The sequence below is a fragment of the Geotrypetes seraphini genome, chromosome 2, assembly GCF_902459505.1.
Source record: "Geotrypetes seraphini chromosome 2, aGeoSer1.1, whole genome shotgun sequence".
NCBI classification, from domain to species: Eukaryota; Metazoa; Chordata; class Amphibia; order Gymnophiona; family Dermophiidae; genus Geotrypetes; species Geotrypetes seraphini.
Genome location: NC_047085.1, coordinates 61,525,267 through 61,664,092, shown reverse-complemented (window position 1 = coordinate 61,664,092; position 138,826 = coordinate 61,525,267). Strand labels below are relative to the sequence as shown.

At 42.1% G+C, this 138,826-nt stretch overlaps 2 protein-coding genes across 2 annotated transcripts; one reads left to right on the top strand and one right to left on the bottom strand.

Annotated features, from left to right (window-relative positions):
* Positions 1-16,598: 16,598 nt before the first annotated feature.
* DCSTAMP (dendrocyte expressed seven transmembrane protein) lies at positions 16,599-27,799 on the top strand. Its single transcript, XM_033932786.1, has 3 exons — positions 16,599-17,646; positions 22,747-23,048; positions 27,776-27,799. The coding sequence occupies exons 1-3, from the start codon at positions 16,599-16,601 to the stop codon at positions 27,797-27,799; spliced, it is 1,374 nt and encodes a 457-aa protein (XP_033788677.1).
* A 40,411-nt stretch (positions 27,800-68,210) lies between these two features.
* On the bottom strand, positions 68,211-138,196 carry DPYS (dihydropyrimidinase). The gene is made up of 10 exons (XM_033935025.1): positions 137,738-138,196; positions 132,667-132,825; positions 124,405-124,584; positions 122,592-122,781; positions 101,199-101,355; positions 94,561-94,702; positions 86,256-86,398; positions 80,317-80,524; positions 72,017-72,107; positions 68,211-68,998 (listed from the first exon to the last, which is right to left on the bottom strand). The coding sequence occupies exons 1-9, from the start codon at positions 137,993-137,995 to the stop codon at positions 72,045-72,047; spliced, it is 1,500 nt and encodes a 499-aa protein (XP_033790916.1). The 5' UTR covers positions 137,996-138,196; the 3' UTR covers positions 68,211-68,998; positions 72,017-72,044.
* Between the last annotated feature and the right edge of the window lie 630 nt (positions 138,197-138,826).

Genomic DNA, 138,826 nt, shown 5'->3' with positions numbered 1-138,826 from the left:
CAGTAACAACTATACAAAAATAGACAAATATACCCCCTCCCCTTTTACTAAACCGCAATAGCCCCTCGCAGTTCCCAATGCTCATAGGCTTCCTGCGCTAAAAAAACACTATCACGGTTTAGTAAAAGGGGACCATAGTGCAAAATATAGACAGCAGATATAAATTTTGATCACTAAATTGAAAATAAAATCATTTTCCCTACCTTTTTATCTGGTGATTTCATGAGTCTCTGGTTGTACTTCCTTCTTCTGTAAATCCAATGTTTCTTTCTGACTTTCTTTCTTTCTGCCCCCTCCCCTTTTCTTTCTGTCTCTCTTTCTTTCTCTCTCCCACTGCCCCCTCTTTATTTCTGTCTTTCTCTCTTCCCCTGTCTGCCTTTCTTTCTCACTCCCCCTGCCCCCTCTTTATTTCTGTCTTTCTTTCTCTCTCCCCCTGCCCCCTCTTTATTTCTGTCTTTCTTTCTCCCCCTGCTCCCTTCTTTATTTCTGTCTTTCTCTCTTCCCTTGCCTGCCTCTTTCTTTCTCCCTCCCCCTTCCTACCTGTCTTTCTTTCTCTCTCCTCCTGACCCCCCCCCCCCCAAGCACCGAACGCACCAATTTCTCCACTTCCCCGATTCTTTCTCCCTTCCCTCCTCCCATCCCCTGAGCCAGGCCTGGCATGTACAAGTTCCGGGCATGTACAAGTTCCAAGCCTCCCCACCGACGTCAATTCTAACGTCGGAGAGAAAGTTTCAGGCCAGCCAGGCAGCGATTGGCTGGCCCAGAACTTCTTCTCTGATGTCAGATTTGACGTTGGAGGTGAAGGCTTGTGGGTCCGGTGCTTGTACGCGCCTGGCGTGGTTCGGGGAGGAAGGAAGAACAAGATCGCAAAAGCAACGCGATCGACTGGCATTTCCTTTGCAATCTACTGGTCGATTGCAATCAACCATTTGGGCACCGCTGGTCTATATGATAGAGAATTTTATATTTATATTTCAATAAACATTTACTCATTTTATCTATCCCTGGTTGATGTGTACTGTTCCATCCCCACTTGCTCGTTTCTCGATTGTCTTCTCTTGTGGTTTATTTCCTTGTTCTCTGCTCTACATATAGAATAGCACGCCGGGCCCACAACAAAAATGTGGTGCAATTGCCGGTGCCTAAATTTTGGCACTGATGCCCTTAGTCTATAATTACGAATGTAACTTAGAATAATGCCCCTGACCCGCCTATGATCTGCCCATTTGTGTGCCCCATTTTTGACTTGTGTGTAAAATAGGTGTATAATGTGTAACTGATTTTAATTAAAAGCAATTAATTGCTTGTTAAAAGCCAATTATCAGCACTAATTAGCTTGTTTAATTAAATCACACAATTTAGGTGTACGACCAAAATCGCGCAAGCAACTTTCAGTAATTTTTCAAATAGAATTTGAGGGTTAATACAGGAGCTGAAGTAACACTGCAGTGAGACTTATTTATGGTCTGAAAAAGTACGATCATATAACTCATTACTATCAAGAACTTCATTGGTTGCCTGTAGAGACGCGGGTCATATTTAAGCTGTTAACCGCATAGTTTTATGCAGTATATAACTTTTTAAATAAATAAATTATAAAGTGATGTCAGGCAAAGCTGCATCCTATTTGACAGAACTGTTTTGCCACTCTCCTCAACACTGCCCTCGAAGTACTAAAGCTTTTTTCATTTTTCCGCTGATCAAGGGCTATAGATTTAAAAGATATCATAATAGAACTCTTTCCTTCCAGGCAGCATTTTGGGATATAGATTTCAAATGGTTGTTATCTATGTCTACCTCTTATTTACAGTTTAGGAGACACCTGAAAACCTTTATATTTTTGAAATTTCCTGGCCCTTGATTATTCGATTCTCTTTATGGTTTATATTATTAGTTAAACTTTTGTAAACCACATAGAACTTTTCAGTATTTGTAGTCTAGAAATTGATTTTTATGTTGTTATGTTATGTTGATCAAAGACTAATACTGATGATAAAATACTATACACATATGAAATTATACTTACTATTTGTAATTTTTTCATCCAGTTTCATTTTTAAATGTTAATATTTTGCCTGTCTGTACAAAAATGCCCAGGAGGAGGCACATAAAAACATTTATTTCATTCAAATTACAATATAACCAAATTTGCAGCCATGACAATAAAAACAATGCAAAAAAAAAAAAAAGAATAATGTTTATGTGTGAGCTAATTTTATAAAACTTTTATTGCTTGTAAGGTCTTGTTTTTATACATGTGAAAATGACCTTTTATAAAATTACCCCACAATATTTGCATTCATATATGTAGGAATGCTGACAAGATGGTATGTGCTTATATGCACAACATGGGCCTGATTCTCTTTTAGACCCTACCATCGGCGGCCATGATTACGTGTCAATCACGTGTTGATATCCAAAAGAGAATCACGTCGACAGTTCCAGACAGACACCCAAGACATAGACCAGCATTTTGCAGGCCTACATTTAAGGCATCTGTCTCGTTTCTATGTAGACATGTTGCCCCAGGGGAGGGGTTGGGGTTGGGAGGGCCAGGAGCATCCGGTGGCAGGAGGTAGTGGACATCCCTCCTGTTGATTTTTTATTTTTAGGAAGGGAAGCAGGGGAGGGATCAGTTTTGGGGGGCTTCACAGAAGGGTGTCAGTGTGGGGGAGGGGGGCTTTCACTGTGGCAGAAAGAAGTGGGCATTCCTCCTACTGTCAATTAATTTCCAGGTACGGGGGAGGTTCAGGGTGGTGGGCAGTTTGGGAGGGATGGGAACATCCAGTGGAAGGAGGTAATGAACATCCCTCCTGCCGATTTATTTTTATTTTTAGGAAGGGGATCGAAGGAGAAGAGGGATCATTTTTTTTGGGAGGGTGGGCCGCACAATGGCAGGAAGGAGTGGGTATTCCTCCTGATGATTTTGGCTTGAAAGGGGTGGGTTTTGTGGTGGCAGGAGGGAGTGGGCATCTGTCATACCAATTTTTTCTGGCATGGGATGGGTTTTGCGGTGGTAGGAGTGGCCATCCCTCCTGCCTCCATTCATTTTGAGATTGGACATCAATGGAGGGGGCAGCGTCAGGGAGGGCTGTCATTGGTGGTAGGGGTAAGCAGCATTGCATTTTTTTTTAATAGGCCAGCTATTGTGTGTGTGATCTGTACCCATAGAAAAATAATGGGAAAAAAAACCCAGGCAGATCTGTCGATTTTTTTGGGGTCAGTAGAGGTGATTGCTATTTTTTGTGCGTTGCATCAGTCAGCTAGTTTGCGTGCATTTACGTAATTTTCATGGCTGAGTCAAAGAATGAGCTATCACGCGGAAAACCACATGGTGAGCTGTTTTATGCATTGGTTTGGCAAATATGATTGGTTGCTAAACCAATCAAACCAGTTTAGCGACTATCGTTAGGCAATCAGAGGCTTTAGTGCATATAGCTCTTAGTAGCTAGCTGGGTAAATTCCCTGGGATGAAAAACTTCCCTTCATTTAGTATGCATACAGGTTCATTAGTAACAGTTGACTTTCAAAGGAAAGCACTATTGTATATGGCACAGAGATATACGCAAGTGTATGTACTCTCTCAGGAAGTGTTCCCACCTCCATACCATCATTCATTGTTCTTGCATTTGCTGCCAGTTCTTTCCCTCCGCCTGCACCAGATCTTTCACACTTTTACCCTTTCATCTTAAACTCCTCCCTTTCAATAGTCCCATTCCTCCAGAATATTCACTGGTTCTACAGCTCTCTCCAAAACCCCACACAGGACTCAACCTCTACCTATTCTCCAGCCCTTGCAGCTCAGTCTCTCATTCCTGTGACTAGAAGACTCTCCATTGGTTGGATACCACCATAGTCTCTGCACTGGAAGGGGGAAGGAGAGGATTGGAGAGATACAGAGAGCTAAATTATCCAGACACTTTAGCCACATCATTCTGACTTTCAGCAAGGTAGTTTACAATTTTGTAGATTCATTAAAAAAAAAAAAATCCATACAGTTGGCAATCCAAGGTTCCTGAATCCGCAGCACATATGGCATGCCTCAACCCCCCCCCCTAAACCTTTGGGCCTGAGGCACGTGCCTAGTTTGCCTATGCCTTAATCCAACTCTGGTCACCACACTAGCTAAATAGTCAACACTGCTGCCTATATGGTAGTGCTGAATATATAGATTAAGTGAATCATGGAATTTAACTTAAACTGGTGACTGTGGTGGCTGAAAATATATCTGTATGGCTCATACTGCAAAACTGGCCCATAGAAAGGGCAGAAAAGGGATGGGAATGTTAGCGTACCCAAACTAGTCCAGGAATGGATTAAGTTAGTTAGAACTATTTATCAATCAATCTGTTTATGTGAATCCTTATTTCTTTACTTGTATAAAATATCTCAGAGGGTTTACCTCTTACACTTCTTTGGTTACTGTTTAAGTGTTTGAAAATTCCCTAGTAAATAGGAGTCATCTGGAAACTATGGAAATCCCACTGCAGTCCCAGCCATCTGTTGCAGAAAGATCATATTATTGTTATGATCCTCATTTCGTATGGCATTACCAGAGGTGCACAACACTTTACAAATACATATAACAGTCAGACCTTGCTGTCTTGACCAAGTTTACAGTCTTGGTCAAGACAGATTGAGAAGATATGCAGACAAATCAAACGAGACTGAGTCAAAATATGGAAACAGAATGAGAAATATCAGAAAATAATATTAAATATTGAACTAAGGCCAGTACTGGGTAGACTTGCACGGTCTGAGTCTGTATATGGCCGTTTGGGGGAGGATGGGCTGGAGAGGGCTTCAATGGCTGGGAGGGTGTAGATGGGCTGGAGTAGGTTTTGACAGAGATTTCGGCAGTTGGAACCCAAGCACAGTACCGGGTAGAGCTTTGGATTCTTGCCCAGAAATAGCTAAGAAGAAAAAATTTAAATTGAATCAGGTTGGGCAGAATGGATGGACCCTTCGGGTCTTTTTCTGCCATCATCTACTATGTTACTATGTTTCTTTTGCTTAATGTAGATGCTTCTGAAAGGCTAGTTTCCAGGACTAGATCACAAGTCTCTAAAGTTAAGAACTCATTCGTTCTCACCAATTCCACCATTCTTCTCCTGTTCTGAGGCCTCATCTCTCCGAATAACTTTAAAACATAAGAGCCCCCATACAGAATCAGAATGAGGAGGGGCCTAAGGGATCTGGACAATCGGAATCTTAGGCCACTCCAAGTGCATCCCAGAATGCTCTGGGAGATGGGTCTAAGATTCTGATTGGCCCGGATGCCTAAGGCCCCTCCTACAGGAGAGGCCTTAAGCACTAGGGTCAATCAGGGCCTTAGGCCCCTCCTCATTGCATCCCAAGATGCACCGGGAAGGGGCAGGCCCACCATTCCAGTGAAGGTGGGCCTGCCGGCTGAATGCAGGAAGGACCCGTCCTGCTGGCCATCTAAAAATGGTTAGAGGGGTCCAGGTGGACTTGGGAGGGGAGTCCAGTTGGGGTAGACTTGAGGGTATCCAGGTGGGCTACCTTTGGGGAGGTTGGGGGTATCCGGCAAGAGGGACTGGGCATCCCTCCTGCTGGTAGTCTTCGCTGGCTGGGGGGGTGGGGGGTTGCATGGGCTGCAATCAGCTCAGTGGCAACCCAATTGGAACTTATACCTGTTTTGACTTTGTCTAAGTCAAAACATATAAGTTCCATCCAGGCAACCTCAATAAACTTTTGATTATTGCTGCAGGGCGTCTGTTTGGTTGGCCCACATCTCGCCCACCTCCCGCCCTAACCACTCCTCGAAAAACACCCCTTTTCATTCTGTATGCAAAGTGGCAGTTAGAGGACTAAAATGCCTCTAGATACGTCTATAAACCCGTTTCCATTATCGGCACTTAGGCCATCCAAGTGCTGACTTAGGCGGGTTTTTAGATGTATTTTCGTTTTGATTATGAGCCCTATAGTGTTTTAAGGGAGCTTGTGCTGCCTTCCATGCTTGTTGAGCCTTTGAAGCTACTTTAAATTAAGAGGTCACTCCTATAGCAGGAAAGGAACCAGTATATCATTATTTACACACTAATTTTTACTACTGATTCATCCACACATAGGCAGCACAATGCTTTTTCATTTAGGGGGGCCCAAAGGCTCCACCCTAGCCCCAGCAGGATCCTGTGGCACGTCCTCTCTCTCCAGCTTCCAACTCCCCCACCTACCTTCCCCGTTCGCTGTAATTTTAAATCTTCCTTCAGCTGCTGCGCCTGCCCCAGAAGTCTTCATTCTGCAGCGACACTGCATAGTAGCTGCCTGAAGATTTATAATTAAAGCGGTCGGGAGGAGGTGGGTGGGGGAGTAGAGTCATAATTGACCGCCAGTTTTTGGGGAGGCCATGGCTCCTGTGGCCTCCCCCATTCCAATGCTTATGCATCCACAAATAGTATTGTTAAATTGATTGACTTTTGGGTGCTTTCCTTTCTCTCTGGTTCTACCTTTGAGAATGTTTGGTGGCCCTGGCACAGTGGTTATGCTCTGACAGCATTCTCAGCCTCAATGGTCCTGAAAGCCCGTAAACCAAAGAGCAAGCACAGGTTTTCCCCATGGCAGCATGGTCTCACACGCAAATCAAAAGGCTTTCTTCTCAGTTTCTAGGCATTATAATCTTGAGCATTGACCATGTACTGCTATGTGAACCATTCTTGAGAAATGTACCGAGCATTGTTGTTTCTTCAATTTTCTAAAATTCTCTCTCTCTTGTGTGATCCACTGGCAGAAACCTTAAATGCTGACAGTTTCATTCAGCACATTCTTTCCTATTTTAGGGAAGGAGACACATGAGTTGTGGTGTTAATTTCCATTGAAGGGAATATGGAGGTGGAAAGAAGGTTGGTTTGCTGAGTCATTGTGTTCTGTTTTGCTCACATTGGCTCTGTTCGGTTTCTAAAGTGGCATGACACATGAATACATGGTTGGCTACTCATGGGACTTTTGTGTAGATGTTCTATTCATGAAGCCCAGCCCAGCCCATTGCAATAATGAGATATCTCAGGCCTCTGACCCCTCCTTTTCTAGTCATTTGGTATCATGAAGTGCTGCTGATAGTGTACATATGTTTGCAGAGAGCTATTGGACTGATTCAAGGTGAATGTGTGGGGTTCCCTTTACTTCATTCTGTTTCCCAGATAAGAAAAAGACTGGACTTTGCTTACAAAAAAGGTAGCAAGTTTTTTTTTTTTAAATATTTGATTCATGAAATATAAATACTGTAAATCATTTGTTAAATTATGATCATTAGTATTGATAAAGTACAAATTATTATTTTGCTAATGCAGAACTTTTGATTTTTTGTTACAGATTAAGCTAGTAATAAAAAAAAAAAACATAGAAAACAAATATTAAGGCCCCCTTCTATCATGCTGCACTAGGGTTTTTTTAAAAAATCATGAGGCGCTGCGCTAAAACCTCTGACGCAACTTGATAAAAGGGGGTCTATGATGTGTAAAGAGCATGTGAAGAGCAATTCTGCAGCCTTAGTGTCCACATTGTGGTCTGAATTTTATGAATTATGCCTTAAAAATTGGTGCCAACACCACTCGACTATAAACAGTTAGGTGCTATTTATAAAATAGCGCTTACGCCGGGGATCTGTTTCTAACTTTAGGCGCAACCATTTCCAGCAACAAACATGGTGCAAAACCTCATACCTAAAGTTAGGTGCAGATGCCCCTTATTAGATAATTGCATGTGTAACTTTGAAGACCACCCCTGATCTGCCCACGACCTTCACATTTCCATGCCCCCCTTTTTGATGTCACACACAACTTTTAGGAATGGAATGCACACCTAAATGTAAATGCATAAGTTCAAATTAAAACCAATTACAGTCAAACCTCGGTTTGCGAGTAATGCGGTTTGTGAGTGTTTTGCAAGATGAGCAAAACACTCCAGCAAATTTTAACTCGCAAAACAAGCGTGGTCTCGATAAACGAGCGCGTTACGCACAAGCATGTCATGCATGCACATCGATCACGCACAACATAAGCGCAGTGCATGTGCGAACAAGCTGACCAGGATAGCGATCTTTTAAGGGAGATGATAGGTGACAGGAAGCCATTTCTTTTAGCAATAAGAAAAGAAGTCACTCTATTGGGGTTGTTGTTTTTGGGGGTTTTTTTTTAACATAGGTATTTTGGTTTATCTAAAGTCGCTGAAGTTGAGTGCAAGATAGGCTTGTTTTGGGGATGTGGAACGAATTGTCCAAGTTTCTATTACTTCCTATGGGGAAATTCGCTTTGAAATACGAGCGGTTTGGACTTTGAGCATGCTTCTGGAACGAATTATACTCGCAAACCAAGGTACCACTTTAATGCTAATAACTGCTTGTTAAGAAGCCACTTAGCGCTAATTGACTTGTTATTCAATTACGTTGTGCTCACAAATTGGGTGCGGGCCCAAATATGCACATGCAACTCAGGGCACCATTTATATAAATAGGTCGTTTATGTGTGCACTTAAGCACATATGTGCTAGTAGTGCACCTAAGCAACTATGCTGCAAATACCTGCGTAACTTACATAGCGTGTATTTGAAAAGGGGAGTATGCAGAGCGGAGTGGTATAGGCAGGGCTCCCATTTAGGTGTGTATTTTACTGAATACTGTAAATGACAAGCTTTCCCTGCCACCTTTAGACACTTGCACTTACAGTAACATCTAAATGTTAGATGTGCTGATATCAGGTTCAACACTACCAAACAAATAAGATGGATTAGAAAGCCAAACTAATAGCCCAAGCTGAAAAGAAAATATGGCTTCTAATAACAAATAGAAGGTGTTTAGTTGTATATGAGAGGAAAAAGGATTTCAGAAAGCTGCTCAGAAACTGATGAAATACTAAAGGATTTAAGTCTGAGAGTTCAGTCACTGATCCTGTAAAAAACCTCTCATATTCTCAAACACCCTATTTTGTGTGTATTAGCTTATATTTATAATTTTCAATGATTTTTAAAATAATTTTTATATAGAATTTCCACAATCCACAAAGCCGCTGAAAGGGCGTGCTGTGAAGACAGCGGTCCCAAAGTCAGAAGCAAAAGACCAGGCTTCCACAGGAATGTCTGCAAAACACAGCAAGTGGAGCTAGTCCTTGAAACCAGGAGTTAAAATACAAAATACTTTATTTCAAATATGCAAAAGTAAACTGGAACCTAGACCCAACACGGGTCGTATTTTGGCAATATAAGCCTTCCTCAGGGCTCCTTTGGAGGAACAGGAATCCAATAAAAATACAGAATAAAAATAAAAATGACATAGCATTAATAAAAATGTCAAAACATCACATTAATCTCTAATTAATCTCTTATGTCATATTTATAAAATGGAGAGACTTATTGCAATACAACAGGGTTGTTTCAGGAAATTTCAAGATATTTGGGAGCCATTAACAAAGTATTGTAATGATTAGAAAAATCTTGTTTCCCTTGAATTTACAAGTTCAATTATGGGGTGGGAGGGAGGGTATTTTTATTGTTACATGTTGTATAAGTATTGATTATATGATAGATAAGGGTGGGGAGGGGGGAGATAAGAGAATATTATATGTATCATTGTTCATTATTAAGTGATATATTTATGGTTATTTGTATGGATATGTTATCACACTTATTATAAGTTTAAAAATGAATAAAGATTTAAAAAAAAAATAAAAATAAAAATAAACATATATTTCACTTTTCAAAAAAAACAAACCAAAACGAAACATCACATCACATGAAATAAACATCACATCAAAATTGAAAATAAATTTTTTTAAAATTCTTTATTCATTTTTTAATCTTACAACAAGTGTATAAAGAATAAAACATTTAAAATTAAATACATCACTTGAATTTCTTTCTAGTATAACATCAAATAAATAAATTTATTCCCTTCCCACCCACCCTTTCCTTTAGCATTCAATCAAAAATATACAAATATAAATATTCTTTATTATTGATTAAACCTATAGTAAAACTTTAATTCACCCTCCTCCCCCCATTTGCAAATATACTTTCAACAGCCTTTTGGAAATCAATTTGGTCCCAAATTAATTGTTTATTAGAGAATCATGTAGCATTATCATATGATACGATTCTATTCGGTACATCAATGAGAACAAAAAGTCAGATTTCATCAAACAACAATAAACTTTTATTGATTATGACAGGAGTTGCCATTCAAAATATCACAAGTAACTGGAAAAACTGCAGTAGATTAAATTATACCTTCTGGTGGAATTCGTTATGTCACATTTATAAAATGGAAAGCATAATTGTTATTCAAAAAGGGTATTATAATTAATTTAAAAAGATCTGGGGGCCATTGATGACTTACTGTAATGAAAATAAATTAAAAACATGGAAACAATCTTGATATAAAAGCCGTTGTGAAATAAAACCATTAATAATGTATAACATTTTTAATAAATATCAAAACATCACATCAATAAAGTCATAAAAACATCACATTGAAATGGAAAATCAAATGAAAATATAGAGACAGTCTTGATTTAAAAGCCGTTGTGAACTAGGACTATCAATAATGCACATTGGCAGACAAATGATAACTTTGAATATTCACAATCAAACGAGTAAAGAATGGAAATGTAGTACAGAAATAAACAAATAACCTAAGTAAGACACACCAATATGGATAGACCGTCCGCGTGCCGCTAAAACATAAGTATCATGAAGTAACTTACAATCGCGTGGAAAACACTAAAAATTGAAAATATCAAAACACCCACAGGTGGCGAGCAGACATAAAAACAATGTTTAAGAAGTGGCTGCACAAGTAATGAAGAGAAAGGACCATATAATAAAGCTGACCTGTCTTTATTGGATTTCTGTTCCTCCAAAGGATCCCTGAGGAAGACTTATATTGCCAAAACACGGCCCATGTTGGGTCTAGGTCAGAGGTCGGCAACTCCGGTCCTCGAGGGCCATAATCCAGCCAGGTTTTCAGGATTTCCCCAATGAATATGCATGAAATCTATTTGCATGCACTGCTTTCAATGCATATTCATTGAGGAAATCCTGAAAACCCGAATGGATTCCGGCCCTCGAGTACCGGAGTTGCCTACTCCTGATCTAGGTTCCAGTGCCTGTTTGTTTACTTTTTGCATATTTGAAATAAAGTATTTGATATTTTAACTCCTGGCTCCAAGGATTGGCTCCACTTGCTGTGTTTTATATATAATTTCCCACATAACTATCTTCAGCCACTACTGTGCATTCATTAAACCCTTTTATATGTAGTGAATTAAGTTTTCCCAGGAATATAATCAGATGTCCATTGACAGAAAAATAAAGAGCCTCCAAACTTATCTCAAAGTTTTTCATCGGTCCAATCCCGACGGTGCCCGTTTTGCCAAATTTATATCAGCTTCTTCTGGAGATATATACAGGACTGAATTATACATTGAAAAAAATACAACTAAACACCTTTTATTTGTTATTAGAAGTCATATTTTCTTTTCTGCTGATACCAGGTTCCACTAGTGTTCTATAATGGAACTTAAGTGCTGAGATTCCAGTATTGAATAAGCACCTAACATGTGGTTTTGGGTAGGGTTACCAGATGTCCGGGAAAACCCGGACATGTCCTCTTTTTAGAGGACTATCTGGGCTCCTGGATGGACTTTCCAAAACCCAGCATTTGTCCGGGTTTTGGAAAGCCCCAACGAGCTCCGGCCGAATCTGGAGGGCCTCTGAGCATGCGCAGATGACATTGCCCACATCCGCACATGCTCCAGGCACTCCAGATGTGGCTAGAGCTTGTCTGGAAGAATCAAGAAGGCTTTGTGGGGGGCGGGGCCTGGGGCATAGCTGGGCAGGGCTGGTGCAGAACAGGGTGGGGCTGGAGACAGAACTGGGTGGGGTCATGTTCCCGGAAAAAATATGGTAACCCTAGTCTTGGATGCCTAAATGGAGATTCTCACTTATAGAATTACCTCACCCCCACCCTAAAGGTTTAGGTGACCTGTGTTTAATGTGCAGGACAATTAGTGGAGGTTAATTTTATTTTCCATAAAGAAAGATAAATTTGTATCAGTTTTACCAACCTTTTATATTGTTGAATAGAAAGGTTTATTTGCACATTGCTTGTTCTGGGAAGGGGTTTGTGACAGGCAGTCCGGAGTTGAGAGGAGAAGTGTGAAGGAACTTACCTTTGACCCATTTTGTGGTGTCTTCAGGCAGCTGGCGTTTATGGTAGGCTTAGGCTGTAGTGCTCCGGGTAAAAGCCTTTGCAGACTTGTGGTGCAAGAGACCTAGCTATGCTTCTCAGTGCAACAGCTGAGCCTCTGATTAACAGATGCTGTTGTGGGCAAGGTGGCCTCAGGGTCCTATTGCCTGTCATTTATTTCTTTTAGAACTTGTGGCATTTTGGTGGGTTTGGGAGTTTCTTTTGGGTTTGAAAATGGTTTTTGGGGTTCTTTACTGGTATTCTGGTTGCTAAGAAGTCTATGGACTGAGCATCAAGGGGTTTTGTATTGTGGTTAATTTGGTGGTGTTAGGGGTTTTTTTTGGGGGGGGGACATAGGCTTTCAGGATGGGTCTGAAAATAAATGTCAAGTCTGGGGAGGGTGCAGTTATTCAGGGTGCAGGAAGGTGGTTAAAAAGATCTAGGTGTTTAGTTGAGGAAGTGTCAGGTACCTGTGCTGAACAGCATAAAGGCAGCTAAGCTCGGAGAAGAAGTGGGTGGAAGTTGAAAGCGCCATTTGAAATCCAAGTCTAAAAGGTGATCCAGAAGGAAGTTGCTGATGTCATGCTTGTCATATGGCTACAGATAGTTGCCAGCAGGTGGCAGAATTAGATGCTGATTCAGAACTAGGAATGATAAAGAAGGGGATCACGAACAGATCGGAGAAGATTATCATGCCGCTGTACAGGGCCATGGTGCGCCCTCACCTGTACTACTGCATCCAGCACTGGTCGCTGTACATGAAGAAGGACACGGTACTTCTCGAAAGGGTCCAGAGAAGAACGACTAAGATGGTTAAAGGACTGGAGGAGCTGCCATACAGTGAAAGATTAATGAAAGTACAGTGAAAGATTAGGGCCTCTTCTCCCTCGAACAGAGGAGATTGAGAGGGGACATGATCAAAACATTCACGGTACTGAAGGAAATAGACTTAGTAGATAAGGGCAGGTTGTTCACCCTCTCCAAGGTAGGGAGAACGAGAGGGCACTCTTTAAAATTGAAAGGGGATAGATTCCATACAAATATAAGGAAGTTCTTCTTCACCCAGAGAGTGGTAGAAAACAGGAAGGCTCTTCCGGAGTCTATCATAGGGGAAAACATCCTCCAGGGATTCAAGACAAAGTTAGGCAAGTTCCTGCTGAACCAGAACGTGCTCAGGTAGGGCTAGTCTAGTTAGGGCACTGATCTTTGATCAGAGGGCCACCGTGTGAGTGGACGGGCTGACCCAGCAGCGGCAATTGTTATGTTCTTATGTTCTTATATTTTCTGAAAAATTGGCCTATGGCTTGGAATAACAGTCTAGTAGAAGTGTCAAATGGAATGATATTAGAGGGGTATTATAAGTACAACCTCCCCTTCACCAACTTCTATATGCAAAATATTTCATACAATTTTTCCCGGCCCTCAGAAGTGCCACCAAATGTTCAACAACTTTCATAACATTTGGCTTTATGCACCCACTCGTCACCGGGTCGTTTTTTATAAAGATTTGTGCATGTTATATAAATAATTAATTAAATAGTTTAGTTTGTAAGAGCAGTACTTAGCTTGGGCAGTAGGTCTGGAGGGATAGAAACGCCAACATGTTTCACCCATCGGGGTTTCCTCAGGGCAGTAATCCCTCGTTTAACCTATTTTCACGACGCAGCCACCCAAAAGTAAGATCTAAAAAGTAAGATCTACCGGTTGGCTTCATCAGGAGGGGCACTACAAAACAAAATTACACCCTGTCATTCACTCATCTCACCAAACCAAGCAAAGTTTATGAAACGCACTGAATCATACACTGTAATAGAGAAGCTCAGTCAACTTCAAATTATACTTCTTAAAAAACCAACCGGTGAAACCTGGGTTGGGGGGCTCGGTGAACATACATTTTGTGCAGTGTGGTGATTAAGGATGTACCCGGAGTAGCTGTAAAGACCACAATACCACCTTACTAAGATAAGTAGTTTTTGTTCCTAATTCAGGAGCTGTGGATGCTGTTAAGATCTAATGTTATATGTAATGGTGGGAGAGACTGTGAACAAGCAATGATGGTCTCTTTACACAGCTTCTCCGTGATATTTCACTGGGATATAGTTGTGGGTCTGAGCGTTCATTATTAAGCATGTATTATACTGTGTGGTCATTTTATATATAAAGAGATTTACAGATTTGGCATGGGTTACTAATTAAAGCAGTGTTATATCATTTACATACATAATATTTAAAATAGATAGATAGTAAAACAAATACATAATAAAATAAGCATGCGATAAAATTAGCATACAAACAATCCTCAGAAAAATATCATGATTAAGATAATAAAAATCATAGGTAATTCATCAACTCTAACAGAAATAGCTAAAAAAAAGGCATCTACAAATAACTGCATCTTCAATAATTTTCTAGACCTGCCCTTTTCACAGCAATTTCGTATCTGACCAATCAAGGAGTTCCATAACTTAACTCCTGCACAACAGAAAGCCATTTCACCAGTCTCAACAAGTCTTGGATTCAAAGACGTCTTCAGTAATGCTGTTGGGGGGTGGGGCGAGGGGTGCCCAGTACTGAAATATTCCCACACTAAAATGTTCTTTAAGCGTGCATTAAACCTGTTTGCAGTTAGTGCGGGTGCATTGGCATCGCCTTATGAGGAGTTAAACAACCCTCATGAACCCGTGCTAACTGCAATAAACCCATTTTCTGCCCATAACCCACCTACTTCCTGCTCCCTAACATAATGCAGTTAACATGTGAATCAGAGAGCACTGTCAAGCCAGTGTGGCCAGTTACCGTGCTTGTGCAGTACCAGTCATTGTGCACTAATTTGTAGGTTAACTACTTACCACACTTAAGTGAAAAAGCAAGATTTTCCCTCAGCCCCTTATAAATATGCTATGTCTCCCCCACTCAGGTACCAATGCCAGCCTCTCCAAGGAACACATTTTCAGCCCTCCCTCCTGCACAATAACTAACGCCCACTGGTTGTTACCCCCTCAACCTCTCTAGAATGAACTTAAAGTACGCTAAAACTAAGGGTAGGCATTAACTCCCTGATATGCCCCTTTCTTCAACAAGAGGGACTACAAACTCTTCTACCTTGCCCAACGGTGTCAGGTCAAAAGCGCGCCGGGACAAAGGCGCGTGCAGACAATTGAGTTTTTACGGCTCCAACGGGGGAGGCGTGGGGGGGCAACCCTCCCACTTTACTTAATAGAGATTGCGCCGCGTTGTGGGGGTGTTGTGGGGGGGGGGGGGTTGTAACCCCCCACATTTTACTGAAAACTTCACTTTTTCCCTGTTTTTAGGGAAAAAATGAAGTTTACAGTAAAATGTGGAGGGTTACAACCCCCCAAACCCCCCACAACGCCGGCGCGATCTCTATTAAGTAAACTGGGGGGGCTCCCCAACAAAACCCCCCGTCGGAGCCCCTAAAAACTGTAATTTTCTTCGGCACGCGCCTCCATCTTGCTCTCAGTTGTCGGCGCGCGCCTTTGTCTTTCGCGGGGTTGTCTATGAACCTTGCCCAGCTATCGAAATGCAGGACTTCATTCCATATCAATTGCCCTGTTGCTACTCTGCATTTTTGCCAGGTACTAGGGACCTGGATTGGCTACCGTGAGGATGGGCTACTGGGCTTGATGGACCATTGGTCTGACCCAGTAAGGCTATTCTTATGTTCTTATGTCTATGCAAAAATTCATTAATATCCATAATCCTCCAACTTATTTGGTACTTTTTTTTTTTTTTTTTTTGCAGTAGCAATAAGGAACATAAGAATAGCCTTACTGGGTCAGACCAATGGTCCATCAAGCCCAGTAGCCCTTTCTCACGGTAGCCAATCCAGGTCACTAGTACCTGGCCAAAACCCAAGGTGTAGCAATTGAAATGGAAGCTAAATTCTCTTATTACAAGAGGGTTATCTCGGAAAAGATTTTATACACATTTGAGGTCACTATAAGGCTGTTTGTCCCCCCCCCCCCAGATTTCATTACACTTCGCCCCCCCTACTTCGCCCCTCCCGCTCTTCACCTCCTCCATGATAGCTTCTCTATTCCCGACCTTCCCCAATCTCCCCTCCTCCTCTATCAAGTTCGGTTAAAATTTGTTATATATCTGATAAATTGTTGTAAATCTGCTTGTCAACGTGGATCCTAATCTAACTGATGTAAACCGCCTAGAACTCGCTGGGTATGACGGTATATAAGAATAAATTATTATTATTATTACCTCGTTCCCTTCTGTACAAGTGTTACGGGATAAGGCATCTTGCACAAGGATGAAGATCAGTTGTAAACTGAAAATAAATCAATAATTTAAATGTATGGAACTGGTGCATTAAAATATTTGCAATTTGTTTTTTTTAAATTCTAGGTTGTCTTCTCAAGTTTCAGTCATGATAGAGTTTACTGAAGTGATGCGGCTGTGGTTACACCTCATGGACACTTTTGTATCTGAGAGGAAGACGGGATGGAAGAATATACGGACACTGTTGTTGGTTTGCTGTATATGTGGCCTCATTTTAGGTTCCACCCTGCTCCTTATATTATATGCATCCGAAACATGCACCTTTTTCATTGCATCAGTCATATCTGTTGCCATCACATTTGCCATGTCTAGCTTATTGTTTTACTCCAAACATGTCCGCTGTTTCAGCGTTCTCTTTCTACTGTCTTGTGGAATGAGAGAAGGCAGGAATGCGCTTATCACAGCTGGAACTGGCATAGTCATATTCCATGACATCAAAAATATTTTCACCAACTTCAGAAATCTAGCAGATAGTATAACGTGCAGCCTGGAAGCAAAGCGTCTGTCCCTCCAGGTGACTCCTTTGGATCATTACATCAAAACAATCCAATGGATTTATAACCAAAGTGTGTTCTCCAGACCCTTCCCAGACATAGTGACCCTGAGTAACAAGGTTGATGTGAGTGCCTCTGTTTCAGATGAAAAACTGAAACTGAAATTAAACAAAACAGAACTGCAGATTCAAGGCATTGTGGACGATATATCCAGTCTGCTGGAAGCTACTTTCTATGTGGGCCGCAGGCTGATTTTCGTCCTGAGCCTTGCAATAGTTTTGATTGGCACAGGAGTTTTCCTCAGAAGATATCTGAGCAAAAATGGTAGGAAGTTTGATAACATATATATCACAAAGCATTTCATAGAGTTTGATGAGCGTAAGAGGAAAGAGGGGAAGCCCTGTGTTCTCCCACTCAATAAAAAAGAGAAACACGAGTATATCACCATTCCGACACTGCACCTATCCTGTAAGGAGAGGAAACGCGTGGGACTCTTCTTCCTCCCTATACTAATGAACCTTGGTCTCTGGGCCTTGTTCATGGCCATAGATTTCTCCCTCTACTGGCTAATATTTTCGGTGAAGAAGCACTTGGAGAATCTACCTGAGCAAAACATTCCTTGGCTTATTTCTAACTTTGTAAGTATAATTACATTGATGTTACACCACCCTACTGTACTATTCAATTGTTCAGTGCCCATGTCTGTTTTATCACTCCCACCATAGGTAATTCCCTTATTTGTCCTGTTTGTCTTGTTTAGGTTGTATGATCTTTTGAGAAGGGACTGTATCTTACATGTTTAATGTACATTGCTGTATATGTCTAGAAGTGCTATAGATAGGGTTATCAGATTTTCCAAACAGAAAATCTGGACCCCCCCAGGCCCGCTCAGTTCCACCAATCCCTGCCACATTACGCCCCAGTCCCCCCCCCAATACTGCCCTAGCCATGCCCCAACCCCGCCCCCCACTGCCTGCTCTCGCTGGGCAGGAGGGCATCCACGCATGTGCGGAGGTGACATGATGACATCACACGCACGTGTGTGTGTGATGTCACTGCATGGCATGTGCGGATGCCCTCCCGCCCAACTGCGATTTGTTGGAAGCTTTTCAAAACCCGGGCAAAGTGCCGGGTTTTGAAAAGCCATCCGGACCCCTGGACATGCCTGGTAACCCTAGCTATAGAAATGATGAGCAGTTGTAGTAAGTAAACTACAGAACAGTGACAAGGTATCTAGGTAATATTTTTTTCACACACAAGCTGATAGGTTTTGGAAGGCGAGGAGTAGGAGGTTTATTGAAGTAATTAGTATCCATCTGTTTCCCAATCTGTGAAAATACAGCATACACACTACTAAACAATTACAGTTTTCCAGGGAAATCTGTGTGCAACTTGTGGACATCTGTGAATAAAGCAACGGAGCTTAGGTTAATTTTACCTCAGAACAAGACATCAGGCCTGATATTCAGCAAGCAGCGGGCAGCGCTTTTGCTGTCTGCTGCTGGCATTAAGCCAATTCTGGCGACCGGCATTGAATATTCAGTTTCATTTATAGCCCCGGCAACTTAACTGATTAGACCAAACTTCAGTGCTGACCAATGTTCCCTCTAAGGATTGATGAGGTGTGTGCAAAAAAAATATGCATGAGCGACAAGTTACATACTCCACAAATTTATGAGCAGGCGCTGAGGACGAGTGCCCGTGAGATTGTGGGAGGGTTAAATACTCAAAACTTAGAAGAATAACAATTTACTTAAAGTTTTTGCTTCGCCAGCTTTCTGGTATCTTTACATACAGTGGCGTACCTAGCATATGTAACACCCGGGGCCCATCATTTTTTGCGCCCCCCCATCTGTACAAAAAACATGATTTTTAGTAACAAGCCACACGTCACACATGAGTACCTAGGAAAAGGCAGCATCTTACATATTGCAGTGAGCAGTACATCAATACACCCATTGTAAAACTAAACAAGCCAGACCAGCACAGATCAATCCTACACCATCAATCCAAACAGAAAACACCTTCGCCTAGTATGGAATATGTCATCACAAACTAACCCCTCCCCCTTTTCAAAACTGTAGTGTGGATTTTAGCCACGGTGGTAACAGCTCTGACGCTCATAGAATTCTGAGCATCAGAGCTGCTACCACCACGGCTGGCGCTAAATAAAGCTCCACAGTTTTGTAAAAGGGAGGGGGGGGGGTAAAATAGAAATACACAGACAAAGGTTAAATTCTCTGGTTTCAGCTTTCTTCATCTTCTTGTTACTGTCTTCCTTCCATCCACTGTCTGCCATCTCTCTGCCCCTCCCTATATGGCATCTTCTCTCCTTCTATGCCCCTTCCAGAAACTGTATGCCTCCCCCTTCCATCTCTCCTCTAGACACCCCCCTCCTTTGGTCTGGCACCCATCATCTTCCCTCTGTTCCCTCATGGTCTGGCATCTTTCTCCTTTCATCTCTCTTTCTCTCCCCCCTGTGGTTTTTAGCATCTATCTCTTCTCATTTCCTCTGCTCAGATCTGATATCTCTGTCTCCTTCCCCATTCTCTGGCATCTCTCTCTCCTCTCTCTCTTCCCTTTCCTTCTCTGGTCTTCCTTCTTTATTTTCTGCCTCCATTTAAATTAAATTCTTTCTTACTATGCAGTCCTCAGTTTCCCTCTTTTCACTATGTCTACCCACAGCATGCCCCCCTTTCCTTCACTCCTCCACTATCTCACTAACTCTATCTTCTTCCCCCATCCAGCATATGTCCTTTTTCTTTATCCCTCCTTCCATCCAAGTCAAGATGATCTAACAACAATAAAATTAAAAAACACAAAGCACACTATACGCTGAGAAAATGTTAATTATCATTCCTATTCTGGGTTTTTTTCAAAGAGGTCAAGATAGATGACTCTATGCATTGTCACCTCAGTAACAACCATACAAAAATAGACAAATATACCCTCCATCCTTTTTATTAAACCACAATAGCAGTTTTTAGCACAGGGAACTGCGCTAAATGCCCAGCGCTGCTCTCGACGCTCATAGGCTCCCTGCGCAAAAAAACACTATTGCGGTTTAGTAAAAGGGGGCCATAGTGCAAAATATAGACAGCATATATAAATTCAGACACATTTTGATCACTAAATTTAAAATAAAATCATTTTTCCTACCTTGTCTGGTGATTTCATGAGTCTCTGGTTGCTCTTTCATCTTCTGACTGTGCATCCAATCTTTCTTCCCTTCTTTCAGCCTGTATGCTTCCTCTCCTCCAGACCTCATTCCCTCCCCTAACTTTTTCTTCCTCTCTCCCTGCCCTTTCTTTCTTTTTTCTCTCTTGATGCCCCCTTTCTTTTTTTCTGTTTCCCTTCTGTCTCCCTGCCTGCCCCCTTTCTTTCTCCCTACCCTCCATAAAGCCACTGCTGCCACCATCAGGGGAAACAGGCCCCAAAGCCACTGCCGCAGCTGCCCCAAGCTCTCTCTGCTTCCCACCATCGGGCCGACCAGCATTCCCCCGACGTCAATTCTGCCGTCAGAGAGGAAGTTCCGCCCAGCCAGGCAGCAATTGGCTGGCCCGAACTTCCTCTCCGACGGCAGCCTTAGGGGGGGGGGGTGCACAGCCGACCAGATCTGGACCTGGCCGGCTGTGCACCCCCCCTAAGGCTGCACCCGGAGCGGACCGCCCCCCCTTGGTACGCCCCCCCTTGGTTTTGATCCTTCATGTATCCAGGAAATAAATCAGAAAGAACAATTACATTCAAGGAGTTATTGCAGTAATAAAAATTCTTTTCAGATATAATGGTGGCCAAACAGTAAGTTCACAGGGCAGATGATGGCTGTGTGAGATGCTTTATCCACATTTTTCCGTGCAACATGTCTGTACAGCAAACAGTTCAAGAGAAGTACAGTGAGACTTGTTAGGGTTCGCATTGTTGCGCGGTCCCTTAAAAAAGAAAAAAAATCCCAAAACTTTAGCATGTTGGTAAGGCTGAGAAAGAGAGAAGCAAGAGAGAACAAGCAAGCTACGTTCTTTACAAAAGGACTTGCCAATACAAATGACTACAAGCTTTGGTAGCATTTCAAGCCAGCGAGCACTCCCATTGGTGGAGCCCGTCCTTTCCCGGACTTCGAGGAGGCAGGATCCAGCTCCGCACCAGTGGATTGGCTGATTTCCCGCCCTTCCCACCCCTCCCTCCCTCTCGCACCGCTACACTGTAGACGTCACAGCGGCTCCTCTCACGATCCCCACCTGCTTCGAAAGTCCGATGCAGTCGGGGATCTTGAGAGAAGCCGCCGCTGCATCTTTCAACTTAAAATAGTGAGCGACATGAGAAAAAGTATGAGTGACGCCAATGAAAATAGTGAGCGATTGCTCATGCGCTCAGCTTAGAGGGAACATTGCTGACTAGTTAAATGCTTAGCGACTGAAGTTGGCCTGCTATTTATGCTGCCTATTTTAGCAGCTAAGCATTGCCGGCAGTGGGGGCGAAGGTGGTACCCCTCCCCCACCTTCTTCTCCAACCCCCCACTCTTTCCCAACTGCCCCCTGCTACGTGTGCGCCCCCCCCCTTATCTCCTGTATGTCTTCGATTTTCCCAACGCGAGCAGCATCATGAACTTTCTGCCTGCATCGGTGTCAGCTCTCCCTCTGACATCATTTCCTAGGCCCGGGACCCGGAAGTAACATCAGAAAGAGAGCCGACACCAACGCGGGCAGCAAGATTGTGATGCTGCTTGCGTTGGGAAAATTAAAGAGGTACGGAAGTAGGGAAGAAGTGCATACATGTGGCAGAGGGGTCAGGAAGGAGTAGGGGGGGTACAGAGAGGCGAATGGGCACCAACACTCCCACCAAGATGTCTTCTGAAGTGGACCGCTCCCCCTCCCCCTCCCCCTCCCCCTTTTCCCCCTTACTACACCACTGATTGCCAGTTTGGCACAGAATATCTGCACCTAGCCAGCTGTACTGCGCAATACAGCTGCTATGCAGCTAGCTTCTAACTTAGAACTAAGCAGTTTACAAGATACAGTCATAAACATTGCATAACAAACACACAGTCAATCAGTACTCTTCCAATATTCATTTAAGATACTGCTACATATGCAGTGAAAGCTTCCACAAATAAAGTTGTTTTGAGTATCTTAAATTTTTTGCATGTCCGTGAGTTGTCTCGATGATCCTTTCAAATAGTTCCATAAGGATACCCCCTCTATCGAGTTCACAGATGTTCTTGTATTTCCATAGTGAACATGAAGAAATTCACTCGTACATAATCGCATCATTCCCTTTGATCTGAAAGGTCTAGACGGCTGTTAGAATTTCATCACTTGTATCAGATACCAGGGAATGTTATGGCGAATCGCTTTGAAAACTAGTAGAAGGGTTGCACACAATGCGACAGTTCACAGGCAACCAATGGAGTTTTTTCAGCATAGGTGTAACATGGTTGAATTTTTTTCTGCCACATATTAAACGTGCCGCCGCGTTTTGGATTGCTTGTAGTGCTTTACGTCGTGAGGATGTTATACCCAAGTAGAGCACATTGCAGTAATCTAACTTTGAAATAATGGTGGTCTGTACCACTAATTGGAACTCTACTAAGCATGTTCATATGATAAAATGAAGATTTAATCACTGCCATTACATATGTTGCATACTGCATCTGGCTATGGCTGCCATGAACCTAAATAATTTAATTGCATTCTTGTCCTTTTTTTGTACAGAGGCAACCAAGAGTGTTGGGCATTGTTCCTGAAGAGGGTACTAAGAGTTCCTTCAGTGCATCCTTCAAGATCTCTCTCTTCGAACCTGACTGTATGCCTACACCAGTGATCTCACTTTCCAAGGCATGGATCCCACTTAGCATCATCATTGTGGTTCTACTTATTCTTGGGATGCTATCTGCTGCCCTGACACAGCTCCAATTGCTGGTGTCAGCTTCATTCTATCCTGACAAGGAGCTAGAACGCATTCACTACCTGCACTCGAAAGTGTTAAAGAAAAGATCAAAGGCTCGGACCAAAAATGTAGAATGGAAACGGAATGTGATGGTTACAAAGGTAAGAAAGCAGCTATGTCAGAAAAATAACAAAGCGTCTTTTCTCTGTACTTTACTAGAGGGGAAAACCATGCAAGTCTTTAGCAGCAAAACAAAAAATGTCTTTGAAAGCTCATACCTTATTAAGGGGTTGGGGTGGGGAGCAGTCATTAAGATCTAATCTAATCTAATACAAGATTTCTGAATTGCTCTACTACCATTTAGTTCAAGGCGATTTACATCAAAAAGAAGCCATAATAATTCTATGGGAAAATACAATTCCTTGAATAAAAAGATGTCCTTACAATTCTTTAACTAAAAGTACTAACTTTACAATCTAACATATAAAAATGTTTTCAACATTCTACGAAATTTCCAATAACTAACTTCGGTCCTTATTTGTATAGGTAAATCATTCCAAATAACAATAGCAGCAGGGGTGGCCTTATAATGAAGCCAACTGAGGCAGCGACCTCAGGGAATAGCATCTTGCTGCAAGCCAGTCTATCTGTTGGTCAGCTCTCTCTGCCACTTTCCTTCCCAGCATCTAATGCTTTAACTCTTCTCACCCCCACATCTGCCTTCAATATGTTATAAAAGTTGCCGGGCGACAGTAGCAATTCACAGAACTACCCTGCTGCCAGTCCTGGTGTCTTCTCTCCACTGCAAAAACAGGAAATTGTCAGAGAGGGCGGGCCTCAGTGGAGAGAAGACACTGGGACCAGCAGCAGGGTACTGCCGACCAGCAACCTTTATGACAAATTGAAGGTAGATGGGGTAGGGAGTGGAATGGGAAAAATGCTGATTGGGGAGGGGGGAGAAGGATGAAAGAGGAAAGCCTAATAGTTGGGGCAGCCCTTGTCCCACCCCCATTTTGGAAGCTCAGGGGGCAGCAGCTCATCCTTTGCCTCAGACTGCAGATTGCCTTGAGCCACTCCTGAACAGCAGCATATGTAAAAGAAGAATTAAATTGACATTTAAAACATATATCTCTAAAAGGGAGAAACATCTGCAATGATAATCAAACATTTTGCAAGATGTTCTGGATGGAACTTAGATGTTCAGAGTCAGACCTGTTTTAGAAGCGTCTATATGCCATAGAGGTGCCCAAACTGATCAGATGACCACTGCATGCATCAAGGTAGGACATCCCCACACTCCCTCATTACAAAAAATGAGACCAAAAAGGTATATTTCTGACTCTAGAACAGCAGTATCTGGTATGGGAAAGCCTAGTAGAGCATCATGTGTGTAGAGTTAACCGGTGGGTGAGCTAGTGAACCATAGAGTGAAAAGCCCAAGCTTTTAAGGCACTCTAACCACAATATCTATGGTATTAAGTATGAGCCCATCAAAACCTACCCAAATCCTACTATACTGCCATATAGGTGGTAACTGCAACTATAAAGGCTATTGGGGTGGTAGACAGGTGGGTATAGTAGGTTTGGGGGGTAGTTTTAGAGGGCTCATCATAATTATAAAGGGGTTTTGGCAGTCTCGATGTGAATAGCATGGATTTAGTTAGACGTTAATGATTTGAACATTTCTGCATTTTCCATCCCCGACCCTGAGGAAGGATGAAACACGTCGGAGGGGATTGAGGCAGATATGTTTTAAACTGTGTAGCACTTCGATTCTATGATTCAGTATATTATTAATGAATTTAAGCTCAACAAATCATTATGAATTTAAGTGTAATTAATTTATGAATAAGCACTGGCACTTTTCTTTGAATTGATATATTTAATGAAAGAACGTCTTCTTGATAAAATCATCTAATAATTTATTTAATAACTTATAAGAAGTATCACCGCTTATAAGTTCCTATGAGGATTGCTACCACACCAAGAAATCAAACAAATCAACAGATTCAGTGTGGCATACTGAGGAACTTGGTGATAGAGCGAGTTAACTCCGCTCATGAGCACAACGGAGTTTTGATTAGTAATGAGTGAATAGCTCATACAGGAGATAATTGAGTGGGTACTAAAGCACTAACAAGTTGAATGTTAATTGAATTGGTGCATACTCAGAGTGTTGTGAATCTTCAGAGATATACATCTGACACCCTTTATGCAACGTTCACAACAGTGCCCTCTAAGGTGCCCCACAGCTCTGTTGAGATGTCTATGTGGCCCCTCCTACATCCAAATGGTCTAGATTAGGATGTTTTGAAGATGGATGCTTTTATATTCGAAAATGGACAAAAAAGTTAGACGTCCTAAAGGCCAAGACGTCCAAATAGGTCATTTTCAAGAAAAAATATTTGAACGTCTAGCAGGTTCCAAAATGGATGTTTCCCCACCCTGATATTTGGACGTTTTGCGGGAAACGTCCAAAGTCGAACTTAGACACACTGTTGAAAATGCCCCTCTACGCCAATAATGATTTTCACAATATAACATGAGATCAATTTTTAAAGCCAGTTCTGGCCTTTTTTGAAAATTGCCCACTATAGGGATGCCATTATAGGTATGGGCTGTAATTTGAAATAAATGTTATTTGCTGGTAAAAGTGTGTATTATTTGCATATAGTGTGCACTGTATGCACAAACACCAAAATTCTATATATGGCATCCTAAGTTGTGTATGCAAATTGGGGCACATAGCTGATTTGCGTGCGCAATTTAGTTGTTTAAAAAGCCAATCAGCACCTGTGACGGGGCATACATCCAGTCCCAGGAACATAAGGATCACGGGTCTCTCCATCCACTTGTGGAATAGCCCCTGGGAGAGGAAAATGACGGGGGGGGGGGGATTGTGGCCCTGTTTCGGAGGTACTAGTCAGCAGGACCCAGATCTCCATAAGCAAAAAAGGACTTTAAATAAGGCTTGTGGTTATATATATGTGACATGATTTCATGATTATTTTCAATAAATTGTAATTAGTCTATAAGTTGATGTGTACAATCCTTCCCCACTTGTTTTTTTGTTTTACTCAACCCTAGATGTGCCATAGACTGTAAATGAAAAATCCAGCATTGTTCTTTCTGACATAAACTACGCCCACACTTCCCTTTTGTTTTATTCCTCCTTCCCACCTTAGTATGTCTGTCCTTGTATTGTCTTTGCCCATTATTTATTTTTGATTTTAATTGTACAATGCTTTGAAATATATTGTAAAGCGTTTTATCAAACTTTAAATAAACTATAAAAAATAACTAACATTCCCATGACGAGCAGTGATTTTTAATTGTTCCAATACCCAACAGCAAAAAGAAGCAAAATTATGCTGTTTCAATAAACAATGTTCTACCAAGGGTTCCATTGTTTTCTTAGCTGTGCTATGTCAACTGGATCTAGTTGTCTAGATGTTTGTCCTTTTTAATAGAGTCCACAAGGACAAATTAGAAGATAGATGACATTAGTCAAAATACAAGAAGTGTCTGCATATAATTTTAAAGTCTTATCAGATTTTACATCAACAAAAAGAGGATTCCTCAATCATCACTGGACAGGCTATGGCCACACTTACGATGGCCCAAAGATGCCATCCTCCGCATCCCTTCATCTGTTCTCATCTCTGATGAACATAGATGATCATATAAATTACAATTTCTGTTATATGCAAACATGATATCTAGATCTAAGCAATGGATGAGCTGTTAGGATACCTAAATGTCTTTTGATTAGTTTTACCATTCCAGGAGTATGTTCATTACATTTATTTATTTTTTTTAATTTATTTATTTATTTAGATTTATATCCCGTCCTCCCAGTAGCTCAGAACGGTCTACAAGTAAACATACACAATGGAAGTAATTAGACAAATAAGATGTACAATAGGTTTAAATGTTTGGACATACAAGACTGTGCAGTATTTAAATACAGGGGGTATACGGCAAATTAGGAGTAGAGTTTAAGTATAAGCAGTTTAGTTTAGATAAGTCGTTTAGTTTAGTATAAGTAGATTAGTTTAGTACAAGTTATTTGAGTTTAGATACAATTTATCAGAGTACAGACTAAGAGAGGACTATACTGAAATTTAGGGAGAAGTTAGACAGGGGAGAGAAGAGAGAGTACAGACTAATTTATCAGAGTACAAACATTTCATAACAAAAGTTATTTTGTAGACCAATGATGAAGTAGGAGCTTACTTACTTTAAGCGTTGCTATTATGTTAAGCTCGAGAATCAATAATGATGTCTTTTTTCTGCACTTAAAATAGCAGTGGTTAACACTAATTCTCTCTCAATAGAAGAGAATAGATTTTCAGCATAATTTTTGGTATTCACTATTCTTTCCTGTGGATTTATTGGTAGGTGAAATCACCCATAATTACTGAGTTACCCAGTTTGTTAGCCTCCCTAATTTCTTTTTTTTAAGTTCAGTCAGTTTTATTGAATTTTGTAAACAGTACAAAACACAAAACAGAGAACTACAAAAATGCATTGCAGCTAAACATATATTGAGCTATAAGGGCGTGCAAGTAAACAATATCAATGATAAATAGAGACCTGATATACCATCATCTAAATGATCCAAGTGTTCATAATACATTCTGACAGCTATATAACATATTAGGACGATTTACAATAAGTTAAAACAGGGCCCCACACTCTGTTATAGGTGTGACTAGAGTTAGTCTTATCAGCAGCTAACGACTCATATTTAGAAAAGAGACACACAGTATTCCACCAAGAATTACAATGCAACATTGAAAAGTCTTTCCAGTTGGATAAAATAGTTTTGAATGCTATAAGAATTAAACATTTAAGCAATCTAGCTTCATATTTATCCATTTGACAGTTCTTTAATGCACTGGCACCATAAATGACTATAGGAAGTGATATATCCTCATGAAGATGTAAGATCTGACTAATGATGGACCACACCTCCGCCCAGAACGGCATCAATTGAGTACACGAATAAATCATGTGATCTAGTGTACCTACATCAGACATACAGGACCAGCATTTATTGGAAACAGTTGAATCAATCTTAGACAGTTTGAGAGGTGACCAATATGCTCTATGATATAAGAATAGTACAGTATGCCAAATGGCAGTTGACTTTAGTGCTTTAAATGATGTAAGCCAAACTTCATTCCAATTATATTGTTCTGCTGGGACTGAAATATCATGGGCCCATATGTCATATAACACTGTAGGCGGTGTATAGATATTTTTATGCAATAATTTATACCAAGCCGATGCTTGTCCTTTAGTATTGTTAATGATTGCAGACCATTGTATTAGAGTAGGAAGATCAGTTGTTAGCTTAGTCTTCCTAAGATAAGATGATAAGCAGTGTTTTAATTGAAGCCATTTATAATGATGAACTTGCTCCAGGTCAAAATTCTCAACTAGTGTTGCAAAATCTACACATTGGAGATCCATTAATAGCTGATCAATGGACCATATGCCCTTCCTTCGCCATGACTTCCACTCCATATAGCGACCCTGAATCTGTAAACATGGATTACGCCATATAGGAGAACTAGTAGTACTATTCCAAGTTATAGGAGCAATCTTGTCTAATTCACGTAAGGCTGTTATAGTAGAGGAGAGTATTATATTGGAGCTCGTTGTACTCTCTTTTTGAGCAAAGGGAAGGAATTTGAGTTTTTCTTCTGGTAATAAGGCACATTCTAATCTTAACCAAGCAGGTTGCAGTGATTTAGTGGCATTGTTGATCCATTTAGAACCTTGCCTACATAAGAAAGCTAAGTGATATTCGTATAAGCTAGGGAAGTTAACCCCCCCATTTTCTTTGGTACATTTCAATTTCTTTAAAGCGATACGTGGCGTTTTTGCATTCCATAAAAATTTGGTCAGTGCAGTTTCAAATTTCTTATATGCTGCAAGAGGAAACAAAAACGGTATCATAGACAGAATATATGTAATTTTCGGTGTCAAAACCATTTTGATGGAGTCTAGACGTCCCCACCACGACAGTTTCAAGGGTGACCATCTAGAGGTGGTATTATTAATGATATCCATTATATAGGATATATTAAAGTCCTGAGTTTCATCTATTGAGATTCCAAAATAAACTCCCAAATACTTTAGTTTAGTAGGAGCATATTTCAGGCCCATAGTTCTTATTTCTTCACCACACGGTAATCCAGTAAGCGGCATAACTTCAGATTTAGTTAAATTGAGTTTATAACCAGAGACCAATGAGTATGCAGCTATAGTACTCAGAACAGCTGGGATAGAATCTAAATGAGTGTATATTTGAACATCATCTGCATAAGCAGTCAGTTTGAAATGTATGCCCGCTAGTTGAAAACCATTTATAGAGGCATTAGCTCGTATAGCAATTAGCAAAGGTTCTAAAGCTAAATTGAACAATAATGGTGACAGTGGACAACCTTGTCTTGTGCCTCTTGATGGTCGAAAAGGTGCTGATAACACATTGTTGATGCGAAAGTCTGGTAGATGGGTATGAGTACAAAACGTTTATCATTTGGATAAAGGATTCCCTAAAACCAAACCAGGACAACACCTGAAATAAAAATGTCCATTCCACCCTATCAAATGCCTTTTCTGCGTCTAAGGCTGTTGTAACATATGGTGAAGATGAACGGAGGTAAGTGATATGATATGTGAGAATAAGCGGGAGTTGTCACTGGCTAGCCGCCCTTTCATAAACCCATTTTGATCATAGTGAATTAACTTTGGCAATACTAGTTGAATTCTAGAAGCTAGAAGTTTTGCATACAATTTGGCATCAATATTTATCAGCGACAAGGGTCTATAATTGGAAACATATATAGGATCTTTATCAGGTTTCGGTAATACAATAATTAAAGCCTCTGTGAATGTGCCCATAGCCAGACCTCGTTCTATAAGATGGTTCAAGTATACCAACAGAAATGGTAACAACGTGTCTTGAAAGGCCATATAGAATTCCACTGATAGTCCATCTGGACCTGGTGCTTTACGTTTGGCCATGGAGTTTAGGGTCTCCTTTAGGTGCGAGAGGTCCAGTGGTGAAGATAGAATTTCATTATCACTCTCATCCAGCTTAGGTCCAGTGAGACTTTTTAGATACTCCTCTATTTCCACTAGTGTTGGTTCTTCAGATTTATAAAGATCATTGTAGAAGGAATGGAATTGTTGACAAATTTCCTTGTCTGACGTTACAAGCTCACCGTTAGACGTTTTAATGGCTGGTATGGATGTTTTTTCCATCTTCAGTTTCAAATATTGTGCTAATTGATGACCAGCCTTATTGGATGTAGCGTAGTAATGTGAAGCTTGAAGAAGAACCTCAGAAGCAGCTGTAGTACTCAGAATAAGATTGTATTCATAACGCTTTTTATTCCGATCCATTTGAAGAGTCATGTTGGTAGGGTCAGCTATACATGCAGATTCTAAAGATGAAATACAGGATTCCAACTCTCTTAGTTTTCTACGGCGGTCAGCTTGTGACCTGGCAGCATATGAGATGATTATTCCTCTAATATATGATTTAAATGCATCCCACGTGGTCTGCCAAGAAGTCTCTTCTGCTTTGTTATTGGTGAAATACTCAGTTATATGCATGTTTACATGCTCTTTGAAAGAAGAATCTTGCAGTAATGAGGAATTAAATCTCCAAATACTAGTAGGTTTTGGCATAGCAATATCTTTCAATACAAGTGTAATGGCTGTATGTCTGTTGTATCCACCTTATGCAGTAAAGAATAACTCAGGAGGAAAAAATCAATTCTTGAATAAGAGGCATGAGGAGGTGAAAAGAAAGTATAGGATTCATCATTTTGGTGATGTAGCCTCCAGGGGTCTACTAGTTTCAACTGGTATAAGAGATCTTGCAAAAAATACCAGGCTTTAGATTTCCTATATGCGGTCTTAGACTTCCTATCTTTCTCCGGGTTCAAAATCAGATTGAAATCGCCTCCTATAAGTATTGGTTGAGAGGCGACAGTGCTGATATCGTTAGCCAGAGCTTCAAAATAGGCCGGGCAGTCCAGATTAGGAGCATAGACATTGTAGGCGTGTAGAACAGATTTTCCAATTTCTAGAGTGACACGGATCCATCTACCTTCTATATCATGGGAAGATGAGATTATTTTGATATCATAACCCCATTCTTTCTACCAAGTGCTGGAGAGAAAAGTGGGGCATATGCCCATTTCGGATTTATCTTTAGAGCCTCAGTGTCATTAAGGTGTGTTTCTTGGTAGAATATGAGATCAGGGTTGTGCTGTTCAGTGTAGCGTAGCAGTTTTTGCCTTTTCACCGGGTTGTGGAATCCTTTCACATTTAAGGAAAAACATGTTAATGACATTGACATACATCAATAAAGATATAGCTTGAGCCACCATATACTAATACAGATGGTAAAGGATCAGTAATCCAATTATGAAGAAGATACCACCTGGAATAAAACAGTAAAATAAGTACTGCACGACCAGAAACATCAGTAACTGCAATAACACTATAAACTGCAACTAACAGTGGAAAAAACACTATGGGTCAGAAAGCTGACAAGAGAGATAAGCCTGAACAGCAGGCTCCGCCAGCTCAGGCAACAGGTAATACATTGACTTCACTATCATAGAGATAAAAGAGTGAATTAGTAGTGAAACATTGGACAGTAAATACTGTAAACTGAGCAGGACAAGTATATTAGAATATGCATGAAAAGCAGCACAAGTAATGCATTACTATTAAGTTTTGTCAATAGCAGTGGGTTTTACTTGCTCGATAAAATCAGCGAGGTCTGCTGGATTAAGATAATCTTTAGTAGAGTTATTATAAGTAACTCTAAGTCGAGCTGGGTATAACATACCAAACTTAGCACCCATGTTTTTCAGCTGTGGTCTGTATGATAGCAGCAGCTTTCTTTTCTTTGCAGTTTCTTTGGCTAAATCTGGGACAAACAGAATTTTGTTTCCTTCAAATGTTATGGGAGAATGAAGTTTAGCCTGCTGCATTATTTTTAGCACTTGTTGATGCCTTAGCAAAGTAACCAAAATGGGTCTTGGGTATTTCTTGTGAAATACAGTAGGCTGTGGGAGTCTGAAGGCACAGTCAAAATCCAGCTTGATCTCGTCGTTCATCTTGAGGAGTTGAGGTAATAGTGCAGCCAAGAATTCCACAAGGTCACAAGCCTCCCGACCCTCCGGTAGGCCCAAAAGTCAGAAGCTGGTCCGCCTCACGCGGTTATCAGCGTCTTCAAGCTCTTTCTCCAGCGCTGCCACGCGGCTTCTTTGCTTAGTCAGCGATTTTATAGCCGATTCAGCTGCTGTCGTTCTGGTCTCCAAAAGCGCAGTCGAGGTTTGTAATGCTGTTAATTCTTCTTTTAAAGCAATAAAGTCTGCCTTCAGATCTCCTACATCCTGCTTTGTTTCCAATAATAATTCTTTAATTGAGTGAAGTTCACTCAAAATGGCCGCCGTAGTCGCGGCAGCCGCGTCGTCGGGCTTGCTGGTGTCTGCCTTAGTCGGCGTTGTTGGTTCAGCGCTTTTGCACTTGTGGGGCTTACCGGCAGACATTTAAACACCCGATGCAGGTATTTGCGCTTCGGTGGAGGGGATAATGAAGCCTTTTTTGATTGTTTTTCGAGCCTGAGCGAACGGAGCTCGTGTGTTCAGCTACCTAGCTCATCGGGCTCGCTAGCGCTCCCCAGCCTCCCTAATTTCTGATAACATTTCAGCATCTTTCCATTTATCCTGGTCAGATGGCTGTCAGTACATTCTTATCACTATCCTATTCTCCCTTACATATGGAATTTCTGCTCATAGGGATTCCAAGCTTTGTTTCTGCTCCTGTAGAATTTTGAGTCCATTCGATTTGAGGCCCTCCTTAACATATAATGCTATGCCTCCACCGATTCGATCTACCCTATCACAACAATAGAACTTGCACCCTGATATGACAGTATCCCATTGGTTAACTTCCTTCCACCAGGTTTCAGAGATGCCTATTATATCTATCTTTTCATTTAGTGCAATATAGTCTAACTCTCCCATCTTGTTCCTTAGGCTTCTGGCATTTGCATACAGACATTTCAAACAGTGTTTGTCATATCTATTTACAATTTGCTCAGCAGTTGGCATAGATAATTTGCAATCTTTAAAACTTGCTCTGAATTTAAGGAAACCTGGTCTACTGTGGCCTGTATTGCAATCTCACTATTGGGATACTCTATCTTCCCTGTTATGATGATGTAAGAACATAAGAACATAAGCAGTGCCTTTGCTGTGTCAGACCACAGGTCCATCATGCCCAGCAGTCCGCTCACGCGATGGCCCATCAGGTCTAGGACCTGTATAGTAATCCTCTATCTATACCCTTCTATCCCCTTTTCCTTCAGGAAATCTTCCAATCCCTTCTTGAACCCCAATGCCGTACTCTGTCCTATCAAACCCTCTGGAAGCGCATTCCAGGTATCCACCACCCTTTGGGTGAAGAATAACTTCCTAGCATTGGTTCTGAATCTGTCCCCTTTTAATTTTTCCGAATGCCTCTCATTCTTGTAGTTTTCAAAAGTTTGATGAATCTGTCCCTCTCCACTTTCTCTATGCCGTTCATGATCTTGTAAGTCTCTATCATGTCCCCTCTAAGTCTCCGCTTTTCTAGCCCCAGTTTCTCTAATCTTTCAGCATATGAAAGGTTTTCCAAATCTTTTATCAATCGCGTTGCTCTTTTCTGAACCTTCTCGAGTAACGCCATATCCTTCTTAAGGTACAGCGACCAATAGTGGACGCAGTACTCCAGATGCGGGCGCACCATTGCCCAATACAACGGCAGGATAACTTCTTTTGTTCTGGTTGTAATACCTTTCTTGATAATAGGTATTACAACCAGAACGAAAGATACCGTGCAAGAATGCCCAGTACTGGCCAAAGAATAGATAAGCTCTGAAACTCATTGCCAGAGAACATAAGAACATAAGAACTGCCATCTCCGGATCAGACCCATGGTCCATCTAGTCCAGCGATCCGCACACGCGGAGGCCCTATCAGGTATATACCTGATGTAGTTTTAGTCACCCATAACCCTCTATGCCTCTCGTAAGGAGATGCGCATCTAATTTGCCTTTGAATCCTAACACAGTGGATTCATTAATAACCTCCTTTGGGAGAGCATTCCAGGCGTCCACCACTCGCTGCGTGAAGCAGAACTTCCTGACATTTGTCCTGGACTTGTCCCCCCTTAGCTTCAAACCATGTCCTCTTGTCCGTGACACGTTGGACAATGTAAATAATTTATTTTCCTGCTCTATTTTATCGATGCCTTTCAGTATTTTGAACGTCTCGATCATGTCCCATCGCAGCCTCCTCTTCTCAAGGGAGAACAGTCCCAGTTTCTTGAGTCGTTCCTCATATTCCAAGTTCTCCATACCTCTTATTAGCTTCGTTGCTCGTCTCTGAACCTTCTCCAGTAGTTTTATATCCTTCTTTAGGTTGGGAGACCAATGTTGGACACAGTATTCCAAGTGTGGTCTGACCATTGCTCTATAAAGCGGCATTATGACTTTCTCCGATCTACTCGTGATTCCTTTTTTTATCATGCCTAACATTCTGTTTGCTTTCTTTGCCGCTGCCGCGCATTGTGCCGATGGCTTCAGGGTCCTATCTATCAGTACACCCAGGTCCTTTTCTTGTTCGCTCTTACCCAGAGTTGCGCCTGACATTCTATACTCGTGTTCCTTATTCTTATTACCTAAATGCATTACTTTGCATTTCTCCACGTTGAACTTCATCTGCCATTGCTCTGCCCATTTCTCTAACCGATACAAGTCGCTCTGGAACATAAGAACATAAGAACATAAGCAGTGCCTCTGCCGGGTCAGACCAGAGGTCCATCCCGCCCAGCAGTCCGCCCCCGCGGCGGCCCAACAGGTCATGGCCTGCCTTAATCACCAGAAGGGGCCCCCTTGCCCCCTAGGTTTCTCATCGAAGTCCTATCTTCCCATCAATGTCCTAACCCTCCGGCCTTGCACCTGCACGACCTGGTGAGCTGTCTATACTTATGCAACACCCCAGCACCTCCCTCAGTACCCCACGATCCCCTTTTCCCTCAGGAATCTGTCCAATCCCTGTTTGAATCCCTGTACTGTACTCTGCCGGATCACTTCCTCCGGGAGCGCATTCCATTTGTCCACGACCCTTTGGGTGAAGAAAAACTTCCTTGCATTTGATTTGAACCTATCTCCCTTCAGTTTCTCTGAGTGCCCCCTCGTACCTGTCGTCCCTTTTAGTCTGAAGAACCTGTCCCTGTCCACCCTCTCTATGCCCCTAAGTATTTTGAAGGTCTCTATCATATCCCCCCTGAGCCTCCTCTTTTCCAGAGAGAAGAGCCCCAGTTTATCCAGCCTCTCAGCATATGGGCAGTTTTCCAGCCCTCTTACCAGTTTCGTTGCCCTCCTTTGGACTCTCTCAAGAACTGCCATGTCCTTCTTGAGGTGCGGCGACCAATATTGAACGCAGTATTCCGGATGTGGGCGCACCATCGCTCGATACAGCGGCATGATGACTTCCCGCGTCCTGGTTGATATGCCCCTCTTGATGATGCCCAGCATCCTGTTGGCTTTCTTCGAGGCTGCTGCACACTGTGCGGATGGTTTCATGGATGGATCCACTAGCACACCCAAGTCTCTCTCAAGTCCGGTGTCTTCCAGCAATCTCCCCCCCATTTTATACTCGAACAACGGGTTCTTTTTCCCTATGTGCATGACCTTGCATTTATCTACGTTAAAGCGCATTTGCCATTTGTTTGCCCAGTCCTCCAGCTTATCGAGGTCCCTTTGCAGTTCCTCACACTCCTCCCTGGTCCTAACTCTGGCGCAGAGCTTGGTATCGTCTGCAAATTTTATAACCTCACACTTTGCCTCCGTTTCCAGGTCATTGATAAATATGTTGAAGAGTAGCGGCCCCAGCACCGATCCCTGCGGCACACCGCTCGTGACTCCCTGCCAGTCAGAATATTGGCCCTTTACTCTGACCCTCTGTAGTCTACCTGACAGCCAGTGCTTGATCCATCTGTGTACATCCCCGCCCACCCCGTGGCTCCACAGCTTCCTAAGCAGCCTTTCATGTGGCACCTTGTCGAAAGCCTTTTGAAAATCGAGGTAAATGATGTCTATGGGTTCCCCTTTGTCCACCTGACTGCTTATTCCCTCAAAGAAGTACAGAAGGTTTGTCAGGCACGACCTTCCCTTACAGAATCCGTGCTGGCTTGTCCGCAGTAGGCCATTTTTCTCGATGTGCTCGCAAATGCTGTCCTTGATCATTGCTTCCACCATCTTCCCTATAACTGAAGTCAGGCTCACCGGCCTGTAGTTCCCGGGGTCACCTCTCGATCCCTTCTTAAAGATAGGTGTGACATTCGCCAGTTTCCAGTCCTCTGGTACCTCTCCAGTTTTCAAGGATAGGTTGCAAACATGCTGGATTGCGCCCGCTATTTCCTGACTTAGTTCCTTTAGAACCCTTGGGTGGATCCCGTCCGGTCCCGGTGATTTGCCGCTTTTCAGTCTGTCAATCTGCTTGAGGACATCCTCCCGACTTACCTCTATATGCCCCAATCTTTTGGCCTGCTCCCCACTCATGAGCTCCTCTGAGTCCGGTATATTGGACGTGTCCTCGCTCGTGAAGACCGACGAGAAGAACGTGTTCAACCTCTCAGCTACCTCTTTATTCTCCTTAATCACTCCCTTCCTAACCCCATCGTCCAAAGGCCCCACCTCCTCTCTCACTGGTTGCTTCCCCTTTACGTAACTGAAGAATGCCTTGAAGTTTTTCGCCTCCCTGGCCAGCCCCTCCTCGTATTTCCCTTTTGCTTTTCTAATCTCTCGGTGGCATTCCTTTTGGCATTTCCTGTGCTCCTGGTGATTTTCCTCCGTTGGATCCCTTTTCCATTTCAAGAAGGACACTTTCTTGTCACTGATTACCTTCTTTACTTCATGTGTCATCCAAACCGGGTCTTTTGACCACTTGTTCTTGCGGCCTTTCCTGAAACTGGGGATGTACAGTTTTTGCGCTTCCTGCAGTGTGTCCCTGAGAAGGGTCCAGGCGCTCCCTACAGTCTCCAACCTAAAGCCGTTCCTGAGCTTCCTCCCCACCATTTTCCTCATAGCAACATAGTTCCCTTTCCTGAAGTTGAGCGCAGTCGTTGCGGTCCTCCCCACTATGGGTGACCCCCTTTCTAATGTGAATCTGATCACGTTGTGATCACTGTTGCCTAGTGTTCCTCCCACTTCTACCCCTCTTGCAGGCCCCCCTAATCCGTTAAGGATGAGGTCAAGAGTAGCACTCCCCTCGCGTCGGTTCCTTGACTAGTTGCTCCATGAAGCAGTCCCTCACAGCTTCTACGAATCCTGCTTCCCTCGTGGAGTTGGAGTGTCCCGTACTCCAGTCTATCCCCGGGTAGTTGAAGTCCCCCATCACTGTTACACTTCCAGTCCTGCATTCCTGTCTCAGTTCTGCTTCCAAGTCTTGTCCTATTGTTTCTGACGCACCAGGCGGGCAATAATACAGCCCCAGCTTTATGTCTGCACTCTTCTTTCCCGGCAATTTGACCCATAGCGATTCTAGCTCCTCTGCCTTTGTTGCCGTATCGATCCCAATCGAGTAGATATGGTCCTTTATATACAGCGCTATGCCTCCCCCCTTCTTGTGGGTCATGTCCCTCCTGTAGAGCTTGTACCCTGGCAGCGCCACATCCCATTGATTTTCCTCTGTCCACCAGGTTTCTGTAATTCCTATTATATCCAGGTCCTCCCCCTTGGCCATGACTTCCAGTTCACCCATCTTAGCCATGAGGCTTCTTGCATTTGCGTATAATCACTGTAGGTCCCGGTGTTTGTCCTCCACCTCTGCCTTTACCTGGGCCGCCTTCCCTTGGGTCTCGGGTCGTTTTCCCGCTCCCGGTGCCTCTGCTGTGCCCTCCGCCTTTACCCTCGCAACTCTCTTCCTTTACCCTCGCAACTCTCTTCCTCCCCATGTCCCCTCCACCCCACCTCCCCGCTTTTCCTCGGGGAGTACCAGCCCCCTCCTGTGCTATCGTCCCCTGGGCCTTGGTTTGTTCCCCCTTGCCTTGTGTCTCCCCTTTGCCCTGTGGCTCCGCCTTATTGCCTTCTGTTTGCACCCTGGTGCCATCTTGTCCTCCTGAATCCCCTGTTTTCCCCTTCCCCTTAGACTTCTCCCAGCAAGTTGCTGTTACCTGGTGTTTCCCTCGCTGTCTGATCGCGAGTTCCATCGGACCCCCGTCCTCCTCCCTGCAGTCAGCCCATTCAGCATCTTTTCTTGATACTGCTGTCCGAAGCATCATCAGGTCAGCTGTCGGCTTTCCCCCTCTCTGTAGTTTAAAGCCCTTCTTCGATATCCTCCTGCGATCTGATTGCTCGGCATAGCTTTGTGTCGTCTGCAAACTTAATGATCTCACTGGATATTCCGTCTTCCAGGTCATTGATATAAATATTAAATAGGATCGGCCCAAGTACTGAGCCCTGGGGCACACCACTAGTTACCTCCTCCCAGTCTGAGTACTTCCCATTTATGCCCACTCTCTGCTTTCTGTTTTCCAGCCATTTGCCTATCCACCTTTGTATATCTCCCTCAATTCCATGGCTTTGTAGTTTCCTGAGAAGTCTTTCATGTGGAACTTTGTCGAACGCTTTCTGGAAGTCCAAATATATTATGTCCACCGGCATTCCACTATCAATTTGCTTGTTCACGGTCTCATAAAATTGAAGTAAATTCGTTAAACATGATTTCCCTTTCCTGAACCCATGTTGACTGGGTTTCAGCAAGTCGTGTGTATCCAAGTGCCGGACTATGCTATCCTTGATCAGTGCTTCGACCATCTTTCCAGGGACAGACGTTAGGCTCACAGGTCTGTAGTTGCCCGGTTCTCCTCTAGATCCTTTTTTGAAAATTGGCATGACATTCGCTATCTTCCAGTCATCCGGTATCTGTCCAGTTCTGATTGTCAGATTGGCAAGTTTTTGCAATAACTCACCGATTTCAACCTTCAATTCCTTTAAGACTCTCGGGTGAATTCCATCTGGTCCAGGGGATTTGTCACTTTTGAGTTTGTCGATCTGGTAGTATATCTGGTCCAACTCCACTTCAACTGTGGTGAGGCTGTCATCTATTACTCCACTAAACAATTTCACTGCTTCTGGTATTTTTGCGGTATCCTCCTCCGTAAAGACGGACGCAAAGAAGGAATTTAGTTTGTCTGCAATTTGTTTATCTTCCTTGATGTACCCTTTTCTTCCCTGGTCGTCCAGGGGTCCCACCGCCTCTTTTGCGGGTTTTTTCCCTTTCACGTATCTAAAGAAGGGCTTGAAGTTTTTGGCCTCTTGCGCTATTTTTTCCTCATAGTCCTTTTTGGCATCCCTCACTGCCTTGTGACATTTCTTCTGATCATCTTTATGTTTTTTCCATGCTTCAGTTGTTTTCATGTGTTTCCATTTTTTGAAGGAGTCTTTCTTTTCTTTTATGGCTTCCCTCACCTGTCTGGTAAGCCATGCCGGTTCTCCTTTACCTTTTGTTCTCCCTTCTTTGGATATCCTCGGAATGTGGAGATTTTGTGCTTCTGTGATAGTATTTTTCAGTAGGGACCATGCCTGGTCTACTGTTTCGAGTTTCGAGGATGTGGTAACAGTGTTTAGTATAGCTGAGTTTATAAAAAAAAGATTGGACAAGTTCCTGGAGGAAAAGCCCATAATCTGCTATTAAGACAGACATGGAAGAAGCTACTGCTTGCCCTTGGATCGTTACCATGGAATTTTCTATTATTTGGGTTTCTGCCAGGTACTTGTGACCTGGATTGGCCACTGTGGAAACATTGGTGGACAAAAGTTATTTTATATGTTAATACTAGTATTTTTTCACTTGTATATTTTTATTTGTATGTTTTTTTTATATTGTACATCGCCTAGCAATTTAAATAGGCGATTCATCAAGATCAAATAAACTTGAAACTTGAAACTTGACCATTGGTCTGACCCAGTAAGGCTATTGTTTATTGCACATTTGATATCCTGTTTAGTACAGTAGTTCAAAGTGGCTTACAAATTAAAATTACATTAGGTACTATTCTTATATTCTTAGGAGTTCATCTTTTTTTTTTTTAATGTTGGACCCATAATTGCTGGTGCTGACGTTTAAAATTAATGTGGTGACTATGCCCATTGAGTACTGACCACAGTATCGTTGATAGCAGTATTGTGGATGAACTTGAAGGGAAAATATGTTTGATGAAATATAACACTAACTTTATTGTTTTCTTTCTCTAGATGCATTTCTGGTTTCCCCTGTTGAAAATGAATCAGAGGAAAAAAATGGGTGTAATAACTGAAAACATTCCTTGATAACGTCAAGATGTTTCTGATGCGTTCCCGCTTTTTTTCTCATACAGTCTTTTGTGCAGCATAATCATCATTACTTAAAAAATATTCTTCTGTCTGCATGTTTTATTGTGAAAGATTATTTTCGTAAAATTACTCATTCACTGTGGTTGACTACATATATTTTACTCTGTCCTGTTTTGAAATAAATGTTGCTTTATCAGAAAGGCAATACTTAGGTAGGTAGTAAAGAGCTCTAACAATGATAATAAAGCAATTGTGGGACCCAAGTAAATTAAATCCACTGACGACTACAATCAAGATTTGCTACCTGGCCACTTACACATGCCTAAGGATTTTGTACTTTTCTTTTCTTGTTTTCTTCTTCTTCTGGGCTTTTGCCATTGACATTGGCCTTGGATTTGTTGGTTCCATAAAAGAGCTAAGAACCTGGAGAACTGGGTTTGATTTCCACTGCTTTTGCTGTTACATTTGGGACTACGTCATGATTCTTCCTATTACGAGGGGGTGCTGAAAAGTTCTCAACCCAACCAACGTGGATATGGCTCAATCAATTGATCTGAAACAATGTCAAAAACATAGAATTTTGTTTCTGCAAATTGGCACTTAATGAAATAAGATAACATTCTTTTTGGCTACAGTGCCAAAATAACGCTCAGAATTTAGGAAGATGGTCGGTTGGGCTGAGAACTTTTCAGCACCCCCTCGTATTTGAAGACCTGTCTGCATGAGTATGTGCCATAATGATCACTGCGTTCTCCACACACATGCACTCTTGAAGTGCCTAACTACCTAACTTGTATTGCCACTGAAGACTCGACAGGACAAGAACTGGCACTTTCTCCATTACAGATCCTAAGGAATGGAACACTTTACTAATTGAACTGAGGTTACTGCCTCTGCTATTCCTAAATTGTTGTATTCTGTACAAAAGGGTGTGGTAGTGGTAGATAAGGAAATTTGTATTTTAATTGTGTATGTCGATGCGTTCAATACAATACAAATAAATTAGGTGTGATTTTGGAAATTTTGAGGGAGATGTTATAAAATTGTACTCATAGAACATAAAAATGCTTTGTATAGGATTGATTTGGAAATCAGGTTAATAGTATCATTAACATACCAATTCTCTAAATTTAGAGCTTCCTACATACTTTCTGAAGAATCAGTGTTCTGCCCCACATCTTGTGGGTGCATGTCTACATTATTGTACTGTACTGGCAGCCTTTAGGTTACAAGCAAGCAGCAGCTTCCTGCTAGGTTCTTGTAATCTCTGTTTTTAGAAGTTTCATGTTACATTACATTACATTAGTGATTTATATTCCGCTTGTGCCTTGCGGTTCTAAGCGGATTACAATTTATAAGACTGGACATTTCCAGTAGCGGTGCAGTACATAGATTCAAGAATGTGTCAGGATACAATTGTTAATCTGGGGTTTTCGGAGGAACTTGAAAGCTAATAGTAGATTGTGATAAGTTGTTGTGATGAGTAGATATAATAAAGTCAGGATTCTGGTAGGTTGATGAATAGAAATAATAGAAGTCAGGGTTCTGATGTATTGCGATGGTGGTGGTCATGAGAGGCGGCTTTTGATTGTATTGGTTAATTCCAGAAACCCTAGTTGTTGGGGTATTCTTTTGCATTCCTCTCTCTAGTGCAGTAGCCTTCATATAAACTTTTCATCATGGCCATTTTGGATACAAAGGGGCTGAGGTTGAACATTCAAGTATATTTGTAAGCTGGACCATGATGCTGCTGACCAACATGCTAAGAAATCCACTTCAACACATCTGTGTCTCAAATATCACCTATGCCAACACCTTCAAAAAGATGTAAACAGAATAGAGTCGGTCCAGAGGAAAGCTTCTAAAATGGTCAGTGGTCTTCATCATAAGGAGTACAGGGAACAGACTTAAAGATTTCAATATGCGTCCTTTGGAGGAAAGACGGGAGAGGGGAGATACGAAAAAGACATTTAAATACCTACCCATGGCATAAATGCGCATGAGGCAAGTCTCAATTGAAAAAAAACTCTGGAAAAGTAAGCTCAGAAAATACTTTTCCATGGAAAGGGTGGTAAATGCTTGGATTGGCCTCCCAGTGGATGTGGTAGAGACAAAAAGTGTATCTGAATAAAAGGAAACTTGGGACAAGTATGTTGGATCTCTGAGGGAAAGGAGGTGATAATAGATTGCATGGATCGGCAGACTAGATAGGCCATATGGTCTTTATCTGCATTTGTTTTTCTATGTTTCTATGCTCATTTCCAGTCATAGACATAGACATAGACATAGACATGGAAACATGATGACAGAGAAAGGTCAAATGACCCATCCAGTCTATCCATCTGCAACATCCACTATCTCCTCCTCTCTCTAAGAAATCCCATATGATTGTACCACACTTTCTTGAATTAAGACACAATCTTTGTCTCCACCACCTCTACTGCGAGACAATTCCTTGCATCTACCACCCTTTCTGTAAGAAAGTATTTCCTTAGTTCACTCTGCTCATACCCTCTCACTCTGGAGTTTCCTTTCAATTGAAAGAGACTCGCCTCATACATATTTATGCCACGTAGGTTTTTAAATGTCTCTATCATATCTCTCCTCTTCTGCTTTTCCTCCAAAGTATACATATTGAAATCTTTGAGTCTGTCCCCGTATGCCTTATGATATAGACAACCGACCATTTTAGTAGCCTTCCTGTGCATCGTCTCCATCCTGTTTATACATTTTGAAGGTGAAGTTTCTTATACAGGTGTATCAATACCACCTTTTTCCTACTGGCCATTCATCTCCCTAAGCGCACAAGTATCTTTCTAGCTTTTGCTGTCGCCTTTAGATCATCACACCCAAGTCCTGCTCCTCTTTCATGCACAAAAGTTCTTCACCTCCATAGCTGCCAAATTTCAGACCATTCCTCAAGCTTCACTAGACCCTTTCATTTAATCCACACCGTTAAGTGTGTCTACTCTATTGCAGGTTTTGGTATCATCCGCAAAGAGTCAAACCTTACCAGACGGCCCTTCAGCAATATCGCTTACAAAAATGTTAAAAAGAACAGGCCCAAGGACTGAACCTTGAGGCATACCACTGGTAACATCCCTTTTCTCAGAGTGATCTCCATTGACCATCCACTACCCTCTTTTGCCTTCCACTCAACCTGTTCCTGAGCCAGTCCATCACTTTGCATCACTGTGGGGCCTGACCCGAGAGCATTCAGTTTGTTTATTAGACCCCTGTATGTTATGCTATGTGCATATCTGTTCCCCACCTCTATTCTATAACCCAATTTGTATAGTGCACAACTTTAAAGAGGGTGTGGCTAAAGGTGGGGGCATACCCAGCATTTAGGTTTGGTGTTCTAGACGACTTGCATTTGCACGACTAACTGACAACAGTTAGATGCGAGCATTACACCAGTTTTTGGCTGGCATAAATGCGTGTGGCTACAGTTAGGCATGAAAATATGGATGTAAAATAGGGCTCCATTTACAAAGCCACGTTAGCGGTTTAATGCACGTAATAGCGCGCACTAAACCGCCGGCCATGCTAGCCGCTACCGCCTCCTCTTGAGCAGACGGTAGTTTTTCGGCTGGCGCGGGGGTTAGCGCATGATTAAAAGTCACGCATGCTAAAGCCGCTAACGCGGCTTCGTAAAAGGAGCCCATAGTATTCTATAATGGCAACTCTGTACTGAATTTTTCTTCTTTATGAATTCCAACAGTGATTTTGGATTTCTAATAGGCAGTGCTGTAATGACACATAAAAAGAAGCAGCCCCTGTACCCGAGAGCATCATAATGTTTGGGAAGGGTACCTGTGGAAATGGTTGTACAAAGAAAGATAAGAGAGCAGGTGAGATTAGTAGTTGCATTAGTGTGGAGAAAGAGACAGATCATTCCCATTTACTAATTTACCAACCAAGTAAAGAGAGATTCTCTCAAGAGGATTATTATTTTGCTTGCACACATATCCTGCCACTCTGCGCCAGCTCTGCCCTAAGAACATCTGTGCTCATTCCACATAAAAGTACAAATGTATACTTGGGCAATTTTATAAGCACCTATTTCTGTGGGTAAAATGGGGCAAAATGTTTTACCTGCAGAAAAGCTTTATTACATTATCTGTAATATATGCACTACCTCCATATACGAGTACGTCTGGTATTTCCATTGATTTCAAAACACACACTGTAGATATGAGTTTAGAAAATTGTTAAAGACTCAAACTCTTTGATAGGCTGGTATCTTAATGCATTCTGCTTCATTTTTTCAATCAAGTTCTTTATATTCAACTTGATGTATTTTATCTGTTCTATGTATTACTTCTTTCCCTATGTATAATATTGGATGTTGTTTTTGTATTCATAACGATTTTTTTGGACATCCTTTCTTGGTTGGTGGTGGTGTTTTTGTAAAAATTACTTCTTTCCCTTGCCATGCTGGTATTTTCTGCATTATATTGTAAATGCTTTCTGTCTTTATCTGTTTTTAAGTCCATTATTCTAATTTGTATTTTATCTATATCCCATGTATTAGTTCACCTTGTTGTGAACCGCCTAGAACTTTTTTGATATGGCAGTATATAAGAATAAAATTATTATTATTATTTATTTATTTATTTAAGAACTTACCTTTCCCTCTCTCAGAAACGATCTCTGATCTAACTTTGTAACCTTTCCCTCCACAACTCTTATTGTAATCCACTTTGAACCGAAAGGTAATAGCGGAATAGAAATCTGTAATGTAATGTAACTTATAGTTTGTCTACAACCTAGGCGGATTATAAAGAACATAGATAGTAAAAGAAATGGATAATAAAACAGGACAACATAATATCAAATCCATCATCTTCCTGAAAAATTGCCCATTCTTCAACTGTTCACAAATAAGGAAAGTAAACTTAAATAAATAAAACATTGCCTGCACGAACAAGTGTGTTTTATATGAATCTGTAACTATGACTTCAATCTATATTTCTGGAGCTTCTCAGCTGAGTTTGAAACAAATCATAGGACAGTTACTGATTAACCAGTGAAGAAAAAGTCATGCTACCTACTCTTTCTTAGAATCCTATAAGAACTAAAGAAGAGGAAGTGAAAAAAGTAACTCACCTCTCTCACACCCTCACGGTGGCAGAGTGGTGGGCTGTGTGAGAAGGGGATTTCAAGGATGTTCCTCTTTTGGAAACTTCATATCAAGTATCATATCAGTGGTGAATCATTGTGAGCACGGTGGCAGAGACAGTTCTTAGGGTGACCTGGGCAGTTTCCTTATTATAAACTGCACTGTAATTTTTCTGATTAACCTTCTAATTACTGTTTATGACTTCTCAGAACAGCTTGTGAGAGCAATTTATAAAAACTACCATACCACTGTTCAATGTCAATTACTCATCATTGGCGTCTGGTGAACCCAAGATTGTGTCCAGGGTTAGAGGTTAGAGTAGGGTTGGGCAAACTTTTTGACTCGTGGGCCACAATGGGTTCTTAAATTTGACAGAGGGGCCAGACCAAGAGCATATTTCTATCCCTCTATCCTTCCCATCCCTATGTGCAGCAGAACCCTTGCCCAGCTTCTATCCTTCCCTCCCTCCCATCACTTGTGCAGCAGAACCCTTGAGCACCCACCCCTGCCATGCAGCCGAACCCCAGCTGATCCTCCATCCTTCCCTCCCATCCGAACCCTGCCGACCGTGAGCCCTACATACCTCCCTCCAGAGCTGTGTCAGGCTGGCAGCACTCCAAACAGGCTGCTTTGCAGCCTTCTCTCGTCGGGACCTACCGTGTGCCTCGTTACTGATGACATCGGCAGGCCGGATTAAAAAACTAAACGGGCCAGATATGGCCCACAGACCGTAGTTTGCCCAAGACTGGGTTAGAGAGAGGGTCTGAGATTATGTCTGGAGGAAGATTGTAGCTTGCCAGGGTGGGAGGGAGGGGAGAACACTATAATTTGCAGGTGGGGACCTGGATGTTATGTGGGTGCCAGCCGATATTCACTGCTGGCAGCCACATAGCTAATCTGGCAAAGTTAGGACACCTTTTCATGCAGTCCTACATGCTGAGTTAGCGATGCAGATAATGGGCACTGAATATTGCTGGCTCCCACAAAACTCCTTGCTCCTCTCTGGCCACTGAGTGCCAATATTCAGCCGCACTGTATGGTTAAGTGCCACTGAATATCGGTGGCCAGACAGGCAGGAGGATCTCCTGATCTTTTAAATCACTTTCAATATTGACCCCTTAGGGCTAATTCTATAAAGTAGGTTCTAATATTATGCATCAATTTGTGCATAATTGACTAGAACAGGGATAGGCAATTCCGGTTCTCGAGAGCCAGAAGCAGGTCAGGTTTTCAGGATATCCACAATGAATATGTATGAGATGGATTTGCATGCACTGCCTGCTTGAGATGCAAATCTATCTCATGCATATTTATTGTGGAAAACCTGACCTGCCTCTGGTTCTCAAGGACCGGAATTGCCTACCCCTGGATTAGAATAATGATGTATTTGTGCTTATGTGTGCTCATACACATGGAAATAACAAACATCTCCCTAAATTCAGGTGGGGGATACACAGGCAGTGTCTGGGCAGAGTGTGTAACTGTCAAGTGCAGAGCTCTGGTATTTAACTGCATTTACACCAGCTCTATATAAGTGTGTGTATATATCCAATTATGCTAGTATTCTATAAAGGGAAGTGGATATTTACTGTCACATATAGAATAGGCTCTAAAGAGGCCCCCTCTAGGTGCCTATATGTAGATGTGTTGTTATAGAGCAGGGATCTCAAAGTCCCTCCTTGAGGGCCACAATCGAGTTGGGTTTTCAGGATTTCCCCAATGAATATGAATATGCATTGAAAGCAGTTCATACACATAGATCTCATGCATATTCATTGGGGAAATCCTGAAAACCCGACTGGATTGCGGCCCTCAAGATGGGACTTTGAGACCCCTGTTATAGAGCTACTCTTAAAGAGGATAATTTTATAACAGGGTGCCTGGATGAAGAGGGCAAGTAGCTCTTGCTTCAATGCTATTTTATAAAGACTGTCTATTTTGGGGCTATTTGGACTTTCTTCACAATTTTCTGATGTTTGAGGGGCAGCCCTGAAAAAGCCTGGTAGGATAGGATCAACTACCAACTACCCACCTCCGTCCCACTGCCCTCTGGCTCCACTCTGCAGCTTGAGTTTTCGAGCAACGTTCTGGGCGTCATCATTGATTCCACTTTGTCCTTCAACGACCACCTCCAATCCTTGGTAAAAAAATGCTTTTTCAGCCTTCATATGCTGAGGAAAGTTAGATCCTGCTTCCATCAAAACCATTTTACCCTCCTTGTCCAATCCATCATCCTTTCCAGATTAGACTACTGCAAACTCTATCTACTTAAGCCTAACTAAGAAAAACCTTCATATACTTCAGTGGATTCAGAATGCCGCAGCCAAGCTCATCTTCGCTAAAAGTAAATTCGACCATGTCTCTCCACTCCTGTCCAAACTTCACTGGCTTCCGATAATCGCCAGGGTCCACTTTAAATGTGCCTGTCTTGCTTTCAAGATCCTCCACGGTATCCTCCCTCCCTTTATCCCTCTTACTTGGAATTCTACAAACCCTAACTCCACTAGACCTCCCCACAAATTAAAACTTTCCTTCCCCTCACTAAAAGGCATTACCCATTCAGGAAAGCAGGGGACCTCCCTCCCCTTCAGAATCACTGAGCTCTGGAACAGCCTTGCCTCCCCTCTTCGGAACTTGAGCTCTCTCCAAGTTTTCCGCAAGCATCTGAAAACCTGGCTTTTCTCAAAAATGTAAGCCTCTCTCCAACTTTGGTATCCCAAGTCCTCAAAATCTCTTCATATCTGGCTTCCCTAGTCCTCTAAATATTCCTCATTCTTCGACCTCTAACCCTTTATTGTAGTTCCTTCCTATTACATCTCCTGTAAACCGTGCCAGAGCTCCACGAACATGGAGAAGATGCGGTATACAAACCTAAGGATTAGATTAGATTAGGATCAAACCCCACTCATTCTTGGCTCTGATAGAAAATGGATACCACCAGGGCCGGATTAAAGGGTAGGCCCAATAGGCACGTGCCTAGGGCCTGAAATGATCAGGGGGGCCTGCTGAAGGAGGGCAAACAGAAGACACCTTTCCAATATTTTTTTTTCTCCAACGGCAATGCCTCCCCCCCAACCCGCATCGACAGCAACGGGCTGCATCCAGCTCAAGTGATGTCAGAGGGGGGTGAACCGGCATACACGGGGAGTTGTTGCAACGTCCCGCGATGACTGCGTCTGCTGGCTCTGCTTGGCAAGAAGTGATGTTGGAGGGGGATGGACCGGCAGACACAGTCATCACAGGAAAATGCCATATAAAAGGGGCAAAGACAGGGTAGACAGTGGATGAAAGGAAGAGAGTAACAAGAAGATGACGAAGCAGAAACCAGAGAAGACAAGGTAGAAAAAAAATTCTATTTATTTTTTACTTTAGGGGAGATGCATTGCTGTTTCTGTGGTGTTTCATTGTATGCAGAGTCCAACTTCTTGGTGGTTCAATTTAACCTTTGTCTATGTATTTCTACTTTTATCCCCCCTTTTACACCACTGTAGAGCATTTTTTAGCACCGGCCGTGGTGGTAACAGATCTGATGCTCAGAATTCTATGAACGTCTGAGCTGCTACCACCATGGCCAAAAACCACACTACAGTTTTGTAAAAGAGGGAGGGGTTAGTTTGTGATTAGATATTGCATACTAGGCGAAGATGCTTTCTGTGTGTTCGAAAGACATGATTTTCTGTTAGGATTAACTGTGCAGGATTGATCTGTACTAGTCTGGCTTGTTTAATTTTGTAATGTAAGATGCTGCCTTTTCCTAGGTACACTCTTGTGTGATGTGTGGATTGTTACTAAAAATCATGTTTTTCCTACAGATGGGGGAGGTGTCAAAAAATGATGGGCTCTGGGTGTCACATATGCTAGGTACGCCATTATGCTGGGGTTTCGTTTTTTCCCTTAGAAAAAAATGACACATCTGTAACATCGGCATCTCCCCTCTCGCCCTGTGCTACTAATTAAAAATAATAACTAGTAATGCCATTGAGCGGCAGCAGCAAGAAGGGAGTTGTAGCAGTGGCTGCCATGCTGGACAGGAGAAGGAGGAGGAGGCGGAGGTTGGATTTGTTTGGGGCTTGCATAGAACAAATTGTTATGGTAATCTTTGTTGTTTGTTTTGAATTTTAAAATAAAATAAAAAAAGAAATACAAGTGGAAATAAAGAAGTAAATAAGAAAACAGGTAAATGAATGGGGTGGGACAGGTGGCGGGGCATGGGTGGGGCAGGGCTAGGGGGCCCAGTGTACTTGTGTGCCTAGGGGCCCTCGAAGAATTAATCCTGTCCTGGGTTACCACAACCTCTAGTGGTGGACTTATAGTACCACCACTAGAGGCTGACCCTTTAGCGTTAGTATTGTGAGATTACTGCCAGAGGTTATGGTGGCCATTTTCTATCAGGAGCTGTGAGGGGCAGAAAAGAATGGACAACCAAGTCTTTTCAGGTAGGCTCGGGGGGGGGGGGGGAATGAATGTGATATTGGTGAACAGGAGGGGGGATCAGAGTAGAGAGCTGCACGGGAACGGGGACGACGGGAATCCCGCGGGACCCGCGGGCATTCCGCGGGTTCCCCCTTTGGGTCACGGGGATCCCGTGGGGACGCCCCTAGGGTCGCGGGGATCCCGTGGGGACGCCCCCTAGGGTCGCGGGGATCCCGTGGGGACGCCTCCGAGGGTCGCGGGGTTCCTGCGGGGCTGGATGTACTCAGTCGCGCGGCTCTTCTCCCTACCTTCTCTGCTTGCAGCACAGAGCCGAACGGAAGTCTTCCCGACGTCAGCGCTGACGTCGGAGGGGAGGGAGGGCTTAAACAAAGCTTAAACAAAGCCCTCCCTCCCTCCGACCTCAGCGCTGACGTCGGGAAGACTTCCGTTTGGCTCTGTGCTGCAGGCAGTGCAGGTAAGGAGGAGAGTAGCCTCGCGGTTTGAGTGGCTACCAAGGGAGGGGGCAGTCCGCCCCGCCACACCCCGCCCCAGTTGCAGCACAGCCGGCCAGGTCCCCTTACTTTTGTGGCACTTCCCCAACCGACCGACAACAGCCCCGGTCCGACAATCTTCCCTGCCCTGTAGCCGCGAATCTAAATTATCTTCTTACAGCAGCTGTAATAAGGTAATTTAGATTCGCAGTTAAGGGCAGGGAGGTTTGTCGGACCGGGGCTGTTGTCAGTCGGTCGGGGAAGTGCCACAAAAGTAAGGGGACCTGGCCGGCTGTGCTGCACCCGGGGCGGTAGAGAAGGAGTGGGGAGAAGGACGCTGAAAGGCCATGGGGAAGACGGGAGGAGGGGGGGAAGGACTCTGAAAGCACTTGAAGACAGAGGAGGGAGAAGGATGCTGAAAGCACATGGGGAATACAAAGGGGTGGAGAAGGACGCTGAAAGGCCATGGGAAGGGAGGGGGGGGGGAGGAAGGACTCTGAAAGCACTTGTGGAAGACAGAGGGGGGAGAAGGATACTGAAAGCACATGGGGAAGACAAAGGGGTGGAGAAGGACGCTGAAAGGCCATGGGAAGGGCGGGGGGGGGGGAAGGACTCTGAAAGCACTTGTGGAAGACAGAGGGGGGAGAAGGATGCTGAAAGCACATGGGGAAGACAAAGGGGTGGAGAAGGACGCTGAAAGGACATGGGGAAGCCGGGGGTGGGGTGGAGAAGGACGCTGAAAGGCCATGGGGAAGACAGAGAGGGAGAAGGACGCTGAAAGGACATGGGGAAGCAGAGGGGGGAGAAGGACACTGAAAGCACATGTGGAAGACAGAGGGGGGAGAAGGACGCTGAAAGGAAATGGGAAAGAGAGAGTAGGGAGAAGACGCTGGCAGGGAAGAAGACAGATGCCAGACTATGGGGGGAGCGGAGAGAAAAAGATGGGTGCCAGACCAATTTGGAAGGGGGAAGAAAGGGAGAGGCACAGTAACAGAGCAAATGGAAGATGCAGAAGGAAGAGAGACAGTGGATGGAAGGAATTGAATGAGAACATGAGGAAAGCAGAAACCAGGCAACAAAGGTAGGAAAAGAATTATATTTCTTTTTTTTAATTTTGCTTCAGGATAAAGTATATTAGTTGTGTTGATAAAAATTTATAAACATTAGAGGCTCTGGTAGAAACCCATTTGCAAAGTATGTATTCTTCCCAATTAATATTTTCAAATTAATAAAGTCTTTTTGCTTATTTGTAAATGGGTTTCTACCAGAGCCTTTAATTCAGTAGCATAATTAAATGAAATAACTATTTCTGAAGTTTATATGGACGGGCGGGGACGGAGGGGATTCCTCGCGGGGACGGGTGGGGACGGAGGGGATTCCTCGCGGGGACGGGTGGGGACGGAGGGATTCCTCACGGGGATGGGTGGGGACGGGTGGGATTCCTCACGGGGACGGGTGGGGACGGGTGGGACTTTGGCGGGGACGGGTGGGGACGGGTGGGATTTCTGTCCCCACGCAACTCTCTAGATCAGAGTGATAATGAGGAATCAGAGCTAACTGTGTTGTAACACCTTTACAGAAGCTCATGTATTGTAACACCATTACAGAAGCTCATGTAAACCTCTTTAAATTAATTGACTTCCCAGTCATTAGTAGTGGTATAGAAGCTTTTGATAAACAATAAATAAAGAGGTTGGAAAGGATCAGCTTCAGGCTGATATTTAGTGCCCGATGATGGTGTGCAGGCGGGGGTGATTCACCTTCGTCTTTGTATGTGGAAGCACTGGAGTTTGTTCTCCCGTCGCTAAAAACCTCACACTGAGAGCGCCCCTACTTCTAAATTGATATTTATTGTTAGTGTTGTATGGTTTGGTAGTGGTGATTGGCTGACGTACACACTCATAGAGTCCTTTTTGACATTTTTGCCTTTTTTCTATCTTGATATTTAGTGCCAGCATCTGCATAGCTAAGAAACCAAAGTTATCACTATTCATCAGGTCTTATTTAGTTATTTAGCTATGCAGGCACCAGCACTTAATAATTCCAGCACCCACAGAGCTGCCAGTTCCTCCCCAACTTTGCCCTCAGAACACCCCTCTTTTGCCCACTTTCAAAATGGCCAGTTAATGCTTATATTCAGCCCAGCACTGGCCTTCTTAACACAGCTTAAGTGAGCAGGAGCCTCTCCTAACTGCCCAAATCACTTTGAATATCAGACGCTTAGTGTACTGAATATAATGAACCAATTACAACAAACACATCCAATATCGGTACCAAAAAAGTATAATTTTCACCTAGTGCAGTCTAGCAAGGTGTAACTCCTTAATGACCAAACCCCAAATTATCTTCTTTATGGAAAAATACCCCCCGGTTATTAGCTCGGGGAGCTGTGCTGAATGCTCTGTGCTGCTCCCGATGCTTATAGAGTTCCTCTCAGCGTCAGGAGCAGCGCAGAGCATTCAGCGCGACTCCCTACGCTAATAACCATTATCGCAGTTTAGTAAAAGGGGGGGGAGGGGATAGTAAAAAAGAGTTTAATTATATGATAGGTTTTAATTTGTTAATTATTGAAGTGGAATAAAAGTGAACATAAGAACATAAACATAAGCATTGCCTCCGCCGGGTCAGACCAGGGGTCCATCGCGCCCGGCAGTCCGCTCCCGCGGCGGCCCTCCAGGTCCATGACCTGAAAATGTTCCCTACCTAACCTAAAAAGTCCATATCCTATTTGCTCAGTGTCCTGTGAGGTAAACCTCTATCTGTACCCCGTTATTCCCTTCGCTTCCAGGAAGTCATCCAGTCCCTTTTTGAACCCCAGAATTGTACTCTGGCTTATCACCTCTCCGGGAAGCGCGTTCCAGGTGTCTACCACCCGTTGAGTGAAGAAGAACTTTCTTGCATTCGTTTTGAATCTGTCTCCTCTCAGTTTTTCTGAGTGACCTCTTGTTTTAGTTGCCCCTGCTAGTTTAAAGAATCTGTCCCTCTCCACCTTCTCTATGCCTTTCATGATTTTATAAGTCTGTATCATGTCCCCTCTCAGTATCCGCTTTTCCAGGGTAAAGAGCCCCAGCCTGTCTAACCGTTCGGCATATGAGAGGTTCTCCATACCCTTTATGGAATTATCACTGCTTAGCATGGTTGCCAGAAGGATCGGGGATTTTGCCCTTTACTGAGGGCTGTAGGGGTCAGATCTTGGAAAAGTATTACAAAGCAATCAAATCTATTTTCCAAGCTTCTGCTCAAATTCACAGCAGTTCAGCTGTATCCAAATGAACACCAGGGCCTACTGTGATTTTGATAAAATAACAAAAACAAATGAGGCCTTTGATACATAAAACCTACCACCGAAAGAGATCTCACACATATATCCAGCAGGATTCAATAAAGCATATAGAATTTCCAGTTTCTTTTTCCAACTGAGAGGAGAAATGTTGACATTTAGGATCAAGATATATTATCCACATGTAGTTACATAAAGATAATACATTCAGAAGATTGACTCTTCGATTACAATTTAAATGGGTGATGGTTTATAAAATAAAGGAATGGCGCATTCTGTCTCAACTGCATATTTTTAAGCCAAAGGTCTCCTGCTGCTCTGCCAGTGGACTTAATTACAAATTGCAAGTTCCATTATTTGGCGCAGATAGGAAACCACAACCCCCCCCAATGCTGATCTATTGCTCAGCGAGTTCCTAGAAACACAGGAAATGGAAACAATTGCAGCCATGACCATTTTTGAGAAGCACAAATTTCAATCATCACAGTTTGGTTATGGACTTAATAAAATGTGGTAACTTTTCAGCCAGTGGTCATTACTTAACTTTATATGGATAAGTTATCTGTTTAAAGCTATTTGAATTTCCAGCTGTTTTCGGTCTAAGTGGTACTTCTGAAAAGTCACATCTGTTTAAAATTATACTTGCTATTTGTGCAGTGACATTGAGATCAATAGGTCATCTTTCCAATGATAAAATATTGCTGCTGAGATGGATAAGTGTATTGGCCTGAACTGGAATGCCCCTAGTCAAGACCGTTTTTAAAATGGATTAATTTGGGTCAGTTTACTAAACTGCTCTAAAATCTGGCCTGCGTTATCACTAGTACATGCATTAAGTCCACACTGTTAGCGTAACTGTAAAATGGCCACATTTTCCACTCTGCCTGTTAATGGTGCAGAGTGTGGCACAATGGTTAAAGCTACAGCCTCAGATTGTGGGTTCAAACCCATGCTTCTCCTTGTGACTCTAGGCAAATCACTTAATCCCCCCCATTGCCCCAGGTACATTAGATAATTATGAGCCAACCAGGACAGAAGGGAAAAAATGCATGAGTACCTGAATAAATTCATGTAAACTGTTCTGAGCGCTCCTGGAAGAACAGTATAGAAAATTGAATAAATAGTGTGAAAAGTTTCTGTCTCTGGTAATCAGTGCTGATATTGTGATGTCATAATGCCTCATTCCATCACTGTCTAAGAGCCCAACCTCATCAGTGATGTCACAATGGCTTGATTGTCCTATACTTGGCTCACTTTTACTACATTTTTATTTTTAGAGTGGTGCAGTGGTTAAAGCTACAGCCTCAGCACCCTGAGCATGTGGATTCAAACCCACGCTGCTCCTTGTGACCCTAGGCAAGTCACTTAATCCCCCCATTGCCCCAGGTCCATTAGATAGATTGTGAGCCCACCAGAACAGACAGGGAAAGATGCTTGAGTACCTGAATAAATTCATATAAACTGTTCTGAGATCCCCTGGGAGAACAGTATAGAAAACTAAATAAATAAATTAGCATTTGCCCACTAGAACATGAGCCCTTAGCTACACCTATTTAGCTGGCAATAACATAACATAACTTTATTTTTCTATACTGCCTTAATCAAAAGAATTCTAGGCGGTTTCCACAAAAGAGAAAAACTGGACAATCAGTGAAATACAAAATAGCAAAAAAATGAATACAGCTTGTTGTATAAAACAGTGGTTCCCAACCCTGTCCTGGAGGACCACCAGGCCAATTGGGTTTTCAGGCTAGCCCTAATGAATATGCATGAGAGAGATTTGCATATAATGGAAGTGACAGGCATGCAATCTGCTCCATGCAAATTCATTAGGGCTATCCTGAAAACCCAATTGGCCTGGTGGTCCTCCAGGAGAGGGTTGGGAACCACTGGTATAAGAGACATTAAAAATTTAAAATTGATGGAATAAGATTAGTTATGTTTAAAAATGAAAATAAAAGTACAGATTAAGAAATGAATTTATCAAATAATATTGTCTTGATTTCTTTTCTAAAAGCGCCATAGGACAACATGGCTCCGCTGATATAATTACCCAACCAGGACTGTTGTTTGCTTGCTTGGAAAGCAAGCATCCTATCTAAATAAGACCTGAGTTTACAGCCTAAAATCTTCGGGTAAGCAAATAGGTTGCAGTTCCTCATGTGCTAACCAACTGCTCCCAACATTTATAGAGTTCCTATGAGCGTCGGGAGCAGTGCAGAGCATTCAATATGCCGGCCTGCGCTAAAAACTATCGCGGTTTTGTAAAATGGGGGAGGGGGGGGTTCAAGTGTTCATTGTTTAGCATGCAGCGATATAACTGCTATCCAATTAAAGCTGGCCATGCCTACTTTTCATCCTCAAACACCAGCCCCCCCAGCACAAAAAGTATTATTTAGCACACGGGAAGCACGCATAGATACAAAAACTATCGCAGAACGCCTAAAGGGAGAGGGATAAAACATAAGGCTAGGAAATAAAAGATAAAGGTTGTTATAAACACTGTATTGAGGTGCTGCTGACCCTATCCGAGTTGACAGACCCTACAAGGTCTGTGTTTCGGCTAAAAAAGCCTTCCTCAGGGATTCAGGTCAGTTTTCATCACTGAGATGAATATTGGTGCAATTAAAATGCTCCTTTGGCGGAAATGGTGCAGTGATCCTGGGCTCCGGTATGTATGCATTTTAGCAATTTCTGGGGGAAGTTATCATGGAGAGGTAAAAGGCGAGCTTTTTGTGCACCTCTATTTAGCACAGGTATAAGCCTAGATTTCATTGTAACAACCATTTCGTTCTCTCCTCATGTTCCTACTGATGTTTGTTGACCTGTCATTGTAATCGGTTTTAGTTTGTAAACTGCTTAGATTTTAACCCTGGTTTTATATTTGCAGTCTGTATATTCAATAAATTGAATTTGAACTATCTGAATCCTCCATCTTTCTCAATAAATAAGACTTCAAAGAATATTGTATTCCACAATCTTCTTTTTGTTCTAGAATTACTACAAGTAACTATTCTTTCCACCTACGGTCTGCTTGGTGGAGGATGGGCTGGGGAGGGCTTCAATGGCTGGGAGGGTGTAGATGGGCTGGAGTAAGTCTTAACAGAGATTTCGGCAGTTGGAACTCAAGCACAGTACCGGGTAAAGCTTTGGATTCTTGCCCAGAAATAGCTAAGAAGAAAAAAAATAATAATTTTTTAAAAGTGAATCAGGTTGGGCAGACTGGATGTACCATTCGGGTCTTTATCTGCCGTCATCCACTATGTTACTATGTTACATGGGGGAAGCCACTGCTTGCCCTGGATCAGTAGCATGGAATATTGCTACACCTTGGGTTTTGGCCAGGTACTAGTGACCTGGATTGGCCACCGTGAGAATGGGCTACTGGGTTTGATGGACCATTGGTCTGACCCAGTAAGGCTATTCTTATGTTCTTAATTCCTTTGAGTGCTGGAGCTTATACTGCAGTGGTCGGTGATAAAAAATAAAACAACTCTAACACGACTTATTAAAAGGGGACCTTAATTCCTATAAAGAGAGGCTGGATCCTCATTGTTGATTCCACTTGATATTTCTTTGAATAAGCCTCCTGAACTAGGGAAGGGCACAGCATATTGGGGGTAGGGGTGGGTAGGCAGGGACTGGATTGGACAACATGGGCAGCATAGGGGAAAGGGATCAGATAGCAAGGAATCAGGACTTCATTGTAAAATATTGTTCTTTAACCTGCATGGCGTGCAACCGGAAAAGTGTGGGGTTAAATATTTCCACAATACTGGAGAAAGATTCTGGAAATAAAACAGAAGTTGGTTGTTTTTGATAAATATAAACAGAAAGAAAAACTTCTTCATTTGAGATTCAATTTTATGTTTTGATTTACATTTGAGGAAGTGGAATAGTAATTTTAAAATGAGGGACTTTTAAATGTCAGAATTCCCACCTGTGATTAGTGAAATGGTAAATCTCATCCATGGTCAGTTACTTTCGTACTTATAACAACATTATTATAAAATAATAATAATAAATAATTGCAAACACTTAGGGGCCCTTTAAGAGGATAGCACATATTTTTCTGCTTGGTACACATTTAATAATAATCTACTATAATAAAATGCTAAGCGTGCATGCACACTCTTACCGCCGTGTTCCTTAATCTGTAGTTCCGTGGTCGGCAGAGTGCGCATGCGCGCTTACCACGCATCTCTGTCTCTCTCTCTCTCGCAGCGGGCTTGCCGGCTATGCCCTCACTGTAAGTTCGCCGCTGTCATTGCCCCCTTCCTCCCCTTTCCCGGTGCACACGAACCCCCATTGACCCTCCCACCGCGAGATGTACAAACATCCCGGCTCCAGCAGCGGCCGCATCATACTAAAGATGCTGCTTTGCGGCCTTCCCATGCTCTGATTTCCTTTGTCGTGTCTTTAGTGTGATACGCCGCTGCTGGAGCAAGTAGGTTTGACGGTCGTCTCGCGGTGGGAGGGTCAGTGGGGTCGGCTGCATGTCGTCGATAGTGGCGGGGGGAGAGGGTTCTACTGCACATGGGGATGGCTGGCAGGCAGGTTGGCTTTGGAGGGTGTGGGAGGGACAAAGTATGGAAGGCAGTGAGGGGGGGAGCAGCGAAGAGAAGCTGCTAGACCGGGGGAGAAGGGAAGAGGGACCAGGGGAGCAGGAAAGAGGTGCTGCTGGACTGGGGGAGCAGGGAAGAGGGACGGGGAGCAGGGAAGGGGTGCTGCTGGACAGGGGGAGTAGAGAACAGGTGCTGCTGGATAGGGGGAAAGGGAAGAGGAACAGGGGGAGCAGGGAGCAAGGAAGAGGTGCTGCTGGGTCAGGGGAGCAGGGAAGAGGGACAGGGGGAGCAGGGAAGAGGTGCTGCTGGACAGGGGGAGCAGGGAAGGGGTGCTGCTGGACCGGGGGAGCAGGGAAGAGGGACAGGGGGAGCACGGAAGAGGTGCTGCTGCACAGGGAAGTGGGTATGGGGAGGAAATGCTGCTGCTGCTGCACAGGAAAATGGAGGGGGAGGGTATGTTTCTGCTGCTACTGCACAAGGAAGTGGAGTGGGGAGGGAAATGCTGCTGGTGAGAAAAGGGGGCTGGGGCTGAAAGGGAAAAGATGGGAGAAGGGGGCTGGGGTAAAAATGGGTTTGGAGCTGGAACTGGGGCTGAAAATAGGGGACATGTGAGGGAAGGAGGCTTTACTAGCACCCGTAAATGTAACGGGCTGAAACACTAGTAATAATAATAATTTTATTCTTATATACCGCCAAAGCCATGAAAGTTCGAGGCGGTTTACAACAAGAAGCGCTGGACAATCAGCGAAGAGGTCACAATTCAAAGTCGTCAATACAATCTACATAATGGAAGAAAAGGTTCTCAAAGTCATCAATGCAATCTTACATAATGGAAGAAGTGGAAAGTTATATAGAGCTTAAGGTTACTGGTTGAATTAGCTAACATCTACTGCAAATTAAAAGAGTCCAAAAATCCCACACTAGCTGTTTAACACTGGTAGGGGTGAGAACTGGGCATAGTCAGCTGGTACTGACATGCTAGTTATCACAACAGCTAAGTGCAGCTGCGCTTCTGGCAATCCTGCAAAGTGGCTGCTGACAGTGCCATGGTGGTGCACTCCCTACAGCTTCCAATCTTCCCCTCAATGTCTGATCCACCTCTATGAAACTGCCCATGATGTCTGATGCGCCCAAATTGTCACGTCAGATCCCCCACCATAAGTCAGATCCCCTTGCTAAACACAAAGCCCCTGACATGAACACCCTGCTCCAAACCTCTCCCAGAACCTATCTGAGGTTTTGCCCTGGTAGTTCAGGGACTGGGCTGGATGACAACTTTGCCCCTAGTGGCAGCCTTGCATTAGTACTACTAGGGGGGTCATCCTTCTATATAAGGGAGATAAGGGAGGCAGGATTGGACTTCATGAGCAGAATCCAGGAAGGAGTTAGTTGGACATAATGGGCAGCATTTTAGAGAGATCAGACTTATTGGACATCATTTTGAAGGTAATTAAATTGGATATCACGTGAAGAGGATATCATAGGCAGCATGAGGAGGAAACTGGACGTCATAGTTGTGTCTTGGAGGGTGGGGGATTGGACATTATGGGAAGCATGGCAACATCTGGGGGTGGGATAGGATATCATAGCAGTTGGGGGAGGGGGAGGATTTGGCATCAAGTGCAGCATTGGGAAGGGAAATTAGAGTGGGAGGAATGTATTCAGACGGTGTGATACACCGTCATATCTTCACAGTTTTGACTTGTTTTAGTGGACCGGGCCCCAACTGCATGATCTCTAGTGGCAGATAGCAAAGGTGATTCCACGCTATTCCACTGCAGGTAATGTGGTGCCTGTATGGTAAATGTCTGCCCTGTGTGGTAAATAGCACGCAAATGCTGGCCTTGCTCCATGCATTTACTTCCCCTCAGCTTTACGCTTACCGTATGCTTGGTTTTGCACATAGCATATGGTAGGTGCAAAGACTTAATCACTCTTTAGTAAGCTTAGAGCATTAAAAATATGCATAGCAAAATGTTTTATTTTGGTTGGAGTTTGGATCAAATGATCCTTTAGTTGTTTTCAGATTCTGAAAAGTTTGCTATTTTCAGGTCAATTAAAGTCAATAGAGAAAGCAATGCTGCACTCTATTGAGTTTTCTATCCGTTTGAACATTATTATTTGCTTAAAACTTGCTGACAGGCATTCACTAAAGAGGCAACAGCACTCCACAACATCAGTGGTGGCATAGAGACTCTACGGCAGGGCTGCCCAAGTCCAGTCCTCGAGATCTACCGGCAGGCCAGGTTTTCAGGATATCCACAATGAATATGCATGAGAGAGATTTGCATACCAAGAAGGCAGTGCAGGCAAATCTTTCTCATGCACATTCATTGTGGATATCCTAAAAACCTGACCTGCCAGTAGATCTCGAGGACCGGACTTGAGCAGCCCTGCTCTACGGTATCTAAAATGGACAAAGGGACTAGCAGAGATGTGTAAACCAGAACTCATATTAACATGGAAATCCCAAGGTAACAGATGAAGTAAAGCAGCAGGTTACCAGATTTTACGGAAGTAAAATCCGGATCCATGGCCATGCCCAGTTCCACCTGGCCCCGCCCCGTTCTGCAGAGTCACGCCCCATTATACCCCAGCCCTGCCCCCAGCCTGCCCAGTTCTAGCCAGGCCCTCCCCGTTCCCCTCAAGTCACGCCCCACCCCCAGCCTGCCCCCTCAACCTGTTTGGAGCAGCATTGGGAGAGCAACTACACACGCAGAGATGTGACTCGATGACATCATATGCATGCGCGCAAGCACATGATGTCACCGTGTTGCATGCGCAGATGCCCTCCCGAAGCCATTCCCAGCTGAAAAGTGCCGGGTTTTGAAAAGCTGTCCAGACGCCCGGACACGTTCTCTAAAAAGAGGACATGTCCAGGTAAATCTAAAAACCTTAGTCTGGGCCAAAGAAGCACTCAAAGGGTTAAGCCAGAGTAGGAGTTTTGTGGAAAAATGACTCCATTTGAGGAATGCATGTTGGAGTATCTGAGTGTCTCTTTAGGCCAGTGGTCTCAAACTCGCGGCCCGGGGGCCACATGCTGCCCGCCAGGTACTATTTTGAGGCCCTCGGTATGTTTATCATAATCACAAAAGTAAAATAAAACAGTTTCTTGATCATATCTCTTTAGCTATAAATTACAATATTATTATTAAAACTTAGCCAAAAGGAAAGAATTATAAACTATAAAGAGTTTTACCTCATGCAAAATTGTCATTTCTTTTTTTTTTTTTAATTATATTTTTATTATTTTCAACTTAAATTTCAAGTATTACACTTGTACAGAAAGCAAGAATAGAATGGATATCAAATACAATAGTAATATAATTCCTAAGTTAACAATTATACTATTTATGCTCAAGTCCACAAATTAAGATCCAAGAATTAAAGAAACTTGGCGAAGAAAAAAAAAAAAGAACAGTAATAATAACAGAAAACTGAGAGCTATAGCATTGAGATAGGGGTCACAATATCTAAATTATAGGGCTCAAAGATTGTTAACATTCAGACGAGACATAGCCACGAAGTTAGTCAGTTGTGATGGTTCAAAAAACACATATTTAAACGTACGATAATATACAATACACTTACACGGATGTCTCAAATAAAAAGTTGCCCCCAAAGATAAAACCCCAGGTTTCAAAAGAAGAAATTCACGGCGGCGCCTTTGCGTCTCCCGTGCCAGATCTGGGAACATTAATATTTTATAACCAAGAAAGCTTTTTTGTCTATTTTTAAAGTAAAGTTTTAACAACCATGTTTTGTCAATTGGCAAAGCTAAGGTGATAATCATAGTGGCTGGTGATGCTAAATCCTTCTCAGATGTTTCTAAAACCTGTGAGATATTTAAAGGTTCTTGATCTGAAGATTTTACTTTTGGTTGTTGATTTTGTTCTTTATCAGGCAAGTAATAAACCCTTGAAAATGGTGGTAATGAATCCTCGGATATCTCTAAATTTTCCATTAGATATCTCTTAAGCATATCTCTAGGTGTTACTAACTCGAGTCTTGGAAAATTAATTAACCTTAAATTATTGCTACGTGAGTTATTCTCAAGCATTTCAATCTTCTTCCTTAGGTTAATATTGTCTTTAACTAAGATCTCTTGAATTTGTTTCGATGATTCAATTTCTTTTTCTATTTTTTGAATTGATGAATTAGAAGTATTTGTTTCTTCTCTTAAGTTCTTCAGTTCCTTATCATGTTCCTTAATTTTCTCTTCAATTTGTTGAAATGTAGGAGTAATATTTTTAACAAAACCAGCCATTAAGTCCCAAATAGAGTCTAAAGTCACTACTGCAGGTTTAATCAGTACAATTGGAGTTTGTGTAAGTGTAAATTGCTCACCGTCCTGAAGTCCTTCGAGGGGAGTCTTCTGTCCTTCCCCCTCAGATTGAGATGGTGTTCCCCCAGACATCTCCATGGGGGCCCTGGAAAAGTGGGCCCCAACCTCCAAGCTCTCCAGTAAATCCTTCCTTGCCTCTGGAGAGGAGAAAACCATTGAATCCGGGGTTTCCCCGCCCCTGGGAGAGCTGGTCGTCTGGGGCTGCAGGGGCGGTGCCCTAACGTCAGGGCTCAGCGTGGTATCGGGCCCAGGAGTATCCACAACGGGTTCGCCTCCCTGTGTCCTCTGTGGGCCGCCATCCGACGTCGCTGTGGCCTCTTGCATGCGCCTCAGGAGATCTTGTATGTTTCCGAGACCCGGGGCTCCAGGACGCCGCGAGGCAGAAGCGGCACTCCGGCCCCGTCTCTTCGGCATCGCGGTAAGTAAAAACCGCTAGGAAAAATTCAAACGAATACGATCCTGGGACACGCAGCTCAGCGCGTCCTGCTCTCAGATCGCCATCTTGGATCCGTGCGTCGTCCGGTCAAAATTGTCATTTCTTTAATAAGACATTAACTATTTTTTTCTGCGGCCCTCCAAGTACCACCAAATCCAAAATGTGGCCCTGCAAAGGGTTTGAGTTTGAGACCACTGCTTTAGGCAGATTTGTTTGGGAGAATATGACTGTAAGTGCTTTCTTTTTGCAAGACAGATCACATCAAAAAGCTTAGGACCATTACTTTGAAAGGAAGATTAGAATGCACCGCTGCACAAGTCATCACAAATGAACTAGCAGTGAGCAGTTCAAAATAGAGTTTCTGAGATTATATGACTGTAACACGTCAATCCAATAAACATATGGTGGCATAAAAACTCTAGGTATGGGGGGAGGGGTGATGGCAAAGCAGCAACAACAGTGGCAGTAATGCCCCGAGACATGGAGAAAGGTGAAGCAGCATCATTGTTGGCTTAGAGACCCCCAAGACACCTGAAGTACTAATAGGAAGATCCCAGGTAATGGGGACAAAATATTTGGGCACTGGTGTTTGTTCTTTTTCAAAGTTAGCACCGGCAGCTAGGTTCCACCATGTTTAAAGTGGCAGGGGTGGGCAATTCCAGTCCTCGAGAGCCGGAGCCAGGGCAGGTTTTCAGGATATCCACAATAAATATGCATGAGATAGATTTACATCTCAAGGAGACAGTGCATGCAAATCCATCTCATACATATTCATTGTGGATATCCTGAAAACCTGACCTGGCTCCAGCTTTCGAGGACCGGAATTGCCTGCCCCTGCTTTAGGGAAAAGCTCCCTTTCCCCAAAACAATGTACAGTCCCTAACAAACATTAAGCTGTCTCAGCATTTTCTCATCCACTTACTGTGATTTTGGAGCTCTGCCTTCCTCTCTAGGGTCTTTCATGTGGAAAAAGAAGATTCTAAAATTTCAACTTTCTACCTATAATTTTATCCCAAATCCTTCCTCCTTTACCTTTTTATGTCATTAATAGTCATATGTACCATGCCGGCCAGCTCCTTCCCAGTACTTTTCCACTAGTCGATATTGTGGCCACTTACTCAGGAAAATAGCTAACTACCTCCATGTATGTGCATTCATGTGGCCTAAAACTAGGTGGTTTCTTATAGAATCAACGTCTAATACATTTTGGAGCTCAGCTCTAGTTTTCAAAGGAACATCTCAAAGTTAGGCCCTTAAATTCTTTGGGGTCACTATTCAAAGAAGAAAGGCTCCTGCCCACTTAAATCCTGAACAGCAGTCCAGGGGGTTTATTGAGTGGCATTTCACTGTGTGATGTTGCTGAATATCTTCTCTGACTACTGTGATAGTTGGTGCTGAAGTGCTCCATGGGTGGAATCAGGGAAGACACATAAGACATGTAGGCTTCTGCGATATTCAGTCTTAGTGCCCACATCTATATGGGCAGATAGGACCTCACAAAAAACAGTCCTAATTTTGCCTACTTATGTGAGTGCTGGTTTCTGAATTTCAGCCAGCACCCACATAATTTCCAGGTCTGCCCAGGACCCGGATTTTCAGTGCTTGTGTCCGGAAATGGGCAGGCATTGACTATTTATTTGTTTTTTAATTTATTTTAAAATGTATTACCGTATATACCGGTACTCGAATATAGGATGAGATTTTGAGACCATAAAAATGGCCCAAAAATGGGGGTCTTGTCCTATATTTGGGTCATCACCCAGTGACCACATGACATCTCCCAGACTTGCGGCAGGCCTGCCGTTAGGCCGGGACAGGAGGGATCCCTCCTGTTTCCCATCCCGGCCAATACTAACAATTATCCTAGGATAAGCGTTTAATCAAATATATGAATAAACTTGAAAACTTGTAACAATTTTTTACCCCCACCTCCCCTCCCTCCCTCGTGTACCTTTTCCCTGGTGGTCCAGCGGTGTATCCTGTGCTGAGTCCCTCCTCCTGATCTTGTGGCCAGCAGCCAGTGGCACATCCGGGCTGGCATGCAGAAGTGAGCTTTTTGAGCTCCTGCTCGGCCCTGCACCTCTCCCTGAAAAGCTGCTGCCAGTTCTCGCAGGATTCGCGATTCTCACGGCTCTTGCGGCAGCCATTCAGGGAGTGGCGCAGGGCTGGGTGGGAGCTTGAAAAGCTTGCTCTTGCGTGCCAGCCTGGGTGCACCGCTGGCTGCTGGCCATGACAACGTCAGAAGGGGTTCAGCGTGAGATACACCGCTGGACCATCAGGGAAAAGGTACACAACAGAGGGAGGGAGGAGGGGGGATAATTGTTAGTATCAGCCAGGATGGGAGACTGGAGGGATCCCTCCTGTCCCGGCCTACCACTAGACAACTAGCAGGCGAAGAGGGGTACAGGGAAGGAAGATGGGACAGGGTGCAGAGCCTGGCAGGGAGGGGGGATAGGGTGCAGAGCCTGGCAGGGAGTGAAGGGGCCTGGGTTCAGAACCTTGCAGGGAAAGGGGCTGGGTTCAGAGCCTGGCAGGGAAGAGGGATGAGTTCAGAGTCTGGTAGGGCAGGGAGGGAAGGGGGCAGGGTGCAGAACTTGGCAGGGAGGGGGGCTGAATGCAGAACCTGGCAGGGGAGGGCATGAGGGAGGGGACACTAGGGGCTCCTTTTACGAAGGCGCGTTAGCAGTTTAACGCACGTAATAGCGCGCGCTATACCATCGGCCGCGCTAGCCGCTACCGCCTCCTCTTGAGCAGGCGGTAGTTTTCCGGCTAGCGCTGGGGTTAGCGCGTGATGAAAAGTCTTGCGCATTAAAGCCGCTACTGCGGCTTCGTAAAAGGAGCCCTAGGTACAGATCCTGGCAGGGAATGGAACTTGAATATTAAACCCCCATCTTATAATCAAGTCAACCATTTTTCCTCCTTTTGGGGGAAAAAAACAGGGGTCTCGACTTAAATTCGGATTGACTTATATACTCACAAACATCCAACAATTCTGAGCAAGTTACTACAAAACATACATAATTAAAACAAATATCAATCTAAAACATAAACAATCCATATTAAAAAATAATTTTACCATTAACAACCATACTCATCATATCAGAAACTGAATCACATAAATAACATACTTCCAGACTCAGTCACTCCAAAAAAACATTTCTTAAATAACATAGTTTTAACCATTTTCCTGAATTGAAGTAGATTTGAACTAGAAGCAATTTTTATTTCCACAGGCAATGCGTTCCACAATATTACTCCCTGCACAGTTAACATAGTGTGTCGGATGCTAATTAACTTTACAAGTTTTATAGATGGCACCTCTAAGCAAACCTTATTTTCAGAGTATTACGTTCGAGGCAGATGAAACATCTGCAAAAGAGAGCTCAACACTGTCGGACATCTGTAATTCAACTACTTGAAAATCAAACATACAGTTTTGAACTCAGTTCAAGAGACAAAAGGCAACCAATGAAGATCACGCAAGGTGGGCGTAATGTGAAGCACCCACAATCACTCGCGTGGCAGCCTTTTGCGCCAACTGTAATGCTTGAATCATATACTTAGATAAATCCAAGTAAAGAGTATTAAAGTAATCAATGATAAGTGTCAACTTTACACTAATAACCGTTTGAAAGCTATCTGTTGAGAGATAATCCCTCAACTTTTAAAGTAATTGAAGTTTAAAGAAGGCCTTAGAAACTACCATCTTAATCTGTGGCTTGAATGATAAAGTCAAATCCAACAAAACACCCAGATATTTACAGTGACTGGACATGGAATCACTACATCATCCAGTACAGTCTCTGAGGGAAACATATCTAAATGTTTTTCACGACCTACACACAGAATTTCAGTTTTTCTAATATTCAATTGATTCTTACTCTAAATCACCTGAAAGCAATTTTTAATCTGGGATAGACTACCTGGGTCTAATTCAGCCCATGGCTTCCAGCAGCTATAAAATTGAAAATTACTACCTTTGAATATTGTCTCTATAAATTTCTATGGAGCCCATAGACCAAAACAAGCAAAAATATGGGCGTGGCATGTTATAACCTGGAATTTTCCGGTACACCGTCCATGTTTTTATGTGGCAGCATATTCGAGATTTTTTTTTTCTTTTTTTTTGCAAGTCTTGTGCTAGTTTTCCATTAAAATGAGAGACTTGCAAAAAAAAAAAACAAAAAAAAAAAAAAACACATTATATGGGAACACATAGGGGCTCATAATCGAAAGAGAAATCGTGGCCTAAGTCGGCACTTGGACGAACATTTCTCAAAAACGTCCAAGTGCCGATAATAAAAACGGCTTTCATAGTGCCACTGAACGACCAAAGCTAAACAGGGCGTTTCGGGAGGCGTGTAGTTGGGCGGGAGTTGGGCGGAATGTGGGCCGGCTTAGCCTTAGTCATACAGCATGTATAACTGAAAGTTTTACAACAGAGCCTAGACGGAACTTGGACGTTGTGACTTAGACCATGTAAAACATGGTCTAAGTCACAAAAACCCACCTAAAGTCACCAGATAAGCACTGCAAACACATAAAACAGACCCCCATACACTACCCCAGTGATCACCGACCCTCGCCAACCCCATAAAAATTTTAATCACAACTTTAAAATTCAGCCTCCAGACCATCATCACCTGGCCGCCTGGCATAGGAAAGCCTAGTTGTCCAGTACAGAGGCAGCTTAAGTCGACTTGGGGGTGGGTTAGAGACCCATAGAGAGGAGGACCCATACCCATAAGCCCCTGTAATCACTGCATTGATACTTAAACATGTGCACTCCCCTATACACCCCCAAAACCCTTTTTTACTGGCATATAAGTGGCTCCTGCAGCCATAAGGGCTATTGGGGTGGTAGATAAGTGGGTCTAGGGGATTCTGGAAGTGGTTTGGGGGGCTCACCGTAACCTATATGGGAACTGTAGTGAGGAGAAGACATGGCACCCTTTTTGAAAAGTTCACAGCAGTGCCCTGTAAGGTACTCCACTATTTAGGTGCCATGTCTGGGTATGCAGTCCATCACTTTGCAGACTCCTCCCACATCCAACAGGGCGTTTTGGATTTGGATGGAAAGTTGGACGAAAATGTGGTATAAAGATGGACGATTTAGTAGCTTGGATGATCAGATCGGCAGGACATATAATTAGACGATTTTTGAAACGAAAAAAACATTGGACGTATCTTTCGAAAATGTGTCTTAAGCTCTTTTTTTAAAAATTTAATTCTTTATTTGATTATTCATTACAATAACAAATATTCACAAATATCCACAAAATTCTGTATATAAAATACAACTTAACATATAATAAGGAAATTAATCAACTTTGATATAGTCCACGTTATAATGGTCACCAGTATTAAATAGGAAATGAAATCTATCTATCATTTAACATTGCAGGCACTAATTGGCTAATCTATTTAAATAATACACCCTCCTCCAATATATATATAAAGTTATTGATAATAGAAATTAAACTTTCAACAGAGGTTTTCCTAACTTCTAACTGGACTGGTTCAAAAAAAGTATACTTGTCACTTCCATACGAGACTAAGCACTTGCACAGAAATTTCAGAAAGAAAGTAGCTCCAGCTGCCACCAGCTTAGGTTTTAGCTGGAGGAATTGCTTCCTTTTAAACTGAGTATGTCTATCTTAAGCTCTTTTTAACTTTGGACGACTTGCGAGATGGACGTAAACGGACTTAGACGTCCCTTTCGATTATGCCCCTCTTAATGTTTCCTATGTAGGAGGAGCTAAATGCTCATGCATTAAGTCCACATTACAAAATTAACTGCCAATGAGAATACACTATCTGGATAACACTTCCATGCCCAATCCCTGTCCATGAGAAAATGAGAGAGTATAAATAACATGTCTTAGATTTATTATTTATAATTCATCTTTATCCAAGCTGGATTAAAAAAAACCAAATCACATACACAATAAAACAAATAAAAACAAAAAGCATAATGCTCTTTAGTAAAAGGGCCCATGCGGCTTCATGTTGGTGAGAAGAGTATACTTGACCTCCTCTTTTCAAGCGCCATAATGTGTTGATTGGATTCAGTCATAGAAGGAGCCATGGTTTTCCGGATTACCGAAGGATGAGAAGAAAAAGTTAAATATACATGTTTTAAAACAAATTAACTGCTTTTTAAAAAACATTTACTAATATAGGGGACTTTTTATTAAGCCGCATCAAAACATGGTCTTAGTGTGCCCTTAAGTGGCTTTTCCAACTGTAAAAATGATCCTTTTGTATTTTTTTGTATTAAATGTTGCCATGTGCATGTACATGGCCATTAAAATTTTTTATTTGTGAGCACTTACCACTACTTATTTTGTGGGCAGTAAGGGCTCATGTGATATAATGTAGCTCTGCGGAATGCCCACTCTACTCCCCCTCCCCCTCCCAAATGCCCACTCAAAAAAAAAGAATATTTTATAGTACATAGTACAGTCATGTTAATTTGGCAGCTACTACAAAATACCTGAGTACATACCATGGTACGCCATTTTAAGTTGCATTAGGCACACAGTAGCACCATAGAGGCCCTCATAGATAGTTATGTTAGGGTTAGCTCCAGAATAAAAGAGGACGGATTGAGATATCCGGGTTTGACTTCCATTGAAAGCAATTTTGCATATGGAAATTTGCACTAGACAATGACAAGGGGAAAAAATTTGTCCCCTTCTCTACCCCATTCCCATGAACTCGGTCCCCATCCCAGCCCCATACCCGTGAGCTCAGTCCCTGTCCCTGTGAGTTTGGTCCCCGTCTCCATCCCGTCCCCACAAACCATCTGATCCCATCCTACACAAGCCTTGAATAGTTTCATACTGAACTTATTTTATTAAAGTATAAAAAGAAACAATATTCTGTACAATTGTCATTTAATAAATCAGAGTTCTGGCTGCCGAACTAGAGGAAAAGATCTTCTAGCAGGGCTTTGTTTATAAACGTTTATCAGCACAGCTACACTACTACTTTATCCTAAAGCAAAAAGAAAAAATAGAATTTATTTTCTACCTTTGTCGATTGGTTTCTGGTTTCCTCATCTTCTCGTCATTCTCTTCTTTCCATCCACTGTCTGCCTTCTCGCTGCATCTTCCATATGGCATCTGCTCTATTCCTATGCCTCTCCCTTCCATCTCACTTTCCCTCCCTCTCCCCCCATTGGTCTGGCACCCATCTTCTTCCCTCCATTCCCCCTATGGTCTGGCATATCTGTCTGCTTCCCTTCCATCTCTCACTCCCTCCTCCAGTTGGTTTTTAGCATCTCTATCTTCCTATCCTCCCTTCAGATCTGGTATCTGTCTCCTCCCACTCCCCCAATGCTCTGGTATTTCTTTCTCCTCTCCATTTCCCTTCCTTTGCTTTTTGCTCTTCCTTCTAAATTTGTTTTCTACCTCTTGTCTACTTTCTTACTTTCCAGTCCTCAATTTCCCTTTCATTGTGCCTATCTACAGCTTGCCACCTCTTTCCCTCACCCCTTCCAGTATCTCACTAAATCTATCCTCTTTCCCCAATCCAGCATGTGCTCTTTTTCTTTATCCCCTCCTTCCATTTAGTATGTGCTCTCCACTTCCTTCCAGAGTATGCTCCCCTCTCTATCCTCTCTCCTCCAGCATCTGCTCCCCTTCCTCTCCTCCCCACTTTTTTTCTAGCATCTGCTCCCTCTCTCTCCACTTTCAGCAACTGCTCCCCTCTCTCACTCTCCCCTTCCGACCAGCATATGCTCCCCTCTTTCTCCCCTCCCCACTTCCATCCAGCATCTGCTCCTCCCTCTCTCTCCAGTTTCTGATCCCTCTCTCTCTACTTTCGGCATCATCTCTCTCCAACCAGCATCTGCTCCCCTTTCTCTCATCTCCCCACTTCCATCCAGCATCTAATCCTCTCTCTTTCTCCACTTCCCTTCAACGCCTACTCCTCTCTCTATCCCCTCCTCACAGTCCTACAGCATCTGTTACCCTTCTCCCTCTACCTCCACTTCCCTTCAGCACCACTCAACCTTTTCCCTTCGTCTACCCACCTCCCTCCTTTCCCCTTACCTTTGCAGGTGCTCTTCAGTTCTCTTTCTGAAGTGTCCAGACGTGGAAACCATTCTCACAAGTCCCGCGCGACTGCCCCAAAGCTTCTCCTCTGACGCAAGCCACCCAGGCAGAAACAGGAAATGCATCAGAGAAGAAGCTTTGGGGCAGTTGTGTGGGACTTGTGAGAATGGTTACCATGTCCGGATACCTCAGAAAGAAAACATTCTGAAGAGCGCCTGCGAAGGTGAGGGGAAGAGAGGAAGGTGGCTAGCCGAGGGGATGAGATGCCCAGATGATTTTTTAGGGGTTTTTTTTGCCGACGAGGCAGGGTGCGAGTGTCGGAATTGCGAGGAAGGCTGCTGACTAGGAGGGGTAGGAAGGGAAGCAACGTGGCAGATACTTTACTGTGGGGACAAGGCCATACACCACTCCATGGGGCAGTGAATAGCCTTGTCTCCATACTCACAGCGACCAGTTTTTTTCTTCACTGTTTTCACCGTGTCATTCTCTAATTTGCACACCATTTATGGAATCCGGGGGATAATGGAGGTGACAGGCATGCAAATCTGACTCTTATCCATATTCATTAGTGATATTCTGAAAACCTAACTGGCTTATGGTCTCCCTGGAAAGGTTTAAGAACCACTGACCTAGAGTACAGAAAGGCCGCAATCATCTGCTCCAATTGTAAAAAAACAAAAGCAACACCAGGCTTATCTACATAATTCTCAGTGTTGAAAGGAAAATTTCACTAGAGGTGGACTTTGGCAGTGGCCATTGTTTGAAATCTATACTCCTGCATCAGGCCAAAATGTTCATCCAGCATCCCACTCAAGAAACTGATCTGATGAGCTGACTATCTTAAATGGGGTCAGTAAAGTGGTCTCAAGACCTCAGATGGAATATTCTATTTTGACATATGAGAAAGGGTGTTTTATCCATGCAGACTTTGTTTTGTATTTTCAGGTACATCATATAAAGGAAGAAAAGATAACCAGGAAGAGTAAAACACTCACTTGATTGCAGAAATGCCAACTAGTGAATCTAAGATGTTGAAATCACCTCTCCTTTATAAGGTTCCCGCTGCACTGCAACAGATTGGCAGACCTACGGAAGAACATCCCATGTAATACAGCTGCTTTATTTTGAATCAGTCTATTACACTTATTATTTGAAATAAGCAAAAAAGATGTGAGTCTTTAACATTATTTATTTAAACATTGTATACAGTTTACCACTTATAGCCTAAGGGCCGGATTCAGTAACTGGTGCTTTGTGCCATTTTGCTTTTCTCTTTTGAAAATGAGTACCATAGCCATTGGGAGATAGGCCTGTGCCCTCCTGCTGGTTTAGCTTTGGGAGTTTTGTGGGGTGCCAAGGGGTTTGTGGAGATTTCTTTGTTATTTTGAACATAGGAGGGATGGGAAATTGAGAAAAGGAAATTGGATAGCCATGGTTTTGTTTTGTTTTTCATTTTAACTTCAGGAAGAGAAAAAAGGAATGTTTACTTTTGGTAGATGTGAGGAGGAATCAGTGACTTGGAGGGAGTGTGTTGAAAGGACTTTTAGTAAATTGGATAACACTGATTTTTCAAGACCAGCTGACTAAGTTTATGCACCCAAAACTGAGGGGTCCATATCCAACGTATGCTGATTTGTATGTATATAAACTATAATCATTTAGAACTCTGGTTACTTTTACATTTACTGAAGTAATACTTTTATCAATTTATAATACTTTTACTCAGTTACGTCTCATGCTTGCAGTTAAAAGTAAAAAGTATAAGTGGAAGCAAGAAGTAAATGTTGATTCCTTGCCGTACAATGAGAGGCTAGAGAAACTGGGCCTCTTCTCCCTTGAAAAGAGGAGACTGAGAGGGGACATGATTGAAACATTCAAGATAATGAAGGGAATAGACTTAGTAGATAAAGAGAGATTGTTCACCCTCTCCAAGGTGAAGAGAACGAGAGGGAACTCGCTAAAGTTAAAAGGGAATGAATTCCATACAAACATAAGGAAGTTCTTCACCCTGAGAGTGGTAGAAATCTGGAATGCTCTTCCAGAAGTTGTTATAGGGGAAAGCACCCTTCTGGGATTCAAGAAAAGGTTGGATAAGTTCCTGCTGGAACAGAACATACGCAGGTAAGGCTACACTCAAATAGGGCACTGGTGTTTGACCTAAGGGCTACCATGTGAGCGGACTGCTGGGCACGAAGGACCACTGGTTTGACCCAGCAGCGGCAAATCTTATGTTCTTATGGTAAACCAAATGAAACAGCAAAACCTCATCACACAAGAAATGAATTATTTCATCTTAAGTTTTTCTGTTCGGTGAATAAAGTCTATGATCACAGCAAAGTTGTTTGTGTTTGTTTAATCGGTTACTGGTCTTCAGAAAAACTGAACAGTGATGAGTTGGGTCACTTTGAAGTAGAGATGGAGATGAAACTGAAGCTGGTTGCAATTCTTGGTGAACAGCCAATGTCTCTACCCACAATAGACTTCTGGTCATCCAATGGAAAATTATGGGACTGTCCACTGGACTGATAGTCCTTAGAGATGAAGTCTGCTTGACTGGCCTTGACTGAAAGATTCCCGCACATTTACCCCCAAATTCTATATATGGTGCTTTGAGTTGCAATTAAATTATGAGCCAATTGGCACTGATAACTGACTTCTTAAATTTATTCTTATAAAGATAGGCTCAGGATCCTTGCTTAAAATTGACATGCACCTCCAAAAAGGGGACGTGAAAATGGGAGGGTCATGGGTGGATTGGTTGCGTTCCAGAAATTAATGTGAGTAATTATAGAATAAGCGCCTTCAGTATCTAACTTTAGGTGCAAGGTTTTGCACCACATTTCTATTGGCGTAATTGGATGTGCCTAAGGTTATGCATGGGTTCCAGGTTTAAAGGCTATTCTATGAACTACGCTTAACTTTAATGTGGTTTATAGAATGTCAATTTTTTTAAAAAATGGCGCAGAAGAGAGAGTGCAGTTGTAAAGACGTCCATGATTCAGCCCACTGGGAAACATTAATTCATGTCGGGGAAAATCCTGTCTTCACTTCATGTAATCTCATTCTTCATAAGAAAATAAGAAATATTAAGAAAGATAAGTTTTCTATTTAAATTAGTATCCAAAAAATAATTATTTATAGAGTTTCTAAGAACGTAAGGATTTCAATGACCTAATGAAGATATTGGAAACCTTTTGAGTGGTTGATGATGATTGTTATGCTATACCTCAGAAGGTCATTCACCATAAATGAAAATTATTTACAAAAAGAGATATACAGGGTGCTCAAAAAAACACTCCTTGAGATTAAATGGTTACAAAATCAAAACTTATTGGAATATATTTATAAATAAGATGACAGCAAATATAAGTCCCAAAAAGCACGGTTCGCTTGCACTTTCACCCTTATAAGCTGCAATTGATACTGAAGCTACAACCTTCAGACAAAATGACCAGGTATTCCTCAAGTAGCCTCCAAGATTACTGGACATTACTGGACATGTTTGTAACTTTTTCCTTTGGGGGTACATGAAAAAAAGAGTGTACGTACCTCCACTACCTGAAACTATGGATGATCTGCAGGAACGCATCACTGAAGCTATAAATGTGATCACGCCGGATATGCTTCGGAGAGTCTGGGCTGAGTTCGATTATTGCATCAATGTGTGCCGAGTAAGAGGTGGGACGCACATCGAGTGTATGTAATCAACAATACCATATGAAACTTTATGAGTTGATGAAACTGTAGCCTCATAGGTGAAAGAATATTCCAATAAATTTTAGTTTTGTAACCATTTAAAATCAAGGAGTGTTTTTATGGGCACCCTGTATATGTGAATATTTTGTGTAAATTGTTGTTTTTTTTGTTTTAAGTGGCATATATAAAATTCAGGCCTTAATATACTTGCATCTGCTTCAAAGATCTTCAGTTTGCCATCAGCTGAAAAATTGTTAGAAGAACAACAGACAATGATTTTAACTTTGTGAAAGCCTTCTATGTAATTAGACAAAGATAAAGATGAAGATGCAAGTGATGAGTTATACAGCACTACTTCCAATGCAGATGAGAAAGGCAATGATGATGAGAAAGCATTCTTTGCTATACGGAAGTCAAGCGTCTCAGACGTCTATTTCCTTGATCAACACCTCCCTCCAGATTCTGCCAGACACCAGTAGTTTTTCAGCCTGTTCTGATTTAAAGGAACTTTTTATCATGCTGAACACTTTACTTTCTGACAGTGTCGTTGGTTCGTTGAATACCCTTTTCAGCTGTGCTGGATTAATGACTCATAAGCACACTTGCATGAGTGACATTCATTTTCAAAAATGTAGTTTTACGAAAAGTAAAGCGGATTGAATTGTAGAGCAGTAAAGTTATTGGGATAAAACCATTAACAATAGTTGCATTCATTGTAGTTGCTGTACTTTTACTTTTCACCCAAAAAGTATTATTACATTGTACTCAAAGTACTTTGGGGTCCTTTTATTAAGGTGCACTAACTGATTTAGCACACGCTAAATGTTAAGACATCTATTATATTCCTATGGGCATCTTAGCATTCAGCGCGCACTAAATTAGTTAGCGCACCTTAATAAAAGGACCCCTATCTTAGGCAGTAACTATTTTTTATTTACACTTAAGTAAATTTTTTAATGTGTTCTCTTTACTTTGTACCATTACTTAAGTATTAAAATACACATATATTTTTACTTTGACTTTGTACTTTGAACAACACTGGGTAATAATAATAATAACAGCTTATATACCGCAATACCGTGAAGTTCTATGCGGTTTACAGAAGATTAAGCAAAGGTAACAAATTGAATTGACTTTAAGAGGGAAGGAAGAAAGAGAATTAATAGGACAGGAAATTCATTGTTGAGGAGAGAGTGATCAAAAGGACAAGTTAATCGCTATAGAGGGGAGAGAGAAGAGAGGATCAGTTGTCTAGATGCTTTAGGAACAAGTGTATTTTTAGACGTTTCCTAAATTCCCCATAAGTAGTGGGCGAAAGCAATTGTTCTAGGTCTTTACCCCATGATGCTGCTTGGTGTGAGAGAAAGTGTTCATGGTGTTTTTTCAGTTTACAACCTCGAACTGGGGGGGAAACGAAATTGGAATATGAGCTTCTCTTGTGTCTGTTGGCTGAGAAGAAGAAAAGGTCAGTTATGTATTTAGGGGCAAGTCCGTGTAGTGCTTTAAAGCAGAAGCAGGCAAATTTAAACTTTACGCTCGCCGCCATTGGCAGCCAATGCAGCTGCCGGTAGTAGGGTGTCACGTGGTCAAACTTCCTCAGCCCAAAGATCAGTCTGACTGCTGCATTTTGCATCAATTGTAAACGTTGCATATTTTTTGGGGAAATTGCTAAATAAGCGATGTTACAGTAGTCAAGTAGACTTAGTACGAGGGATTGGACTAGGGTTCTGAATGCCAATGTATCGAAATAAGCTTTAATGGATCTGAGTTTCCAGAGAGTAAAGAATTCCTTTCTGATTAATGAGTCTACCTGGTCTTTCATGGATAGGCATTGATCCAAAGTTACACCTAGTATCTTAATGGTGGGCTGGATAGGGTAACTAAGTTTATTGATACATAGTGGTGATTTGGTGTCAAGCGGATGTGGCGAAGCAACGAAGAAAGTTGTTTTTTCTGAATTAAGTTTAAGCCTAAAGTTTGTCATCCAGTGCTCCATCACGTTTATGGCTTCTGAAGCTTTGGGAATAGTTTCAGAGACAGAATTAGCGAATGGGATGATAATCGTAAGTCATCTGCATAACTAAATAGTTTTATTTCCAGCTGGGTTAGCTGCGTGCCCAGTGAGGACATATAGACGTTGAAGAGCAATGGAGATAATGGAGACCCTTGTGGAACACCGGATGGATTGCTCCAGGTGTTTGAAAGCTCATAATTAAAACGTACCTGATAAGTGCGGGATATAAGGAAGCCACGGAACCAGTCCAGCACCTCATCCCTGATAATGCAGAACTTTAGTAAATAAATGCTGGAGTTCAGTGAGAACTACCCCGTGCATAAGTTGGTCAAACGTAGCAGCCGATTAAAAAGATGATTTTAGAACCAGCTATATAAATCGATGGGGCATGGATCCATGCAGAAAGTAGCAATTTTTAGAAAGCTAAAGGGTAAGCTGTTGGGTGAAACAGGGGCTGTTGTTGGGAGATTTTTTGCAACATCATCATGACATGTTATGGCTTCAGGAAAGGAAACAGCGAGATTAGTAGCATCATCTATTACGTCCTTGTCTGAAAGTTTTTTGTATGATGCATTTCTGACACTTTTAAATGGGTTCTTTTTTTTTCATTTTTAAAATTTTTTTATTGGAATTTTAAGATGTGAAATATAATATCAATTAAATAAATATAACAAAAAGAACATTTTACAGTACAGATAATACATACATATTAAACACAGATGCATAAAGGATAAACGAGCATCCATGTAAATGAAACTAATATAAATATGAAGCCATATAAAAAAAAATTCCTATGGAGACCAAGGGCTCCTTTTACGAAGGTGCGCTAGGGTTTTTAGCGCATGCACAAAATTACTGCGCGCTATAGCATGCTAGCGCACTCGGGAATTTAACGCGCACTATTGCGCACGTTAAGGCCCTAGCGCACCTTTGTAAAAGGAGCCCCAAGACATTAGGGTATAACTAATCTAACAATATGAAAAACATTAGAGTTAAATATTGTACCAATGTATAAACCAGTTGAAATGGATCCAAAATTCAGGCCAGAAAAGAAACATTTGTTATTGGTAACCATGTTTTATTTATTTTTAAAGCTCTTATTAGTGAGGGAATTAGCTTTGCATTCCTAATTATGAATCATCAGGACTGTAGCCCACCAAAAAGAGGTATTTAATAGTTGGGCAGATTTCCAGTGTGATAAAATCATGGGATCCTTGATTGTATTGCCTAGAACAGTGGTTCCCAACCCTGTCCTGGAGGACCATCAGGCCAATTGGGTTTTCAGGCTAGCCCTAATAAATATGCATGAGAGAGATTTGCATATAATGGACGTGACAGGCATGCAAATCTGCTCCATGCATATTCATTAGGGCTAGCCTGAAAACCTGATTGGCCTGGTTTGGGGAACCAGTGGCCTAGAAGTTACATCAGTACTTTAGCTGGCTGCTTTTAATTTTTGATTCTAGGAATAAGATGTATTATACTAACATGATTAGTTTACTTTGATTTAAGATCTGTGTGATCAATAACGCAAAAAATAAAATAAAATAAAATACAATCATGTAACACTATTATTAGAAAAATCGCACTGGCTCCCAGTCTCTCATAGAATCACTTTCAAAATTTTACTTTTATCATTTAAAACCCTGTCCTCAAAAGAACCACAATTTATAAACAAATGATTTATTCCGAATACAAGCTCTCGCTCACTTCGGTCTATGGATCAAAAATTGTTAACGTCCCTTCGCTAAAAATAATAGGGGCATGGCGGCAAGAAAATTTCTCCGTGACCGCGCCTCGGCTCTGGAACACTATACCAGTGTACTTAAGAGAGGAAGAAAATCTAGCGTGTTTTAAAAATAACTTGAATAGCTTTTTATTTAAAGAACCTGTAACTCTTTTTAAACGGATATCACTGCTCTCCCTCTTTTTTATTTTGCTTCTTTCACCCCCTTCCTTCTCGTACTCTCCATATATGTTACATTCCTCTCCTCTAAAAACAGATTGTAGTTCTGCCCCCTCTTCCCTTTTGTACCAGTTAGTATGTGTGTTTGTATTGTTCATGTTATGTACCATTAATACATTTTAATTCATTCGACTTTTATGTTGTTGTTTTTTTTTAAATTGTATTTCGCTTAGTAAAACAAGATAAATGATCAAATCAAATTTTAATAAAACTTGAAACTTGTACAGAGCCGAATGAGTGATTTAAAATGGGGTATCTCTGGTGGGTTCCGATGGGGAGGGGGGGGGGGTTCTTCACCATCTTTGCTTTTCTAGTCGTGCTGCTCAATGTGATGTGGCTGAACAGCAGATATTTTGGAGTTTGAGGGACGTGGTCGGGTATAATACTAAGTAGAGAATGACACAAGGACCATTTTTTCGCCATCCCCACAGAAACTCAATTTCCCTGTCCTGTCCTCGGGGGTTTTGTCTCTGTCCCTGTCCCTGCCCCATTCTTGTAAGCTCTGCCTTAACCACACAAGCCTCAAACACTTATGATTTTAAAGTGTTTGAGACTTGTGCAGATGAGGGCGGAGCTTGCAGGCATGGAGCAGGGACAGAAAAAGAACTCATGGGGATGAGAAAATGAGTTTCCGCGGGGACGGGGAAAAATTTGTCCCCATGTCATTCTCTAATACTAATCCCCTCTTTTACTACGGTGCACTAACCGATTAGCGCACGCTAATTGAATTAGCATGCGCTAAATGCTAATGCATCCATAGACTAACATGCATGCGTTAGCGTTTAGCGTGCGCTAAATCAATTAGTGTGCGCTAAAAGAAGGCCTAAGTAAACTCTTCACTGTATCCAGGAAGAGGGGATTTGTGTTGACTTTAACACCTATAATTATTTTGAAGACCTGGCTTTTATGGCAGTAACAACTTTGGGTAGGAGACAGTCGGAAATAGAGAATCAGTATTAGCTAATAGCCCTGGAGGATGGGGGAGGTGGGGGAGGAGAAAGAAAGGCCAAAGCTGGAGGAGGTGTGTATGCATGTAGCAAAAACTGCCATGAGGAGGAGAAAGGCTTCAGGAAAGAAAATGGGGTTGGACTAAGACCTTTGGGAAAGAAAGATAGCCTGAAAGAGGACAAACACAGCAGAAGGAAAAAATGGGGTGGGGTGGAAGGTCAGACAAGAAGCATCATGGGAAAGGAAAACAAACAAGATAACAGGAGACTGTTTAAGAGGAGAATGTAATCAATTGCACGCAATGAATTTCAGCTTTCTGCAATGCTTGTAAAAGAAATATTTTTAACTTGCAATTTAAATGACATTGATTAAGCAACTGAGAACTGTAGATAAATGCATCCAATTGTGTCACAGAATTGCCAAAAACTCAGCTGCAGAATTTTACAACTTTTACCACAGAATCTACTTGATGCAGTGCAGGAAACCGATGCTGTAGTCGTGTCACGCAGTTCTTTCAGTAAAAACAAACTAATCGACAGGTTTGTTTCCTCATGCTTTTATCCCCGTTGGTATAAACTTAAAGGAAATGGCAGCTGATGGCCAGGCCAAAGCTAGACTTCTATTTTTGAATGGATTGCGTAATTATTCAGTTGTCCATTTTTCCAACTAACCCGATCTCTTTGCTGGATTCGCTTGTAAACATAGTCCGAAAAGGGCTCCCGTGGAATGTATTTTCCATGCCCAGCAATTGCATGAACGATGCCTTTTTCAAACACCACTTTGCCTCTTGAAATAGTCACCAGGGGTACTCCATGACAAATCATGCCTTCAAAGACATTAGTGTTGACTGCATGGTGGTGAGTCTTTGCAGAAATAATCCTATGGTTTGGAAAAAAAAATAGCAGAACTGAATTACTGTAAATATGATGTATCACTTCTCTGTGAATCTAAATAAAGAGAAATAAAGAAAACCATAAGTATCTGCACTTCTAAACATAAAGCTGCAGTTCCTCAAATCCAGCAGTGAGTAAATATTATTTACTCCTGACAGCTCATAGCACTGGAAACAAATTAAACTGGAAAGTCAGAAACATTAGTGTCCCTATTTGTTAATTTAATTGTTAAAATACACTTTCAACCCTTCTGTTCTTGTGATATTTCTTGCGTCTGATTCTTTTTTATTATTGCACAAAGAAAGCTTCATTTTGTTTTTATCAAATAGAACTCAGTTTCCTCCTTCTTATGAACTTTACATAATATTAATTTGAGTGGTGTAGCAATATAGAACCACCTTTCATGGACATGGGTGGAGTGACATGGACATGTTTGGATGCAACAGCAAGGCTAGAGATTGAATGTAGAGACGATGGAGGTAATGTTTGTGGGGAGATCTGACCAGGATACATGGTCAAAGGAATTAAAAGTGATAGACGAGGTATTGCAAGTGAGAGAGTCAATGACAATTTTAGGAGTAAGATTAGATTCTAGACTTACAATGAACTATCAAATGGCAAAGACAGTACAGGTATGTTTCGCAAAGATACATTTATTGTATCGTGTAAAGCCAACGCTGTCACCTTTTGACTTTCGTGCTGTTCTGCAGGCGATGATCTTGTCACGGCTAGACTACTGCAATGTCCTGTACCTTGGGATAACCAAGACCAAGTGCAGGGCATTGCAGGAGGCACAGAATGTTGTGGCTAGATTGATAACAGGAATGCCAAGGTATGAGCATATTATACCATGTCTCCGACAGCTGCACTGGTTGCCAGTTGCATTTAGAATCCAATATAAGGCAGTCATGATTTGTCTATATGGCACGATCCCTGAATTCTTTAAGAATAAGATGTCATCAACCAAGAAGATCATTGTGATCTGAACATTCCTTATTGCTGAAGACAAGTGTCAACCCAAAATATGTGGAAACTGAGGCAATGACCTTCTCATGTGCAGGAGTAAAACTGTGGAATTCCCTTGTTGGGCAAATTTGGAAGTGCAGCGATAGGTTTTCATTCGGAAAGTTACTCAAAACACAATTATTTGTTAATGCATTCCTTTGAATATTGATTATACTTGTTTGATGATTTGCTGCAAGAATTGAATCCTTCTGTTTTTATTTGTTTTTAACAGTTTTGTAAACCGTTTTGGCATAAAACGGTATAGAAATTATTAAAATAAATAAATACTACTATTACTATTAATTATTTCTATAGCACTACCAGCCATACGCAGTGCTGTACAGGGTCATGACAGAGACAGTCCTTGCTCACAGTGGCATAGCGAGGGTGAGAGGCGCCCGAGCCGGTGGCACCCCTCCCTCACCCCCACCTGCTTCTTCCCTGCCCCCTCCTGATGCGCGCCCCTTCCTTTCCCCTGTATCTCTTTAACATTCCCGGTGCGAACAACCCCAACCTGCTGCTCTCACCAGCATCGGCTCTTCCTCTGACATCACTTCCTAGGCATGGGTCCAGGAAGTGACATCAGAGGAAGAGCCGACGCTTGTGTGAACAGCAGGTTAGGGTTGATGCTCACGCTGGGAACATTAAAGATGCATGGGGGAAGGGAAGGTGCATGCGATAGTGGTGGGGCAGGGTTGAAGCGGAGGGGGGGGGGGGCAGAGTGGAGGATGGGTGCCGGTGTCCCCACCAAGATCATGTCCAGGGAGAACCACTCCCCCTTACCACACCACTGCTTACTTGAAAGAGCTTACAATCTAAACAGACAGCAGACAGGATACAAGGGTGGGGGGTACAGTTGGGGGGGGGGGTTGGATAGGTAATTTATTTATTTAAGTATTTATATACCACTTATAGCCTAAGTGGTTTACATTCAGGTACTCAAGCATTTTTTCCCTATCTGTACCGGGGGGTTCACATTCTATCTAATGTACCTGGGTAATGGGGGATTAAGTGACTTGTAAATCAAAATATATATATATATACATATATATATATAGGACCAGAGAGATTAATCTATTAACTCACAAAAATACCTCTCTTGTGCAATCTTCAATAATCTTGAAAAATAGAGACAGTGATAAATATTCTACTATTACACATCTCAGACAATCTTGTGCTTATCAGAAATAATTACATTGCATGTGCAAATCAGCAATGCACACAGATATGTGTACACAACTTTGTCACACAATACAAAATCAGACCCTATCTCCCCTAAGTACCACTTAGTTGGCTATTTACCGATATTCAGCCAACACCAATTCTCAGTAGCTGGCTAGCTAAGGCTTTTGGCTGGGTAGTAAAATAGTAAATGGCGCCAGATAAAGACCTGAAAGGTCCATCCAGTCTGCCCATTAGTTATATCCATTAAAAATACATGATTAAATTAACTTGTCTCTTCTTTGATATTTCTGGATCTTAGACTGTAAAATCCACCTGGTTTTGTCCTAGGTTCCAAATGCTGAAGTTGCCGTCCAAGCTCACTCCAGCCTATCCAACCATCCTGTTTGCAAGATATCTACCATAAAGTCTGGCCACTAACATCCTCATGTTCCAAGTTAGTGGAGTTCCCATTGATGCCCTCCCCAGCCCATATGACACCAAATCACCATATATGGGACACAGACTATGCAAGTTTGTCCAGTACTGGCCTTAGTTCTTTAATTTCCATCCTTCGTTTTCTAATTAGAAATCTTTAAATTTATCCCACGCTTTTTTGAATTCCATCACCATTTTCCTCTCTGCCACTTCTCTTGGGAGGGCATTCCAGGCATCTACCACCCTCTCCGTGAAAAAGAATTTCCTAACATTGCTCCTGAGTCTTCCTCCCTGCAACCTCAAATTATGCCCTCTTGTTTTACCATTTTCTCTTTTCTGGAAAAGATTTGGTTCTATATTAATACCTTTCAAGTATTTAAACATCTGTATCATATCTCCCCTGTCCTTCCTCTTCTCCAGAGTAAACATATTTAGGTCTTCCAGTCTCTTCCCATACTTCTTTTGGTTCAAACCCCTTACCATTTCGTCGCCTTCCTCTGAACCACTTCAACTCTTTTTATATCCTTTACCACATATGGCCTTCAAAACTGAACACAATACTCCAAGTGCAGCCTCAATACTCCAAGTGCACCAAGAACCTATATGGGGGCATCAACTCCTCCCATCTTCTGCTGGTTATTCCTTTTTCTATACAGCCTAGCATCCTTCTTGCTACCGCCACTGCCTTATCACATTGTTTAGATGCCTTTAGATCCTCAGACACAATCACCCCATAGACCCACCTAAAAAGCAGATCTACTTTTTGTCATTTTGTTTTAGCCGGACAGCCACTGAATATCAGCATGGCCAACAAAGTTCGAGATGCTGAACTTTGACCCGGATATTCAATGGCATTGGCACTGAATATCTGGGATCGCTGCGGACTATGGGAGGTTTCTGGGATGCCTCCCGTGGTCTGAATATCGGGGCCTTTGTGCCTAACTTTGGGCATGAGCATTTATGTCTGCTAAAGGCAGTGTAAATGCTCGTGCCCAAATGTAGGTATTCTATAACCTAATTTCTGGGTAAGCATCTGACCTGCCCATGCCCCTCCTATAGCCACACACCCTTTGGAATTGCACGCTATGAAGCTTAGGTGCATATGTTACCTTCATCCTTTGACCCTCGTTGTGAAAAGCATTATCCTATGCTCATAAGCTTTAGCACACTGCTCCAATGATAGGACTACCATCCTGCTTGTTCCTGGAGAACTTGGCATTCTAGTTTTATTATAATTCGCAATGAGAAGCAGATTCAGATTAGTTGAGCCACAGAAAGTTATAAAGCGGCATTCAGAGAGAACCATGCATATTGCTGGCAAGCAAGCAGGAGCTAAAACACCCACAGAACAAACTGCATTATATCCGGTGACATATGGGACTAACTTGTGTTAATTAGAAATCCTGCTTCCAAAAGCCAAGACTTAAGGTCACATTAAGTTGTGACAATTCAGAAGACAAGACATTATTTGTAGAGTTAAAAATATTTCATAGGATGTTGAAAATGAAATGGTTACAGTCTAGTTACCATTTATTTTTTATTTCAAATTGTAAATATAAAAACCATGTACAACCAAAAGAAAAGTTATCAGTACAGTGCATATGGACCATAGAAAATCGCAAACCAATTACAAGCATTTTACTAAACGTGTGCACTCATCATTCCTTAACCACAAATATTAATGTGTGGTAAGTGCGCAGGTTGCGCAGTAATTGTTGGGGGCCTGCAGTTTGTCCTTTGCATTAGGCATAGAAAGATTCATTAGTGTATGTCAATCCTTTTTAAAAACACAATAGAGGTACTGAAGTAAACCATACAATGCACAAAAAATTAAACTACAGATATCTAATGCTGAGTATATTACCAAATAATTCTGCCTGAACACAAAATTATTTTACCTTCCTGCAATATTGTTTTTTAAAAGGAGGAAAAAGGCCTCAGAAGCGACGGTGAATATAGCTATATCATTTTGCTGTCCTTATACGACCAATAATTCTTTCCAGACTGGACTTCAGCGGATCCAGAACACTGCGGCTAGGTTGATCTTCGCAAAAAGCAAATTCGACCATGTTTCCCCGCTTCTGTCAAAAGGATTCACTTTAAATGTACCTACCTAATATTCAAGATCCTACATGGCATTCTTCCTCCTCTAATTCCACTATCCTAGAATTCTTGGAGACCATGATATTACCAGATCCACCCACAAACTCAAACTATCTTTCCCCTCATTAAAAGGCGTCATGTATGCAGGTAAATTAGGGAAATCCTTTTTCTTCAAATTCACTGAGCTTTGGAACAACCTCCCTGCCCCGCTGCTGAACCTAGGCTCATTCCAATTATTCCGAAAGCATCTGAAAACCTGGCTTTTCTCCAAAACATAAAGCTATCTATTTAAAATGTAAAGCTAGCTATCCTCTTCATAACCTCTAATTTCTTATTATGTCCTTCCCTCATTGAATTTACCTGTAAACCGTGCCGAGCTCTATCTTTATGGAGATGATGCGCTATACAAACTTAAGGTTTAGTTTAGTTTAGTTTAGCTACACCGAGGCTATGGAGGAAGAAACCTCCATACTATAAATCAGTGATTCCCAACCCTGTCCTGGAGGAACACCAGGCCAATAGGGTTTTCTGGCTAGCCCTAATGAATATGCATGAGAGAGATTTGCATATGATGGAAGTGATAGGCATGCAAATTTGCTTCATGCATATTCATTAGGGCTAGCCTGAAAACCCGATTGGCCTGGTGTTCCTCCAGGACAGGGTTGGGAATCACTGCTATAAATAACTGCTGGAACATGCAAAACCATGTCTAACCACTCTGTGTTTTATAGGGCTCTATTATATTTCTCCTCAGTCGCATCTTCTCTAAGCTGAAGATCCAAGATGCAGTGACCAGAATTACGCATCTTGGAGTAATACAAAGGCATCATAACATTCTCATCTTTGTTTTCCATTCCTTTCCCAATAATTACTAACCATTTACTAATGTTTGTTTGTTTTAAAGGGGTTTTTACCTTGACAGAAATGTATAGGTGAAAATCAGTTGGCATTGCTAATGACCTAAACTCTCAAATAACGTAATCATGACATCTTAATTTGTCACACTCTACCTTGTAGCTTCTGGATCCCAGATTACAATGTCAGCATCAGAGCCCTTGGCTATTCTTCCTTTCCTGGGGTACAGGTTGAAGATTTTTGCTGCAACTGCGCTTGTAATGGCTACAAATCGGTTTTCGTCCATTATACCACTATGCTGCAAAACAGTGTAGAAGTTAAAACAGAGTTTTCCTACACAAGATACAGAATACATATTAAAGAATGCTGGAATAAAACAGTTCCTGTCTGAGTCGAGTACAGGAATTCTGAAAATATCTGTTGCCTTTTACAGTCAGTCCCTCATGAATGCTCTCTACCTACATTCATCTAGCTGCCCCCTATGCCTGGAATAAATTACCCAAGTTTTTCTGTCAAGCCCCTTCTCTTGTTTAAAAGCAGACTGAAAACCCACCTTTTTGATATAGCCTTCAATCCTTAACCCTACTCCTCTGCCCTCCAACCCAGCCAGTTGATTAACTGTTCCTCTTTTTTATTTATTTATTCATTCAACATTTCAATTTTCAAACAAGCAAATCAAATCCTTGCATACAGATTTGTAATAATATTACAAAGGAAATGTAAACCTAGCACCACTTAATCCAGTGATACAGGAAGGAAAATAATTATTCCTTATAGTCCACAATAAGAGAGATCCAAGTAATAGGATTATCATATTCAGAAATGCATAACAATCTTAAGGGCAGCACTGGGAGACTAAGGGCTCCTTTTACAAAGGTACGCTAACGGTTTTAGCGCGCGCTAAAATACCACATGGGCTAGCCGCTACCTATTCCTTTTAAGCAGGCGGTAATTTTCCAGCTAGCGTGTGCTATAGCGCGCGCTAATCGTGTGCATGCGCTAAAAACACTAGCACACCTTAGTAAAAGGAGCCCTAAGATCTACAGCCCCCAACAGATGGTTTAAACTGCAGGAAGAGCTATCAGACCAATTGTCACGTTCCCACCTTCTTTGGCCAGAATAAATTCTAACAGTTGTTTTGGTTTGAAAAATAAGAAAATTTTCACCTGTAACGAAATGCAACACTTTGCCCGAAATTTCAAAATAAAAGATGCACCCAGGGCTAAAACCTTGGATTTATAAAGCAAAAAGTTTTTTCTCCATTTCTGTGTTACTTGAGCATTGTCAGGAAAAATACAAATAGCCAAACCAAAGAACTTTTCATTCATATTTCTAAAATAAAGTCTGAAAATTAAATCTCTATCATGCTCCAGAGCAAAATGTCACCAAGAGGGTAATTCTTTCCTTAACCACTTCTAGGGAGTGCGCCAAGAAATTTGTTAAGTTCATTCCTCCCTCTTCCAATGCTGGCATGTCAGTAGGAGTTGAAATACATATTGAACAGTAGTAATAGGTGGCAAATTTTCTGGTGGAATCATTAAAACTTCCTTCATATATTTCTGAACCATTTCAAGTGGAGATATTACTGGAGATTTTGGAAAATTTAACAGACTTAAGTTGTTTATGCTCTGTTTATTTTCCATAAATTCCAGTTTTTTTGGATAAAAGATCTTTCTTTAATAATCTCCATATCTCCATTTCTCATTTGAGTTATCTGGTCTTCATGCCTCTTAATAGCATCTCCCTGATCTTTTAACATTTTCTCATGGGTCACTACCTGAGAGCTGATAGAAACATAGTCTGCTCGTACCACAGTCATTACCTTCTGAAGGTTGGAGTCCATGACTACTATAGCCCTCCACAGTTCCTCTAAATTGATTACTGCGGGCTTAATCAACTGTCCAAATTGGATGTTACTTACAGGAGTTGGGCTATCACTAGCCACTGATTTGACTGCCGATGTCTGGGCTCCAGTAGGGGATCCTTCCTGTACCACTACTTCTCCTCCAGGGCTCAGCAGTGAGACACTTTCTTGGACTGACTGATTTGCCACGGTCAATTCAGGGCTTCCACTTCCGGGTTGAACAGGAGTTCCGCCCTGATTCGGGCTTAGGGAAACCCGATCACTCGTCGTTCCTCCTGAAGTCGGGGGTGTCTCCCTCATCTGGCGGGTAAATCCCTGATCTAGCATCATCTGAATAAGGGGTCGGCCGGGCTGCTCCCTTCCTCATCCCCATACTAATTGGGTAGCGTTCTTGTGCTTGGTTCAACAGCAGTAAACGTGCCCAGGAAAAAAAGACAAATACGCTGGAGCACAGACCGGCTTCCAGCGGTAAGAGGAACTGCAGATTTACCGCGGTCATGGCTCAGGTAAAGGGGAAGAGGGTCAATTAAACGACGCTGGTAAGGAGCTCCTCACTCAGCGTCTATCCTGCTGGCTGTTCCTCTTAACTGTATCCATGACATCCAGTTTGTCTGTCTTGGCTGCTTAGAGCAGGAACTGTTTTCTTCTTTGTGACTCTGTACTGCACTGTACGTCTGGTAGTGCTATAGAAATAATTAATAGTAGTAGTAGTGTGAAGAGTTTCAGTCTTTGGGAAGCAGAGCTGAGATTGTGATGTCATAATGCCTCATTCTACCAATGCCTAAGAGCCAACCTCATCAGTGATGTCACAATGGCTTGATTGTCCTGTACTCCCCTCTGCCCACCAACCCAGCAAGCAGATTAACCACTCCCCTTAACTGTATCCATGACATCCTGTTTGTCTGTCTTGGCTGTTTAGATTGTAAGCAGGGACTGTTTTCTTCTTCTATGTGACTCTGTGCAGCGCTGCGTGCGTCTAGTAGCGCTATAGAAATAATTAATAGTAATAGTAGTAGCATTATTTTTGCCATAAATTCATTGTTTTCTTTTTTTCATTGAGATAGCACTCTATATAGTACTATGGCCAGGCTGAGTTTATCTCCATGTCAACGAACTGAATTTTTAGCTTAGCTTGGCCATATTGTACACCTTAAGGTTACCAAAGGGACTTTTCACACACAGTGTTTAAACATCCAGATTTAACAAGCATGGACAAGCCATTCGGGTTCTGATATTTAAGGAATTTGTCTGGACAATTTGCCTGGACAAAAGGTAACTGGTTAACTATGGGAAAAGTTGGAAATGCACAGGAGGTTGCAGTAAACCTTAGCCAGATAGCTCTATGCATGTAAAATTAAATCTGGTTTAAAAATATCTGTCCCAAAACTACCCAGATAAAAGCCACTGATTTAAGCTGTGAAGCTTTTGAATTCCCCAGTTAAAATGAATTGGATAAGATATTCAGTTAACCCTAAGCAGACAGATCCTTTTGAAAATTGTCTTCTCTGTAATATACTAGGAATAAGGTGACACTGCTTTTGTTTTTTTTTAGTAAGATTTATGTGTCTCTAGGGGGGAAAAACTTGGTGAATCTGGATTCTCTTTACTATAAAATGAAAATAAAAATAAACTAATTCTACTATAAGAAATTCCCTGCTTTTGCAGGGTATGTGTTAAGCATGCTTTGCCATTGCTTTCCTACTATTCTCAGTGGTATCTTTCAGTTTCCCTTCCAGTACAATTGTTTTGAATAGTTAAGGTTGCCTCATTGCTGTAGTTCTTCAGAATTTACAATAATCCCAAGCCATCCGCTATTAATAATGCAGAATGGTTGAAAGATACCCTGTCAAGCCAAACTTGTCTGATGCAGCCTAGCCCAAAAGGATTCACAAAGTCCATCTGTGTTAGTTCCTAATACTGTAGGGCACCACAGGACCATTCTATGGCTGAGATTTAAAGAATTACACTATGCAAGGAGTTTTAGACTTGTAGTAAATTGGATCAGACCAATGGTCCATCTATTCCAATATCCAGTTTCCACACTGGCCAATCCAGGTCACAAGTACCTGGCAAAAACCCAAATAGTATTTTGAACAGACTTATATTCTACTAATCTAAGAGTTCCTACTTTTGGTGATTTATAATACAATATTCATGTAAAACATTACTAGTATCATTTTCTAACAATTACCGTATTTTTCCGCTCCATAAGACGCACCTGACCATAAGACGCATCCTAGATTTAGAGGAGGAAAACAAGAAAAAAACCCATTCTGAACCAAATTCTCCCTGCCAGACTCTGTGCCCAACCCCACACTCCTTGCCAGGTTCTGCACCCTGGCCCCCTCCCTGCCAGGCTTTGTACACTGTCCCCCCTCTGGTGGTCTAGTGGCAGGCCAGGACAGGGAGGGCAGGGATAGGACACATGGCAGGCAGGGACAGGGCAGGCATGCCTAGTGGCTGGGGCAGGCAGATCTAGTGGTTGGCAGGCAGGTAGGCCTAGTGGCAGGCAGGTATGCCTAGTGGGTAGCTGGCAGGCAGGCAGGGACAGGGCACAGGGCAGGCAGACAGGCAAATTTGGTTTTGTGCCATGACATGCAGCAAAATACGTAGACAAAAGTTAAATTGAACCACCAAGAAATTGGACTCTGCATACAATGCAACACCACAGAAACAGCGATGCATGTCCCCTAAAGCAAAAAAAATTAATAAATAGAATTTTTTTTTACCTTTGTCTTCTCTGGTTTCTGCTTTCCTCATCTTCTTGTCATTCTCTTCCTTTCATGCACTGTCTACCTTTTTTCTGCCCCTTCTATATGGCATCTTCTCTCCTTCTATACCCCTTCCAGAAACTGTATGCCTCCCCCTTCCATCTCTCCCTTCACCCCCATTGGTCTGGCATCCATCTTCTTCCCTTCCCTCTTCCAATGGTCTGGCATCTCTCTCCTTCCATGTCTCACATCCCCATGGTCTGACATTTCACTCTCTCATCTCCCTTCCCCCCACTTCCATTAGCATCTGCCCCCTTCCTTTCCCTCCAACCCAATTCCCTCCAGTATCCTTCCCCCTTAAGTCTCTCTCCCTTTTCCCTGCAAACCAATTCCATCAGCATCTACCCCCTTTCAATCCCTCCACCATCCTTCCATTTCTACCCTGCCCCACCACCCTTCTATACCACCCTGCCCCTTTCTCTTCCTCCACCACCCTTCTATGCTCCTTTCTCTCTCCCACCAAATCAATTCCATGCAGAAAGGTCCTGTGATGACTGAGGCTGCCGGTCCACCCCCTCCAATGTTATTTGCTTCTTCCTGAACAGAGCTTGCAGACTCAGTAATTGCGGGACCTTCCTGTACTTCAGCGTGGCTGATGACTCTGCTCTGGAATAAGTTCGTCAGAGGGAGTGGACTGGCAGCCGTGCTGAGGTGCAGGTCCTTCAAGGGGGAGGATTTCCCAGCTCATGGGGGCCCCCTAGAGCCAGGGGACCCGGGGCAAATGCCCTATTTACTCCCCCCTTACGCCGACCCCGTCTGGACCCCAGGGTTAAGAAGGCCGCTGATGCTGCGTAACTCAGGACACCTGCTCTTGCGCTCCAAGGCAGCCATCATGGATCCGAGAGACACAGCGCTCTGCCATTGGCTGATGGAAGAGGTGACAGGCAGAGCCAATCAGAGGTGCCGACGCTGCAGAGTGAGCCAGGGAGGGTAAGGCTGGAGGCCTGGCATGTTGGCGATGGGGGAGGCGGCTTCTTGTGACAGGTGTTCATGTGATGGAAGCGCTTTCCTTCAGGAACTGCAGCGTATCCTGGTTGGTGGCTGTGGTCTGAGTGAGCTCATGAGAGTTGCAAAGAGAATGCCTTGCTAGCGCTGGACTGGGCATACAAAAAGGGGAGTATGGTATTTGCTCCATAAAACACACCCTTATTTCCACCCACTTTTTGCGGAAAAAAGTGCATCTTATGGAGCAAAAAATACGGTACTTATAGCATGCAATAATGTTCTTAACATGAACAAGGCTGGAACAATGATATTTGGTGCTCTAGTCAAATCTTTAATCTTGTCCCTCCCCCCTGTATTCCCTCTTACTCATACCACTGGCTCCAGCCTCTCTTGCAACCGACTTGCTTGGCCTGGCTCCTCTGGAGGCCCAAATCCAGAACTTTCCATGGCTACTCAGCCCCTGGGTCTGGTTTAAAGATGTGGGTTCAATAATGCTCCATTCTCCTTTGACATGTTTGGCAATTCTGGTAGTATGAGCCAAGATGTTATAGGGCTCAAAGTAACTCAAACCACGACATTGATCCTATGTAGAACAGCAAACATCACTTCCAGCTATGTGGGGGGGGGGGGGGGGGAGGGCGGGAGCATGCCACTAGAGTAGGTGGAAACAGAGAGGAAAGGGATATAGTGTCTATAGTGGTTCATTAATATGCTGATACAGTAATACCCATAAGTAACCTCTCAGAACATGTGGCAGTCCAATAAATGTTTTTGTAGCTGGATTGTTACTTTGGAATAAACTGTCGGGATATCTAAGAGCTACTCAGCCTTCATATTAACATATTTCCAGGTAGATGTATTTTCTGTCCTGACTCTGTGTTTGAGTCAATAAGTGGATTCCTAAGTGCCTTTGTGCTTGGGCATTGTTCATTTGTTGGGTGCAAATGTTTTCAGGCGGGGGGGGGGGCTTCTTTTTCTATTTAAAGAAAATGTATTTTACGGTATTGTAATTTAGTTTTAATTTTAGAAATGTAATTATGTTTTATACTCTGCAATTATGTATTGCATAATTTTTTTATGCATGTATTTTTTATTGCATGTATTTTTTATGCAAACTGCTTTGTTTAAAGGCGGTATATACAGTGGTGCCTCGCATAACGGACGCCTCGCACAGCGAACGCTGCGCACAACGAACTTCTTGTCTTGATTCGTACAACGGACTTCGTTTCACACAACGAAGTCGCCCGAGCTGCATCGTTCAGTGGCGCTACATATTTTAAACCTCCCCCCGCCGCCACCGCATATTTTTTAAACCTCCCCCCCCCCCGCCGCCTGGGGACAGGACAGGGACATTCCCCTCCCTCCCACCCTTTACACGCACATGGCGCGGGATTAAGCCGAAACTGTGCGCTCCTGGAAGCCTTTTCCCAGGCGAACAGACAAGCCGGAAAAAAGTCTTGTCTTCAGTTCCCTCCTTCCACCCAACTCGCCCTTAGTCCTTCCCCCTCCCCAACCTGAAGAGCACAAAGGTGCATTTACCCGCCTGAGAAAGAGAGTACAAAACAAGCCCCCCCCTCCCCCGCCCAAGTCTCGAGGCCCACTCCGCAAACCCTCTCCCCCAGAGGTGGCCCGCGAGGACTTGCGCCCGGTTCTGCGCTTACCTATCCGCTGCCAGGCCTGGAAGAGTCCGCACAGCAGCAGCAGTAGCCGCCCCGCACCTCCAGCTCCGCACATCTCTCCCGTCCCCGGCCGCCTTCACCAAACAGAAAACTTTTGGGCCTCCGGTGGGAACTGGCGTCCCAGGCCATGGTAAATGCGTCTTGATGCTGGTCTCTCTCTCTCTACCTGGGCGGCCCCACCTCTCCCCCGTCCCTCCCCGCTCGATAAAGTAAAACCCTCTGTACCGTCTCTGCAGGGAACAGCCGATGTTAGTCAGGCTCAAGAGCTAAAATGAGAATTGTTTAACCCTTCCGCCTCCGGTTTAACCTTTGGTAGCAGGTTCGGGGCTCTTTAACAAGGATCGCTTCTCCTAGAGCAAAGGTTCTCAACCCGACGTAAGAGCCAGACAGGTTTGGAAGCGTGCGGCTGGGTGAGGGAGAGGGCTGGCAGACTCTGCATATAAGGTGAGGTGGAGGGAGGGAAATGTAGGGCTGCAGAACGAAACGAATTATTTTGTTTTAAATGTATTCTTATGGGAAAACGCGTTTCACACAACGAACGTTTCACATAACAAACTTGCTCCTGGAACGGATTAAGTTCGTTGTGTGAGGCACCACTGTATATTTTTTAAATAAATAAAAATGTGCTAAAGCACTCCATTACTGCTACACCAGAGCCTTGATCAGAGACCGTAACTCTGAAAATAAATGATCACTTATTTTCGATTTAAGATATTTTACGCCACAAATTAGGCAACATTTCAATAAAAAGGGTATACAGGTGGGCCACTAAGGCATAATAGTCAGAAGTTTATTTAGATTTAGATAGCATTATAGTGGATTACAGAACTGGGAAGAATGTCTGAATATTCACAAACAAACATTCATCAATATTGTGTATAAAATTAGTTCAAAATTGACACACCTCTTCCTTTACAAAGCCTCGCTAGCATTTTTAGTGCCAGCCGTCGCTGTAACAGCTCCCACGCTCATAGAATTCCTATGAGCGTCTGAGCTGTTACCGCCGCGACCGGCGCTAAAACCTCTAGCGTGGCTTTGTAAAGGAGGAGGATAATAAGGTAAAGGGTCTGAGTAGCACAACAAAGATAAAAATGACTCCTACATTCTTAACCTCATTCTGAAGAACAACCCAAATTCCTTTTGCTTTAATGGACCTTCCATGGACTATTACACCCAATCCATATGCACAGATAGACCTTACCACTCCTTTTTCCCATATTACAGACATCCTATCCTCCACACCATTCAGTCCATTGGGGATTTTGGTGAAGTCATCCTTGCCTAGAGCTTTCTGGCAGGTGCTGAAAGTACAGTTGTCTGTTCCTGTCACACTGAGGTCCCCACTGCAAAGGACAAACAAATGCATTACAAGTATACCTTCATTTAGTTAGGAACAAGAGGCTAGAGAGCCTAGGGATTTTTAAAATTGCGAATCGGGAAAGATGAGAATAGCGAATGTTTTATTGTTAATAGTTGATTTAATTGTTATGGGTTGCTACTATAACATAACTTAGTAAATGACGGCAGATAAGGACTAGAGTGGTCCATCCACTCTGCCCAATAAAATGGTTAGGGGCTCAATGATGTTCGATGCAGCTTACTCCCTGCCAATGCTTTTATTTAGGGTTATCTTAATGGAATAACACATAGCGAGATGCATGAATAAATTATAATTGTGGCCAATTAGCACCGATAATTGATTGTTAGCGTCCAACTCTCAGCACTAATTGTCTCATTAAGCAATTAAATTGAATGCCTAGTTTGGGTGCATGCCAAAATTTGTGCATGCAGTTTTGAGCACTATTATATAGAATTAGGGGGATAGTATGCCACAGTTAGGAGCATGGCCATGGGTGGGACTGGGCCCAATGGCACTGTCTTGGTGGGAGTGCCGGCACCTCTCCTCCTCTCCACCCACCCAACTACCTCTTCAAACGATTGCCAGCAGAGAGCAACATCTCTAATCTGCTGCTTGCGCTGGCCTCAGCTCTCCCTCTGATGTCACTTCCTGGTCATTTCAAGAGGTACACTGGAGGGTGCGTGGCAGGGAAGTAATGCAAGGGGTGGCTGCAGTGGGGAAGAGTGTGTGTGTGTGTGTGTGGGGGGGGGGGGGTGCATGGCGCAGTGATGCCAGGCACCACTGCCCAGGGTGTCTCCTTCCCTTGCTACACCACTACTGGGGCCAACCCATTTTGGTCTCAGGCCCACATAGAAGCAGTGCCCCTTGACAGCACCAGCTTGGGGAGGGGAAGCAGGCTAGGATCCCATGGTCATGCATCGCCTCCCTTAAGAACTTAAGAAGCATTGTTCTCTTCAACAGGTACATGGCAGCTGCAGTGATTCCCACACACGGCCTGCCACTAACCCAGAAGCCTCCCCCTGTCGTGTCTGACCCCCCTTGCAAATTCCTGCATCTACCTGGGTGGGATGCGGCAAACAGGAAGGCTTCTGGGTTAGTGGCAAGCAGTGTGTGAGAATTTCTGATGCTGCTGGGGACCCATTGAAGCAAGAAGGAGAGTTGTGGGTGGGGTGGGGGAGGGAAGGAAAGATGGTGAATGGGAGGGGAGGTGGCAAGAAAAGGAAAGATGCAGCAAAGGGTTGGAGAAAGACAAAAAAAAGATGAAATCTTGCAAATAGGGTGGGGGAGGGAAAAGAGATGCTGCATGGGAGAGAGGTGAGAGAGGAAGAATTGTTGGACATGGGGAAGAGAGGAAGAAGAGAGAGATGCAACAAAGGGGTAGAGTGGGGCAAGAAAGAGAGAGCTCGCATATAGAGGTGGAGAGAGAAAAAGGTGAGAAAGGGAGAAATATTAGACATAGCTGTTGAGAGAAGGGAGAGATGGTGCATGTGGGAGAGGAGAAATGTTGAACATAATGATGGAGGAGAGGAAGGGAGAGATTCTGCGTGGGGTGAGGTAAGAGAGAGATGTTGAACCTGAGGCACAAGGGGGGGAGAGAGATGGTGGACAATGAGAGAGCCATAAATATTGGACATGGCAGTAGGAGAGAATGCTACATGGGAGGGAGGGGAAGAGAGATGTTAGGCTCAGGGCACAAGGGAGGGAGAGAGAGAGAGAGAGAGAGAGAGTGAACAATAGGAGAGAGGGAGGGATGTTGGACATATGGGTGAATGAGAAGGATGGGGAGATATAAAGAAGGTGGAGAGTAAGGAAAGGGGGTGATGTTGGATCCAGGAGCAGAAGAGAGTGATGGCAAGATGCCAGACAATGGGAATGAGGGAAGAGAGAGGATGATCTACAAGTGCCCTTACTCTGCAGCCTCTCAATATCTCTCCACACTTCTCTCCCCCGTGCAATGATTGAAGTTACAGATTAATTTTTTAAATGGTTATTAAAGACTTGAACCTATAGAAGCCCACTATTTAGTTTGATTTTGGTCTCTATCTACCATCATGTTTTATGCTTCTGTGTTATATCCATGAAACAATGGTATCATTCTGGTATCCACTTCTGAAAAATCATTCATTTGATTTTCCTTATGAGTGAAAATGGACACATTTTTCCAATGCTAGTTTCAGTTTACCTCAAATTTCTGGAGGAAAAGTCCATAAACCATTATTAAGGTAGACATGAGGCAAGTCACTGCTTATCCTTTGGGATTAAATATGTAAAAAAATATCAGAACCAATTTTTTTGTCAAGTCATAAGACCTGAAGTACTTCAGACATTTATGAACTCAATAAAATTCTCTTGTATACACCATTAGTGCTTTTTTTAAAATCAAAGTTGTAAAAAAATTATTTTGTAAAGACCAACATGGTCCATTCATTTGAAAGGAAGCTCTGGAATGAGAGGGCATAGGATGAAGTTAAAAGGTGAAAGGTTCAGGAGTAATCTAAGGAAATACTTTTTTACAGAAAGGGTGGTAGATGCGTGGAACAGTCTCCCGGAAGAAGTGATGGAAACAGAGACTGTGTCTGAATTCAAGAAGGCATGGGATCTCAGAGAGAGGAAGAGATAATGATTACTGCAGATGGGCAGACTGGATGGGCCATTTGGCCTTTATCTGCCATCATGTTTCCATGTTTCTATTCAGTCTGCCCAGAAAAGTGACCAAGGCTGTACTGTGATTCCATGCAGTTTATCCACCCTCTAGGTCTTTAGGGTTGCAACCAACACATGGTTCATCTATGTCTCTTTTTTCTTCAGAAAAGAAAAAGCAAATCTTTTATATTTATTTATTTAAAATATTTATTTCCTGCATATCCCAAAATCTATGTGGGTTATAATATAACACACATAATATTTAAAACAAACATACAATATTACATACTGTTTCACCCACTGCTCAAAACTCAAATGCCCTTTGAAACAAATTTGCCTTCAATTGCTTTCAAAATGGCGCAAGTGAAGATGCATGACAAATCAAGTCTGTCAAGGCATTCACAACTGTGGCCCTTCAACCTGAAATGCTTGCAACCTTATTGATACCATACGCATTTGACATATTGAAAGTACTACTAACAACTTTTCAGCCTGCGAACGCAGACTTCTCAAAGAAATATAAGCAACCTCAAGATCATGGTGTACACCAATACCAAAAGTTTAAACTGGATCCTATATAATACTGGAAGCCAATGTAACTCAGCCAAAATTGAGGAGATGTGAGCTGTTCATGGCAAATTCCACAGAATTTTGGGATAACTGCAATGCCTTTAATGACCTGATGAAGCCCACAAAATAATGCATTGCAGTAGTCCAAATGCAGCAGTATCAAAAATTCATATCAGGAGCAGACTATGGAACCTCAACACCAAACACATCTTAAAAATTACTGTTTTTTAACCATAGCTATAAGCTGTTTACAAAATGACAATGAAGAATCTAATAACACGCATGTGGCTTTTGATCACTGACTGAACTAGAATCTTTATCAAACAAAACAAATTCCAGAGCACCCTCCATACTGGTGGCAGAAAGCCAGAGAATTTTTGTTTCTGAAGCATTCAAACATAAATGGTTTGCAATCATCCAGTGAGCAAGTACGATCATGTTTCTCCTCTGTTGAGAAAGCTTCACTGGCTCCCAGTTCATTTTAGGATCCAGTTTAAATGTGCATGTGTTATCTTTAAGCTTCTCTATGGAATATTTGACCCTTTGGTCCCCTTATATTGGAATACCTTCAGAGCTTGCCACTCGAGGAATACACAAAGATATAAGCTATCATTCAGGAAGCTTAGCCAATCCTTTGCTTTCAAACTGGTAGAAACTTAGAATAGACTCCCTGACTCTGTTAGATTGATAGGTCAGCTATAACAATTTTGTAATGTCCTAAAAACTTTGCTGTTTACTCAAATGGCTTACCTAAATGGCTTACCACAGAACTAACAAATTGTTAGCACTTCAACATTTACTTTCCCATGTTCTCATCTTTATGTACTCTGGTCTTTAATCACTTGTGAACCGAGTCAAACTCCGTTGGGAGATGACCCGGTATATAAATTGAAGACTAGACTAGATAGATAAGTGGATAAAAGCTGAGAGCCGTCCTCACAGTTGTCCAGAAACTCAAAAAAATCCCTGTAGATTATCTGTATAAAACCAATTCCAAGATCATTCTATAAACCACCAATAAGGGGGCAAGAACAAATTAAATAGCAAAGCTGACAATGATGAGCCTTGAGGTACTCCTGAACACAAAGAAAACAATTGTGATTTGTGAACTCCATTCCAAACATAAACATCCAGTCTAAGAAATTACTGAAACCAGGTTAACATCGTGCCTGAGATACCAAAAGAATGCAAAAGTCCAACAAAACTGCATTATTAATAGTATTGAACGTGGCTGCAACATCTAGAGATACTAACAAAAAATGTTTCCCATTATCAGATCCAGTACAAATGGTATCATAAAGAGACAACAAAAACTGTCCAGACAGTCCTGTGCAGATACAAATTCCTCTAAATGATGAAGCACTACTTTCTTCATAACTTTAGATAAAAACATAAGATTGGAGATAGGTTGAAAATGTTCCACCTTTGTGACATCTAAGTGTGAGCCATTTAGTAAAGGACTAACTGCAGCTCATTTCAACAAATCAGGAACAAAATCTGAGACAAGGGAACGTTTAATAAGTAATGCCATAGATAGTGCAACTGCATCCTTCATAGCTTTCAAAACTGCTGGTGCACAGACATTAAGGGCCTGATTCTGGAAACGGCGCCTGTCGCAGTAGGTACCTGCAAAATGGGCACCTACCATATGTCAATCACCAGTAGGTGCTGCCTCCAGAATCTCGTCTATTTTCTTCTACAGATGCCTTAAATGTTGGCCAGCATTATACAGGCTTACATTTAAGGCATCTGACTCGCACCTACAAGAAGCACCTAAGCACGTCTACAGATGCCTAGGGCCACTTCTGGCGTACATCATGCCTTAGGCATATGTAGGCACATGTACAACGCCTACATTGTAGGTGTCCTTCACCGCATCAATTTTTAAAAGAAACATGTGCCCTACAATTTGAATCACTAATCGAATTAATAGCCTGAACAAACAACATCATCTACAGAGACTGGCATGAACTCTAACCAGAGTTCAGCCATATCCTTCCATATCTTCTACTCATATTTAGGAACTCCAGCGCATATCACCTCTGACTTCAATTGAAAATAAAAACATCAAACTGCTCACAAGAGGGAGCAAGAATCCTATTCACTGAAGGGGTCACCAAAGAATTAACAATAGTGAACAACTTCCTTGACCAAGATGGTGCCGCAGCAATTTTAGCATCATCATAATTCTTCTTCACTCAATACCAGCTGTTTATAATCATCCAAAGCTTCCAAATACGCCCCCTGAGTTTACCCATCAGGATATTTCCTCCACTGTCACTCTTTTTTTACGGAGACCATGTTTGCTCTGCCTCACTTCTACTGAATTCCAAAGGCAACACATTTTCCTATCACCACAAATTTTTTGCAAAGGAGCAATCTTCTCCAAGGTTGACTCTAACAAAGAGTGCCATTATCCAGTAAATGAATCTTATGAAATTTTCTGCGTCTATTCAAAATTGATGAAATTAACCAAAAAGATAAAAATGCTGACCTTTTAAGGAAGGTTCCAAGAACTTATGGCAGCAGTAATCTCGCTCATCTACAACAAAACTATCAGTTCCACTCCTGCGGTGCCCAATTTCAAATTAAATTGTAAAACATTTGCTGCTATTTGTCTCTACCTATGTTGGAATCTCTGTTCAGTATGTATAACGATTTTATTGTAAATCTGATATGATCTTCAATTGCATGATCTCTCTACTCTAACAAGGGTTCTCTTACTTGTAAATCACCTTGAACCTATGCAGGTATATTGCGATCCATAAATAAAATATTAGATTAGATCCCATAATATGGTGTAGGCCAGTGTTTCACAACTCGGTCCTGGAGTACCCCCTTGCCAGTCCAGTTTTCATGATATCCACAATGAATATGCATGAAATAAATTTGCATATAATGGAGGCAATGTATGCAAATCAAGTTCATGCATATTCACTGTAGATATCCCGAAAGCCTGACTGCAAGGAGGTACTCCAGGACCGAGTTGAGAAATACTGGTGTAGATTGCTATGCAAATACATATGATTACCAGATTTTCCTTTTGGAAAATCCGGATCCCAGGCCTGCCCAGTTCTACCCATTCCTGCCCCGTTTTGGCCTAGTTCCACCCCCAATCCCGCCCTAGCCCCACCCCGCCCCACCCTAAAAGTAACCCTACAAATACATGGTAACCCTACAAATACATATTATTTACTGCACTTCAGATTGTAAGTACTACTATATGTGGCAGGGTAGTAGTAGTAGTAGGGTATTGAAACGCTTACTTGGCTAGAAGCCTCATGAGATATTCAGGTGTTGAAGGATCTGGTCTAAGTGGAGGCCCCATGACATGGGCTGCAGCATGACTCCAGTCTTTATGCCAGTAGTGAGTACCATCTATACTTAGAGAAGCAGCAATTGGTTCCCCAAAAACCACTTTACCTACAAAATATCAAAACTAATATTAAATTTAAAAAACAAATACATTAAAGCCCGGATTCTATAAACGGCGCCAGGATCGTCAGCCGTCCACAAAAGTGGTGCCGATCGCGTGTCAATCAAGCGACAGCACTGTTTATAGAATCATGGCATGAACCGATCCTAGGACCTACTCCTAGTTCTCTAAATTACTTTTTTGCACAAAAAAACCTGCTTGCAAAAAAGTAAATTAGAGACCTAGGAGTAGGTCTTTAGGATTTGTTCATACTTTGTACTGACCCCCTCCTCAATTTTGACTTTATACATTTATAGAATCATGGCTACATCACAGATAGGTGCTGGAAATGTAGGCCAGGGTTTTCAAGGCCTATGTTTCCGGCCCTATTTGTGATGAGAATCGTGACTACAGAGGTGCCTACCGACGCCTGAGGGTACTTCTGGCATTAACCACACCTATTTTACCCGTAGACACGGTTCTGGCACTGTTTGTGGAGGTGCCATCTTTTTTATAAATTACAGTTTAATTGCTTTTAAACGATGCAATTAATTATCACGTTGATTAAAGACAATTAAACCAGTTAGGCGGTTGTAGCATCCAGCCCTAAGGGATTCATTTTCAGAACACTTACACACATAAATGTTTCATAGAAACCTTTGGTACTTTGTGTGTCTAAGTGCTTTGAAAATGATCCTCTATGTATGATATGAAAATAAGCAGTGGCTTGACCACAGCTTTCTCTAGATGGGTCTTAGAGTTGTTTATTAACTGTGTCATTACAAAATTTCAACTACGTCTTTATATTCTCTCACTGAAAAAAATAACGACAGAAAACTAATAACGTACTTTATGCTGTAGAAAAAAATGTTTCCCTGTTGTGAATATTTTCCTAATCTTTGACTGACATGTTTCCACTTGAGAATGTTGAATATGGATTTTTTAAAATTATTTATCACTTTTCTTATTAATAATCAAGTATAATATATAACAACTTGAATTAGATCAATAGTTTCCAAAGACAAAAGAAAAAAACAAAGCAGAAAAGTTTCTGTTCACCTATATCGACCGCAATACTTTGAGAACGGACTTCAGGAAATAATGTTGAATATGGATTTAATGAACAACTTCTCAACACACGAGAATGAAATATTCATCAAACCATTCACATCAAGATTTACTGAAAAGAGAAAGAAATTATTTTAAGGTTGCATATCCTAACTAATCCCTGCCCCCACCCCCCTTTACAAAACCGTAGCACGGTTTTTAGCGCTGGCTGCAGTGGTAACAGCTCCCATAGGAGCTCTTATGAAAATGGCCACCCAGACATCCTTGCAGAACAGAGATATAGTCTAGTGGTTAGTGATGTAAACATAGGTTCACATACCACAGTTTTCTGGGGGGGGGGGGGTTTGTATATGTGATCCCTCCAGGAACAGCCAAAATGCCTATTCTATACCTTCACACTTGCAGGTATCATATCTGTAGGTGCAGTTAGCATTTTTCTGATACTGGAGGAAGCCCCAGGAAAAGTGGATCTGAACCTGCATCCCTTGGTTTACACTCCGTTGCACTAATCACTAGACCAGAACTTCTAAACTCGCAGTATGTGTAGCCTTAGGGGTACGTGAGCCGCTTGTTGGCGGTATGCACCGCCGCAGATATTACCCGCCTCCACCGCCGATGGGGATCCCTCCTTCCTGCCCGCCCCCTCCGTCAAAGCCAACCCAACCCCAGCCCCCACTGCTCTTGGCTGGATCCGACCTCTTCCCAGTTCCCGATTTCCCCACCTACCAGCTCTCCACTGCTGTATTTTAAAAACTTTGGGCAGCCAGCGGCGCAACGAAACCAGCCTCCCATCGTCTGCCTGCCTGCCCCAGAAGTGTTCTTTCTGCAGCCTACTCAGAACGCTGCAGAAAGAATACTTCTGGGGCACAGGCAGACGGCGAGAGGCAGGCTTCGTTCCTAATTCCCCCACCTACCAGCTCTCTGCTGCTGTATTTTAAAATCTTAGGGCAGCCAGAGGCACAACGAAGCCAGTCTCCTACTATCTGCCTGCCCCAGTTCTTTCTGAAGGCAAGCAGATGGTGGGTGGCTGGCTTTGTTGCGCCTCCAGCTGCCCGAAGATTTTAAAATACAGCGGCGCAGAGCTGGTAAGGGAGGGGAATCAGGAGCTGGGGAGAGGTCAGATCCAGCTGAGAGGAGTGAGGGCTGGAGTTGGGAATAAGGGATAGATAGATGCTGCACAGGGGTGGGGGTGGGGTAAGACAGATGCTGCAAAGGGGGGTGGGGAGAGGACAGATGATGCACAGGCTGGATGTTAGGAAGGGAGAGAAAGAGAGATGATGCTGGTGGGTGAGGGAACAGGAAAAGAGAATTGTTGGATATAGGTGTGGATTGAGAGGGAAAGGCATAGTGTACATGGGGATGGGGGTGGGGTAAGGATAGATGCTGCAAGGGGAGCAGGGAGAGGACAGATGATGCACAGGCTGGATGTTAGGAAGGGAGAGAAAGAGAGATGATGCTGGTGGGTGAGGGAACAGGAAAAGAGAATTGTTGGATATAGGTGTGGATTGAGAGGGAAAGACATAGTGTACATGGGGATGGGGGTGGGGTAAGGATAGATGCTGCAAGGGGAGCAGGGAGAGGACAGATGATGCACAGGCTGGAGGTTAGGAAGGGAGAGAAAGAGAGATGCTGCCGGTGGGTGAGGGAACAGGAAAAGAGAATTGTTGGATATAGGTGTGGATTGAGAGGGAAAGACATAGTGTACATGGGGATGGGGGTGGGGTAAGGATAGATGCTGCAAGGGGAGCAGGGAGAGGACAGATGATGCACAGGCTGGAGGTTAGGAAGGGAGAGAAAGAGAGATGCTGCCGGTGGGTGAGGGAACAGGAAAAGAGAATTGTTGGATATAGGTGTGGAGTGAGAGGGAAAGACATGGTGCCCATGGGGAAAGGAAGAAAGAGGAAAATTGGGCATAGATAGAGAGAAGAGAGAGGCAAAGATGCATGGGGTAGAGTTGGATGAAAATGGGAAATGTTGGATATGGTGGTGGAGAGGGAACAGAGGGATAGATTGAAGGGGATGCAAGGCGGAGGAATATTGGACATAGTGATGGTGGGAGAGATGTGGCATGGTGCTGGTGAGGAGTGATGGAAGGAGAAATGGGCATGGGACTGGTGGGCAGTGGTGAAAAATGCTGCACATGATCCAGGGGATGAGAGAGGGAGAAATGTTGGATGGGGCAGTAAAGGGAGTGGGAGAGATGCCTGGATCTCTCAAGACAGATGGACAGTGAGAGAGAGAGAGCAGGAGACATGTTGCCAATGGGGGTGGAGGAGAGAGGAAGAAAAGTTGGACTCATGGAGGGATAGAGAGCGATGTTGTCTGGGGAATGGAATGAGGTCTGGAGGAGAGGAAGCATGCAGGAGGCAGAAAAAAAGAAATATTGGATGCACAGTCAAAAGGAAGTGTAACCAGAGACTCATGAAATCACCAGACAACAAAGGTAGGAAAAATGATTTTATTTTCAATTTAGAGATTGAAATGTGTCTGTTTTGAGAATTTATATCTGCTGTCTATATTTTGCACTATATTTGTCTATTTTTCTATAGTTGTTACTGAGGTGACGTTGCATATTTTAAAGTCATCTGCCTTGACCTCTTTGAAAAAACCCTAATATAAATGATAATTAACGTTTTCTCTGTGTACAGTGTGATTTGTGTTTTTTTAATTTTGTGGTTATCATTATATATTAATAAGATTATATTGTGTGTATATGAAAAATGGATGGAAGAAATTGCATTACAATTAGTACTATTATTATGGGGGTGGGGTCTGGGGCAGAGTCTGGGTGAGGCAGAGTTTGGGTGGGGGTACTCGGTTGATATTTGTTAGACATAGGCGATACTTGGCTTGAAGAAGTTGAGAAACACTGCACTAGACTACTCCTCTGACCTGCTTGCTGCTTTGATCAGAAAGGCCATACAAACTGCAGCTTACATACAGCTGATTTTCCTTTCCAGATTCACTTTCAGGGGAGAGGAAGGGGCCAGCAACCAGTGGAGAATAAGGAGTGGGTCATTCCTTAATCCATCCAGTTGTCAGCTGCTGAATCAGAGCACCTTTTTTTGTACATTGGATGTGACTGAAACAGGTCTAGATAGAACCGTCCTCTTTTTTTTTTATATGGACATTTTCTTCCATTTGAAAATCACTGTTGGGCATCTTACTTTTGAGTCCTCCCTTGTTCTGCCTAAAACACACCCACAAATGCCCCCCTTGCTATTTGGACAAACTAAGGTGTGAAACATCCAAATACTAGCTTTATAAAATCGGGATTTGAACATTTTTAGCGGATGGACTTTTTTGAGGCATCCATTTGTTTTGCAAATAAGTCTAGCATAGTATTTCTAACTTGTCTGAATAGTTATCTGGTTACCAGCACTGAATATTGGCCATATCCAGATCAATTCCAGCAGCCTCAAAGGAGTTAAATTTTTGGTGCCAGTAACTAAAGAGGGGCTGGCACTAAATATTCACTTCTAGTTCAGCCAACAGCAGCCAGCATTTAGAAACCTCCCCCCCCTCCAAAACTGATCACCACTGGTTCAATATTGACCGGAATGCATATGCTTTGGAAGAAAGGCGGTTAAAGGAGGATATGATGGAGAAGTGTAAGTACCTCACTGGTATACATGCAGTGGAAGTGGTCCAATTTCATTTCAAAGGAAGCTCTAGAATAAGGGGTTATAAGACGAAGGTAAAAGGGGATAGATTCAGTAATCTAAGGAAATATTTCTCTAGGGAAAGGATGAAAGAACAGCCTTCCAAAAGAGGTGGCGGAGATAGAAACTGTATCTCAATTCAAGAAATCATAAAAAAAAAGCACAGAGGATCTTTGATAAAGAGTAAGGGATTGTAGAACTTAGAGCTCCCTTTACTAAGCCGCATTAGGACTTTAGAGCACGGAATAGCGTGCACTACGTTGCCCCGCGCGCTAGACCTTAACACCAGCATCGAGCTGGCGTTAGTTCTAGAAGCATAGCGTGCGGTGTAGCACGCGGTAATTTCCTGCGTGCGCTAAAAACACTAGCGCACCTTAGTAAAAGGAGCCCTTAGTTGTTGATATGGTTGGGTGGGCTGGATAGGTTACATGGCCTTTGTTTCCGTGTGATGAAGGCACTGTCAGTACACATAAGTATATTTGCAGTATCTCAGTGCCAGGTAATACTGTATTCTTTTTCCAACTGAAAAAAGGGGGTTAAAGGACTTGCTGAAGGGGCTTAAAGGACTTGCTGAAGGTTGCACTATATAAGGCATAACAATAGCCTTACTGGGTCAGATCAATGGTCTATCGAGCCCAGCAGCCCGTCCTCACGGTGGCCAATCCAGATCACTAGTACCTGGCAAAAACCCAAAGAGTAGCAACATTTCATGCTACTGATCCAGGGTAAGCAGTGGCTTCCCCCATGTCTTTCTCAATAACAGGCTATGGACTTTTCCTCCAGGAATTAGTCTAAACCTTTCTTAAAACTAGCTATGCTATCCATTCTTACCACAACCTCTGGCAATGCGTTCCAGAGCTTAACTATTCTCCGAGTGCAAAAATATTTCCTCCTATTGCTTTTAAAATCATTTCCCTGTAACTTCATTGAGTGTCCCTTTTGTCATTTTTGATGGAGTGAAAAATCGATCCACTAGACTTCAATATTTTCTTCTACTTAATGTATGTCTTTTATTTTGTGATTTTATTCTGTATGGAAACCTTTTACTTTGCAATTTTATTGTGTATGGAAACTTGTAAGCTGCCTTGGATAAAGGCGGATTAAAAATGTTTTAAATAAATAAATAAATCATATCTCCCCTCAGCCGTCTCTTTTCCAAGCTGAACAGCCCTAACCTTTTTAGTCTTTCCTCATACTATCATCTTGGTCTCTCTTTTTTGAACCTTTTCTAGTGCCGCTATATCTTTCTTGAGATAAGGAGACCAGAATTGAACGCAATACTCCAGGTGAGGTCGCACCGTGGAGCGATACAGAGGCATTATACCATTCTTAGTCTTGTTAACCATCCCTTTTTAAAAAAAAAAAAATAATTCCTAGCAGTATGTCAAGATTCACAGCTATGTACTGCATTCAGTCTTCAGTATTGTTAATGTACAATCTGTTATGCAAAATCTTTTCTTCTCTTTTAGCTGACTTGGACTTTATAACTGCTTTATAAAGATACTCAGGCCAGCCTTCTGTATTTTATTGGGATGTGGCATTAAATCATGGGTGCTTTATTTGTGGCAACTCTGACACAACCATTTTGAAGAATATATCATAAATGTAAGCAGCACAGCAATAAATATAAAGATATTTTATTAGCAGAATAAAATGTAAAACTTAGGACCAATAAATATGTATGAATAGCTTGGTACATTTTTAAAGGAAATTTGCAGACTAATGATGATACATGCAGTGAGATGCAACAGCAAATCAAGGGGGTCCTTTTACTAAGGTGCACTAAGCGATTTAGCACGCGCTAAAGATTAGCGTGTGCTAAATACTATGGCGCCCATAGAATATAATGGGTGCGTTAGCATTTAGGGATCCTTTTACTAAGGTGTGTTAGCGTTTTGAGCATACGCAGGAAATTATCGCACGCTACATCACGCACTACGCTTCTAGAACTAACGCCAGCTCAATGCTGGCATTAAGGCCTAGCGCGTGCAGCAATGTAGCGCATGCTATTCCACGCATTAAAACCCTAACGGAGCCCTAAGTGTGCGCTAATCTTTAGCGCATGCTAAATCGGTTAGCTCGCCTTAGTAAAAGTGCGCAATGAAGCTGAAAATGTTTTATACTTCCAAGATGCTATGTTATTTTACCCCATCCTTTAAAAAAAGCGTAGTGCGGTTTTTTAGCGACGGCCCCTCCCATATATATCAACTTTTTAAAATGCATTCTATTGATTTTAAACACTAGAAATATTATAGAATCACCCAATAACATTTCCCCTAAGACAAAAATATAGGAAAGGCAAATTAGGTGCTCATGCTATATTGAAAATTACCGGTATACAGTATGTAAATTACAAAAGTTATCCAAAAGATCTGAAACCATCTGTATATAATAAACATTACTCCATTTGATGGCAGATATCTCTTCATATTTACGAGTTAAACAAAAACTGGACCACCATGCTGAAAAGGAAAGTGTGGCACTATTTTTCCATTTTGATAAAATATCTTGGATAGCTGAGCCCATAAGAGTGTCAGACAATTTAGCTTTACATTTCTGAACTAAATGTGGTAAAGCAACTGAACGCAAAATAACAATTTTGTAAGTTAACACAGTATGAAACCCAAATATATCTTGCATTCGCTGCCAAACCCCAAACCCAAATGATTTTAAAACAGCACACTCAAATAACATATGAGTGTCACAGCACCCTGAGGTTTGTTGGCTCACTTCCAATCCCATGTTGCTCGTTGTGACCTTGGGCAAGTCACTTAATCCAATAACTCACTCCACACTCACAAACACAAAGGGACTGTAATAATAAAAAAAACCTCAATTACCCTTAGTGCAAATCCTGTTCTCAAAAAAAAAAAGAGATTTCACTTTTTACTCCTTTACAATAGCATAATTTTAAATCTCTCCTAAGGCTCAACAACAAACTGTGGACTTAAAACTCAAAAAGCCACTACTATGCTTCAGGAATCTTGTAAGGGAGAGAAAAAGCCTCAGACTCGTGCCTGCTGCTAATTTTATAAGCGTTCAGGCTATACTATTAGAGTTACCTCATCGGCATAAAAAGTACGGCACTAGTATTTGTCAGTAAACAGGAGGCTTTTTTGATTGCCTCATAAGGCCTACACAAAAGTCTAGTAAGCTCGAATCATTAGCATGAATCCTTGCCTTATAACTTGTTCTTACTAGACAATGTTTCAGCTGCATCCATTGAAAAAAATGCTTTGACGTCAATTGAAACTCTGCACACAAATTCTCAAATGATTTTAAAGTTTTTGCCTTGAACAAGCTGACTCACAAACCAAATTCCTTTACGTTGCCATTCTAACCAATTAAGAACCATACTTTGAATCTTAATTTCTGGGTTAAACCAAATAGATATACTGTGTTTCCCCGAAATAAGCCCTAGCATAATTTTTGGGGTAGGTCTTAATATAAGCCCTACCTCAAAAATAAGCCCTAGTCCCAGAATTTGCCGCCCCCCCCCCCACAACCCCACTATGCAGCCGAACCCCTGCTGACCCTCCATCCTTCCCTCCCCGCCGACCGTGAGTGAGCCCTACCTTGATCCAAAGCAGGGTCAGGCCGGCAGCACTCTAAATAGCCTGCTTTGGTCTTGTCCATCAGGGATTTCACTTTGCCTCGTTACTGATGATGTCATTACTAGTGTAGCAGATTGAATTCTCCAACGGACAAGGCCAAGCAGCCATTTTAGAATGCTGCCAGCCTGACGCTGCTTTGGATCAAGGTAGAGCTCAACGGTTCTTCTGGACAAGGGATGGGAGGGAGGGAAGGATAGAAGCTGGGCAAACTTCTGCTGCACAGGGGGATGGGAGGGGAAGAAAGATGCTGCACATGTGGGGGAGAGAAAGGAAAGAGGAAGAATTGGGGTGAATGGAGAGATGATCATGTGCATATCCCGAAAATAAGACAGTGTCTTATATTAATTTTGGGCCCAAAAAAGGCACTAGGTCTTATTTTCGGGGAAACATTCATATACTGGCCACAAAAACCCTAAGTCACAAGCATTAGAGTTATATACAGCACATATAGCCTTCAAAATTGGAGACTGGGGTGCCACACATTCAACCTGAGCAGTTAAAAGAACACTCAAGGCAAATGGGGTCACAATTTCTCTCTCCAATAGTAACAATTTGGGTAAATCAACATCCCTAACATCCCTAACATTCCTAACATCCCTAGGTTTCTCTAAACCACCCCCTACAAAAACCCATGACAAAGGCCATCACCTAGATCTGATCTCCTTCCTCCCCAATACCACTTCAACCCCCAGCATCAACCTTAAAGAAGAAAACTGGTCCACCACCCCCTGGTCTGATCACCTCCGTTGCAATTTCAAATTACACTGGCTAATAAAACAAACCAAAAAACAACCAAAAACCACCCACAAAGAAAAAACAAAATGGTCTAGAGGCCAACTTAACCCAGAAGAATTCTGGTCCCACTACAACCCAACATCCATCCCAGATCCTGACCCTAACTTCATCTCAGACTGGAACAATTTCAGCAATAAGACCCTAAACGACATTGCTCCACTGAAACCTTACAAGAAAAAACACCGCTCCTCCGCTAAATGGTTCGATGCAGATCTTCTTGCCCTCAAACGTGAAGTACGCAAACTGGAAAGAACCTGGTGCAAAACAGGCACAAACACAGATAGACACTCATGGCGAATTAAAGTCACAGAATACAAAAAAATGATTAAAGAAAAACGACACAAGCACTACTCCCAACTTATCAACACCCCATCCCTAAACACTAATAAACTCTTCAGAATAGTTAACTCCTTATTTGACACCGTCCCACATAAAAGCTCCCCCACTGATCTACCACCCTCCCCAACAAACCTAGCTGACTACTTCGCCAACAAAATTCTCAACTTGAAAACATCGCTCACAACAACTAGCACTTACCCATATATCCAACCACCCTCTCCAGAAAAGGATGGCTCACCAGCAGACATGACCTGGTCTCACTTCAATAACCCAGACTGGAACCTATTTCTCAAGCTATACTCAAAATATTCCAAATCCAACTGCCTACTAGATAACTGCCCTCCAACCATCATGAAAACTGCCCCCCTCCCCTTCAAAGCGGAACTCTTCAACTGGATAACCTTGTGCATGACAACCGGCCACTTCCCACTGGAACTTGGACACATCCTCGTATCTCCAATAATTAAAAACCCCAAAGAATCTCCCTCCGTAATCTCCAACTACAGACCCATCGCCAATATTCCTCTCTTCCAAAAAATCATGGAAGGACTGGTCAATCACTACCTCACATCATACCTAGAGAAATTTAACATCCTCCACGAATCCCAGTCTGGATTCCGCACCAATTACAGTACGGAAACCGTTCTAGCCTCACTAACCAATCACCTCCTCCAACTATTCTCACTGGGAAACAGCGCACTGCTACTACAGTTCGACCTCAGCAGTGCCTTCGACCTAGTAGACCATGACATTCTGATTAACTGCCTCGACTCCATAGGCATCGCCGGACAAGTACTAACCTGGCTCACAGGCTTCCTAAAAAACCGAACCTACCAAGTCCATAATGACGGAACCTTCTCCCACACATGGAGCAACCCCTGCGGAGTCCCCCAGGGCTCCCCCCTATCCCCGTCATTATTCAATATCTACATGGCATCACTGGGACACATGTTATCGAACCGTAACCTGAAATCCTATATCTACGCGGATGACATTACAATCATCATACCCATCACCTCACTGTCACATGAGACAGAACAATTCATCTCAACTGTCCTCACCATGGTAGAAAACTGGACCACTCGCTTCAAACTGAAACTAAACCCAGAAAAAACCAAGTTCTTCCTTGCAAGTCCCAACCACAAACTAACATCCACCACCCTGCATCTTAATGGCTTAACATATCCAATCAACTCTACTATAAAAATCCTCGGAGTCATCTTGGACCGATGCCTCACTTTAGAAGAACACACTAACACCCAGGTCAAAAAATGTTTTTCCACCCTGTGGAAACTCCGCTCCATCAAACATTACTTTGATTTTCCCACCTTCAGATTGCTGGTCCAATCCCTAATTCTAAACTCCCTGGATTACTGCAATATCATATATCTGGGCTCCTACAAGAAAACCATTAAACGACTACGACTTATTCAGAATACCGCAGTCCGCCTCATCTACGGGCTCAAAAAATCAGACCACATCAGCCCTTTCTACAGGAAACTTCACTGGCTACCGTTCGAAGCAAGGATCATCTTCAAATTCGCCTGCCTCTGCTTCAAAACCCTAACTGGCTCAGCCCCGATATATCTTTCATGCCACTTCACCTTCCCAGGCTCTAACCGTACACGCAATGCACACCTGTTTGCCTACCCCTCCCCAAAAGGATGCATCCACAAAAGATTCTTCGACAAAACCCTCTCTTTCCAAGCTGGCAAATGGAATGACTGCCTGTCCACTCTCATCTCTCTTGCCCCAACTTATCAATCCTTCAGGAAATCTCTAAAAACATACCTCTTTGATAAATTCCTCTAACCCCCGTCCCCCCGACCAAACTAATAATCCCTTGCCTCCCTCCCTACCCTTCCCCTCCCCCCATGCAACAATTATTGGATCATTTTGTAATTGTCACTGGTTTATACCATATAATTGTTAACTAATTCTCTGCACCTACATTGTATAAATCGCTCTGAACTGTTTTTCGATATGCTGTAACCTCGATGTAACTTCGCTATAACTAAGCTGTAACTTCGCTGTAAATGTACAGTCTCTTATCCTGTAAACCGCTCTGAACTGTTTTGTGGTATTGCGGTATAAAAAATAAAGTTATTATTATTATTATTATTACACTGCAGAGGCAACTAAAAAGAGGAATGATATAGCTTAAAATCTGGTAAATTGACTCCCCAGAATCTTTTAACATTCTCAATTTATGAAAAGCAATATGCGGCGGCTTCCCTTTCCATAAGAAATAAAGTATTTTTCTTTCTATTGAATTATAAAACTTATCCGGGAACATGAGAGATTTCATACTCAATAAATAATTCACTTCTGGAGCTAATAATATTTTTTATTGCTTCTAACCTGCCCCACCAGGACAAGTATAGAGGAGACCAGTGCATAAAAATTTAATCAACCAGAGTAAGTATCAACTGCATATTGAGTTCCAATTAACTTTCAACAGAAGATCCAAAGCATTGGGTTGGGAAGAGAGGGGGTACTTTTGGGTATTGATAAACTGTTTCTGAATGTTTATAAGTGCTTAATTCTTATGGTTATGACATGTATGTTATGATGCACTTTTTGTAAGATCTGAAAATTTAATAAAGATTTATAAAACAGAAGATCCAAACCAGATACCTAAATATTTCAATTTATCAACCCATTTTAGTTGAGCATCACCTAGATGAGATTTATAAACATATGAAGACAAGGGCACTGATTTGTCCCAGTTCACTTTGTATCCTGAAAATTTGGAAAATTCTTCCAATAATGTAAATAGAAATGGCAGAGATTGTACAGATAAAAAAACAAATCATCAGCTTATGCCGATAATTTGCATGTAAGCGTCCCACATCGAATCCCTATAATGTCAACATGTTGTCAAATTGCAATTATTAAAGTCTCTATGACTAAGTCAAACAGCAACGGAAAAAGGGAGCACCCCTGTTTAGTACCCCTGAACAGTGAAAAAGAATCAGACACGACTCCATTTACTAATATATTGGCACACGGTAACCTGTATAACTACTTTACCATTGAAATAAATTATGAACCTTTTCCAAACTATTTGAGAACTTGAAACCTACATGACCACTCTATTCTATCAAATGCCTTTTCTGCATCTAAAGCTAATACAACCAGCTGGTCAGGAACAGAAGGAGCAACTGTTAAAATGTTCTACAAAACACGTGAGTTATCCGATGTATATCTACTCTGGACAAACCCGCTCTGTCAATCAAAGATGACAATATTTTTGACAACTGCATAAATTTTGCAATCTAAGTTAATCAATGAAATAGGCCTATAATTTTCCACTTTTCAACTTATAAATCCTTCTTCCAGTTGTAAGGTCTTAAAACTTAGAAATCAAAATCTCTTCAATTATCCATCAGTTAAAAATATAAAAGTTTGCTTAAGAACATAAGAAACGCCCTCACCGGATCAGACCGAGGTCCATCTAGTCCGGCGATCCGCACACGCGGCGGCCCATTTAGGTACTCCTTTTTGGAGACCCGGATTTACCGTATCCCTCAATATGATATGCAAGAAGGTGTGCATCCAACTTGCGTTTGAATCCCAGAACAGTAGTCTCCTCCACAACCTCCTCCGGGAGTGCATTCCAAGCACCCACCACGCGCTGTGTGAAACTGAATTTCCTGACATTTGTCTTAAACCTACTGCCTCTCATTTTCAGTCTATGTCCTCTTGCCGTGTCACATCAGAATATTTCAGTAATGCTTCTTTTTGGTCTATTTTATCAAATCCTTTTAATATTTTAAAAGTCTCTATCAAATCTCCTGTGTCTTCTCTTCTCAAGAGTAAACAGCCCCAGCTTCCTGAGTCGATCTTTGTAGGTCAAATTTTCCATTCCTTTGATAAGTTTCGTGGCTCGCCTCTGCACTTTTTCCAGCAGAGTTATATCCTTTTTAAGGTATGGAGACCAGTGTTGGACACAGTATTCTAAGTGCGGTCGGACCATTGTTCTATAAAGTGGCATTATGATCTCTTCCGTTCTACTTGTAATCCCCTTCTTAATTATGCCCAACATCCTGTTCGCTTTCTTCGCCGCTGCCGCACATTGTGCCGATGGTTTTAGGGTACTGTCAATTAGTACCCCCAAATCCCTTTCCTGTTTGCTTTTTGCTAACTTCACCCCCATAATCCTGTACTCATGTTCCTTGTTTTTCTTTCCTAGATGCATCACCTTGCATTTGTTTATGTTAAAGTTCATCTGCCACTTTATCGCCCACGTTTCCAGCATGTTCAGATCCTTCTGGAGGTCCTTGCAGTCCCTTTGAGAGCCAACCGCCCGACATAGTTTTGTATCATCTGCAAACTTTATTATATTGCATGTTGTTTCCTCTTCCAGGTCGTTTATAAAAATATTGAACAAGATAGGCCCAAGAACCGAGCCCTGGGGCACGCCGCTAGTCACTTTCTCCCAATCCGAGAATTTCCCATTTATGCTAACCCGCTGCCTTCTGTTTTCAAGCCATTTGCTTAAATTGTTAATTTTTGTTTTTAAGAACTTGCATTCACATACTCCACAATTACTTTGCCCTTTCAGCTCGTAACAGTACAGCACACCTCAAAAATCATAGATTATGGTTCATAGATCAAAATCATTTGGTAATTACAAATAGCTCAAGTTTTTTTATATATATAAATGAAGGCTTTCTTTCAATGGACTATTGAAGAATGGAACAGGATACTATCTGAGATCAGGAAAATGCAATTCAATTTGGTCTTTAGGAAGGTACTGAAAACTTGTTTCCTAGAGTTAAAATTTTGGTTTTATATGTTTTCTTATGCTTTTATTACTTTATTGTTTTGTTTGCCATCTTGAATGGTAATTTGTTTGTCCAAAAGAGGGTATATATACATTTTATAAATAAATAAATAAAACTCGGGGGGAGGGGGGGGGGGGCAAGTCAGAACTATAACAAGACAGCAACAGAAAGGAAAATAAAAACTCATATCTGAGTGAATAGCAGCAGAATCCATGGGCAGATGCTGACTGGAGTTACAATTATGCACATCAGTGAAAGGGTAGAAGGAAGAGCTCCTATATAGAGAATGAGACAGGGACAACTTTTTCCCCATCCCTGCGGGAACTCATTTTCCCATCCCCGCAAGTTCTTTTCCTGTCCCTGCCCCATTACTGCAAGCTCTGCCCTCATCTGCAAAAGCCTCAAACACTTTAAAATCATAAGTGTTCGAGGCTTTTGCAGTTAAGGCAAAGCTTACAGGAATGGGGCAGGGCAAGGACAGTGACAAAACTTGCAGGGATGAGATGGAAACATTGAGTTCCTGCAGGGACGGGGAAAAATTTGTCCCCGTGTCATTCTCTATTCCTATAGAAGCCTAGTAGCTGAGCCAGCTCAGGAGTACTCTAGAAATTGTGGGGTGTTGTTCCTGGCCCTATTCCCCAACAGAAGAACTAGATGAAATGGACTTGAGAGAACCAGACCCAGGGAGGTGGCTTTGGAAGCTTGTGAGCCATGTTGGGACTATGAAAGGCACATTGCCGGGGCAGGGAGGAGGAGGCAGGAGTTTCTAGTTAGCTTACTCTATTTCTTTATTTTATTGGTGGACAAATTTCAGATCAGCTAGGTTTCCTTCCTGTTGCAACATCTGCCCCCTCTTTTACTAAGGCGTGCTAACCGATTAGCGCGCGCTAATTGAATTAGCGTGCGCTAAATGCTAACGTGCCCATAGACTAGCATGCACGTTTTAGCGTTTAGAGCGTGCTAAATTGATTAGCACGTGACCTTAGTAAAAGAGGGCCTTGGTATTCTTGTCCTGTTAGTTGATATGTGGCTAATGGATTTTGGCACCCCGATTATATATCTTTTTTCAAATTCAAAAACAGTTTTCAAGCTTTTCGAAGTGCAGTTTTTTCAAGCCTATTTTCATATTTTTCATCCATTACAGGTTTAGACTATTATCTGCAGGAAAGCGTTGATCCATCTAATCCAGTGGTCTCAAACTCGCAGCCTGGGGGCCACATGCGGCCTGCCAGGTACTATTTTGAGGCCCTCGGTATATTTATCATAATCACAAAAGTAAAATAAAACAGTTTCTAGATCATATGTCTCTTTAGCTATAAATTACAATATTATTATTAAGACTTAACCAAAAGGAAAGATTTATAAACTATGAAGAGTTTTACCTCATGCAAAATTGTCATTTTTTTAATAAGACATTAACTATTTTTTCTGAGGCCCTCTAAGTACCTACAAATCCAAAATGTGGCCCTGCAAAAGGTTTGAGTTTGAGACCACTGATCTAATCCGTCTGCAATATGATTAATAAAACCAGGTAAAGACAACCTTACTGATGAGGCCTGTGTATACCAACAGCCATATTACCTTTATTAGAATGGACTCAATTGATCCCCACCTCCTGAGCTCCCTGGCTCAATTAGTTCCTCCTTTTGTTAACAGTTTTTGTCCTGCTCCCATATTAATTAACTTGCTTAACTTTTTTTCTGTGAAACATTGTGAAAAGCTTGACTGAAGTCCAGACTGGATGTAGAGCTAAAGTTACTCATTTTATGCTATTTTTTTCCATCTTGGGTCAATGAAGGGGTTAGAAATTTTACTAATCAGGACTTTAGAGCTCCTTACTGAAAGGGCCCAACTAAACCTGCAGCCCATTGACTAAATTCTTAGGTTCTGATGCTCAAAAGCCGGTGCCTCATTAAATTAGATTAAGATTAGATGGGCCATTTCGCCTTTATCTGCCATCATGTTTCTATGTACCTGGCGCAGAATCTCTACTTCTGATGCTCAAAAGGGTTCTTGGGGGCTGTTATCAATCCTCATTACAGCCACCAAGAACTCTATAACATAACATTTGTATACCGCATTACCCTTCAGATCTATGCGGTTTAATAAAAGTAAACTACTGCTACAACACAGAATGAAATACATTTTCAATCTTTCAAAAATTTCCTAAATACATAAGTCTTTAATAGCTTCTTAAAATTTTGATATGATGTAGATATAAAGAATAAGTTGATGAAAATCAGTATCCCAAGTAGCTGCTTCAAATGACAGTAGTCGATTATGATATCTTTTATAGCAGCAACCTTTGGGCGATGGAAAATCAAAAAGGGAAGCTATTTGAGTAGAATGTCTATGATAGGAAAAAATAAATTGATCAACGAAATAGGCTGGAGCCATTCCAGATATGACTTTGTAACACAGACAACCGACCTTAAACTGAACTCTAGCTTCCATGGGGAGCCAATGCAGCTCCCTGTAATAAGGCATTGTGTCATACGTTACAAGGAGCTTATTAGTATTTAAATGACTCTGCTTATGATCAGGGCAGGATTAACCAATAGGCCAAGTAGGCACGTGCCTAGGGCCCAAAATGGTCAGGGGACCCGATGAAAGAGGTTATCAACATTGTTTTTTCCAAACGGCAATGGGCCCCTCCAGCATCGATGGGCTCCCCCCCCTGATCGGCACCCCGATCCCCATCGATGGAAAGTAAGACAATCAAATAACGTGGGTAAGAAAGGCAACGGGAACTTCAATTGTGCAAGCGGTGCTGCTTGCCCAAAGCTTCCCTCTGACGCAGCTTCCTGTTTCCGCCTGGGTGCATGGTGGGGTGGGGTGGGACGGGGCGGGGGGCCCAGTGTACTTGTCTGCCTAGGGGCCCTCGACAAATTAATCCTGCCCTGCTTATTATGCACAAAAGGTATTTCTCCCCCCCCCCCTTTGTATGGGGCAAAATGTTCTAGCAGGTCCAGACCTGCAGGTAGCTGTTGTACGTGTGTTGTGTGAGTGTATGTCCCACACCTATGCACAGCTCCAAGTCAGCTCTGCTGATCGTAACTCTGGTCCTGCTCAGCTGATCACAGACAGGGGAGAAGAAGTGTTTAGTTTTGTTTTTTGGTTTTTTTTGCAGTAGCCAAGGTAGGGGGAAGAGCTGATAGAGACTTTTAAAATACTGAAAGGATTTGACAAAATAGAGCAGGGAACAACTTTATTCACAATGTCAAAGGCGACTCGGACAAGAGGTCATGGACTGAAGCTGTGGGGGGACAGGGCCAGGACAAATGTCAGAAAGTTCTGCTTCACACAGCGAGTGGTGAACGCCTGGAACACTCTCCTGGAAGAGGTTGTGGAGGAAACCGCCATTCAAGGTTTTAAGGGCAAGTTGGATGCACATCTTCTTGAAAGCCACATTGAGGGATACAAATAACTAAGGTATTCGCCAGGGTAGGCATGGCTGGGCCTCCGCGTGTGCGGATCGCCGGACTAGATGGACCCAAGGTCTGATCCGGTGCAGGCATTTCTTATGTTCTTATGTACCAATTTGCTCTTCTGAGCAGGCACAAGGCACAGTTCCTCCCTGTTTTACCAGGGCTGCTCCGCACAAATCGCATGAATATCATTTGCATGCCATTGTGCTGAGCATCACCCTGTAAATTAAAATCACTCCCAACACAGTACTGTGTTGTCAGAGCGTTGAGCACCCTGCCCTTAGCCTTTGAAGGGAACTCTTCATCCTACTTTCTGCTTTCTCAGATCTAGGATCCTGTAGTAGTTTAGCATTCTCTGGCTCCTCCTCTATTTCTCTTTCCTGCTTTTTTTTCTCTAGTTCTTTGAAGATGTGGCCATTGTGGGTGTAGTCCTAACCCCACCAGGGCTGCTTCTAAAGCAGTGTTCTACCAACTTTGTTGAGCCGCGGCACACTAAATGTAGTTACCGCGGCTCGAGGTATCCTGGAAGTGCGCAACATTGACGTGATGATGTCACCCAAATGCATGACATCATCACATTGACATCTGCGCATGTGCGAAAGCCTCCCAGACGGACCCTGAGCCACCAGTGGGGGAGGGGGAGGGGGTACCGGCAAGGAAGACATGCGGAGAGAAGGAGAGGCACTGACACTGGCTGATTACCTAAAGGGCATGCCTCTTGCTGCAAGAAGCACACTCTGTAGAAAGTCAGCCAACACCGGTGCCTCTCCTTCTCCCCAGCATCTCATGGCAAACCTGAAATTTCAGCAGGCACACAGTTTGCGATACACTGTTCTAAAGGAAATACTAGTTTCTTTTTTTTCTCTGCCTTTATTGTGGTTCTTTTGCAGCTCTTTTTGCTGATTGCCTTCATTTTTATGAAGTACTTTTCTTTGGAGAATGTATACCTTGCTACTGTTAGATAAATCTTGAGAACTGTTAAATAGCCTTAAGTTCACTGGGAATAATTTTGGAGGGATTATCTCTTATAAAGCAGATAGCTACAGCGAAAGATGAAAAAGAACTATATCTCATTAAGCATACATATATGGGCAGTAGATTGTAATATGATAGTCATGCTTATTTCTAGTTAAAGCCTCAGTGATATCCCGACAGTGACAATAGCTCAGAAATGCTGCCAGCGGCCTGTTTGGAGTCTCTCTTCTGACATGAATTGCCCCCCCAAAAACTGGAAGTTGTGTCAGAGCAGTAGTTCATGTCAGAAGAAAGACTCCAACTAAGACACCGGCAGCAACTCTGAATTCCTGTCTCTGTTGGGAACCTCAAAAACACCATTTAAGGTAGACTGGGGGCAGAACATAGAGAGAAAGAAAAGGGAAAGATGATGGGGGTAATGAAAGAGAAAAGATATATATCTGGGGTGGGGATATAGGGAGAGGGAAGAGAATAAAATGATGGACTTGGGTGAATGATGAAGAAATTATGGACCCTTGGAAGAGAGGGGAGGGAAGAAAGAGAGAAGTGATGATGGAGGAAAAAGATAAATGATGGACTAAGGGAGAAGGAAGGAGGAGAAAATGATGGACCAGGAGGAAGAAGAAAGAAAGAGAGAGATGATGGATCTGAGGGGTAGAAGGGAGGGAAGAAGAGAGAAATGATGGAGTGAAAAGAGGAAAAAAAGAGAAATGGTAGACCCGGGGGAAGGAAGAAAGAGAGAGAAGGGAGGAAGAAATAGAGAGGAGGAGGGGAAGAAATAGAGAGAAATGATGGACCCCAGGGAGAGAACAAAGAAGAAAGAAAAATTATGGACCCTAGAAGAAGGGAACAAAGAAATAGAAATTGTGGGGTCAGAAGGGGGTGGAAAGGAGGGAGGGAAGAAAGAGAGAAATGATGGACCCAAGGGTAGAGGGAAGGGAGAAAGAAATGACTTTGACCAAAATCTAACATGTTATGGAGAGCTTGCCAAGATTCATTAAGCTTAATGACAATTATCCAATGGTGCTCATCCATGTTGGCACTAGTGATACTGCTAATTACCCCTCCAAATGTATCAAAAGTGACGTCATGTCTCTGGGAGAGAAGGTGAAGCAGTCAGGTGCGCTGGTAGTATTCTCATGAATCCTCCCTGTCGAGGGTAAAGACCTGGGCAGAGAAGCTTGCATCCTAGAGATGAATGCATGGCTTCATGGATGGTGTCGTCAAGAGTGTTTTGGTTTCCTGGACCATGGGATGATTTTCCAAGGGCTGCTGAGCAGGGATGGTGTACATATTTCAAAGAAGGGAAGTGTCTGGCTAACCTACTGAAGAGAGCTTTAAACTAAAATCATTGGGCAGGGTGATCAAAGCCTCCAGGTGAGTATAAGCCCTCAGATATGTGAATCACTAAATAGCTCTACACAAATGGGAAAAGGGGGCAATGTCTGGAAAGCAGCATATACTAATGCTCGAAGTAAGAGAAACAAGGTTCTGAATCTAGATGCTGTGATGGAAGAGGCTGAGTTGGATTTAGTGGCAATCACAGAAACATGGTTCACAGAGAATCTTGACTGGATTACAGTTATCCCAATCTATAATTTGTTCAGGAAAGATAAGGTAGGAAGGAAAGGAGTGGGAGTGGCATTATATGGTCCAATTGGAGACTTAGGCTATGTCCATTGCATCCCAGGATGCACCAAGAAGGAAGCTTAAGGCCCTGATTGGCCTAAGTGCCAAAGGCCCCTCCTATGTTGGGAGTTGGGAGGGTGTCAGGGGTTCAGGGAGGGTGTTGGCAAGAGGGAGTGGGCATCCCTCCTGCCAGTCTTCAATGGGGGAAAGGGGGTTCGGGAAGAGTGTCAGTAGGAGGGAGTAGGCATCCCTCCTGCCAGTTATCATATGGGGGGGTTGGGGGATTTAAGGAGTCGACGACAGGAGGGAAAGGGCATCCCTCCTGACAGTCTTCATTTGAGGGGATCAGGGAGGCGGTGGCAGGAGGGAGTGAGCATCTCTCCTGATCACAGCAGGGGTATTTTCCCCCTCCCCCAATCAGCTGAGCCAGCAGGACTTTTTGAAGCGTGGCTTCAGGCAGTCCTGCCAGCTCAGCTGATCAAGGATTCCCTTGCCGCAATCCCTTAGCATATCCTGCTTCATGGAAGATACCTTTAAGGTAGACTAGGGGATGCTGGAGTTGAAGTCATGGAGTCAGCCCCATTGTTGAAAAAGTTTTGATATATTTATTGTGAAGTTAATAAAGCTGTGGCCTAGATTGTTTGCCACATTTTAAAGGTGATTATACTGTATGTGATGAGTTTAATTTAGTATGGTGTGGTCTTGAGTCAATGTGAAGATAAGCGTGATTGTCAACAATATTTCTGCAGCTTCTGGTCATGATAGATTAAACTGTTAGAGCTGCATATGGGTGAATCAGTTGTGACCAGCTTATTGACCTGCTCAATAACCATGTCATGAAGTCAAATTTTGACTTTTAAAGCAGCCTAGTTTTTAGCTTGTGCTTTACTATAAAGCTACTAGGTTGCTACAGTATACGTTGAAAGTGCAGTGAAGGACACTACCTTCTCTCCGAGCATGAGCTATCACTTTAGCTGAAGACTTGCTCATCACGTGCACCACAAACAGAGGACAGTTGACGAGGCTGGATATCGTGATTGCTCTCTGAGTGGCCTCTGCCTCCACTTCCTCGGGACGACACATTTCGTGTCCTTCAGGGCCAGTGATTCCCATCGACAACATTTTTTTTGCACCCTTCAAAACACAAAATAGTACAATCACATCAGATGCATTTTCCGCAGAAGGGCATAGAATATAAATTATAATTGTACATAGTAGGAATATGACAAGAGGAAAAAAGTACCCACAAAAATCTAAAACCTCTTAAAGAGGGAAAAAAATGTTCCTGTATATTAGTAATCACACTACCTAGCCAGGGGATACTGGATTTCTGAATGAACATAAGAACATAAGAATAGCCTTACTGGGTCAGACCAATGGACCATCAAGCCCAATAGCCCGTTCTCACAGTGGCCAATCCAGGTCACTAATACCTGGCCAAAACCCAAGGAGTAGCAATATTTCATGCTACCGATTCAGGGCAAGCAGTGGCTTCCTCCATGTCTTTCTCAATAACAGACTATGGACTTTCCTCCAGGAACTTGTCCAAACATTTCTTAAAACCAGCTATGCTATCCGCTCTTGCCACAACCTCTGGCAATGCGTTCCAGAGTTTAACTATTCTCTCATGTGAAATTTTTTTTCCTTCTATTGGTTTTGAAAGTATTTCCCTGTAACTTCGTCGAGTGTCCCCCTAGTCTTTGTAACTTTTGACGGAGTGAAAAATCAATCCACTTGTACCCGATTTACTCCACTCAGGATTTTGTAGACTTCAATCATATCTCCCCTCAGCCGTCTCTTTTCCAAGTTACTAATTCCTTTAATAAGCTGCAGTAAGCACTAATGTGTATTCACCACAGCAAATAAGGGCTTATCGTGGGCACACTCAGGCGTCCCGCAGTATTTTTGGGATCAGCATACTCCGTCTACATGTTAAAAAAATAGAATTTATTTTTTAGCTCTGAAGGTTGATCTGGGGGCTGAGAGTAGGCGTGCTCTGTGCTAATTGGTTAGTACAACTATCCTTGAAAAGTGCTCAGTGTCCATGTCTCCTGCAACAGAGCCGCTTAGAGATCATATTCGGGATCATCATGACACATTTCAGTTCCTTTTTACACCCCTCAAAATTAATATACTTGTGCCTCACATAATTCTGCTTTTGTAACGCAGATGTTATAGTGGCACTTATCTGTCCTCCTGAAGGGGTGTTATCTTCCACTTCAATCCAAGGCGGCTCAGCAGGACCCTTCACTCTTGTGCTCAAATCATTAACCCCAGTGCTCTTCCATATTGAATTTTAGTACGCCCCTACTTAGACTTGAGTTTCGCCGATTAAAAGCTTCTTCAGGAGGAGTAATGACTACAAACCCAAAAAATGAAAATGAAATGAAAACAAATATAAAAAATACGCACTTTCCCCCTAAAGACAAAATTGTGAACATATACATTCTCATATATTCTACTCAATAATCATAATCTACACTTCAGAATTATGTGAGGCACAAGTACTGTATATTAATTTAGAGGGGTGTAATAAGGGACTGAGATGTGTCATGATGGTCCCAAATATGATCTCTAAGCGGCTCTGTTGCAGGAGACATGGACATTGAGCACTTTTCAAAGATCACACACTTTTCCTAGAGGTTATGCACTGTTATTATTAATTTTTCATAGACTGTGCTGTTAATGAGAACTGGATATTCAACCCAAGAATTAAATTCAGGCTCGGACTCACACCGAAACAGTGAGAACAATTACCTCTGCAATTAAATCTCCATTTTCTGCATGCACCATGGCAATCGCTCCAAGTTCTTTACAACGGGAAAATGAAGCATACAGCTCAGAATCATGAACCATGTATACATCCTTGTAGGCCATAAACATTTTAAAGGAGTTGACACCTTTTTCTTTGGCAAGAACTCCCATTTCTTCCTTGACCTGGAAAGGAATTTTTTACACAGTAAGATCACATTGGAAAAGTTTTGGGTGCTATTTTAATTACACTTTATTTATGATATAGTACAATAATGTGAAATGGGAGTCTATTGTAGGGTTGTGTCACGGGTAAAAGTTGTTCTGGCCTTGAGGTTTAACTCACCTTTCTTAGGGGGGTCCTTTTACTAAGGCACACTAATGGATTTAGTGTGCACTAAATCCCATGCAGCCCATAGGAACATAGTAACATAGTACAAGATGGCAGATAAAGACCTGAACGGTCCATCCAGTCTGCCCATTAGTTATATCCATTAGAAATATATGATTATAATATAATATAAATATAATAGATAGCATGGCATTTAGAAGGGGAGGAGTAGGAGTAGTCCTTAATAGAACTCTCTCATTCCAAGCTGGCAGATGGACAGATTGCCTGACCACCCTCATCTCATCTGCCCCATCTTACTCATCCTTCAGGAAATCTCTCAAATCTTACCTCTATGACAAATTTCTCGAAACCCTCTCCTCCAAATAACCAAATTCTACCACCTCTTCTCCCGCCGATCTCTCCTTTCCTCCCCCTCAATCCAATACTTCCATCCTTCTTACTAACCCCTCCCCTCCCGGCACCCTCCCGTAATTGATAGTGGTTGCATTTTCTTGTCATTCTCACTCTCTATCCTCGCTATATATGTATCTATCATTGCATAGTAAGCCGCTTCAACTGCATTATACAGTCTCTTGCATTGTATCTTGCTCTATAAGTCTCTTGCATTGTATCTTCACTGTATAAATATCTCTTCTGTATATGTACAGCCTCCTGCATTGTAAATCTGCATTGTTTTTCGCTGTATAAACACCTATGCTGAATATGTACAGTCCCCTGCATTGTAAACTGCTCTCAACTGCATTGTACATTCCCTTACATTGTATCTTCGCTGTATATGTACAGTCTCTTACATTGTTAACCGCTCTGAACTGTTTGTGGTATTGCGGTATACAAAAATAAAGTTATTATTATTATTATTATTAGTCTAGTGGTTAGAACAGCTGCCTCAGCCCCCTGAGGTTGTGAGTTTGATTCCCATGCAGCTCCTTGGGACTCTGGGCAAGACACTCAACACTTTATTGACCCAGATACAAAATATGTAATATGTATGTACTAAAATATATAACCTATAATCTTATACAGCTCAAACTCTTACCACGGTCCCACTAGTCTAATGTCTCCAGTCTAGTTGTGAATATACCACTGTACCCTTTATCCATTTCTTCACGATATTGTGAATGTACCGCTGTAACCCATTCTGTGCTCCTGGGGAGGATGGACTATGAAACTAACTATCTAAATAAACCCCTTTGATTGTAACCATACAGAAAAAAGCAGAATATCAAGTCCCATCCCCTTTACCTTCTCTAATCACTAACCCATGCTAAATCTATGTGCCAACAGACAAATTACTGCAGAATGCTTTATCCCATCCTGTGGTAAGCATTTTTTGGCGTGCTATGCCAGCATTAGGGCTTAGCGCACCATTATGTTCAAAGCTGCTCTGCTATTACTGTACCCCATGACCCCTATTTATAAAACTGTGTCAAGATTTTGCAATTAATTCCCCAAAACCTCTGTTGAGGCATTCCCTACAGTTTCCCCATTCAATTAATGGAGAAATAATTAAAATAAACCATCTTAGCAACTCGCCTAACAACAACAATAATAATAATAATAATAATTTTATTTCTTATATATCGCTATACCATAAGTTCAAAGCGGTTTACAACAAGATTCGTACAATGAGGGTAAGAGATGTAATGGGAAGAGAAAAGTACTTTCAGGGATACAAATTACAAATGGAAGAGGACCAAGTTGATTTGAATCAAAAGGATGTCTCTAGTCAGAGATTGGGGTGCAGGGGAGAACAATTTGGTGTCAGATCAAAAGCGCGCCGGGACAAAGGCATGAGCAGACAATTGAGTGCAGCGCGGAGGCGCGCGCCAAGAAAATTACTGTTTTTAGGGCTCCAACGGGGGGGGGGGCGTGGGTTACTTAATACAAATCACGCCGCGTTGTGGGGGTGTTGTGAGGGGTTTGGGGGGTTGTAACCCCCCAAATTTTACTGAAAACTTCACTTTTTCCCTGTTTTTAGGGAAAAAGTTAAGTTTACAGTAAAATGTGGGGGGTTACAACCCCCCAAATCCCCCACAACGCTGGCGCGATTTGTAGTAAGTAAACTGGGGGTGCTCCCCAACAAAAACCCCCGTCGGAGCCCCTAAAAACAGTAATTTTCTTCGGCGCACGCCTCCATCTTGTGCTCAGTTGTCGGTGCGCGCCTTTGTCTTCTGCGTTGTTGTCTATGAACCAAACAATTTGGGTGGAATACAATTACAAATGGGAAGAGCATGAGTTAATCTAAAATCAAGAGAATTGGGGATTTGGATGAGGATAGCTGAGGGGGATTGGACAAGAATTGGGATTAGAATGTGTTAAAGAGACGGGTCTTCGATGATTTTCTGAAGTCAGCGTATGAAGTGGCCTCGAGTATGGGTTTTACGAGCCATGTGTTCGGTTTGGCTCCCTGGAATGATAACATTCTGTCAAGAAACTTCCTGTAATGACATGATTTCAGGGATGGGTAATTAAAGAGATTTATTCTGCGAGAGCTCTTATTAGAGCTGTTGAGGATGAATTGAGAGGCGATATGCACCATGGCAATCGCTCCAAGTTCTTTACAACGGGAAAATGAAGCTCAGAATGGGGAGACTAGGCAAAAGGATAAACAAAGATTAAGGAAGACACTACCTAACTGGAAAGCGATGTGCACAAATGTTTGCAGTCTATGCAACAAAATTCATGATCTGCAAGTCCTGTTACAGGCAGACTTCAAAATTGTTTCTATCACAGAGACGTGGTTCAATAGCTCCCATGAACTGTGTAAAGACAGAGATGGTCAGAAAAGTGGAAGGGTTGCTTTATTTATTTATTTATTTTTAAATTTTCTCACCCACCTATTCCTAGGCAGTTTACAAAATACAGTCATAAACCCCCCTCTTATTCTAAGGCGCACTAGCCGATTTAGCGTGCGCTAAATGCTAGCGCGTCCATTATATTCTATGGACGCGTTAGCATTTAGCGCATGCTAAATCGGCTAGCACGCTTTATAAAAGCCCCCCCCCCCCCCAAATGCAGGCACATGCAATAATTTCGCACAAACAAACAACAGATACACCAATTTCTTCAAAGAGACAATTACCTGACATGGTCAACCACATATATCAGTAGGAATATCCTCATGGAACGAGAATAAACAATCATTTAAAAGCTTCCATTAATAAAGTATTTTTTAATACCTTCTTAAATTTTTGAAAATCCAAAAGGGATCTCAATGGTCCAGTTAAATTTTTGCTTTATTTGTGAAAAACATTAAAGAGGCTAAAAAGCAGGGAACCTGGGGCAAGGAAGAAGTGATATGGATTGTCCTAGAAAGAGAAGATGGAACATGCATCCACATGGGTGTTGTCTATAGATCTCCAAAATAAACAGAAATGTTGGACAAAGATTTGGTCATAGATATCCAACCATTGGGAATGAAGGGAGAGGTGCTATTGCTGGGGGATTTCAACCTGCCAGATGCAGATTGGAAAGTCCCATCTGTGGAATCAGAAAAGAAGTAGAGAGATTGTGGATCCTTTTCAAAGTGCACTGCTGAGACAAATGGAGACAGAACCCATGAGGGGAGGAGCGATGCTAGATCTTGTGCTCAAAAATGGAGCTAGTGTGTCAACATCCGGATGGGTTCCAACCTGTCAAATAGTGATCATCACTCTATATGGCAAGACCTAAAGCAGAATGAGGACACATAAAAGTCAAAGTTCTGGATTTTAAGCATGCTGAATTTGTTAAAATGAGGGGGTATCTGAAAAAAGAGCTGATGGGAAGAACACGACAATGGTAGAGGATCTGTGGTTCAAACCAAAAGTAGCTATAAAATCAGCAACATATCTTTATATAAGGAAAGTAAACAAGAACAGGAGAAAAAGGAAACTGATATGATTCATCAAACAAGTCACTGATTAAAGACAAAAGAGATGGCATTCATGAAATTCTAAATAATGCAAGAAGAGGAATACAGAAGAGATTACTGGATAAGGCTGGCAAAGACTGGCAGAAGTAAAAATGGCTAAAAATATAATGAAGAGTGGCAAGATTATTAGTGAATGGAGGAATACTAGAAAAGGATCTAGAAAAACATCAAGGTCTGATAAGGCTTCTTAATCCTCTCCTGGAGGGTATATTTATTGTAGTTATTCCAGTTTCAGGATAACCACAATAAATATACATGAGATAAATTTGCATATAGACAAGATCCATTATATGCAATTCAATGTCATGCATAGTATAAGAACATAAGAATTGCCATACTGGGACAAACTGAAGGTCCATCAAGACCAGTATCCTGTTTCCAACAGTGGCCAATCCAGATCTCAGGAACCAGGCAGAAACCCAAAGAGTAGCAACATTCCAGAGCTGAGATTGTGATGTCATAATGCCTTATTCCACCAATGCCTAAGAGTCAAACTCAATAGTGATGTCACAATGGCTTGATTGTCCTATTCTTAGCTCACATAAGAACATAAGAATTGCCATACTGGGACAGACCAAAGGTCCATCAAGCCCAGTATCCTGTTTCCAACAGTGGCCAACCCAGGTCCCAAGTAACCTTGAAACCCGTCTAACTAGGTGTGCTTCCTGCAGAAGGTTGAGAAGCACTGTTATAAGGAACCATGGGCTTCAGAAGTACATACATTAGAATAATTTTACCTGAATCTTTCAAGCATATCTACATCCTGGCAGAGGAGTTCAGTTTTTGGCCCTTTAAGTGATTTGTGTCCTGCTCCTTTTTTGTTTATTTTGTATGTAGTTTATTTATATAAGTGTCTATGCCGTTGTAATTTTAAAAGTGCCCACTTGAACACAAAATGTTGTTCTACTTGGTCAAGTTGCTTCTAAAATGACCCTAAAACTATCAGAAATTACTGTGCATGTGCTTTGAGACTGATCTATTTGCTGAAGAAATACGACCACATCACCACCACATACCTCGACTCACACTGGCTCTCAATACATGCAAAAATACTATTCAAATTCTACTGTTTACTATTTAAAGCCCTGAATGGAGACAGCCTAGCCTACTTGAGCTTTATCCAAACTACCACAACCAGGCAAAGGCCCAGACACCATTCACGCACCCTCCAATCAGAGGCGTCAAACGCAAAAAAATGTAAGATGGCCTACTGGCCAAGCAGGCAGTGAAACTAGACCACCAACTCTCCAACCTACTGATCACGACACCAGACTACAAAACTTTCAGAAAAGAAATAAAACCCTACTATTCAAGAAATTCATTAAGATAAACTAACACCGCAGGAAGCATTTCAATCCCCCAAAGCAACTCTTATTACTGTGAATTATACTGGCTTCTTATGGAAGCTCAGGTACAGTTTAAGCTGGGCTGTTTTTGCTATAAAGTACTGTATGGATAAGCTCCTCCTTATTTGGTCAATAGATTCTCCTTAGCTTCATATACTGTAGACACAGCAGAAAAACTCATCCTTTGTTTAATTTTCCTTCTGTCCAAGGATGTAGAAGTAAACAATGTCTTGATCAGACACTAGCGCAGTGGTTCCCAACCAGGCCAATTGGGTTTTCAGGCTAGCCCTAATGAATATGCATGAAGCAAATTTGCATGTCTATCACTTCCATCATATGCAGATCTCTCTCATGCATATTCATTAGGGCTAGCCTGAAAATCCGATTGGCCTGGTGTTCCTCCAGGACAGGGTTGGGAATCACTGCACTAGCGCATCAAGCAGCCTCTCATGACAAAGAATTTCGAGCGTTACTGCTCACAGCTTATTCTTATAAACACTTTAGAACACAGCTGAAGACATCTCTTTTCCAAATATCTGATTAATTAATTTATTTTGTACTATGCTTATCGTTAATAGTCTTTTGTAAACCGCATTGAACTTGTGGATATGCGGTCAACAAGCACAATGTAATGTACTCTGTAACACTTCTGGAAATGTCTAGATCAGTGATTCCCAACCCTGTCCTGGAGGAACACCAGGCCAATCGGATTTTCAGGCTAGCCCTAATGAATATGCATGAGAGAGATTTGCATATGATGGAAGTGATAGGCATGCAAATTTGCTTCATGCATATTCATTAGGGCTAGCCTGAAAACCCAATTGGCCTGGTGTTCCTCCAGGACAGGGTTGGGATCCACTGGTCTAGATAACCTCTTATGTAATCTGCCTTGAACCGCAAGGTAATGGCGGAATAAAAGTCACTAATGTAATGTATAGTGCTACCATAAATGTAAGAATCTAGACTAAAAATAAGCCCATTCGTCAGTGTCACCTATCTTTGACCAAGAAAGACTTCACTTCCTACCTCTTGTAGGTTTTTTCCTCTATCCCTTTAATCATAGTTGCCAAAATACCCAGTTCCATGAGGGAGAGTTTTTGGCCATTCTTGGTTCCAACCTACAAGGGGCCGCTGAAAAGTTCTCAGCCCAGCCAACAAAGTTGGAGCAGGCTCCATTGAGGGCTATACACTTAGTCCAGCAATTTTCCACTTTTTTCATTCCGTATTTTTCTGACAGAACAAAAAAAAGTAGAAAATCACTGGGCTAAGTGTATAACCCTCAATGGAGTCTATCCCAACTTTGTTGGCTGGGCTGAGAACTTTTCAGTGGGCCCTCATATATCCCAATGCAGCATGATATTTGTAGTGCCTGCTTCTACACATTGAAATCAGTGCTGCTGAAATGCTGTAGTTTATTTTCTCCAATGAAAAGCAAATGCAATTAATTTACTTGGGTCTCAAACCAATGCATCAACATGAGCCATCAGAAAGTCAGGGCTGACCTAAAATCTCTTTCCTGAACTGAGTAACTCGGCAGCTGTGCTTCATATTTTCATACCTCTCTCCTCTTTAAAGGATCTCAGCAACTCCTCAGTGCTGCAATGCTGTTACTTTTTCTCCTCCTTCTGCTGACCACTGTCACTGAACCATGGAAATACCATTGCTTATTCCTGGACATGAACTGTAAGAAATTGAGATTGGCCAGATACTTATGACCCAAACTGGTCATTGTTGGAGACGGTGCTGGGCTTAATGGGCCTTGGTCTGACTAAGGATGAGTTATTTTACTCATGATTAAAAAAGCTCTTTGGGTTATAAAACTTTGGGTTATAAAACTTGGTTACAAATTAATATTAATCATTTATTTATTTATTTCTGTTTATTCATTTGTTCAATAACTTAAATGCAACATTATGCCTTCTAAGTTACAACTTTCTAACAATTTTTTACCTTTTTCTTTATTCTTTTTACATATCTTTTATTTCCACAACTACTTACAAATGAATAAACAGAAATAAATAAATGATTAATATCAATTTATAACCAAGTTTTATAACCCGAAGTGGTCCCATGAGTGTTTAGAATTATTAGATATTCATTTAAAATAATAGACAATTATAGTAGATGATGGTTTGTTATGCTTTATCTACAGTGTTGGTATTTTGCACTGTTCCTGATGAAGCTCTTTCACTGCTAATGAGAGCAAAACGGAGATATTTTCAGCTGGCTCGGGTTAAGAATCTACACCCGAGCTAAGTATCTTAATAATTATAACTATAATAGTATAATAATTGCATAATAAAACTAAAATCATTTGAATAAAATAAAATAACACAATGAGAGTGTAAAGGACCGATGATAGCTCACTCGTTAGTTATTTGCCTAGATGTGATCAATGGGCATATAGCTGTAAGCACTTGAGATCCCAATAATCTCTCAATGCAACCTCTTTGGTTGTGTATGGACTCAAGTTATAGCCTAGTTTTTTAGGATTTCAGTGTGCTTCACAAGGTTTTGTAGTGATTTCTAGAGTGGCAGATCACAAGCACAGAACATGAAAGGGTGATCATGGCATTGCTAATATATCAGTTTTATCATTTTTGGTTATGTAAGAGAATTATAAAGAAGCCTCATACAGACAACACACTTTTTTCTACCTTGTCACTCCACCATGTAACTGCAACATGCAGGGTGTAATCACAGCAGACTTTAGGATCCGCCCAGCTTCTCCATGTGTCATAGGCTTCAATAAGAGAGCAGCCTTTCCTGGGTACGGCAAAGTCAATGATCATAGTAGTACCACCAGCCACAGCAGCCTAGAACCAGAACATGGATGCAAGAAATTAACTTACAGTATGTGAAGTTATTACTGAGTTGCTAATTTCAGTAGAAATCATATGAATTCACTGTAACTTCAAAACCCCCAGTTTCCCCCACATTTACATTGCCTTATGATACTGAAGTGCTATATTTCATTTTCAAAGCAGATAAAGACACAAATATTGAAGACATTTTGTCCCATCTGGTATCTAAAGGGAAATGCTTAGTACAGTATTTCCCAAAGTAATGTCCATCCAGGGTAGTAATGCCTCTGGACCAGTTAGCTTAGCAGGTTTAAAAAGGGTTTGGATAATTTATTTTTTTCTAGAAAGTCCATAAGCCATTTTTAAGATTGTTTTGGGAAAATCCATTGCTTATTTCTAGGACAAGCAGCTTAAAATGCATTTTATTCTTTGGGGGTACTTGTGATCTGGATTGGTCACTGTTGGAAACAGGATACTGGGCTTGATGGACCTTCATTCTGTTCCAGTATGGCATTGCTTATGTTCTTATGCTCCTTCTCTACAAAAGCAGAAGAAAGGAAAAGGTTGGGAATTAACGTTGGTTAGTCTAACTTCTGTGAGAATTCTAAGCTCTATGGAGAATTCTTTGCTTCGGTCTTTATAGAAGAAGATGTAAGAGATCTACCTGAACCGGAAATGGTTTTCAAGAGTGATGATGTGAAGGAACTGAAAGAAATCTCAGTAAATCTGGAAGATGTACTAAGACAAATCGACAAAAAGTGATAAATCACCAGGACCGGATGGTATACTTCCCAGTGTACTAAAAGAACTAAAACATGAAATTGCTGACCTGCTGTTAGTGATCTGCAACCTGTCGCTAAAATCATCTGTAATACCTGAAGATTGGAGGGTGGCCAATGTTACGCCAATTTTTAAAAAGGATTCCAGGGGAGATCTGGGAAATTACAGACCAGTAAGCATGACTTCAGTGATGGGCAAAATGGTGGAAACAATTATAAAAAATAAAATTGTGGAACACTTAGACAAACATGATTTAATGAGACGGGTTCAGCTGAGGGAGATCTTGTCTCACCAATTTGCTTGACTTCTTTGAAGGTGTGAATATACATGTGGATAAAGGTGAGCCAGTTGATGTAGTGTATCTAGATTTTCAGAAAGCTTTTGATAAAGTTCATCATGAGAGACTCCTGAAAAAATTAAAGAGCCATATGATAGGTGTACAATCTCACCATAATCCTCTTATAATTTATGGTGAGCCCTCCAAAATTCCACCCAAAACCTACTATACCCACCTATCTACCACCCTAGTAGCCCTTATAGCTGTAGGTGGCACCTATATGGCAGTATAGTAGGGTTTTGGTGGCCTTACAGCTTCCATCATAAATATGGTGGTTAGAGTGGCTTATGGGCTTGGGTTCTCCTCTCTGGTTCACTAGCCCACCCACCATGCTACTTAAAGATGCCTGTGTGCTGCTCTACTAGGCTTTCCCATACCAGGTGCTACTGTTCTACAGATAGGTATACAGTATACTATTTCATTCAGACCTTTATGGGATGGGAGGGGGTCACTGACCACAGGGGGAGTGTGGGAGAATCATTACTTAATCCCTACAGTGGTCATCTAGTCAGTTTGGATTCCTTTATGGCACTTGGATGCTTTTAAAATAAGTCTAGCACTGGATGTCTAAGCTCCGTCCTAGACATCTTAGGAAATGTTCGATTATCACCACAAGACGATCAAGCGTACCCAAACCCCACCCATAACATGCCTCCAACACACACACTCAAACTATGCACATACATTGGCTAGAGGCCTAGCAAGATGTCTAGAAAGTCAGCTTTGAAAATTGGCACTTGAATGTTTTGGTGAGAAAAATGGCCAAGTGCCAATTTATGCCATTTTTTTTGACGTCTTAGTGTTTTGAAAATGCTCCTAATAGTGGGTTTTTTGTTGTTGTTGTTGTTGTTTTTTAAATTGAACTGACTGTGTTTGTTATATTCTGTTGTGAATTGTTCCTGTCTTCTTACTTATTGTAATCTGCCTTGAATCTACTATGTGATGTAGGTGGAATATAAAAGCTGGGTAAAGTAAAGTAGAGTAAAAGATAGTAGACTTATCGAAATCCAGTGGATTATGGATGTCTCAAAATGCCCCCAAAAGTCCAAATTACAATTTTTAAAAGGCAGAATTTGGACCGCAGTTCATTCAAATAGCAAGGGAGTATGTTGTGGAAAGGACGAGGGAGGGCCCAAATTTAGGACGTCCAACAGATATAATCAAATGGGAAGAAACTTCCAAGTCAAAAAAAGAAGGATATCCTAAGTTAGACATGTTTCAATCACAACCAGGGTATAATAAAGTGCCCTAATTCAGAGGGATTAAGGCATGCTGGTAGGAGGGTTTTCAGCCAATCAAAAAAACCCAAACATTAATTAAACAATTTAAGAGTTCAGTGCCGAATCCTAGGACATCTAACAATGCCTATCCTAAACAGTGTCTTCTATACCATTTCCAAGAATATAACTCTCTCAGTTTTCTCTATTAGCTTCCATTTCACTTCAGACATTCATATATTCATACTGATTTTTCACGGACCTCAGAAACACCCTCCTCCAACCGTTATTTATGCATTTTTTAAAACGGGGAGCTTCACAGGTGTATATCTCCTCACTGGTCCTTATTACTTTTATCTGTATAAACTTTTTAACTTTTTTTGATTTTTTAACTTAAGTATGTACTTATCTTTTTAAATAGTACAGCGGTAGGACCCGACATGTTTCGCATCCACTTCGTCAGGGATCCATGCAAAAACCGCTAATTCTTGCAAAAACTTGCAATTCAAATTTAGAGCGGGGCAGATGTTAGTGGTTTCTGCATGGATCCCTGACGAAGCGGATGCGAAACATGCCGGGTCCTACCGCTGTACTATTTAAAAAGATAAGTACATACTTAAGTTAAAAAATCAAAAAAAGTTAAAAAGTTTATACAGATAAAAGTAATAAGGACCAGTGAGGAGATATACACCTGTGACGCTCCCCGTTTTAAAAAATGCATAAATAACGGTTGGAGGAGGGTGTTTCTGAGGTCCGTGAAAAATCAGTATGAATATATGAATGTCTGAAGTGAAATAGAAGCTAATAGAGAAAACTGAGAGAGTTATATTCTTGGAAATGGTATAGAAAATATTGGTTTCAGTTCCAAGATTCAAGACATTAGCCTTCATTTAGTATCCTAAACAGTAGGCATGATTATGGGTGGAGAATAGGTGTTGTTGACTTAGGCATTGTTAGGCGTCTGGCATACGTGCCGCTAAATTAGGCGAGCGAAAAGCTAGCCTAATGGAGCGGCGCCTGTGTCTAGGATGCCTAGTGATGCCTAAGTTTGCTTAGGCACTACTCGGCGAGATTCTCCATATGGGGCTGTTTCTTTGATCAACAACCATGCCGAGTAGTGCCCACAATGTAGGCACTGCTCAGCGCTGTCTAAAGAATCTGTCCCTAAATGCATTTACAGGTATACCTGCCATTTCACCCGTTTTGGCGCTTCACTGCCATTGCAGTCCGCAGGTTATACACTGAATTAGTGCCTAAACTTTTGGCACACCATAGAGCAGTGTATCACAAACTGTATGCCTCCTGAGATTTCAGGTGTGCCACGACACACTGGCGAGGAGGAGAGTCGTCCATGCCCGCTGACTGCCTACAGGACGTGCCTCTCACAGCGAGAGAGGCACATCCTGTAGGCAGTCAGCGGGCACGAACAACTCTCCTCCTCGCTAGTGTGTCGCGGCACCCTAAAATTGTTTTAGCGAGTTTGTTGCATAGGTCTCTATATTATGACCTTTACATCCTAATTTCTAAGTGGCTGCTGTACTACGTTCCTTACTTTCAAAGCTGATTGTCAAGTGGCATCGTTATTAGAGTCTACCTCAAAGCCAATATGCTAAGAACAATGCTGCAGAACCAGAGATAGTTGCAAAATGTTCTGCATTTACAGTAAGTTGGACTTTCCAGGACAAATGCAGTAATAAGAAAACTGTAAATTTCCTCCTTCCCTCTTTTTCACTTCTTAACTAAAAATATTTCCATTTTCCTATTGTCTTTCTGCCAAAAGTATTACTCCAGTATATAATCAGCAGTCTGATCGACATCTCTCTCTCTTGCTAATCATTCTAAAGAAGTTGGCATATGTGAAAATGAAGATTTCTATTCTTCCGTGTTAATCATCATCTTTTAAACATGCTTTGCAGTTTAAAATCATTACCTTTTCCTTAGCAGATAAGGAAGTAATTTTTTTAAGCGTGATTATTTGCATAGCAGTAGCTAGCTCTAAAATGACCCAAAGTACTTTAGTCAAGTTGAAGTACATGTTTGTGCAAAAATACCATTTGCATACAAACTTTCACCCCCAGCAGCATTCCCAAGAGCACAGAAGGGACGGGATTTGAACCTAGGCACATACTTTTGGATTTTCAAAAGCATGCACATAAATTTTCTAGACAATCTGAGCTTTGGGATAATTTTCCTGTCCAGTTGCGTGATCTGGGCTCTCTTCAATTATTCCGTAAACACCTGAAAACTTGGCTTTTTTCAAAATTGTGATCTTTGTTTCCTTCTATATTATCCCTATCTCTATTGTATTTGTTTCTTTAATTTTCTGTAAACCGTGTCGAGCTCTATTCTTATAGAGATGTGGTATATAAGCGTGAGGTTTAGTTTAGTTTAACAGGTGTAAATGTATACATGTAGCTTCAGTAGAATGATTTTCAAAGTGAGAGCACGTGTTTACTTTCCCTTTGAAAACTGGTGTCACTTATGTGCATTTTTTATATGCAAGTTAATTATAAAAATGATCTTCCCTTTAGGGTCATTGAGGACCTTGCATGACATTTCTATGCTATATGAAACTGATATAATCCCGTACCTTAGTTCCTTGGTGGAAATCATCAATAGACACTAGACCCATGAATGGAAACTGAAAGTGGGTGTGGGTATCAATTCCTCCAGGGATCACCAGTTTACCACTGGCATCAAGCACTCTCACCCCTTCTGGCTTTGCCGGTCTCAGGTTTATGCCGATATCTTTCACAACACCATCTTCAATGTAGACGTCCGCTAGGAAGGAACAATCATCATTTACTACCTTACCGCCTCTAATTAAAATCTTGTTTTGGGAATCCATCACACCGTCTCCTGCTATTAAGTTCAGCCGACAGACCAGTGAAATACAACCCTGCAGGCTACTAGTTTTCAGCAAGACATAAAGGTAGAACAAATGACTTGGTTTCTGGTCAATGAGCTACATAGCTTGTCACTCTGTCCTTAAATAAATAGTAGAAAAGAAATACTCTCACTGGGAGCAAAAATTAGAATGCCATCTGATACCCTTCAGATTTTGCAAACATCTGTTCTAACAGGCGACTCAGGATTCCACCTTTTCTTGGCTCCCCTCCATGGTTCTATTTAAAGAGACACTCATGCCTTTATTAAAATAGTTTATAGCTTGCTTGAAGGCTACTTTAAATTCAGAAATCCATGCCCCCCCCCCAAAAAAAAAAAGAACATTAGTACAGTAAAACTTGGTTTACGAGCATAATTCATTATGAAAACATGCTTGTAATCCAAAGCGCTCGTATATCAAAGTGAATTTCCCCATAGGAAATTATGGAAACTCAGACGATTCGTTCCACAACCCCAAAACTTTAATACAAAATATTATATGTACTTGTTTTGCAAGACCTCGCTCATTTAGAACAGTCACTACACTCCCGCAGCGTCAGAGAGAGTAGAACCATCGGCTCAGTTGTGATGTGTGATACTGTATGTACTTGTATTGCAAGACATTGCTTGTATATCAAGTTAAAATTTAATAAAATGTTTTGTTTGTCTTGCAAAACACTTGCAAACCAAGGTTTTACTGTACTTATTTTTGTGAATATGCTGTTCTGGTTTTAACAGTATCCGGTCAAGTTAGTAATATCATCAGCTGTAGTAATAATAATAATAATAACAG

What these genes read in the sequence shown, in the direction of transcription:
- DCSTAMP (XM_033932786.1), top strand. Translation starts at nt 16,599, where the DNA reads ATGATAGAGTTTACTGAAGTGATGCGGCTGTGGTTACACCTCATGGAC. An exon ending in GCTTATTTCTAACTTTGTAA is followed by an intron (nt 17,647 to 22,746) that starts GTATAATTACAT and finishes TTGTTCCTGAAG; the next exon opens with AGGGTACTAAGAGTTCCTTC. An exon ending in GGAATGTGATGGTTACAAAG is followed by an intron (nt 23,049 to 27,775) that starts GTAAGAAAGCAG and finishes TCCATTTGACAG; the next exon opens with TTCTTTAATGCACTGGCACC.
- DPYS (XM_033935025.1), bottom strand. Translation starts at nt 137,995, where the DNA reads ATGGATTCCCAAAACAAGATTTTAATTAGAGGCGGTAAGGTAGTAAAT. An exon ending in ATGGAGATTTAATTGCAGAG is followed by an intron (nt 122,782 to 124,404) that starts GTAATTGTTCTC and finishes TGTGTTTTGAAG; the next exon opens with GGTGCAAAAAAAATGTTGTC. An exon ending in CTCATGAGGCTTCTAGCCAA is followed by an intron (nt 94,703 to 101,198) that starts GTAAGCGTTTCA and finishes TGTCCTTTGCAG; the next exon opens with TGGGGACCTCAGTGTGACAG.